Here is a 144,179-nt window from a genome sequence, read left to right on the forward strand (position 1 = left end):
GAAATATATTCTCAATGGACTGTGATATTTATTATGCATTACAGATTTACATAATAAGTTGTAATTTACACTCCATGCTATTATATTATCTACTATTTAGGTATATTGTTACAATCACATTCATTTGAGCTAATCCCTTAGTTAAAAGGTGTTCTGCAAACATGACTTATTCAAAACAAAACAATCTTTTTTTTTTTTTTGCAGTAAAGGCTCATTAATTCAAACAATGATACTTACAATTTTGCCATAATTTTAAATATATTTGAAAATTCTGGTCCCTTATTTTTCATGCAAAACATTTGATAATTTTAAAAAATATTAGGCTGGATTTCTAAATAATTTTCTGAAATCTAAATAAAATTACATGAAAATAGTGTTTTTTTTTCAGATTATAAAAATTATCAATTTAATCCGCTGTTTATTTAAAATATCACCACGCATCAGTTTGTATGATATGGAATAAGTACGTTTTTTGTTTTTGTTAATGTTTTTCAATTTGAATCGACAGCTTTTCATATGTTTAACACATACTATTTCTGAAATTATTGCATTTGAAAAACCACTATATCTACGATAGTTGAAAATCGCTTTTATGTTCGCGTATTCATATTTTATTTATTGTTTCGGCATTAACTTTGTGGTAAGACATGTTACAATGATTAAAGAAAACCTTGTTTTATACCACTTGAGTTTTATTAAAGACTACATGTTTCAGAAGTTAAACTTCCATCATTTAGGTCTGTATAATAACTACAGTAGAATCGCGATATAAGTAATCGCGATATATCGAAAAATGACGTATATCGAAAAAAAAAACCGAATTTATTCCCTAAAACTAATTTTTCATACAAAAATGCATTTATATAACGAAATCCCGTTATTATGTATAACAAAATCACTTTTGTCCCGTACGAAAAAGTGCCAATACATTTAAGTAAATTTATAACAAATAAAAAATGTTATGATAAAAATATTTCAAAGCCGCGCCGCCACGGCGCCGCGCGCAAATAAAAAATGTTAAGATAAAATTATTCAAGCCGCGCCGCCGCACCATATGCGGATGGTTTTATGGCGATTTTTAAAAGTAATTCAATACAATATCCCATCAGCTTGAGTAATTAGTAATTAGAGTCAATGAGTCAGTGAAATGATTTACTTTAGCAATAATAATTCTTTAGTTGTGTCGCCTACTTTCAAAATCCGCTAGATCCAGTTTTATAAGATTTTAAAATAAATACTCTATCGGAATGCCAGTTGTGGTTTTTATTGTTCAAAATTTTTAAATACTTGAAAACTCCGCTAAAAAATACTTAAAAACAGCGTTGTATTTCAAATTCCGATATATTCATGAAACTTGCCTTCTGACCCATATCGGTCAATCAGAGAGCGGAGATAGGTCAAAAGTTAAGATGACGTCATTATCGATTTGTGTCTCGTGTTTTTTTTTTAGTACTGAAAAACTTTCCAAAAAAATGGGAAAATTCTCTATTTTAAAATATTTTATATAAAGATAGACAAATCTTTGAAACATAAATGTTATCCGGAGAATTTGGATTTTTTTTGTAAAATCGACTTATATGGATCTGGTGGATTTTGAAAGTAGGCGACGTAGTTATAATCTCTCTTCTTATTTCAATGAAATTATTTCTGTAGGCCATAAAAATTCTCAAGTATATTCTCTCCCATAATCAGTCCACCTGCTTATCTCAATGGTAGACAATAATAATTCTCAAATTACAATCTCAATGAAATGATTCTGTTGACAATAATAATCCTCAAATTGCATCCGTCTTTTATCTACATCGTAAGGGCATTTGTCCACTACACGGAATAATTTTACCGTCCGTCCGACACGTCAGTTTGCGTTTTAAAACGACGATTTTACGATCGAATTTACGCGCAACGTGTTCACGCACCGATCAAGAGCTCCGATCCGAAGAAAGATGGACAAAAGCACAAGCCAATCCAAGCCAATCGTCATTTTAAAACGCTAACTGACGTGCCGGACAGTAAAATTACACGGAATTTCGGGTAGTGGACAAGCGCCCTAAGTGGGGCGTAGTGTCGGGTAAAACAATCTGCACACTATTGGACTAGCGGAGTAACGTGTTACGACGTACGACATGCACGCATACTTACAAAGCACGCCACACGCGCAAACACAGAAACGTTTGTGTATTTTTACGATTTTATGTTAGGATTTGATTCCCGATTTTTTTACAAATTATTTATTTCCGTCGCTGCAAATGAATGACATTATGAATAACATTTACCAGGCCCAACATTACAAAATTGTTTTATTTAAACTTTAAATATGGCCAATAAAAGCAACTAGGAATATTAAATATGACGGACAATTTGGACAAATACGAATTTGTCCGTTTTATACGGATTTTGAAGGAATAAAGAGATCAAACGGAATTTGAAGGATTATAACGGAATTTTAACGGATTTTAGGAAATTTTTAGCGACGGCGAAAAAAAATTCATCGCGTAAATTTAGGAAAAATTTTTTTTTCGCCGTCTCGTAATTTCGCAATCTCAATATCGAAAACTACTCTTTGACGTCTGACAACACTGGCCGTCAGTAGCGCGCAAGCCGTTCTCGTTCTCGGCTTTGGCGGCTACTTGTGATATTATTATTATTATATTTGATGTTATTATTCTCATTTTCAGATACATATTTACCAGACCCAACATTACAAAATTGTTAAATTTCAACTTTAAATATGGCCAGTAAAAGCAACTAGGAATATTTACGTTTTTCCGGTTTTAAAATCACATTCTCATATTGTGTACAAAATACATACGAGTATCATCGATTCCCGCGGCACTTTTATCACCGTAAGGTTAATAAGAAAACAAGTGAAAATATGTAGGTATTCAGTTCCCTATGGCCCCCTTCCTCCTTTGTTTGCAGAACTTGCGATCTTTTTGAAAAGCCGCGCAACATTTTTTGCAACGGCGTGCAACATATACATACTAAGTATGATTTTTAAAAAATTCGTTATATGTGGGAATTCGTTATTACGAATTAATATTTTTTGGTCCCTTGGATTTCGTTATATCGCGATTCTACTGTATAAATATAATATTTTAGTTATTATACAGACCTGAATGATGGAAGTTTAGCTTCTGAAACATGTAGTCTATAATTAAACTCAAGTGGTAAAAAACGAAGTGTTTTCTTTAATTATTGTAACATGTCTTACCACAAAGTTAATGCCGAAACAATAAATAAATAAAATTACATGAAAATAGTGTTTTTTTTTCCAGATTATAAAAATTATCAATTTAATCCGCTGTTTATTTAAAATATCACCACGCATCAGTTTGTATGATATGGAATATGTATGTTTTTGTTAATGTTTTTCAATTTGAATTGACAGCTTTTCATATGTTTAACACACACTATTTCCGAAATTATTGCATTTGAAAAACCACCATATCTCCAATAGTTGAAAATCGCTTTTATGTTCGCATATTCATATTTTATTTATTGTTTCGGCATTAACTTTGTGGTAAGACATGTTACAATGATTAAAGAAAACCTTGTTTTATACCACTTGAGTTTTATTAAAGACTACATGTTTCAGAAGTTAAACTTCCATCATTCAGGTCTGTATAATAACTATATATATACAGACCTGAATGATGGAAGTTTTACTTCTGAAACATGTAGTCTTTAATAAAACTCAAGTGGTATAAAACAAGTGTTTTCTTTAATCATTCGCATATTCATTTCAATATTAGCATTTCAGATATGGTTTACTCAAAATAATATATTTCAAATTTTTTTTAAATGGATTAGCCGTGTTTGCAAATATACACCTCGATTACTCTTACACCCATCTTGTTTATCAAAACATTTCCAATGTCTTTATGGTGCAACCAATTTTGTTCTCTATATTTTTACTAGAGATGCAACCTGTTATTATCATAGTTGTAATATGTCAATTTAGCAGTCAGATTTCAAGTTTAGCATATTCTAAATGACACCTTTTTTTAAATATTGTTTCCATGTTATGGAATGTAGAGCCTTTCAGGAACGGTCTCAATGTTCCTGATTTTACTATTCGTAACACACTTTCTAGGTACATCACCACTGTGAATATCGAGAGAGTAATAGTACTCCAATTATAGAATTAACCCTTAGCACTGGAGTGTCGCCGTAGAGGCGGCATGATTTGACGTATTATTAATAGTGTTGCCACTATAGCGGCAAGACAATAAAGTCTTGCTTTTTAATACTTTCAACAATTTTTTTTACCTTTAAATAAATTCAAACTAGAATCATATTAGTACAATGAAATAGTTATAAGTTAAGGAATTTGATTGAGTTGGCACATACAAAAAAAATAGTGCAAAGGGTTAAATATTGTTTTTGTATCATTTCCAGCTTCTAAGAACAGCAGAAAAATAAAAGATATGTACATCGACCCTTCCAATGCATATGTACTATTGTAAGCTACAAAATACAATTTTACAGTTGTCCAGTACCTTTGTACCGAGTTGCCGAGTTTCGAATCTAAGAAATAATATAATTAAATAAACATAATACTTTTTTGTCACTTGGAACTAAAGATATAAACTAAACACATAAAAATAAAACACTTAATATTGTCCATTTGTGGCTTACAATAGCATATGTACATAGGAATTTTATCCTTGCAAACTGAAAGCTAAAATTGTATCTTACTCCTTGAAGTTACACATCCAGCGACCCGATAACTGTCTGTTGCATCACTTATCTTTATCTGCAGACAATTGTGTCGCCTACTTTCAAAATCCGCCAGATCCATGTAAGTCGATTTTACAAAAAATGCAAAACTCTCCGGTTAACATTTATGTTTAAAATATTTGTCTATCTTTATATAAAATGTTGTGAAATAGAGAATATTCCCATTTTTGTAAAAAATTATTCAGTATTTAAAAAAAAAAACACGAGACACAAACCGATAATGACGTCATCTTAATTTTTGACCTATCCTCGCTCTGATTGGCCAATATGGGTCAGAAGGTAAGTTCTATGAATATAGCCGAATTTGAAATACAACGTTGTTTTTAAGTATTTTTTAGCAGAGTTTATAAATATTTTAAACAATAAAACCCACATTAGTATTCCGATAGAGTATATATTTTTAAATCTTATAAAATTGGATCTGGCAAATTTTGAAAGTAGGCGACACAATTATTTGTTTCCTAAATATCTGTAGAACTTGTAGGTATTCTTAACAATCTATTGACCGCGTGATTTTGTCAGAAATTATGCCTGAAACTGCATGTTTTTTTACAAAAAATTACACTTTAACCACCGTATATGCACACATTGGCGTTCTATTTTAGCCATGCATTATCAACCGCATATGCCGCATTAGCGCCATCGGCTATATGCAACTTTCCTTACACATTTTTGTTATTGTTTTTACATCATCTTAATTTCCCTACTCGATGGCAGGATATATTTACGAAATATCAATTAATGATAGAAAATAACAAAAATTGAAAAAAAATATACTTTCTACAGATTAATTCTTAATTGATATTTGTAAGAATATTCTCCGGCATGGTAGCCTTAACGCGTTAAGAACTACACTATGGAGGCGGATACGGAGGTCCCGGGTTCGATTCCCGTGTTTTTTTCCCTCAAATATTTATTCAATATTACCCTGGACTGGTACCTGAAGCGGAAGGCTGATCACCTTTTCTTCATGTATTTAACGATCATGATAACATTGCTTCTATATGATGCAGTGCCCTATGCACCATTGAGTGTGGATAAAGATTAGGAAGAAGAAGAATATTCTGCCATCAAGTAGTAAAATTTAGAAAATGTTTTTTTTTTATGAGGAAAGTTACACACAGCCAATGATACCAACATGCTGTATGCGGTTGTGTTAAAGTGTTGATAAAAAATCACAATTTAGCAAAACTAGTTATTCACATCTATTAAAAATCATAAAATACCTTTAGATTTATTATAAAAGTATGGTACCACAACACATCTTCAAAACATGTTTTATGAATCTTATTTCAAACAATTTTATAACATTAACATATTGATATAGGTTAAATTTTCAACAGAGAAAGACGGCTGCAAACACATTTATCAAACTGGATGGTTTTACATAAGTCTGTTGCATTTATACATATATATTTTATAAATTTTATAAAAACGCATTGTATATTGAGAGATAATTTGTCGGTTGTATAGAAGATTAATACTATAAGTAAATATACATGTACTATTGAAAAATCCAAACACATTTTAACTTTTGAAACAATTGCTTTGTTGTGCATATCATAATCTACCGTACTGAAAACATCTTGGTTTAAAACTATGAATTCATCTAACGATTGGCAAAAATACTTTTTTCAAAATAGTCAACTTTATTGTATTTTGCATATTTTTTTCAATAATGTTTAGTGCCATTACAGAATTTCACTCACAATTCTGAGAAAAAAAGGAATTTTAGGTAAATGTTTATAAAACATTACGTAATATTTATATTGCTAAATAAAAATAAAATATTAACGTTTTGTAGATCAAGGTACATTGTTTATCAATACCCCAAAGTAAATATGATTGAATAACATATTTATGTATTTACTGGAGGATAAAAAAAATACATATATCAATGCTGGAAACCAAAAAGTACATACTTGGGACGTTTGAATAATATAGAATGAGTACAATGTTAATCAGATTATTTTGTTTATATCAAATGCGTAGTAAATATAAAAATTATTTCCGACATCTTATTCAGCTACAAAATATTTTTACACTTTACGTACATTAGATGGGGGGGAAGTATTAATTTACAGTTTTGTTTAATTATCTGATTATACTTATTATTATTTACTCTTATATTTTCCCTCTAATATTTATTCAATATTACCCTGGACTGGTACTGAAGCGCAGGGCTGATCATTTGTTTAGTGATCAAGATAACACTGCTTCTATATGATGCAGTGCCCTATGCACCATTGGGTGCGGATAAGGGTTAGGAGAAGAAGAATTATTTACTCTTCAGTATGCAACTTCATTTTTATTTTAATTTTTTGGCAAAGCACCCAAAATTGAGTGATAGTCATGACTACGCAACTTCACTATTCATTATGCAAAAGTACAGTATTTTTGAATGAGCATTAAACATACCTACTAGTGACCCTCCCCAAGTTGATCATGTTAAGGTATCAAAAATGCATGTATACCCTTTTGCTTTCCAAAATATGTTTTAATGGAACTAAAAGCGCATAATATTTAATATTGAGAAAGAGTGGCGTACAACTGCATTAGTATTTTCATTACATTGCAGAATAAAGGCACAAACATAACAGGCGAGATTTCTATGCAATTTGAATTTTTGAATTTTTTTTTTTTTCAAATATATAAAACCTGACTTTACACAACTACCATATACTTGAGTGGCATTCACACAAGGCCAATTGAGATGCAATCCCGTTTAGTCAAAAGTGTCATAATTCAATACATTGACATGGGGATATTTCAGTATCTCGGACTGCCCAATATTGTCTCAATTTAGTGGAATGTCTTAAAAATTGGCCTCGAGCAAATGCCAATTCATATAGTAAACAACATTGCAATAAAAAATTCATCTGAAATATATCAAACCCATTTTCGGAAAAAGTTCATAGTGGTGTTAACACACTGTGGACGGGTGTTTTTACGTCTGCAGAGCGCTGGCGACGGGATTAGATAATTGTGTAAATATTTGAGACCTTAATAAAGAGATTGGTACATAATATTCATCTTAAAACATTAAATATATATGTAATTCCTTCTTTTCCTGACTTTGAAATGAGATTTTTGAGATTTGAAAATCGACCGAACGGGTAGAAATACCTTTTCCGTCCATAGTGTGTTAAAATATCCAATTTGTACCATTTAAAATCAAAATCAAAAATATAAAACAAAAATTATTTTGCAGAATCTAACGGTTGAATAACTACTTTTAACTTTTTTACACTTTTTCCCAATGCCACTTCTGCTCTACTATAATTTTTTCGAAACATCTTTTTTATCTAAATAATCTTAAAAATAGGTTAACAAATAAAAATTTTCCTCCATTCTGGTAGTATTTTTGTATATAAATATCAAATAGTGCTAAGCTTTTCACATAAGTTGTTTACTAATAATAATACTACAATTTTGCACCTGTATTTTTTCTTCCCTGAAATAACATGGGAAAAGTTAATGATTCACCTCAAAATGACGTTTACAATCTACAGTACTGGGAAGGGTTCAATATATTTCCATAAATTCACAAAATTCTGGGAAGGTTTATAATACGTAGTAAAGAAATAATTATTTTGTCATATGATGTTATGTAAGGAATTCAAGGTAATTGATGGTTAATTATACACAAATTATATGCCTTCATAAGGTCACAGATAATTACTAATTAACGATTTAGAAGAGAAATTAAAATTAACATATCAACTCTCAGTTTTAAATTATACACTTTCTTCCGCTCCCATTTTTCTAAATAAAAAAACTTTTTTCTTAGCACCGCATTGTTTAAAGCACTTGGAGTCACTTCTTCGTCGTATATTTAAAATAAAACAATCTTAGTCTAAAGGGAGTATTAAAAATATTTTTGAGCGTTCTGAGCTCCGTGAACATCACACGCGAGTCACCCGTTATAACAGTTTGAATTGAAAATATTGGTAAAAAATACAGTAATGTCTGGGTCACTTTGTTAGTATGGAGATCTGACACCTAACCTTAAACAAAATATGGTACAATCCATAGAAATCATCACAATTTTTCGTTTATTCTGATGGCTTCTACCAATTATAATCTCAGACTAGTCGTCATATTGTTTGAGGTTCAGTTTCTTATCTCCACACAAGCAAAAGAGACAGGATTCATTACCAACGTTCTCAATTATAATAATAATAAATTTATTTTATTTATGTTTACACTGTAGAAATTAACTTCTTAGATTTTCATAACCATTTGGATTGTGAAAGAAAGCATTTTTCAGGGTTAACATGCTGCATCTTGCATAATAACCCAAAAAAATGATATTGCCAAAAGACTGGTTGTTTTAAAGTTGAGACCATACAATAAACAAAGAAACATTCAAACATTACATTCTTAGTACATATTTAAAACCTAGCCCCTAATACTACTCTATTGTCTATGAAAAATTGTCACATTACATAGAAAAGGATCGATAAAGACAGGCAATCACTTCGTCTTTATTGTGACAAATTCTATGGAGTTTACAAGACTATATTTGAGGTTAAGTATTAAATCTCCAAATATTAGAAAATGTGACATTTGAAATGTCGCATTGTTTATCAATGAGCTCAAACAAAACATTTAAAAAAAAAAAATCACATTCGTTGTTTTGTCTCTCCACTGAATATAATATATAAATTATTCATATTAATTTGGGCTAACAATTCGTTGAAAGTCGACACCCTCAACTGTCAGAAGTGTAAATATTTGCGCAGATCATCGCCGCTCGGTCGACCCTTGGTTCTGATCCCTGGTCCTGAATCGGGCGATCAGTTTGTGAATGCTGCTCAGCTTGGAGGGACTTTGGTACTGCTTAGCGATGGACAGGCTCCTGAGGCGTCCGGAGGTGTGGAGCTCCACTATTCCCCACATGCGGAACAAGCGAAGGCAGTTCTTAATGGCGTCTGTCGAGAGGGCTTCACCTGGGACAGAAATAATCTCATTTAATAGCTGACCAAAAATATTTATGTATGAAGCGTAAGCTAGCCAAGGAAGGATGAAAGTAGAATGCAGTCGAAATGCGATGATGAAAAACAATGTACGATATATCGTGGGTGTACTGGCAAAAAACGTTGACTCTAAAATCCCTGTTCTTTAAAGCTTGCATAAAATACCTAATATGTATTAAATTTAAAGCTGAATTTACTTTTAAAACCACACAAATATGAGATTTCAAACTACTTAGTGTATTTTGCCAGTTTAAAGAACGTTAAAAACTTTATAATATGCATCATTAAGTCAAAATTTAATATTTTCTAGTTAACGTTTTTTGCCGGTATACCCACGATATGTTCAAATGGTGAAATAAGGAAAGAATGCAAGGATGAGATAAGCATTGACGATAAAATTAAGAAAGGTGTGTTGGGATGGTTCTAAGAAACTGTAGTGCAGGACTGATCACCTTGCTTTCATATCACACCGCATCAAAGCAATGCGGTGTTTACTTGAATTACAACTTAAGTTTAAACACAAAAAGAAAGTGATCATTACTGCTCCCCAGATTGTTGGACGTAGGAATGGAATTTACTAATAGGATACAGATGACCAAAGTGAAGGAGCAATGACTAGGGGATTCGGGGTTGCATGTCGTTAATCGTACAAGTTTCTGCAAGGTGTGATTTGGAGATTTTTAATAGCCAAGTTTGAAATTCCCAACACTATAGACTATATGGAAATATTAAAATTCTTCTTTTTCATCTATAACCTTTCCGGGAGTATGGACGTAAATGAACATCGGTGCGAATTTTCCTTAAAGGAGTATCGACGTTAATGTAACGTTAAAGTACGTCTGTCAGTTGGTATGGTGTAACTTGTATAGCAATGATATATGTGGATATTTGTATGTAATTTTATCATAAAATAAAACAGATGGTGATTTTTTTTTACATAATTTTTATTTTTATAATGAAGTGAAAAAAAAAAAATTATGAAAAAAGAACCCACTCCCCAGAGAAAGTCGGACATCAATTATTGTACTCCCGAAAAGGTTAAGGATACGCATGTAGATTTTTATCATCAGTGTTACATTACAAGATCTGCCAAGACTCACCGTATTTACATTCTCCGGATTCCAGCTGGCGCCGCAGGTTATTCAGTACTTCCTCTACAAAGGCGCGCTCTGTCACGTGAGTAGAAAGGCCGTTGTCTGAAGACAACAACTCAGGGAGGCATTCTGCTGTGGTACTGTACACTTCTATGAGGGGCCGAAGTACCGTCTGGAGGTATTGTCTTCAAAACAAAATGTTTCATCAATGTATAATAAATCTACCTGATCACTTTTGAAAAGCTGAAATGAATTGCCGATTGTGAGGCTATTTTACAAAACTGACTTTCTGTCATTAAATTGAGATTTTCTCAGACACCGATAGTATTTAAAACGTACAGTAATAGTTCGTTATGTTCATAAAAATCAAGGGACTAATATAAGAAAAACAATAAAAAAAAGTTTTGAATAGCTAATTTGAGAAAATAATTTAGCCATTTTCCATTCTTGGCTTCATTAAGCGATGTCTTGAAAATAATTAGTATTTTTTATTGAAAAAATAGCGGCAATGGCAATAGAATGCAATTGAAAATCCATTAAAAGAAAACTTTTCTAGCTTTTTTTTTATTTCGGGCTAAACATTTTTTGGAATTATTAAAAGATTTGCATAAAAAATTGTTCATACTTTCAAAATATGGTAAAATTTTGATTATCATTGTTTGAATTAGCAAGCTTTTTCTATTTAAAGTGGAATATTCTACGAAACAAAATGTGCTTACTGCAGGGAAAGGTGGATTATTCCTCTATGACTTGTTTTACAAAATTTTAAAAAAAACTAAAGCATCTCTGTATTTAAAGTCATGAAAGAACACTAAAAATAAGTGAAAAGGGCTATAATGTTAGCTACGGTCCATTCACATTTAAGAGACTATTTGCATGAGTATCTTTAATTTATATTATAAACGTTTCGATCATACTATGTACATATTGTGCACTTTTTACGTTTCATGTATTTCATATTTTTCCAATAAACATGTGTAACGAACTACATACCTAAAAACATAATTACAAAAATTCCATTTTTTAAACGGATAGTCTGTGTTAGGTATTCCCTGTATCTATCTAATATGTTAAAAATCTGAAAAATAGAGACATGAGTTTTATAATTAGTTAGTTACCTTTCTGCAATGGAATTTGCGCTCTGGTTGACTGTGTAGTACACCTCTTTGGTATAGTTGGATGGGTAATCGTCTGAGTCCATGGCCATTAAAACCTTAGACATTCTGATTCCCATCATCTGCTCATCGGTAAAACCTTCATTCTGTTGACAAATCAATATGCACCATTAACTCAACATATTGTTTCATGACAATTAAGAAAAATTATACTAAAATTAATTTGAATTTATTTTTTAAAAGGAAAGCTGAGCATTTATAGTTTAGTCTCATAATCCAATTGTACTCGGTAGGAAAGAAAGGAGAAACTAATTGAGAATATGTGTAATTAATTTATTATTCCAATTGGCGAGAATCAAACTCATGATACCAGTGTTGTTATCGAAAGTCCACTCAACTGCGCGATAACTCAGTTATTGTTTTATGAGGAAAGTGTAAAAATATCAAAATCAAGTGGTACATTATTAATCCAGTTCCATAGAAAGAAATTTGGATCAACTTCAAATGTTTTAATGTACTTTGGTACAAGATGCAGCATACTCACTAATCATGAGGGGACAATACACCAACAATGCAATATTGTAAATTTTATTTTGAATGGACATAATAATAAGTTAGTGTTAGGTATATAATCTTTTTATTTTACATTTGATAACTCTGACTTAATAGCTGAATAAAATTATATCTGAACATATTGTCGTCGGGCGGTTTTTTCATCAACCCCGATCCTAATTATACTCAGACAGTCTGCTGCCCTACCCTCAGTAAGCTAATCGTAAGTAACGGTTACTTTAAACCCAATTCCAATCTGTACAATGTTTTTTGGCATGTCACGCGCTCTACCAAAAGTAAGCGAATAGAACGCTTGTAAGCATTTCCTGCTCTTTACCAACAGTATGTAAAAGACGCTTTTAGGCGTTTCCCCCAAACAATGTGTTAAATGCAAGATTTTGACAATCACTTTGCCGCCGTATTAAAAATAACAAAAGACTGCCTTCAATCAAATGTACATCATTTTCTGTCAATGAAAAATTGCAAATATTAATAGGTTCAATAACCTATGTCGCTCACTCCTTTCAAGAACGTCCGAAATCAAAAATCGTAAATTTTCAGTTGTCCATGTTTTCGGAATGCCCAGAAAATGTACTATATCCCAGCAAAAACGGCATATTTTTTACATAATATTTACCCGCTACAGGGCAGAAAGTGTTATTTTTGCATTTTGAAGAAAAGGTATTGTTTAATTATTTTTTTAAACATACTAAATATTTTTCAAATGGCGAAAAAACCTTCAGGTTTTACCTAAAAAGATCTGTTGCGCAGTAAAAAGTTCAATAAGTGGCTTCATATTTATTTTTCATACATTGTATTGTATTTTAAAACTTTAAAACGTTTTCCTGAAAAATCGAGTTTTTTGATTTATGGCGTTCTTGAAAGGAGTGAGCGATGTGTCATCCATTGAGAATCTCATTTAAGTTTCTTGGATTTTCACAGGCATTCATGTTTTTATTGTTTTTATTGACTTTCCCCCATTGGTACTGAAGCATTGGCAAATAGGAGTTTTGAGAGATAAATCAAATGGCATAAGAGCCCAGCAGCATAACACCGAGCTTACCTCTATGGTTTGTATCCAATCCTTGCAGGCCACCTTGTGAATGGACTCTCGCACATAGTCCTCGAGGTCCTGGCACGGCTTGCACAGGATGAACTCCTGAGAGAGCACTTCGCACAGCTCCAGGGACAGCTCCATGAGCTCCCGCCAGCTCACCTGACAGTTCTTCGAAGGTCGCTCCTCAACTAATACTTGCAACGACGTCACTAAAAGAAAAATACATTTCCAATTGGGTTGAAATTCTTCTTCTCACGCCATTTGCATTCAATGGTAGTAAGTAGCGGACTGCCTTGTATCAAAATTATGTTGGTTGTTAATTATTCTTCTCAGTCTTATTCCTCATTGCTGAGGGTTGTGACCCTTGCAGAAGCAATGACTCTTCTCCATTTATCCCTTGACTGCGCTGCACGTAGCGCTCCAACCACTGAGGTGCCTGCTGCTGCCTTAATTTGATCGGTCCATTGTGTGGGGGATCTTCCTCTCACTCTCTTTCCCTCCAGGCTACCAATCACAACTAGTCGTTCTATTAATTATATTAGGGCAGTTTTTTCACCAACCCTGACCCTAATTATACTCAGTCTGCCACCCGACCCTCAGTATACTAATCACAAGTAACCGCAAACCCAATTTTGATCTGTATTACGTTTTTTTGGCATCTCTTGTGCTCAAAAGTAAACAAATAGAACGCTTGTCTCTTGCTCTCTACCAACAGTACATTTAAAAGTGTCTTTTACATAAAAGACACTTTTAAATGTGTTCCGCAATGTTTTCTAACACTTTTCCGCACCCAATGATGCATAGGGTACTGCATCTTATTAAAGCAGTTTTATTTTGATCATTAATTATATGAAGCCAAGGTGATCAGTCCTGAGCTCCATATACTACATAGTTAAGAATGTCGTTAAATAATTATTAGAGTTAAAAATCACCGATATTTATTTTGACTTCCGGCACTAAATGCGCTAACCACTACACTACGGAAGCAGAAAAATATAAGGGGGAAAAAATCACATATAGTAATCACTTGTAACAGATATCTTTGAAATTCCAATATGAGCTATGTTGTGAAAAGAAAACCTTCAAGAATATATCTGCGTATATACCCACAAATATTTTCAGTGAAGCCTAAGCAGTCGATTTGTGTCAGAATACGATTGAACCTAGAAATTCTGATCCAAAATCTAAAACACTTATTGCCAATCCATAACCCTACACATTTTTTTAAAAAATTTTATGATTAAAAGAAATAGTCACAATTTTTTTTTTTCAAAACAAGTCATATTACAACATCGTGTTTTTTTGTGATTTTTATACTGCGCGATAAAAACATTTCTTTCTTTTCTTCTTACCTACAATACTCTGCATGACGTAGTGAGGTAGCAGACAGTTACCGTAGTAGGATAATTCTATAATATTTGGTAGGATGGAAACTGGTTTCACTATAACCGTATCTCCAATGTGTTCCTTCAACACCAGACCGGGACCCAGGATTTTAATCTGCAAAGAAAAACAATCCCACATTGTCAATTTGTATTACATTAATATGATTAATATTAATTTGATTAGTATTATAATGAATAAGTTATGTTTTAAGGTCAAAATTCATCACGATCCGAATACATAATTTGCTTTAAGAAGGTGCAGTTTGAATCTCGAGTTCCGAGAAATCACACGCTCCTATGACATTTTGTCATAATTTACATGCGATTCATGCATTTTTTTGTAGCTTTGGGCCACGACAATCCAATAAATCATTAATCTAGCCCGCCCTCTGAAACGATTGTCCATATCCGGTCTTGTAGTAAAATTGTTGACTAATCATTCACATCTATTGGTCACTAAAAGATAGTTTATTTTTCCGTTTTAGGTGCTATCAAATCCATATATTATATAAGTCCAGTAGAGAAAAAATATAGGATTAATTAAAAATATAGGATATATAAAACCAAAATAGTGGATATCATAGATCTATGGCAAGACTCAAGTGGCAATGGGCTGGACATATTGTAAAACCAGGACCACACAAGATGGACTCCAAAAAATTTAATATGGAGCCTTGGGAGAGTAAAATAGGCATCGGAAGACCCAAAAAAAGATAGTCGGACGACATAGCCGCTGTGGGGGGTAGAAACCGGCTACAAACAGCAACCGACAGAAGGAAATGGAAGCATACCGAAGAGGCCTATATCCAGCAGTGGAGAACAGAAGGCTAGAGAAGAAGTGAAAAAAATGTGGCTTCCAATGATTCACATTCAAACCCTCAATGTCGGGACGATGTTTGCAATATAGCCGATTATTTTCAACTTCCGCTTTCGACATTACACAGAGTACTCACGGCGTGGTTGATCACGTCCACGGGGTCTCCCAGGAAGCCGAGAGAGCGGCCCTCGTTGCCCAACTCCCGAGTGAAGCTCTCCAGTGCGGAGACCAGCTCCTCGAGAGGACAGCCCTCGCGGAACCGACTGAGCAGCAGGAAGGCCAGTGCGTTGGTGGACATGATGGCCGTCGCGTTTGTGCAGTCTGAAACATGCGATTAGAAACATTGAGTCGCCGATATATAGTACATATCCGTTATTTCCATGGAACGTGGATGTATCTCTTCCCTATGGCAGTATTGACACATTTAAGGCCCTACATGTGTTAAATAGCAACTTAATTTTCTTTAAACCCAGGTAACATTTGATGCAATGGATTTCGGTTCTTAAAACACCGTTTTTGTATTAAAAAAAATAGTTTTTCTTCTAGATGAATACATGGTTTTGAAAAGAAAACAGTTATTGAAAGGGAAGGAGTTAAAAAACGAGACTTTGACTGTCCAGCAGTCTGTTTTTTTTTTTCAAATAAAAGCAACTATGGCAATGTAGCGCGATTGAGTTCACGTGCACCAATTTCAAAGAAAGACGGACAAAAGCACAAGCCAATTATCCGTTTTTTCATGCTAACTGGACTGCCGGACAGTAAAATTATGTGTAGTGCACAAGCGCTCTTATACATTATATGTACAATTTTGCGATTGTTTTTTTCCAAAAATGGCTTATTTTATCCTTATTTCTAGTGCTATGTTCATGAAAATTCTTGTTTAAAACAATTTTATACTTAAAAATTTTTGGATTTAGTGCCAAGATGTACGGTGTATCTGGACAAGTCCCTCACCGTAGACCACGTGCCTGGCGATGGCCTCCACGAGCCCCTTTTGGTCTTCGCTGGCGCACTCGCTAGCATACAGGCTGGCGCAGCTGGAGGCGGCCGTGAGGGTGCGCTCCCTGCCGAGCATGCTGATGGTCAGCTCCTGCGCCGGCCCGCGCTCCCACGGCTCCCGGCACAGCGGCGCCTGACTCGGCTTGCGGAACGACTGGACCAGCTCCTGCAACCCCAACAAACTACCGTCAAAACTCAAGTGACAGATATGTAATTTCGAAAAAGCCCTCGAATATTAACCTGTCTTGGTATTAAACTTTTCTCAAAGGAGTATGGACGCACATGTACGGCTTCGCTTGTAATTAAACCCTGGTGACATTTGTATCTAAAATGGCACTTGTACTGCCATCTGTGGTGGTATTTAAACTTTAGACACTCATGCGCCGCGTACAATAAGGGTAGTGCCCTGCCCAAGCATTTTTGTGAAATGTTCACGCGACCTACGTAGCTGTTATAAAAATAATTATATCTCTAAAATTAGTTGTCCGATTTAGGTAAAATAAAAAGCATTATCAAAATAAAAGATTGTTTATAATTTACTGTTATAAAGCGAGACCGTAATTAAGCAGCTATGTTTTATTACGGTCTGCCTAATAAAACACAAAGCATCTCCAAGAGTCAACCTTGTTATGCAGGTATAAACACTAATATTACGCATCATGACTAAAATATTTAAAGATATTATTTACGTAAGCTAATATTCATATTTTGAATACATACTATTGTCATTAATCAGTGTAATCCAATAGCAAAATGCATAACAATCACACGGTCCTGTATGGGACCAGTGGGCATTGAACGACGCAAATCCGCGTCCCGTAATGGACCACTGGGCGGCTAAAGGATAGTAAATATAATCACAAATCAAAATCATTTTACTGTAAAAATGTAAATGGCCAGAGTTCCATATTCTTCCTCATTCATGTTGAGATGCCAAAAAATAATATTAGTCACGAAATAAGTCCAAAACTCACCCGCATAGAGAACGGCTGATTGAAGTCAATCCTAATACTGCCATAGTGAGAGTTGAACACGTTCCAGATGGCCTTGATGGCCGCTCCGAACGACTCCATCTGCTTGGGTACCCCGAGCTGTTCCCGCACAAAGTTCCCGTCCACCAACTTCTCGTAGTTCATGGAGACTGGCACCAGAATGGCGTCCTCGATGGTGCCGTCCAGATAGGCATCCACGATAACGGACAGAATGCCCCCTGTAAAAAAATAAGATCAATCAACTGTGTGATATATGTATGGACAAAATGTACAGTGAAGATAATGGCAATAAAATGAACAGCTTTCAAACAGTTTGGAATGGATAATACAGTGAAACCCCCCCTATTTTACATTTTTTAAGGGACAGGAAAATAAACTTAAGTATAGGAAAAATGTAAATGCGGAGTATGGAAGAAAAAAAAACATTTTCATTTTATTTATTTTTGTGAAAATCATGTAGATGAGTTTTTTGCATACTAAAATCTAAATAGGAGATGTTGAAAAAAAAACATTTTACTTTTATTTATTTTTGTGTAAATCATATAGACAAGATTTTTGCACACAAAAACTTAAATGGATGTAACATATAAATTGGGGGTGCTGGAAAAAACATTTAAAATATTATTTTTTATAAAAATTGTGATGACTTAACAAATAAAATAAACAAAAACGTAAATAATGATCGCGAATAATGTCAAAAAAGGAAGCGTTAGAAACGTGTCCAAAAATCTAAAGAATCCGTCGTGTACAGACACTGGTATCCAAGTGTAAAATGACAGTCTTCTTCATCTTCTTCAAACCTTTTTCCACACCTAATGGTGCATAGGGCACTGAATCATGATAACGCAGTGTTATCTTGATCGTTAACACATGAAGGAAAGATGATCAGCCCTCTGCTTCGGGTACCAGTCCAGGGTAATTTTGAATAAATATTAGAGTGAAAAAATCACATGTATTTATTTGACCACCCGGGACCTCCAGTGCGGTAGCCGAGCGTGCTGACCATTACAATCTAATACAAAATGATAGTAAATGGTAGTACGTAAAAGGTTAGTAGTACCTTTAGGCAGCTGCGGTTTGCCCGTCCTGCTGCGCCCGCCCTCTATGAAGAACTCGATGTTGTGGCGCGCGCGCAGGCAGTGCATCATGTACGTGTGCAGCGTGGCCCGGTATACCACGTCCTTCTCCGAGCCGCTGTTCTCCAGGCGACGCTTGATGTAGAAGGCGCCGAGGCCACGCAGGAGCCAGCTGCAGGTGCGAGGATTACAAAACTTAATGGCTTACAAAGACAGTCAAAAGCTTAAATTTAATATTATTTTTTGACATCTCATCAAAGATGTAGAAGAATATGGAAGTCAGGGCATTTTTACGGGGCTGACGACCGTCATAGGCTGGTTTAAGTGATCACTTTATACAAGTGTAACATTCACCAATTCTACCCATTATTGACAACCACACTACTCAAGTTCTTGGAAGTTCTGTATATATGAACCAATTTGGAAACCTTGTTCTTGAATCACTAGAACTTCACTAGAGACATCTATTGGTGAGATGTAAAGAAGCTTTTTATTAAGCATAAAGTTTTAAAACGATTTAATACCTTATTTTATCGTGTTTTTTAATGTATAATACTAGTTTAGAATTTCAGATTAAACTGTTATTAATTTTTTTTTTTAATACGTTGAAAAAATCTTCTAAGCTCTCTCCTGTAAAGTAACAGATTTGCAGATAGAGTACTTTACGTAGGGGCCGTCGATATTGTCTGTTTTTGTTATGCCTGCAAATATTAAGTCAGCCACTACGCTGCAAAGGTGGACCACAAGAATCAGAGTGAGGACTCACCCAAAGAGGGGGATCTTGAGGTTGTCTCCGGCAGCCACGAGCGGACTGCGCACGTTGTAGTTGAGCAGGATGAAGGAGACGAGGATGTAGTCCAGGTGGCTGCGGTGCAAGGGCACGAAGATGAGCGGCACCCCCGAGTCGCTGGCCTTGCGGAGTATGTTCACCTGGTCGGGCGAGGCCACCACCTTGCTCACAAAGAACGGCAGCACCTTGTACAGTGTGTACGACGTCAATCTAGAAAGGCAAAAAAACACTGTCAACTTCTCAATTATTTGAGAACGGGACGCGCTGAAACCTAATTCTTTATTTAAATATCATAGCCATACAGGAGCAAGTGACCAAGTGCATTTGTTTACAAAAATGTGATCATTGACTATTTGATATCTTACCAGCTTAATATTGCCCTGAAAAAATCCCAAAGCGATTATAAACTTAGAAGTATAATATATTGACTTGTTAAAAATGACAAACTGCATTGATGTTTATTTTCTTGCCAAACAAAAGTGACGTAAATAGCCCTCCTGAACTGATTTTGTTAGTTGGTCACTTTCTCCTGTACGACTACGATATCAACACTATTATTCTAGTTCTACTTACAATACCTATACCCTTTCTATGACTAAATTATATTGTATACCCACACACAGGCCATGCCTTTGTGGCCATATTTTTTTGTATTCATATTTATATTTTATTCATATTTTTTTGTATTTGAATTTATGTCATATAATACAAAAGAATTTAAAATAAAGAAAAAATAAAATAAAAAATAAAATTCCTTATGTTCTTTATGGTTTCGGCATAGTTGGCATTGCTTTTAACATTGTGCAATGACATGATGATTTAAATATATAAAAAAAAAAAAACAATAGTATGAGACCAATTTTTGAGTTACTAAAGTTTGAGTTTGAACTAGTTTCAAGAACTACAGATGTTCTCATCAACAGGTGAAAATAAAAACTTCATACACCATGTCCATGTGATATATGGAATATAATGTTTTTAATATGTAGTGTAGACAGCTTTAATTCTACTTTTATTCACAATGATTTTGGCATTTTTTAATTGGTTATTAGTCCGTGTTGCATTTGTAAATAAATATATTTACAACATTTTGAGTGTGTCAAAATACTTGGTTCACAAATCTGGATTATCTCCAATTATAGGAGTTATACATATAGCAAGACCCCACAAGATGGGAAGACCCCAAGAATTCTACAATGGAGACCTTGGGAGAACAATAGAGGTGTCGGAAGACCCCAAAAGAGATGGTCCGACGTAGTCGCTGGGGGGGGGGGGGGGGGTAGAAACTGGCTGCAAGCAGCAACCAACCGGAGGAAAGAAGAGGAAGAGGCCTATATCCAGTAGTGGAGGTCAGAGGGCTCATAAAGAAAAAAGAAGAAGATAGGAATTATTTTTTGACATCTCAACATAGATGATTATTTTAATTATTAACTAACTTACCATCACGCCGCTTCTCCGAAGAGGTAGGCAGAGAGAATAGAACGCCACACCACTCTGTCTTTGCAAACATTCCTCGCCTCTTCCACGTTCATGCATCTCCTCATACACACCAGCCGATTGTTTCGACTCCTAACCTGACCGCTTTCAAGTATTTGGCATACCTGATTGTGCCAAGATTTTCTCAGTCTTCCTCTGCACCTTTTTCCAATTACATTCGCCTCATAAATTTGTTTTACCGTTCTTTCCTCACTCATTCGTTCTACATGTCCAAACCAACTCAACACACCTTTCTTAATTTTATCGATAATGCTTGTCTCAGATTTGCATTCCTTCCTTATTTCACTCTTCGAACATCTATCATACATCGTTTTGTCGCACATTCTTCTTAATTATTTGTGGTTAAATCGCGGTCTTTCTGGGATAGTAAGTCCTGGTAGCCTAAGGGATATTAATATAACATTAAAATAACAAACCTGAGCAGGAAGTCTGATATGGTAGAGCGCATGTCTTTGAGAATAATTCTCGCTCTGTTTTCCAGGGATTTGTATATGGAAGTGGCATCTCCGGGGGGATTCTGTCCGTGATCACTCTTCTGCTTTTGAACGGCGTCATCGGTCAACTGTTGGATACTCTGTTTGAAGCGTTCATCGCCCAACACCTTGAAAAAACGCAAATTTGCTATGAGTTTGGAATCAGGAGAAGAAGGATGTAAACACATGGAGCAAATGCTTTTAAAATTTCATTTATTAACCTTCCTCATGTATCTTTTAGAAAAATAACATCTTTTTGTGTTTATTTTTTGACATCTCATCAAAGATGAAGAAGAATATGGAAGTCTGGGCATTTACGGGGCTGACGACCGTCATAGGCTGTACAAAATTTAATATTGGTGTTTAACGTGTTAACCACTGCTGCTGTTGTTAAATTTCTATTGATTTTTGCGTGACATTTACCGTTTGGGAGACTTGTTTATAGTCAAATTTCTTCACCCGGAACACTTGGGCAATGTCACAAAATGAGCGTGCGATAAAACCCTTATCCTGGTTTATCATATAACCCAGTTCCAATATGTTGATGATGTTCTGGCTCTCCGATTTGTTTGAATTCTGGAAAGAAAGACAAAACACGTTTATTAGTTTGCGCATTCAAAATACTTTGGCTTTTTAGATTCTCAAAGGATTATTATGTTTTGACATGATAAATAAAACATGTTTTGTGGATGGATCTTAATAACTCGTTAAAGACAACTGAGATGGTATGGGCATATAGGACGCAGAGAACCAAAGCATGTCGTAAACCAGGCAATAGCAATGGATCTTCCTCAAAAGATATCTAGAGGAAGACCAAAAAATTCATGGATGTTGCAAAGAGAGAACATGGTTCAAATGCATGGCCTAGGTGACATTGTCCAGGACAAAGGGACCTGCAACCTGAGGACGAGGAGAGCTGACCCCAGCAGTCTACAAAGACGATAAGTTGGGATGTAGCCAGGAAGAAGAAGGATAGATACATATTTGTTTCATAGATACATTTTTTTTTACTATATGTATTACGGCTCTTTAGGCATGGCCTGTGTTGAGCCTACTTGCATGTTAATAAAAAAATATTATTATTTGTTTTTTTTTTAATTATTAGATTTTATACATTACATATAATAGATGCAATAACTATTTACAGTATAAAGGTTTTACAATAAAATAATTACACCTGGACTTTAATTGATTCACTTTCTACCTTGTCCCTTCCAACAAGAAGCAACCATCGACGGACACTGTTCTTAATGACATGATCACTACTGGAATTCGTAATGGTTACAGGCAGCATATTAAATATCTTTGGCGCAAGGAATGAAAAGGTTTTTTTGCGCAAAACTTGTTTTAACAACTCAATAACTCGTTCATTCACATTGTACAAATGAGTGACCGGATCTCAATTTAGAGTGAACTTAGCCTAGTAACGTTGACTCGTTCACTTGTTTACTGAGTTACTCATTAATTGATTCACTGACAAATTGTGGACCAAAAAAAATATAATGTAAAAGTGAGTTTTCACAACATGAAAATCATTATTTTAAACCTTTTTTGATCATTGTTTTGCTGATTTGAAATAAGAATTCCGATACAGTTTCATATTAACGTAATTTCCTAGTGACTTCTTCATGGCTCCTTGGTCCAATATATCAGTGAATTAATGAATCAGTGAGTCCTCAATAATTCTCCTTCCCCATCCAACAAAACATTGATTGTTCGATTGATCCAGCCTTAGCGAATGGATCACTGAAAAAATATAGATCTACTAATATGGATATTTGAATGAATGGATCTTACTTATCTACAAGCAAAACCTTTCTTAAAATAGCTAAATTGTCACTTTTCTCTAATAACACCGATATTACAATACTTATGGAGCTATAACACACAGCTAATTATATACTTATTTTAAATCAAGTTGTAGTCCGGTGGTTAATATCGTTGAATTTGAGTCAGAATTTATAGGTTAAAAACTCCCACTCAGCCACAACCTAATTCTTATTTATTTTTCAAACACTGGACCGTTATGAAACATTGTACATGTCATAAAAAAAAGCATTAATTTTAAACGGGGTTATAATTTTTAAGGTAAGTAAAAAAAATGTCCGCTTGTGTGGTGTCATGGTTATCGTGTTTAACCAACGTGCTGGAGGTTCCGGGTTCGATTCCCAGGGGGGGTTATAATAAATATTAGTGATGTACAAACACTCTAATATTTATTCAATATTACCCTGGACTAGTCCCTGAAGCGCAGGAGTGATCATCTTGCCTTCATGTAAGTAACAATCAAGATATGTGTTAATATGATGCAGTACCTTATGCACCATTGGGTGCAGATAAGGGTTAGAAGAACAGAAACAATTATTTAAAAAATATATATTTTGTTTCAGTTTGTGAAATAAAATAAAAATAAATAAACGGAAACATTTTTTCCTCCAGAAACATGTTAGGTGAATAGAATTCATCAATTTAAAATAAATTTGGATTTTAGAACCACAATTATCATTATTTTTAGCCAAAAGTACAAAAAGATAACAACGACGAAATAAAATAATATTTATCAAACAAAGCAAATTATTACTTATAACAAAAAGGGAAAACAAATGTCTGATATGCCAATGATAGTGAAAAGTACGTAGGTACGTAGGTAGCTAGGTAGGCACTACTTCAAAGTTAAATAATGACAGGTGGGCCGCGGAAGAGAATAGTTTTTAATCTATGGATTCAACAAAATTCTTCCAAATTCAAACCTACGTATTGATGACCATCGTGAAATCCGCGCCATTTCAACATTTTATCCTCTTCAACAAAAACAAAACACATTTAGCCCGACAATCGGAAGACTACTCACGATTTTCGCGATGCGGACTCGCCGCTTAGTTCGCAATATTGAAAACTAGAGAGAGGGCGCCGACCGCAGGGGATAATCGCCTCTATTAACAGGTGCCATTGACGACATTTTAGTGCGCGCGAAACGGTGAACGTCACGATCATACGATAAAGGATGCAACAAGGTGAAAAATAATCGCGCGAATTTAAAAATAAAATGCGCAAAAAACGGGCGGTGTCAATACTGTCAATTGTTTACTTAACTCGATCGAAATATTCGATCGAAAATTGATTCGGTACCTAACGATATTTCTAATTTAGAGAGAAAGAAAACCATTCGATTCAAATCGATTAGTTATATTTCGAATATTTTTATTGGACGCTAACGGGAGAAATACTAAATCGGTATTAAGAGAGCTATCTCAGAAAAAATACAGTGGAACCTCTTAAAACGAGCACCTCTCATAACGTGTAATTCGCCTAGCGAGTAAAAAAATAAAAACTTGCTCCTTTCACGAGCGATATTTCGCATAACGAGCTACAGAGAGAGGATAAGTGCCATTTTCACGATATTCACTTGTGAGCCGGCACTTCCGCGCCAGTCAAAAACAAAAATAAAAGTAGAATTCAATCCAATACCCGTGTTTAATTTTGGATATATCACCCAACAATTCAATACGGAATTCCGCCAACTGTATGCAGTTACAATAAATAAAACAAAAAAATGTTTCGCTTAACGAGTAAGATTCTGGAACGAATTATGCTCGTTATGAGAGGGTCCGGTATACTTTGTTCGAAAACGATTCAAACATTCATTATTTTGGCTTTTTATAAAATAAAAGGCAAAATATTGAATATTCTACGTTCAATTAAAATATTCGATGTAAGATCTTCGCTGAGAAGGATCGTTATGTAGAAATTCAACCTGTGCATAACAGCTTGTTTCGATTTTGTTGCTGTTTTTTTTACTAAACTTTACATATAAGTACATTCAATATTAGCAGAATTCTAAAATTTAATAGAACAAACCATATTTTGTATATAAAAAGCATTGATAACTTTGTGGTATGGTAATAAAACACTCTCCTTACCATCCATTGTTTACTTTGTAAATTCAACATCAGAGTTAAAGAACATCTAAGGTGCCTTAATAATAATAATAAAATATAATAAAACCCTTATCCGCACCCCAATGGTGCATAGGGCACTGCTTCATATAAACGCAGTGTTATCTCGATCGTTTACACATGAAGGAAAGGTGATCAGCCCTCCGCTTCAGGTACCAGTCCAGGATGATATTGAATAAATATTACAGTGAAAAAATCACTTATATTTATTTGACCCCCCCTGGGAATCGAACCCGGGACCTCCAGAACGGTAGCCGAGTATGCTGACCACTACTGAGGCGGACAAATAATTATAATAATTGCTAATCACCTTATATCTGAAGACCATAATTTTAATAAATTAACGGGTATAGAAATTTTACATGTAAATAAAACTGATCTTTGTTTAGATAATCTAGAAAAAATTGAAATAAGTAAAGCAATCAATAAAGACTTACACATAATAAATAACCAACTAAATTTAACTTCGAGTCCACTTTTGAAAATATTCCCATTGTGATTCATTTGTCGTATTTCTCTCTTTCGTAAATTTTATTTTTATACAAATGTCAAATCGTAATAATTTTATTTTAATGACCTGATGATGGAATAATTTTCCGAATCCGGTAGTAAAAAATCAGTGTTTAAAAAAGTGGTATTACACAAAGTAAACAATGGATGGTAAGGAGAGTGTTTAATACCAAACCATTTTTATTTGTTAATTCTGGATTCTGGTGTGACAACCCTAGTTAGTCAAACAGAGACACAAATGTATTTTTACCGAATGAATGACGAAAATAGAACAAAACAGATGAGTGAAATAACCGAATTCGCATCCCGTCGGCAGTCGTTGCTTTACTCTTTACTCGGTTTATACGTTATACGTGGCGGACAACGGCCCATTGTAATGGCGTTCACTAAACGAGGCTTGATTGATATGTTCCATCCCGTAGTGTGTAAGAAAAACTTCTTAAATTTTCCTGATGGTTATACCCTAATAATGGTTATTTTCCGTCTCTGTCAGTTTCAACGGTCACACAAAACCCTTGCCCTCATCCGTGTTAAAAACAAAATTCTGCCATTTTAGAATTCTAGATACTACCTTTCTACCGTGTAGCTCAACCTATAACTCCCGGTACATATATTTTTTAATTAATTTTAGAAAATAAAAATATAATATTTGTTTTTATTTTGATTTGAAGAGACAACCATCTCAAAACATAACTATACAACGTTGCTCACATGCGTCAGTGGCATGCTATAACTAAATCGTTCATTAACCGAAGCATATCAATCAACCCTCGTACTATGTTTTCTTAAGTATGGAAATCACGCGTATCTTCAAAAAAAAATATGGCTATCGAAAATATTGCTTAAATTTCAAGCGATGGGTTTTACACAAACAAGAAACAACAATTTAAACATAATGCACGTTTTAAATAAATATTTGATGTAGTATTTTTTTAGTGAAATTCCAATTTTAAGAGGGCTATCAATATACATTTTAATAAAACTAAGAAACCACCGCACCGCTTCCCCGCAGGGATAGGCAGAGACTCCTAATCTGACCATTTTCAAGTATTTAAAATACTTGATCATGCCAAGTTTTCCTCGGCCTTCCTTGCCCTGATTCTATTACCAACCACATTCGACCATTAAACAACCTCATAAATTTGTTTTACAATTATTTCTTCACTCATTCGATTCACATACCCAAACTATCTCAACACTCCTTTCTTAATTGTATCTATAATGCTTATTTCAGTTTTGCATACATTCCTTATATCACCATTCGAACATGTCGCTCACTCCTTTCATGAACGTCATAAATCAAAAAACCAGATTTTTCAGGAGAACGTTTTTAAAGTTTAAAAATATTAAACAATGTAATAAAAATAAATATCAAACCACTTATTAAACTTTTTACGATGATCTCTTTAGGTAAACCGTCAGTAAATTTTAAAAAATAATTAAACAATACCTTTTCTTCAAAATGCAAAAACAACACTTTCTGCCCTGTAGCGGGTAAATATTAAGTTAAAAATATGCCTCTTTTGCTGGGATGTAGTACATTTTTTGGGCATTCCGAAAACATGCACAACTGAAAATTGACGATTTTTGATTTATGACGTTCTTGAAAGAAGTATCATACAACGTTTTGCCGCCCATTCGTCTGAGAAAACGCAATTCCACTGCATTCAGTCTACTTTCATCCTTCTTTTTCCAACTCCATGCATCAACTTCCATCCACTTTTTTTACAACAATTTAAAAAAAAAAATCTAACTATATGTGCACTATCTATACTGCCTGCTAATTTCAAACGGCTGTATTAAGTACAAACCTTGACCACTATTACTAGTCAGTTTTTTTGGTAAGCTGTAAGATACTGCTTCAGAACAATTAAAATTAAAATAGGATATAACGTAAAACAACAATAAAAAAGTATAACAAAATGTAAAATATGTAAAATAGAACAATACAATTCATATAGAGTATAAAATAAAATAGAACAGTAAAATAAAAATAGAGTTTAAAATAAAATAGAACAATAAAATTAAAATAGAGCATAAAATAAAATAAAACAATACAATTAAAATAGATTATAAAAATTAAAAAAAAAAAAACAAAAAATTAAAATCGAGTATTGAACTAAATAGAACAATAAAGTAAAAATAGAGTTTCAAATAAAAATGTACAAAATAAAATAGAAAAATAATTCAAATAAAACTTACCGAACTACTCGGGGCGCATTTAGTGCAGGAAATGCCCACGAAAGGGCGCTTCAGGGGCGCTACGACGAGGGGGGTGGGGGTCTCCATTATGTTAAATAAATTTTTGTCCTTAATCTAGAAAAAACGAGACAAAAATCTTGGTAAGTGGTTATACACTAATAATAATATTTTTTCTAAAAATAATTCATAAAACTATTAATATTATTTTTTGACATCTCATCAAAGATGAAGAAGAATATGGAAGTCTGGGCATTTACGGGGCTGACGACCATCATAAGCTGGTTTAAGTGATCACTTTACACACGTGTAACATTCACCAATTCTACCCATTATTGACAACCACACTACTCAAATTCTTGGAAGTTCTATATATATATATATATATATATATATATATATATATATATATATATATATATATATATATATATATATATATATATATATATATATATATATGAACCAATTTTGAAACATTCTTGAATCACTAGAACTTCACTAGAGACATCTATTGGTGAGATGAAAAGAAGCTTTTGATGAGATGTCAAAAGATAATATGAAAATAACTCCTGTAATCGGAGATAATCCAGATTTTGTGAACAATTATTTGGACACACTCAAAATGTTGTAAAACTATTAATGTTTGAATTTAAAAAGAACGAAAACACTGAAAAAAAGGCCATGTTTAAAAATCTTGAAATATCTACCCTTTAAAATACAAATAAATATAATATACTTCAAAACAGGGTCGCTCCGTTCGGATAGGAACATAACTTTGGAAAATTGATTTTCATAGGCAAATAATCGACGTTCGAATCGATACTTAATTCGGAAAAGCATAAGTTTCCAATATTTTTTAACTCGAGTGAAGTCCTTTTGAAAAACCGATTTTTTTAAAATTTGTTAAAAAAATTAAAAAGAAAAACGTACCCCAAACTTACATAAATAATCCACAAAACGATGACTATCAATGTTTCTGTCAATGTTTAAAAATTAAGACAAATTGATCGTAACCAAGGTTCCTGATGTTTGCGATAATTCGTTGACGGATATTTATGCGAATTTCAATTGGAGACAATCTTTATCTCTAGTGCTCTCCATTACATTATAAATGGCGGCAAAGCAGCTGTCAAGATCAAGATATCGAGTCTGCTTTGTGGACAATATATTTTTTTCATCAAAACCCGTGAATGTTCTGTTGAATATTTATTGTGCCGGTCGCGTTGTCAAATATAAGGTAAACACCTTCAGTCTTCAGACTTCAGTCGTGATTTATTTATTTAAATATATTCATCATGCAGCGCGACCTTATTCAACTTGTAATAAGATAATATTCTAATTTTACAAAATTATGGAAAGTAAAACCAATGCATGGATCTTGTGACTCGAATGTGGAAAGAACTATAGACGCTTCGTATCGAGTTGAGATGAGCCACCTGTGATGGGTTGATGGATAAAATGGGTTTCCCTTACCAGTCTTATCGGCCAGGCTATGCTCAGCATACCTTCTTTCACGTGGAAAGAAAGATGGATGTTTCGTACCGAATTGAGATGAGAAACTTCCATCTTTCACGTGGAAAGAACGATCAAACTGAGACACCTATGATGGGTTGATGGGTAGAATGAGTTTCCCTTACCAGTCTGTCGGCCTGGCGATGCCCAGCCTTCCATCTTCCTTCGCGTGGAAAGAACGATGGATGCTTCTTATCGAGTGTGACACCTATGACACGAGGATGAGTTTCCCTTACCAGTCTGTCGGCCTGGCGATGCTCAGCCTTCCATCTTCCTTCGCGTGGAAAGAACGATGGATGCTTCTTATCGAGTGTGACACCTATGATACGAGGATGAGTTTCCCTTACCAGTCTGTCGGCCTGGCGCTCCGCGATGTACTGGCGGCGCGGGTGCGAGGCGGCCCGACGCAGCGCGGCGCCCGTGAGCCTGGCGCCCGGCGCCGAATCCGGCGCCTCCACGGTGCTCGTGAAGGAGCTCTGGCGCAGCCCTGCGTACGCGTCGTGGACGCGCGCTGATATCACGTCTATCATCGTGGAAGCGCTGCAAGCAACAACAAAAAACACACCGTTAGAGAGACGTTATACATAGATTCGAGCCCTATGGAAAGATATTAGATCCCTTTATACGTGCGCGCCTTACCGCGCGAATATTGAAGGAATTGTGAATTCAGAAGCGAAATCCTCCTAGGCACATTGCACGCACCTTGCCGGTGCCAGTCTTTCTTGCAGTTTGTTTGTTGTGAAAGACAACGCGCAGTAAATCGGTCATAATAAAAGACAGTCTTTACGGATAATCAACTGGATATAACACTGTGTACAAATGAAAAGCCATAAAAATGTATTTAAAAAAACAACAAATTTTATACGGGATTGGCACTCAAATGGGTCCTTTTACACATCGAATTCTCTATTTTACAAACTGAATTTAACCTCTTGTATATCAAATGGAAATTGAATAAGATAATTTTTTAACCTTAAAATAAATACTAATAATAAAAATGCACTAGTTAAAAATGTTCTCAAAACAAATAATTGACGGAAAACGTAAAAAAAATACCCTAGTTTAATTTATTGATTCGCTAGTCATTAATTGATTGGCATTAATCCATGTATTATAAAATGTAACTTAAACCTTAAAATAAATTATTTAATAGTTATATGTATTTTATTTTCTACATATTCTAGTTATTCGAGTTCTACATATAGTATCAACATTATCTCAATGAATTAAATTAATACACACCGGGATGTTCGCAATATATGTTTTTTGCCGCCTTTAACGAACAGGGGTTGAAAAATGGAAAATTCGTAACACATTTAGCGAGGTACACACAGGAAACTCGTTCTGTTAACAGTGTCACTGTATATAGATGATGCAATCAATCAGAAAGCAAGCACGATCACAGTCACCAGTTCACATAGTGGTTCTGCGGTCCAATACTGAGCGAGCCAGAACCAGTCATCAAGTTTCTTTACCTGAACTAAGTAACCACGAGTACATCGGTCTGGGCGGTAAGACTTGTGACCAGATCTATACTAATAATAGGACATTTTCATGTTATTAATGAATTAAACGTAAAAAAAATACAGAAACATTTAACCCTTTCCACTCTGACCATTTTTTCTCATAACTGATCAGCTACTCTGATCAAAAAAATACGACGTTTTTCTACCATTAAAATAAATATTTTGGTTCCCTAATTTTGGGACACTCTGTCTGGCAATTCGTATGACCATGTTAATTAAGATTAACTGTATTTATCTGAAATATTTTTTGGTAGAATATACTTGGGTGATAGAGAAATCAGTGATTAAAGTTATACCTGCGCCGGGCCAGACATTGTGGTCCACGGAGCTGCCTACTAGAATCATACGGGCCAGAATGTCTGGCCTACAGAGTGGTAAAAGTTAAAATGTGGAGCTGCAGATAAAATTTAAGGACATTGTGGAATGTAAACGTCGCAAAGTGATCGACTCTTCTATAAAGAAGATAAAACGTCGTAAAAGTAAAAGGATCGTCCCGTGCAATATAACCTGCACATCCCTAACCGTGCAATAAAGTATAAAGCCAGTAAATCGATTTTCGTTACTTATACTTAATATGATCCTGAAATTTTGTATTTACATATTTATTCGGCTAAAGGCTCGAAGAAAACTATTGATATGAAATTTTCTCAGATCAATCGACACGGATTCATAAAACAACGTACGTATTACGACGTGGTTTTTAATATAAATACATATCGCATGAAAACTATTTCAATTTCTTAATATTTTTTTTAATAATCTCATGAGTAAGTACTGTGATACATAAGTTTATAGTTTGAACGTGAAATATTTTATAAAAACGGCAAATCAACGCCAAATCCCATTTCCACTTTAAGATCTTAACATCAACAGCAAAAAAACGAAAACTCCGAAAATCAAAATGATTTTTCACAATTTTTATAAAATTAAACTTCCTTCTCACAGAAATGAGAGCTTAATAGTATTTTAAACGTCACATTCGCTTATTTCATTTCAAAACAGGAAGCAAACAAAAGATGATAGATCTTGAGTGTTATTCACGGCCAAAAAGCCTAGTTAATTCGTAATTATTTTACTTGTACTTATTTTTCTGACAATCATACGATTATATTAAAATTGATCGCTAACTTGTGGTGGCCGTAATTTCCAACGATATCTATTTAGAAGCGAGTTTTACATTACAGAAAATTGCGGTCACGCCATGTACCTGCAATCTGACTTACTCTCAATACTACGGAGCGAGTAGCTACCTGGACCGTATATGTATTTATTTACATAGCTAATGCACAAATATACACTGAATTGCCTACTACGAGATTACTCAGTAAATTCTTGATAGGTTTAAAATAATTATGCATTTAATTAAGGCCAATATAACGTGTTGAAATTAATCGAAATAAAATATACAATAGTTTGTAAAAATATGCGTAGTAAATTGAGGGTCTTGGAAACGCATTTGATCTGATAGATCTTTCGATATTTTATACATATCCCCACTGTTGTTCATGTTCATGCATTTCGTAAGCGTTCTTCAGTTTCACATTTGCATCTGGCAAGCCTCCTCCAGTTTCACGTTTGCGTTTGGTAAATATCCTCCAAATTCACATTTGCACTGGTTTGCCTATTCAAGTTTCTCGTTTGCATCTGGTAAATGTCATCCAGTATCACGTTGGCATTTGTTAAGCGCCTCCAGTTTCCCGTTTGCATCAGGCAAATGTACTCAAGTTTCAAATTTACATCTAGCAAGCCTCCTCCAGTTTCACGTTTGCATCTGGTAAAGGTCTTCAAGTTTCAAGTCATCTGGTAAATTTCCTCCAGTTTCACATTTTCACTGGTAAATGTCTTCCAGTTTTACATTTGCACTAGTAAGCCTTCTCCAGTTTCACGTTTGCATATGGTAAATGTCTTCCAGTTTCACATTTGCACTAGTAAGCCTTCTCCAGTTTCACGTTTGCATCTGGTAAATGTCTTCCAGCTTCACATTTGCACTAGTAAGCCTTCTCCAGTTTCACGTTTGCATCTGGTAAATGTCTTCCAGTTTCACATTTGCACTAGTAAGCCTTCTCCAGTTTCACGTTTGCATCTAAAAGCTTTCCATATTTTCACGTTTGCCCAAGCGTCCCCCTTTCTCAATTAGCGTGTGCGATGATAGCTGGTAACTGGTAACCCTAGTTGAAGATGAGTAACATTGTATGTAGTTTCGCTATGAAGTATGAAATATCCGACCGGGGACATCAGATTGCTAATAGAGTCAAGGTCACACACGGTCAACGTTTGTAATTTGTAAATACGCGCACGGAATGCCATCACGAGGGGTACCCACTACCCACTAGACACCTACTCGCAGTGTGGAAGCGAATGGGGAATGTTTGGTTGATTACCGTTGACAATTTGCCTTTTTCCAATTCTAACCCATGAGATTTGTCTTGCAATATGATACTTATGAATGAGATGAGTTTCACGTTTACAAAATAGTTCACAAAATAAAAGAATTTTTACGGAGTGTGTGGAAGCTTTTGGTGAGAGAATTTTGATGTTTTTAATGTTTTTGAATTAAAATAAACCCTGACGATGACAAGGTTCTTGTCGAAATCGGTAGGTTAAATTGTATTAATAAAAAAGTGGTGAAAACAAAGTTAATTAATTTTATAAACTTGTATAACCACTTAATGAGTATTATTTCATTACTCGCGATTAGTTTCGAAAACTAACAGATGTTTTCATCTACAGGTCAAAAATAAAACTGTAGATGAGTACTAAATAATCAGCATGTCATTCCACAAAGTTAATGTCGAATCAATAAATAATATAAATTCAAGTTTCATTTTAAAGTATGTACTCTCTCTCTCTCTCTCTAACCCTTTTCCGCACCCAATGGTGCATAAAGCACTGCGTCATATTGACGCAACACTGAGATAACAAGATAACACTATCTTGATCTTCACTCATATTATATGAAGGCAAGGTGATCACTCCTGCGTTTCAGGGACCAGGCCAGGATAATATTAAATAAATATTAGAGTGAAAAATTACAAATACTTATTTTCACCCCCTTCCCCCTGGGAATCGAACCCGAGACCTCCAGCACGGCAGCTAAACACGCTAATCATTACATCACGGAGGCAGACACATGCAAAAGCAAACGCACTAAACGTAGATGGAATATTTCATTCGTGCATCAATGTTATCCCGCTTTTGTACAACATGCATTTCGAGAAAAACGCAAAAAGTTCATTTCGCGTGGAACAGATCAGAGATGTAAATGTGAAAAAACATTATGCAATATGAGGTCTAAAAAATAATTTCATCTGTTTATCTGTTAAAAAAAACTAATTATTTCAAGAATAGGAAAAATTGTTAGATTTTTATATTAAAATACGTTCAGAAAGCAGTTCAGTTTTGGGTACAGTACAGGCTGGTTTGATATGCGACATATAGTAAAAACAAATAAAAAGTAGCCTTGGACTTTTTGACACTATTAATATAATTCACTTCAATAAACTTGGAATAATAATTAAAACCGTGTATGCATTCCGGGTAACGAATTGTTTTGAAGAACAACGTGATCAGAAACAAAGAACTCATTTGTATAAATTGTAATTACGAATAGGTGTTTTAAATTCCGTTTGGCGAATAAAAACGGGGAAAATAAAACATTAACAGGATGGCTCTGAGTAATTTACTAATTCAGTGCCCTATACACCGTTGGGGGAAAGAGACAAAAGGTTCAATTCCTGAAATTGCAACATGAATTGAAGAAAATGATTTTCATTTGGTCTGGGTGTTTGTAATGTATTTTTCACGTCTATCTTCTCTATCCTTACTATCCTACCTGCAGATAAGCCTCTAAGAATAAAGTTTTTGCGAGTTTTTCTTTTAAAAAAATGCAATAAAAATTATAGTAAATTTACTCATAGTTCTTTTTAACCCTTGGCACTCAAGTACCGCCATAAAGGCGACATGCGTGATTCGTCGTATTACTTTAGTGCCGCCGCTATGGCGGCAGTATTTATTTTTTTATTTTTTTTATTATTAACATAAATTGTATACATTTATTTAAATCACAATTTCAAACATATATTTTTTTTTAAATTGCAGAGACTCGCCAAGCCACCTTGTGTGTCTTGTCGGTGGAGTTCTTTTTTAATACATTTTTCATTGTTTTTAACCATTTTCACCTAATATACACACTAAAGGAGAGAAAAATTAAGAATATAAACATTTTACCATTTTCATAAAATTAACTCTTGATCATTCACTCATATTCCTTTATTTTTCCTTTGTTCCATATTTTATTTTGACCTTTAACATCCGTCGGCAACAAATTAAAAATGTTCGGAACGATATATTGCAGTGTTGGACTCCCATATTTATTGTTAATTCTTGGGACTATCAAACCTTCGTTGTGTGTAAATCGCGTATCAAAAGATGTAAATGTGTACTAAAAGATTTCGATATTTTTGTCTAGTTTGTTGTTCAACGATGATTCTCATCCACAATATTCCACGTACCGGCAGTACAAAGTCTTATTCTAAATATATTAGATATAAAATTATAACAACCAAACCATGAAAAGTAATAAATTGACCTACCTATTTAGCAATGTAATATGCATTAGTTTATTAAATGATCAATCCACTTGAGTCAAAGGAAAACCGCACTATTATCAACAAACTTCCAACAACGAAACACGCATAGCTTTTCAGTCAAAACACACTAAACATTTTCAATCTTTGAGAAATATTTCTCTCGCAAAATGTTTTTCTGAAATTACGTTTTTATTTAATAAAATATTACACGAAACAAAACGAACTTGATGAATTTATAAACTGAAATGAGAACGATATCTCGGAGTGCCGGAATATGTACTGATATCGTGACAAATCATTTCTTATTGTTGCGAGAGAAATCAAGAGACAGCGGATGACTGGAGGCAAAAAAAAGTGGTCTCATCGGAGGTAAATGTGAATCAGTCGGATTATATAAAAAAAAGTATTAAAATAATATTAAATACAGGTAGTTAAAATTGTAAGGTTTTCCGAAATACAAGAAAAAATCTTAATAATAAGAAAACCGAGGAAATCTCGTACTTGAAAGTGGACAGGAGAGAGAGGAATAATCGACTTGTATGATGAGATGTGGCTCACTTCTTTCAAGAACGTCATAAATCAAAAATCGACAATTTTCAGTTGTGCATGTTTTCGGAATGCCCAGAAAATGTACTATATCCCAGCAAAAGAAGCATATTTTTAACTTTTTAACTAAGAAGATATTTACCCGCCACAGGGCAGAAAGTGTTGTCTTTGCATTTTGAAGAAAAGTTATTGTTTAATTATTTTTTTTAAATATACTAAATATTTTTCAAATGTAGAAAAAACCTTCAGGTTTTACCTAAAGATATCATCGTAAAAAGTTTAATAAGTGGCTTGATATTTATTATACATTGTATAATATTTTTAAACTTTAAAAACGTTCTCCTGAAAAATGAAGTTTCTTTTTTATGACGTTCTTGAAAGGAGTGAGCAATGTGTGAATGTGGAAGAAGCGACGATTGTTTGCAAATACAGAGTGTTGTGGCCTACTGTTCTCTCTGCCTGTCCCTGCGGGGAAGTGGCATGATGATTAGTTAGTTAGTGAGTTAGTTACTAATACTAATTTCATTAATTGATTCATTAGTGGGGTCACTTTGTGGTAATATACATACATCCATTTAAAATTTAAGTCTTACTTGGTAAATACCACTATTTCTTAAAATCTACTGTGACACGTTTTTCGATGCATTCCACATCATTTTGAAACACCGTATGTGAAGCTAACTCTAAATTTCAACATTGAGTCCTTGGGATGTTGAAAGATGAAGAGGGGGTAAGGGCTGTTCCCATTTTTATTTATTATTATTAGTTTTTTATCAGTGGGAACATAGACAAAAGGGGGGAGGCTTTAGTCATTGTCATATTGTAATTCTTCTTCAAACCCTTATCCGCACCCAATGGTGCACAGGGCACTGCATCGTAGAAACGCAGTGTTATCTTGATTAACACACGAAGGAAAGGTGATCAACCGTCCGCTTCAGGTACCAGTCCGGGGTAATATTGAATTAATATTTTTATCAGCCTCCTTAGTATAATGGTCAGCACGCTCGGCTACCGTACTTGAGTTCCCGGGTTCGATTTCCAGGAAATAAAATAAATATAAGATATTGTTAGTTATTTTCATTTTTGTGAATTTCTTTTGTTTAAAAATGTTGCAGTTTATGTCTTTTCGTGTGAAAACTGATATAGAGGAAGGCAAAAGACCCAAAAGATAGGTAGTTTAAAAAAATACAACTAATTTGAATTTATTTGTATTATTGATTTGGTAAACAAGGTCATTTACCAGCGGCCAAAACAAAAACAATATTGTTTTAAAATATGGTACCTGGGTTCGAAAGGTCACCCATTGTTTTCGTTAAATAATAGATTGATGGAAAATGATAATCGTGATTACATTATTATAGGTTCACAAATTAACCCGGCTTATCAAGTATCCTCAAAATGTCCTCTAAGGAAGATTGATCGGAACAGTGCTCATTACTGTGATAAGCCTACAAACGGACTTCAATCAATAATTACATTTTATTGTTGACTTTTATCTAGTTACCATTTCATTCCGAAAAAGCGTTCGTAAAAATATTTGACAAAGGAGTATGACAACATTCTAAATATAAAAAAATTGGCTCATCAATTAACCCGTCTATTTTGGGTCTTCATTGTATATTTATTTTATTATTGACTAGCAGTACCCGGCCTCGCGTTGCTGTGGCTCAGTCTGATAAATGGAAAAGAAAGAAAAAATATATGAAGTACACATTTCACAATACTCCTGTTACAATAAAAATATTAAAACTGTGCAATCGAAACTGTGCAATCAACAATGCAATCGAAAATGTCATAAGCAATGTTTTGTATAACGTATGTTGCTGTTAGGTTCGATAGGTGGCGCTGCCATCGCGATAAAAAATCTGTTTTTTTTTATGTGTCCTACATAAAAATAACTACAACAGATTTTTTAAACACGCAAGTATTTTGATACAACGTTGTATCCAAATTTCGAATAAATCGCTGAATAACTTGAGGAGATTTTAAATTTTGAATAAAATAACATTTACATTTTTATTGATTTACATTTTAATGTAATTTTTGTAAAATGACTTGAATTACTACTAATAACACCTGATGATATGAAATATTAGATCGAACTGTGCACAAATTGAGAATATTTGATTCATGGTGAGTACTACAATTTTCATTGGAGATATCCTACTAATAAACTGAACAGTACGAATAGGTAGCACTGGCGTGCACAGATAATTAACTAAGGTAGGCAGAAGAGGTAGGTAGTAGGGTGAGCTGGTACTACTTAGTAAGGTAGGGTAGGTACTAGGTCCGTTTTTATATCAAGCGGGTAAGTTAGGATAGGCATTGCTTTTCTGCCTATATGGAATGCACGCCCCTGATACGTAGGATGTATTTTTTTTTAAATATCTTAAATTTTAAAACCAATCGCTTTTCAACTGAGTTTATTTAACAAAGACCATATGTAAAATAATAATGAATTGGTTATGGAATTTGGCCTATGAACATCAAACTGATATGTGGTATTTTTTATCATCTTCGTAGGGGTCCTAATTTCGTCGATAAGGTCGTTGAACAGGCAGGCTATCGCTTGTTTTGTCACATAATAACGCTTGATTGCAAACGACGTATTATGTTACTGATAAAAATGTTTATTTTCGCTCAACAAAGGTATCAAATACGGAACTATCTGTTTTGGCGATCTACATTTTATAGGTGCAAAATAAGTATGCAGTGCAACAGTCCATGCAATTATTGTAATCTAATACAGTGATTCCCAGCTTTTTTTATATAATATTTATTAGTTGCCTAAGAAAATTCTCCTTGCCATTATGTATGAACAAGGATTTATAACATATTTAGTTTATATGTCTTAAAAATGATAGTAAATAATAAATTACTAAGGTTGGTCCGTAAAAACAATATAATACAATACAATAAACATATAAACAATGAATTTTTAGACAGATTCATTTTTGATTGGTCTGGGTGTTTGTGATGTATTTTTCCCCTTTATCTTCTTAATCCTTTCTACCCTACCTGCAGACAAGCCTCTAAAAGTAGAGACTTTGCGGGTTATTCCTTTTTTTTATTATAATTAAAAAAAACACAGTATCTTGTATCAATCAAAATTAGTCCCATAGTTTCTTTATATTTCTTATTCGTCTTGTCATATTTTCTAAATAAGACAACACTAAATCTGATAGACTTTTATGCCCTATTGCCTTATCAATTCCTCAGTGATTTCCAGTGTACAATATATCAACACATAAAGGAGATTTTACATGAATTTGGGCGATTGGTATATTAACGCGGGGTTAAAATCTGCCGGATTGGCAAAATTTAAAAGAGGTTAGAAAAAAGGACTAAGGTATTATGATTTTTGAAAAAGGAAACAGTAAAACGAGAAAAAATCATACCTTCTAGGGAGTACTGGATAAGTATTTTTACCCAGTGGATTTTGGATGGTATTTTAATTATTTTATCATTATTTTATCACTATTTTTATCATTATTTTTAATATTATTCTTTGTTTTTATTCAATTTTTATTATTAAAAAAGGCGTCGAAAGACTTCAAAAAAATGGTCCGCCGACATAGCCGCTGTGGGGGGTAAAAACTGGCAGCAAGCAGCAACCGACCGGAAAAATGAAAGGACACGGAAGATACACTATATCCAGCAGTGGAGTACAGAGGGTTTAAGAAGAAGAAAAAGATCATCATTCAGTTTGCGCGGTAATTAATAGTACTAAATCGACAGGATTTACGACATTTTTTGCAACATTTTGGCTGCAAACACACACAGTAGTTTTAAAGTCCGACACGTTGCTTATAGTTTGGACTAACTCAATTTATTGTAACATTTATTGTTATTTTTGAAGAAACTTATATGCAAATACAAAACGTGATTGATGATCATACTTTACTAAAACCATTCTTAAACGGTACAAAAAGATACACAAAAAGTCAGTACCTATAAATGACAAAGATATTTCCTCGTATATTATATTATGATATGCGTAATTTTTTTTTTTTATTATTAACTACTCAATTTCATTATATATATTTTTAGTCATAAAATGACACATTTAACAATGTTCTCTGACACATTCACAAAATTATATTTAAAGATATCTACTTATTTAAAACAATAATACATTCACATTTACACACGAATATATAATATATAGAAATATATATATTTATATATATTTATATATATATATATATATATATATATATATATATATATATATATATATATATATATATATATATATATATATATATATATATATATATATATATATATATATATATATATATATATATATATATATATATATATATATATATATATATATATATATATATATATATATATATATATATATATATATATATATATATATATATATATATATATAAATATATACATATCTATATATTTATATATATATAACGTGGTAATATTTTCCTTTTGAAAATTAAGTGTAAATAATATGTAAAGTGGGTGTATAATAATAAAATAAACAATGTGTTGCTTTGTAATTAAAGAAACGACAATAAAAGTTTATTCTTAATTAATCTTTACAATAATTTTTATATCTATCTGATTCTGACAGTTATTTTTTCCTATCGGATCTCTTTTGTTTAATTCTGTGCGACGCATGCGACATCTGTGGTAGAACTGTTTTATAATATGTAGGTACTTTTTATAAGTACTTAATAAAATGTATAGGTAGGTACCTAGTTATTTTATTACATCTCCCCCCTTGGGGAAGAAAATTCATAGTAAAATTTTCACTCGTCCTCCGGATCATCTCCTTGAAGTGAAGGGACTGGTATAAGTTTAGTGATATGATAAAGGTTTGATTTTATTTTTTTGTGACCTGTATCAATTCTGTATATTGAGTTAGAAATTTTTTCAATAATTTTATAAGGTCCAATTTTTAGTTCATCCAATTTTTTTCTGTTTAGCTTGTTTCCATTTTCCACATACACCATGTCTCCTACGTTGAATTCGCAGCCTATTCTATTTTTGTCAAATAATGTTTTATTGTAATTATGTGATTTTATTGTATTTTCAAGCGCTATTTGCCTGTCTCTAATCCAGTCATTATTAGATTTTCCTTGTTTTAATTCGTTGGGTAAAATATTTACATCTGTACCATATAAAAGATAACTTGGGGAAAAGTCAGTGACTGAGTGATTAGTATTATTATATTTACTAACACATTCTTGAGCTATTGTGGTCCATGCTCTTCTTTTCCCTTTTTCATTTATTTTGCATCTGATTTTGTTCACCAATGTTTGATTCAGCCTTTCATTTAGGCCATTTGAGAATGGTGCATTTACTGCAGTGAAGATTATTGGGATCCGCTTGTCATTTAAGAATTCCTTGAATTCTTTCGAGTTTATTCCTGGGTATTGGTCGGTGAGAAGCATACCAATATCCTCGGTTTCTGTTATTTTCATGACTAGTTTTATAAAATCATTTGCATTCTGAGTTTTCGAGGTTAAAATAAATGCGTATCTTGTAAAGTGATCCACTAAGAGATGTAGATATTTTTTTGTTGATCTTGAACCTCCTAAACCTCCAATTGTGTCTAAAGATATTATTTCAAAAGGCTTTGTGGCCGGGCCTAGATGAGACATAAATCCAAATTTCTTTTGTCCTCTTGATTTATTTTTAATACAAATTTCACAATTTCTACAAATTGTTTTTATGTTTTTCGTCAAATTTTTGGCTGCGTAATGTGGACTAATAGTCTTTTGCATTTGTCCAATTCCAATATGGCATAGGTTTTCATGTATGTCTTTTATGATTTCGATGCTAAACGGTTCTGAAAGAATTATTTTTTCTTTTTTCTTGACCTTTTTAAAATAGACATTGTTTTTTTCAATCCATTTGTTTTTTTTCTGTTGAATTCTTTCATTTTTATTCTGATCTCTTAAAATATCTTCTAATTTAACCAAATTTACAACTTTTAATTGTTCATCTGCATTTTCACTCGATTCTAATACTGGATTCCTGCTTAGACAATCTGCTTCTAAATTCTTCTTTCCTGGATTATATTTTATTTCAAATTCATATTGCGATAAATAATATGTTAAATCACCTAACTCTTCATCGGTCCTAGATTTCAGATTCATATTTTCCAAAGGTTTGTGATCTGAATAAACCGTAAATGATTTACCTATTAACCAGTATTGCCAGTATCTTACTGCTTCCTTAATTGCTAAACATTCTAAATATATTGCTTTTTTTTTCTTCTGAGCTTCATTTAGTTTTTTTGAAAAGTATGCCACTGGTTTTTCTCTACCATCGGGCTGCTTTTGTTTCAAAATGGCCCCAACACCTTCTAAAGAAGCATCGGTATAAATGTTGATTGGTAAATCCTGATCAAAAATTTCTAGAACGGGCTGTGAGCAAAGCATGCTTTTTGTTATTTCAAATGCTTTTTGGCATTTATCACACCAAATAAATTTTTGATTTTTCCTTAGTAAGTTATGCAATGGATCTAGTATTATTGCACTCTTTGGTATGTATTCATGGTAAAAGTTTATTTTCCCCAGAAATTGTCTTACATTTTTTATCGTTTTTGGAACAGGAAAATTCTTTATTGAAATCAAATTATCCTTTACTGGTTTTATTGAATTATTTTGAATTATATGACCTAGATATTTTACCAAGTCTGACGCAAATGCGCATTTTGTAAATTTTAACCTGAAACCTTCCGTTTCGATCGCTTCCAGCAACTGCGTTAGATGTTTAATGTGCTCAGCAAAAGTTTTAGAAAATATAAGAATATCATCTATGTAATTAACGGTGAAATCAGTAAGTTTATACTTTCTTAATATGTTACCTAGTATCCTTTGAAAAATTGCTGGTGAGGTCTTCAATCCAAATGGTAGGCAAGTCCATTGGAAATGTCCTTCTTGTGTAACAAATCCCGTCTTTTTTCTGTCTTCGATTCGTAAAGGAATAGACCAAAACGCTGAGTTTATATCTAGTGTTGAAAAAAATTTGCAATTCCTGGTCTTTATCATTAGGTCTTCAATTAAAGGAAATGGTTGGGCTTGAGGCACTACTATTTTATTCAAGTCTCTGAAATCTATACACAGTCTGGATTTTTTGTTTTCCTCTTTTTTAAATGCCAATGTAACAGGTGCAGCAAATGGACTGTAGGATTCTTCTATTAGCTTATTATCCAGTAATTTTGCAATTTGTTTTTCTATCTCCTTTTTATCTTCTACAGTACATCTGTAAGGCCTCTTACTGCAATATCTGTCTACTAGTAAGTCTATCCTCGCTTCGTATCCATTAACAGTGCCGATATCATATTTGTCTTTTGCAAAAACGGATTTATATTTGCAAATCAGTTCATTTATTTTAGATTTTTGAAATTGATTTAAATGATTTATTTTTATTTCAAAATCTTCTTCTTTTACATGTTCATTATAATTTATTTTGCATTCCTCGCTGTTATTATTTTCTGTATTTTTAAATTCACTATTTTTAATTTTATATTTTGTAGAAATTTTTTCTACTTTCTTTTTATTTTCATTTTTCAAGCATTGTCTCTGTGTTATTTTTAAGTCTTCATTTTGGATTAGTTTAAATTTTTTTATCATATCTAATCCTATCAAAAAATCATATTTGAAATTTTCTTCATCAATAATATATACATCAACGTTTTTTTCCAATTCAAATATTTTTATTTTCAAAGTCGTCAAACCGTTTGTCTTTTTAACACCATTAATTGTTACTAAATCTGCTTCATTCATATTGTTTCCTTTTCCTTTTAGTTTTAATAACTTAGAATTTATTAGAGAAACATTTGAACCTGAATCGTAAATTCCAAATATTTCAATTTTATCATTTAGTAATAGTTTGACATTTATTAATGGTGTTATTATTCGTTTTTTTGATCGGTTTCGTTTAACTTAGCTTCTATAACTGAATTGTTTACATGTCTGATAGTATTTTTATTATTAAACTTATCATCCTCCTTTGTTCTAAACCAGCACGTTACTTCAGGGTGATATCGAGTTCCCTTATTTAATTTTTCACAAATCTTACATGGACTTTTATCTTTAATTTTACCACTAGTTGTTAGATTTCCATATCTTCTTTGATCCGAAAACCTTTTTTTATTTACAATGTTTTCGTGTTTTTTTACTTCATTGAATAAATCGACTGTATCTTCTAATTTTTCTCTATCAATCTTATTAATTATAAATTCTGGTAAACCAGCCACAATAAGATCTACTAAGGTACCCATGTCGATCGTTCTTCTCATCTCCAACAAAAGTTTTTCCTTCCTTATGGCATAGTCTAACAAGGAACCGTCGATATATTTAAAAGATAATGCAAACATTACATGGTTCCATCCCTTGTTTGTAAATGTTTTACAAAAGTTGTTTTTCCATACTATCCATTCTGAGTTCATGGAAAATTTTATCATCATCGAACTGTACCAATCTTCACAACTTTTATCCATAAACAATCTTAGTATTTCAATTTTTTTCTCATCCGTTGTCACCTCAAAACGTGTACATTCTTTTTCAAAAATATCCATCCACTGGTTTGCATTAGGATTTTTGCTTGTAAATTTTTCAATGATGAACTTCTCTGAAATATCTTTTAAATTTTGATGTTTGCTTACCTGAGCATTTTGTATTAATTTTTCTAGTAAGTTTTCTAATGTTTGAGGAGCAGTATCCATTTTATTTTTATTTTGTTTCTTCATTTTTGATTAACAAAATTGTCGTTTTATAACGTGGTAATATTTTCCTTTTGAAAATTAAGTGTAAATAATATGTAAAGTGGGTGTATAATAATAAAATAAACAATGTGTTGCTTTGTAATTAAAGAAACGACAATAAAAGTTTATTCTTAATTAATCTTTACAATAATTTTTATATCTATCTGATTCTGACAGTTATTTTTTCCTATCGGATCTCTTTTGTTTAATTCTGTGCGACGCATGCGACATCTGTGGTAGAACTGTTTTATAATATGTAGGTACTTTTTATAAGTACTTAATAAAATCTATAGGTAGGTACCTAGTTATTTTATTACATATATATATATATATATATATATATATATATATATATATATATATATATGTATATATGTATGTATATATGTATATATATATATGTATATATATATATATATATATATATATATATATATATATATATATATATATATATATATATATATATATATATATATATATATATATATATATATATATATATATATATATATATATATATATATATATATATATATATATATATATATATATATATATATATATATTACACGCAAGCATTAATCATGCATAAAGATGATGAAATAATAAGAATTTATGCATAATGATTTATTGATAATTGATAAAAATTCATTATTTTTTTTATATACGAATGGCTTTCTTTTAAACAAAAAAGGTCCCAGATTATTAATTCCATTTGAATATTCATTACAATAGCATATTTTATCATTTTGACAAATTATATAAATATAGATTGTTAGATATAGATTGTTCAATATAATTAGGTACGTTAGCAAAAACATTATTTTGTCAGATTGATTTTGAAAATATAAAAAAATATATATCGGTGAAAAAAGCCCTGCATATACTTATATCGGTATGTTAAAAGGTTTTTTTTAGAAATATGAATTTCGACTGATTTTTTTGTGAATTTTGATATAAATTCACTATTTTTGTTAAAATCCATTGTTAAAATTCCGTTCCATTATAAAAAAAAAAATCACACTGTATGTCATATTCTAATAAATTATTGTCTTGCAATTGACAAAGGCATATCTCAAGTGGAGTGATAAGTAACAATCGAAAGATTTAATAGGATTAAAACAATTCAAACAGTAGCCTTTGTCACAATTCTTTGTTTTTTCTTTGTATAAAATAAAACTAACGTAAAATAACAATTGAAAGAATACACTATAAATACGTTACACGTATAAATGCATATATTTTTTTAAATGCTCGTTCAAGATGTCCAATGATAAAAAAACAGTCTCTTAAACCAAAACAACAAGCAACGAGTAATTCTTGTAAACTATAAGTAGATTAAATTTATTGTATTAAACATTGATTTATTGTATTTATTCAATTATTTATTTTTAAAAACATATTACAAACAAACATAAGTCATTTATATAATATTTCCGATGAATAATTTATATTTCTAATTCTGGGACATGGGATTAAGTTTAACAAGACTGGAACACAAATAATAAAGTTACAAAAAAAAGATTTTTTTTGAAATAACGAAAACTAATACATGGCAAAATATAAAAACAATAAACAGGTATAATAAATAGGCATAAGAAGCATATTTCAAGGGGAAAAATGAGAAAAACATAAGGTAAGAAGCATATTTAAAATAAACAAATGAGAAAGTATTAAAAATTTAATTTCGTCAATTAATTCGGCAGTCACTTTGTAGTAAAATCTATCAACTTTCAATTTAAGTTTTACTAAGTCAATTAAAAATGTAAGCATATTTACAAAAAACGTCGGTAAATACACATACCTATGCGTAAATACATATGTCCACCTCCGTGGTGTAATGGTTAGCGTATTTAGATACCGAGCTCGAGGTCCCGGGTCCGATTCCCAGGTGGGGGTGAAAATAAGTATCGGTGATTTTACATTCCAATCTTCTTCTTTATGAGCCCTCTGTCCTACTCTGTCCTACTGCTGGATATTGCAACTTCCCACCCAAGTATCCACCCTTCTTTCTGAACCTAATTCTAGAATTGCGGGTATGATAAAAATGATAAAGCTAAACGCATTTAAAATATGAAATTTTGTATTAATTGTTAGTATTATTTTTTTTGTAAATAAAAATAATACTTGACACTGGCAGGAACATCCTTTCACTGGGTGACTGCCAAATAAATATTTTTTTAAAAAATACGCTGAAATTATAAAAGTTAAGAATAATGTAGACGAAGGAAGAGTTCAACTGTAAACTCTTGTCGTAAGTAATATTTACAAACATACATCAGTTATCGGATTGAACCTTGTACTAAATACGTACAATAATAATAATTTATTTGTGCTTTAAATATACATAGATTTGCGTTAAAAATACGAAAACAAAAATAAATAATTAGCGAACTGATCTAATTAAAATTATGTTTCATTTTTGTGTTATACATTGATAAGTGACAAAGCATAAACAATATTATCGTTTATTGTTTTCAAAAACATATTTATCAAAACTACTGATTTTCAAAAATAGATGTGCGTTATCGTTCGATACAAGTCACGACATTTTTGTTGTTGTTGCAAGTCATCTTTTTGTTCATTGATGCCGCAATAAATAAAAATAAATATAAATAATTGCGATTTATTATAAACGTAATTAGAGAAATATTTAGCTCAGCTACCGTTCTGGAGGTCCCGGGTTCAATTCCCTGGGTAAGTCAAATACATATTTGACATAAGTGATTTTTTCACTCTAATACATTCAATTCCCTGAAGCGGAGGGCTGATCACCTTTCCTTCATGTGTTATTAACGATCAAGATAACTCTGCGTTTATATGACGCAGTGCCCTATGCACCATTGGGGTGCGGATAAGGGTTTGAATGAATGTATACATATAAGACTGTCCCATTTTTTATGTACATGAAGTTTAAATAAATAAATATCCGACCGTAGCATAACCGAGTAAAATTATAAGAATCATATTATTTTTTGACATTTCATCAAAGATGAAGAAGAATATGGATGTCTGGGCATTTACGGGGCTGACGACCGTCATAGGCTGGTTCAAGTGATCACTTTACACACGTGTAACATTCACCAATTCTATCCATTATAGACAACCACACTACTCAAATTCTTCAGTAGTGTGGTTGTAAGTTCTATATATATCAACCAATTTATTTTGCCCAGACTTCCATATTCTTCTTCATCTTTGATGAGATGTCAAAAAATAATATGAATACTCCTGTAATTGGAGATAATCTAGATTTGTTAACAAGTATTTGGACACACTCAAAATGTTATTATAAGAATCACGCTAAAAGACAAATTATCGTTATTATTCCATAATACTCTTGAAAATGATAACTTACCTACCTAAGCGATAAAAATATATATTGTCCTGTTAGTTTCTAGATAAAAATAGTTTTTTTCTTATCAGAATAGACTGTGGCCCTAAGATTTTAAGGTGATAACTTGAGCCAGTGACGTTGTAACGTTGACAGAAAATGATGTAAATTTGTTAGAAGCGTCAGTCGTCATTTCTTAAAAATAAAAAGTGATCACTATTTTTGCAGAGAAGTCAATAAATTCTAGTATCTGTTTCTGGTGATTATTAAAATAAAAATAAATAAACGGTTACGAAAAATACGTACTCGTTATTTTTTATTTAATAAGATAAAAAAAGGAACCTGATAATTACGATCAGATCAAATCACGTGTTTGTATTTCTAAATCCACAATCACTAATTAGAAAATAAACTTGTATATTTCACCATATCTAGATAAACTTCATCATTATCTTACTATGCATACAACATTTATGAGATTTGCGCAGATTATTACTGATTTCTTTAGAAAAAAAATACAATAGATACAAGTTTAGTAACACTGCAGATAAAAAATGTCAATCGCGCGGTGAAACAATAAATATTTTGGGTCAATACGCTTTTATCAAATTCACATTATTTTCCGTCAACGAGAAATCGTAAATATGCATCGCTTTAATAACCTATGTAATGAACGAACAATTTACTATCACTAAGGGAAATATTATGATCTTATCGACTGTTCCCAGGGCACTTAATTTCCTAAATGTCGGTGTTCTTATCCCAGCGACAAAAATAGCATTATTTTATAAAGTGGAATAGACAATTGTATAAAATTTTTCCTTGTATATAAATATTCCGCATACGTTTCGTTAACGAAAAGCGCCATTCATATCATTAGTTATTGTGTTAGAGTTTTTTTTTGTTATTTCATCATACACATACGATATATAAAATGGAAAATTACAAAGATAATGCTTCGAATATTTATTTATTTTTTACAATTTCAAATTTACAATAATGTGACCTTACTGGGTTTACGCTTCCGTGGACACATTTTGCAATGGTTAAAAAATTATGTGTTAGATATTTATCTATCACGATTCATGCAATCACGGATAAGACGGCCGAATAACACAATCTGTTTCGTATCTTCTCATCTCCAGTACCCAATTATTATAAGTTCTTTTATATATATTTTTCTCATTTAATGATTTTATAGATGATGTTAGTAGGTTATAAAGGTATGTTTCTAAAAGTCCCTTTTACTGTACTGTGGGAGATTTCACAAAGTCCCTTTGAGAAAACGTATTATGTGTTTGTTTGCTATTATTTTGTGTATTTCCGAATTTTATCTTGTGGCTCTATGTATACATACTTACAAAAGAGAAAATTTTTTTCATAGAACGTGCGTGAGCATATTAAATATATTTTTGCTAATTTTACTAAGATCAATATGTCGCTCACTCCTTTCAAGAACGTCATAAATCAAAAAACGTGATTTTTCAGGAGAACATTTTTAAAGTTTAAAAATATAATACAATTTATTAAAAATAAATATCAAGCCACTTATTGAACTTTTTACTGTGTAACAGATCTTCTTTGGTTAAACCAGAAGGTTTTTTCTCCATTTGAAAAATAACTACTTTTTAAACAAAAATAATTAAACAATACCTTTTCTTCAAAATGCAAAAACAAAACTTTCTGCCCTGTAGCGGGTAAATATTAAGTTAAAAATATGTCTCTTTTGCTGGGATATAGTACATTTTCTGGACATTCCGAAAACATGCACAACTGAAAATTGACGATTTTTGATTTATGACGTTCTTGAAAGGAATGCGCGATATCTCTTTCTCTCAATGAATGAATAAATTGATCAGATAATTTTTAAATAACAAACGTACCTGTTTTTATTCACATTTGGGATTAATATTTTTTTAAACAATGTTTGTTCACATACTCTAACAATGACAACACCCATAACGTCTACACTGCACCGTTTATCAAATGAAGTGTTATAAATCAATAATATCGATAAAACAAAAAAGTGTATTTCATTTTATATAAAATAATCAAAGTATTAATGTGCAGTAGATAACCTAGAAAAGTGGGACATCGCGTTTGAAATTGCTATCAAAAAAATATAGTATTATGAGGGCAAGATTAAATTTCTTTGGAATGTAACGAGATTTAAGAAAGTGAATTGTTAATGAAATATTGAAGTAACCGGTTGTACGACACCTGTTATCCGCTATTTGGCGGTCAAGAGCAGCTCTTATGTGGGCATGCGAATTATAATATCAGGCCTTAGGCTAATCGCAAACACTATTCAATTGAATCCCGAACGAAGAAGTCGGTGAAATTGGTCAATTAAATGTGATGTTTACAATATTTTGAGTGTGTCCAAATACTTCGCTCAATCCTTTCAACAACGTCACATTATCAAAAATCGTCAATTTTCAGTTGTGCATGTTTTCGGAATGCCCAGAAAATGTACTATATCCCAGCAAAAGCGGGAAATTTTTAACCTAACATTTACCCGCTACAGGGCAGAAAGTGTTGTTTTTACATTTTGAATAAAAGGTATTGTTTAATTTTTTTTTTAAATATACTAAATATTATTCAAAAGGAGAAAAAACATTCAGGTTTTACCTAAAAAAACTTCAAAAACTCTTATCCGCACCCGATGGTGCATAGGGCACTGCATCATATAAACGCAGTGTTATCTTGATCGTTAACACATGAAGGAAGGGCGATCAGCCCTCCGCTTCAGTTACCAGTCCAGGTTAATATTAAATAAATATTAGAGTGAAAAAATCATTAATATTTATTTTCACCCCCCCCTGGGAATCGAACCCGGGACCTCCAGCACGGTAGCCGAGCGTGCGTGACCATTACACTACGGAGGCGGACAAAAAAAAACAGGTCTGAACGGGTCAGTCTTCACCGTCTGTCGGTCTCCCATTCAGGATTTTCGCACTGAGTCAATTAGCCAATTACATCCAATAATAACGCTGATCTGTGCTCCACGTCAATAAGAATGCTTTTGTACTGCCATCAGCGAGGCACAGCATGCTGCATTGTGCCCCAAACGGGCTGACTGGACGATAGCACATTATGAACCAATGGAGCCAAAACTAATCGCAGACCGAGGCTTCTCACACAAAACCAACTATACACTAGGTGTGTGTATTATGTGTTACCAAAAGGACTTAAAGCATGGGTGGCCAACATTTTCAGCAGCCGGGCCAGATTTTAGAAATCAGATTTCTTACAGGGCCGTAAAACAATATTTCTTTTATTAATCAAAGCAAACATGAAATAGTTTTTTTTAAAGAAGATATAAATAAAATGTGAATCAAACATATTAATAAGATAAGATTTAGACAATACAAAAAATATATTTATTTTTTTAATTTCTGATACATCTTATTTTGTTTGTCAGAACTAAGTGCATCAATGTTGAAACGTTAACGATTGATGTTGTTGCTACACCCAAACAGTTTTCCAAATGCTCATCAGTGATTTTTGTTCTCATTTGAGATTTAATATGCTTCATTCGACTAGTATCATGGCTACTGTACAACTAGTTTTTACATAGCATTTTGACTTTGGGTCGCTCTAGCACTCAGTTATAGCAGCTTGTATTCTTATCAATGTGTATTTAAAAGTAAATCTCAAAATGTGATTGTTTCTTAACACGAATATACCATAGAAGACATTGTCACGATAGTGAGATACTTCCAAATATGGGATGTGATACGAACTACGCACGATGGAATGTTCTTTTGGTGGTTTTATGTACACTTAAAGAAAAAATATGAGAAATGTTCCGCGGGCCACAAGAAGACATCCGGCGGGCCGCATGTGGCCCGAGGGCCGCGAGTTGGTCACCCTTAACTTAAAGGCAACAGAGCAAGGGGGTTTTTAACAGAGTAGACATAGATATTTTCATTAATTAATTCAGCAGACACATTGAGGTAATATCTATCAATTTTCAATTATGTTTTACTTGGTAAACACCAGTATTTCTCATAATCTTTTGTGACTCGTGTTTCAATCCATTCCGCATCATTTTCAAACACCGTTTTGCCTTTGGGAGGTTGGAGAGTGAAAAGGGGTTACTCTTAAATTTAGACCTAGCTTCACATACAGTGTTTGAAAATTATGCGGAATACATCGAAACGCGCGTCACAGTAGATTATAGGATATAGTGGTATTTACCGAGTAAATCTTAAATTAAAAATGGATGTATAATATTATAAAAGCATGGATTTTCGATTCAAATCAACTCCCTGTTTCTAAATTACGAAAGATCAAACATAGAGCAAGCCGGTAAAAGTACGAGAATTAACAATTCATTCACATTTATAACAATAATAGCGGAGTTATTGTATTTCAAGAAAAAAATTCTTGTTCATTTACTTACAAAACGTTAACATATAAAGCTCGCAGTTAATCGGATTAAAGTATAGAGTACAAGGTAATTAAAGGTCACAAACCTTGCTGGGGTGTTTATCATAGAGTCTCTAAAATAAAATAAAATGTCATCGATATTTTTTTCGTGAGTAAAATAAACATCCTTTAGCGTGTATTTTTAAGACGGAACAGTTTAACTAATGAAGGAAAGTTTTATCGGCCCTTCACTTCAGGTAGTCCAGGGTACTATTAAATGTGTGAAAAACTACTTATGTTTATTTTGACCACCCCCCCCCCCTATGCCCACTGGGAATCGAACCCGGGATTTCTAATCACTACACGACGAAAGGGGACAATTCATCCATTTTGTTTTTTATATTAGTAACATAATATATTATTTTTTTTACAATTTTTGTTATATATCTTAATAATATTACTAAACTACATATATTTTTATTTGACACCTTCCCAAAAAAGGGACAAGCTCTTGTGCTTGGAGAGGGAGATATCTTGTTAAGTTTTTTTATTGTATAGTCTGTGTATGTTTATAGTGAAGTTCAATTGAATCCGAGACATCCCAAAACATTGGATAATTTTAAAAAAATAAGCCTCATGAAATGGCGACTTGTTTTAGCTTCAAGAATTACGCAATACTTGCAGTTGGCCTTCAGAATATGTACTTTGATTTTCAGATATCTGATATTTTATAAATAAATGCACTGAAATTAACAAAGGCGTTATCAGTGTTGTATGTTATGCACCAACAGATAAAACGCAGCTCAAGTACCACGCTCGTCAAAAATGCTTCTTACATCTGATATATCGAATAGCAGATTTAATAATCAACTCAAGAGCTTATCATCTCAAAAATTGAGTATTATCATATTAAAATTTGAGCCGGATACGAGGCACAGATTTTAAATTTAAAAAAATATATATATTTTTTAAATAATAAAAATGAACGTTTGATACAATTTTTTTTCCTTAATAATATATTACATTTTTTTCCAATTTTTACATAATATATTACATATTGGTAAAATAATACGTTTTCTCTTTTTAAGTGTATTATTGGTTTGAAAAGTAGGTACTTATCTGAACAAGGATGTTTATCCTTGTTTAGATATTTGAAAAAAACTAGGAATTTTTGCACTAGCCTGAAATATTGTAATTATTGTTGCTTTTTAATTAGGAAGTGACATATTCCAGATATCGATATGGTCGGCAAAATCATTGCCAAGGTTTTGTATTTTTCTTGTGGACATGTTTTTTGAGTCTTTAAAAAATAAATACGTAAACAGTAAAAACCAAAATGTTGGTCCTCGGGTCGACCAAAATTCATAAGTGATTAACATTTTGTGTACTTGTAAGTGTGTGACTAGTGCTATAGTAGTGACGTATAGTATCGTTTGCATGCTGGTGTAGTGATTGTTCTGACAAAGAGACGGGTACGTCTCGAAACCGGTAGATAAAAATCTCATTGAATGGTTAAATACGAACATTGCATTTTTTTGTTGAAAAAATGACAGAACATAGAAAATGCTTTAAATATTAATAAGTAAAAAATAATTGCATTACATGCATAAATATTCTTACTCAAATTCTTATCCGCATCCAATGGTGCATAGGGCACTGCTTAATATAACGCAGTGTTACCTTGATCGTTACTAACACACGAAGGAAAGTGATCAACCCTACACTTCAGGTACCAGTCCAAGGTAATATTGACTAAATATTAGATTGAAAAAAATCACTTACATTTATTTAACCCTCTCCCCCCCTGGTAATCGAACCCAGGATCTCCAGAACTGTAGCGGAGCGTGCTGACCATTACACTATGGAGGTGGGCATAAAAAATGGTCTTCAAAAATAAAACCTCAATTTTGTATGAAATCCAAGGTCTACTTGATCATTAAGTAACCCAGCGAAAACATGGTAAAGTAAAGAAAGACTGCGTTGATGATCTAGTTACCCCACATATTAAATAGATTAGGACGCCTTCGTACATCGACCTGCGTCCTAAAAAAATCTACTAACTCCGAATCCAACAATTACACCATTACGTTACAAGCATGGACATAAATTCCTATCCATTTTCAACGCCTGAGATAAACACAAAAAATTACCGTCGCACAAGGGTAGAGATTTCATACAAGAAGGTTTGCGATTAAAAAAAAATCAATAGGCTTATACGCGACTCTATGACTCTTTCTAGAATGTCCAAATTCGCACTATATTCCAATACATTACTGAATTGAGCACTAAATTGGTACGGACAAAAATATACACCAATTTTCAAATGATCCTTGCATATTGTGAACTATTTTTTTTTTAGTTTGAAAGTGAGAATATTTCAAACTTGACTATTCGCAATGAAAATCAATACGTTTGACCTTTAAATCGGTCCAGAACATTCGAATTCGCACTATTTTATACGTATACATTTCCTTTCCTTGTCGCTTATACTCGTATACCTACTACATGACAAAATCGGATACCAAAAAACTTATGAACGTGTGTATTTGAGCCTGTCACTGCCTTTATCATCATAAAAGTTTCCAGGAATTTCTCAGAAAGCCGGATATTATATTTTTAACCTTTCTCCGGAAAAGAAAAAACTAGCGACAATAAGAAAATTTTCCAATGATATGAAGAACATTTTAAACTGGATTCGTGTGTCCATTTAGACTCGATTAATTCTAAGTTTTTTTAAGATGGGTGTTCCATTTTGACATCTCAACATATATGAAGGAGAATATGGAAGTCTAGGTTTTTTCGGGGGTCAAAAATAATATGAAAAATAACTTTTATAATTAGAGATAATTCAGATTTGTGAACAAACATTTGGACACACTCAAGATGTTGTATTTACCTTGCTTATTATGTACAAGCTTTATAGATATACGAGTAGATCATTAATTGTATTTTTGTGTTTTATTTTAATTTGTATTGGGAACAGGACGGATAAACTAGTGTGGGCCAATCAGGAACTTCTCAGCATTTGCTCATTGCTGGAAAAAAACCACGTAAAACTCCTCAGGAGAAGCCGGTCTGTCGACTGTCGTCAACAGGCCTTCCGTTCCACTAGAAGAGGGTTCGGCATTTTGTGTCCTAGCTTGGTTTATAGTAACAATCTCCTTGCTATTTTTTTTATATATCGCTCACTCCTTTCAAGAACGTCATAAATCAAAAAACTTGATTTTTCAGGAGAACGTTTTTAATGTTTAAAAATATAATACAATGTATTAAAAATAAATATCAAGTCACTTACTGAACTTTTTACTGTGCAACAGATCTTTTAAGGTGGAACCTAAAGGTTTTTTCTCCATTTGAAAAATAATTCGTATATTTAAAAAAATAATTAAACAATACCTTTTCTTCGAAATGCAAAAACAACACTTTCAGCCCTGTAGCGGGTATATATTAAGTTAAAAATATGGCTCTTCTGCTGGGATATAGTATGTTTTCTGGACATTTCGAAAACATGCACAACTGAAAATTTACGATTTTAGATTTATGAAGTTCTTGAAAGGAGTGAGCGATATGATACCATTTTTTAAAGTTTCTCCTTATACTAGTTTCTGGACTCCCTGGGTATTTTACTATTCCGAGATGTCTTGTACTCCAGTAGGGGCCGGACTTTAGGCTAAAACGGGTTGCTGGAAACGGAAACCCACAATACCAGTTACGCAAGTTTTTTTGTACTATGATAGTGCATGTAACTTCGGTATTTTATTAGACATCTTATACTAAAATGACAAGAATACTGAAAAGGACACCTGTATGAAGGCGCCTTACTGAAGAAAATATATCGTAGTCATACAGGAGAAAGTGACCGAATGCATTTTTTACAAAAACGTCATCATCGACTATTTGATATCTTACTAGCTTAATATTGCCCTGAAAAAAATCCCAAAGGATTTTAATTCTGAAAGTACAATATGTCGACTTAAAAATGACAAACTTCATTGATGTTTATTTTCTTGCCAAGCAAAAGTGACTTAAATGACCCTCCTGAACATTTTACGTTTTATTAGTTGGTCACTTTCTCTTGTACGATTACGATATTTGGGTACAGTGATGAAGAAATTGTCACTAAATGAAGAAAATAGGGAGTCCTAAATAAGAGCTTTATTATGTAAAGTACAAAAGGAGCATTGGATGTGATTTTTTGATGATCTGAATGTAAGTATAGATGGAAATTATTTTAAAATTGTTGATATTTTAACGTATCAGTTACGTGCGTTCAAATATCTAAATAAATAAAGGGTTATACACATGTATTTTCGTGTCTTACGTTGTGAAATGTCTTCTAACCGTTATTCGCACCCAATGGTGCATAGGACATTGCATCGCATTGATGCTGTGTTATCTTAATCGTTACTAACATCAAGGTAAGGTAATCACTTTTGTGCTTCAGGGACCAGTCCAGGGTAGTTTTAAATAAATATTAGTGTAAAATCACTCGTGTATTGTGAAATATATCCCATGAATTTAAATTAAAAGTATAAAATAAATTTACTGTAGAGTATCACAATAAACGTATTCCACGGACGTTTGGAGGTTTTATGTTGTATCATTATTATAAGGCAAAAATACCTTGATAAAGGAGCCAACAATTTGATATCGATCGCAAACAAATACAGCATATATAACATATATCTAATAATCTGCATTGTCCGTATAACTTATTATTATAGCAACAAATAAAATAACTGCGGAAAGATTTAAAAGTGGTTCATTTAAAAAAAAAAAAAGAGTTATCCCGTGATGCCTGGACTTATGTATTATCTTCGTATAAAAAGATATATCATCTCTATTTGTATAACGTTTACTTATTACGATTTATTCAATGTCACTCTCACGAAACGCTAGATTAATTTTCTAATTCCACTGATGTAACGTCTGTCCTTAGGGAAGGTTGAGTTAGGTTAGATTGTATTAGGTTGTGTGTGGTAGTGTTAGGGAAGGTTATGTTTATATAAGGTAGGATGGATTAATAGATTTAACGCCCCGGAGACTATAGCAGAAGAAACTATGAATTTTTTAAAATTATAACTAGGATTATACGACTTAAAGGGTTTTCCAATAAGAGGTTTCTAAATAATAATAATAATTATTATTATTATATTTTGAATAGCCCCCTATCTGGGCAGCTGCCACTTTTGAAGGTGTCATCTTTTGACATTTGACAAGTAAAAAATAACGCGATTAATAAAAATGCAACGATACACGCTTAATTTTTTTTTAAAAAGTTAAAATTCTGATTAAAGACCTTGGAATTCGTGAAGTTATCGAGGACATACAGCCGCAAATGAGCGAATTTGTCATGGAAAATTTCATGAAAAGGATATGGTGCTGCAGCCGTAGCCGTGGCGGCCATTTGGCTGATATCGTTTTCCATCGTTAATCGCATACTTTTCTCTTAACAATGCAATAAATATTCATTGATATATCTTAAAATATACTAGTTTTTTTTTTAAATATCAAAATGAAACCTCTTATTGGATAACCCTATATTATGAATGAAGAAATATTGTATTTTATTTTTTAATAACAATATTCCAGTATAATATTCGTTGGATTTTAACGATAAAAAATACTATTCACACAAATATCATGAACTTCAACTGTTTAGTTGAACAAAAAACAAGGAAAATAACCTATCCATAATTATTAAACATCACGCCACTTTGAACGGTATTTTTTTTAAATTTATACTGTAAAAAATATACTAATTGTATGATGCAAATTGAAAATAACTTTTCACTAGCGCTTCAATACCTATAGCAATAAATAATATATATATAATATAAAACCCTTATCTGCACCCTAATGGTGCATAGGGCACTGCTTCATATGAACACAGTGTTATCTTGATCGTTTACACACGAAGGAAAGGTGATCAGCCCTCCGCTTCAGGTACCAGTCCAGGGTAATATTGAATAAATATTACAGTGAAAAAATCACTTATATTTATTTGACCCCCCTGGGAATCGAACCCGGGACCTCCAGAACGGTAGCCGAGCGTGCTGACCATTACACTACAGTACAGTTGCAATAAATAATAGACGGATATAAATAAATTAAATGAGCACGAATGATAAATGCGTTTGTCTTTTTTCGTTTTTATTTATTTTATTTGGAAGTCTTCTCCAAAACGTGTCTTATTTGCGTGCTTGTTCAAAACTCCTAACTCATAAAAAAAATGAAGCGTGAAACAATCTAATAGTAAGGAGCTAATGCACTTCATAATTTGAGAAAAAATGATCACAAAGCGCAACAATCGATTCTCTATTAACAAATTCTTCTACTGGTAAACCAAAATCTGTTTTTAGTTTAATACATTACATAAATCCAGTGAAACCCGGATTTTACATCCCCAGATCTAACATTTTCCCACCAATTACGTTAAATTATTTCAGTCCAGATATATTTTCGTAATTTATTACCCGCATTTACGTTTTTCCCCCCATACGTCGAAAATATCCTGTCATTCGATTTTGACTCGATCTGTAACGCTTATTTTTTGACATTATTCGCGATCATCGTTTACGTGCATGTTTTTACGTTTTTGGTTCCTTTTATTCGTTAAATCATTACAATTTTTATTTGAAAAAATCTTTTTTTTTTAAATAACCCCCAATTCATACGTTCCCTACACTTACGTTTTTGTATTCTAAAAACTAATCTAAATGATTTTCACATTTTTTTTCTATACCTCTAATTTACACGTTCTCTCTATTTACGTTTTTGTATTCCAAAAAACTTATCTAAATGATTTAAACTTTTTTTTTCTATACCTCTTATTTATACGTTCCCTTCATTTACGTTTTTGTATGCTAAAAACTCATCAAAATGATTATCAAAAAAAAGTTTTTTCTATACCCACAATTCATACGTTTCCTCCACTTAGGTTTTTGTATGTAAAAACGCATTTAAATGATTGTCACAAAAAAAATGTTTTGGTTTCATATACAATTTCCCTCCATTTAAGTTTTTTTTTCAGTCCCTTAAAAAACGTAAAATATGAGTTTCACTGTACATACTAGAATTAAAGTACAATTATCGCGAGTACATAATCCACGTTTCTTGTCTGTGCATAATTATCCGGACTCCAAAGTCTGATTCGTTTCAGAATGGTGACAAGAATCACTCATGACAATCAGATATTGCGGTAATGAACCACGTAACGTGTCTCCGACCGTGATTGACAATTTAAAACGAAACCGTCGCAAAATTAATTACGAAAGTGAAACCGATTCGCTGGATGGGATTCGTGCGCACTTGAGGTTAAACCGAGTCATAATTAACCCTTCCTTCCCGGCGTTGTGTACCTAGTACACATTGCTTCTAATAACCATAATATCTCTATAAATATAATAAATACAAGGCTAAGATTTTAGGTATTCCTCCATAACATATTTACGCATTGATTTAAAAAATATTATTAACAATAATCAGATTTTATCGGGTACATCGGAGGTATTTTTAAAAGCATATTTTAATAACTTTTTTAAATATACTAAATATTTTTCAATGGAGAAAAAACCTTCAGGTTTTACCTAAAAAGATCTGTTGCACAGTAAAAAGTTCAATAAGTGGCTTGATATTTATTTTTAATACATTGTATTATATTTTTAAACTTTAAAAACTATCTCCTGAAAAATCAAGTTTTGTGATTTATGACGTTGTTGAAAGGAGTGAGCGATATGTAGTAGTAGTCTTTATTTACGAATATTTAAGCATCAATATAATATCACAGCTGATACAATAGACCTATTAAAGTTTTTAAATATTTTGAATTTCACGGTCAGTTCATTGACTTTCCAAAATAACAAATATTTGCGCAGCTGTTTTCGGCTATGATGAGTTCAAAGTTGAAAGTGACGAAGAAGTTTTGGCAACCATTGAATCATTATTCTTATTTAATAATGAATCATTGAATCAAGGCTGTGATAGTATAAATCTGTAAATGATATTTTATTAATTATGTCATATTATTTATCATTAGTAATGAGCGTGACTAAAAAAAAAAACAAATCGTATGACCACGAGGGCAAGGTAGGGTTCAATATATCTGATATCTTTCTGTGATCATTTAAATTATGATTTACCCGAGTCGAAGTCTGAAGAATATTAAATTATTGTTTTATTTTATTTATTACATTATAATAAATATCGTATTTTATTATGTCTAGATACTAATGATATTTTAAAAATATTATTTCCGGTATTTAAATAATTTGTAACACTTGCCTTTTTTATAATTTTTATCACATTAAAAATATACGTAAGTGTACTGTAATTTACATACGTTGTTTTAATACTACGGACTGTTACATTATTTTTGCTAATTGACGGTGGATTTTCGAATCATCACGTCCTTTGATTGATGTAAATTAAATTATAATGAAAATCAAAAAAGAAAATACACTAACCATTTTTTTTCATCATAATTTTTGGTATACTATGAATCGATTTAAAAATATAAACATGTTTAAAATTCTGATACCAGGTAATAAATTTAGGTCTTTCCGTTTTAAAAGTACCGATATTCCAGATTTAAATAATATTATAGATAGTGATAATCCAACAAATATGGAAATACCTTAAACCGGATTAAAGGTAAAATATCTCAATTTTTTTAAATTTGATTTTGCATATACAGATATTGAGCGATAAACATAACACAGAGATAAGATTAGTAATAGTAACAATAGGGTAAACGTACAGTGACTAGCCGCTGATTTTTTTACACATTTCTTCAACAAATCCGTTCTTCTGAATACATTTTTTTCCTAAAATATTTAAGGAACAAAACTTAGACAAGCGTTAAGAGGTAATTATCAAACTTTTCTTAAATTTATAGCTGCTATTTGACTTATTTATATTTTCAAAGCTTTTATTTATTTATTTCTTATTAACGGATTTTCTCCGTAGTTTTAGATTGAAAACATATTTCACATTATTTTTTGACATCTTATCAAAGATAAAGAACAATATGGGCATTTACGGGGCTGACGACCGTCATAGGCTGGTTTAAGTGATTAATTTACACACGTGTAACATTCACTAATTCTACCCATTATTGACAACCATACTTTTTAAATTCTTGGGAATTCTATATATATAAACCAATTTAGAAAACTTGTTCTTGAATCACTAGAACTTCACTAGAGAATTCTATTGGTGAAATGAAAAGAAGCTATTTATTGAGCAGAAACTCTTATATTAGTATGTGAGGTCCGAATCCTGGATTATAATCACATACGTGCGAAACGCCAGAAAATATCATTTTCATTTTTATTATTTTAGCTAATAATATGAGCAGTTAATTTATTTGCAACATTTTGAGTAAGTCCGAATACTTCTTCACAAATCTGGATTATCTCCAATTATAGACATCTCATCAAAGATGACGAAGAATATGGAAGTCTGGACATTTACGGGGCTGACGACCGTCATAGACCGTATCCATATTCTTCTTCATCTTTGATGAGATGTCAAAAAATAATGTGAAAAAAAACTCCTAAAATCGGAGATTATCCAGATTTGTGAACAAGTATTTGGACACATTCATAATGTTGTAAGAACATATTTATTATAATTATTAAAAACTTTTTTTGTGCCGACTACTGAAAAAAAAGAACAACAATAAGCGAGCACGTATAAATGGCCAATTACTGTACAGTTTACCCTGATTTAAAATTTATAACATCTTCATAGATAAGAGAAGGATAAACATGAAGCAGTGGGTTAGTGACCGAACGTCTTTGGAGGGTACAAAGATAGAAATAACAAAAAGTAAAAGTTTTTTAGTTTGTTTTCAGTTTCGGTTTGGTTTCAGTTTATTTTTCAGTTTCATGGAATGAAAAATAATTGCGCTGAGAATAAAGATTTTTAAGATAGGTAGGAAGTCAACTCCTCACCCCAAGTATCCACCATTCTTTCTGAACCTAATACTAGAATTGCGGACAATATCTCTAAAATAAAAAAGGTAAACACATTTAGACTGTGTTTTTTTTTATTAATTTCATTATTAAATATTTATTATTATTTTGTCTATAAACAAAACTAAAACTTGACACTGGCAGAAACATCCTTTCATTGGGTAACTGCCCAATAAAAAATAACTGAAAAGATATCCGCTCCATAATGTTATTTAATGTCGAATATGTACGATGGAAAGAATATTAACTGTTTTTTTAATAAAAGAAATATTTTTGTTTTTATTATTTACATACATATTTCAATTTCATACTATTTCCGTGAGCCTAAGCGGCTCATTATTAGAAATAGGTATCAAATTGTGGTAGAGTGGGTTCGGACCGAGAAACTCTGACTTAAGAGCCCGCGACACTAACCACGGGACCACAACCCGACAAAATTACTAACTCATTTTTTTAACCAAAATTGTATATAGTTAAATCATAATGTATGCACTATATACCCTACATACATGTACATAATATCATACTGTATATGTTGCTTTACTATTTAAAGTAAAAGTTAATTGAACGTAATTAAAAGTTAACGCTTCAAATGCGTTCACTGAAAAATCACGAATTTTCAGTTATGACACTCCAGTTGTAAATGTAAAAAGAAAAATCATAGAAATAGGAAAAATAGGGGGGCAACATTATTTTTATTTTTATTTATTTTATATAGTTACACAACTTGTCCGCCTTCGTAGTGTAATTGTCAGCACGCTCGGCTACCGTTCCGGAAGTCCCGGGTTCGATTCCCAGGGGGAGTCAAATAAATATAAGTGATTTTTTCACTCTAATATTTATTCAATATTACCCTGGACTGGTACCTGAATCGGAGGGCTGATCACCTTTCCTTCGTGTGTCAACGATCAAGATAACACTGCGTTTATATAATGCAGTGCCCTATGCACCATTTGGGTGCGGATAAGGGTTGGAATGAATATAGTTACAAGAAAAATTATGATTTATTTCATTAACAATCCTAAAATTAGTTACGCTGTTCTCTCCAATAAAGAGACTAAGCTCTTGTGCTTGGAGAGGGACTGTTTTGATAGTCATTTTATACGTTTAAAAAAAATATTACTGGGGAACATATATTTTTATACGGTGTAAGAGAGTTATCTTGTTTAGTTTTTTATTGTAGTCTGTATATTATTTTTTGACATCTCCATACAGATAAAGAAGAATATGTAAGTCTGGTCATCAGACTTCCATATTCTTCTTCATCTATATTGAGATGTTAAAAAATAATATGAAAAATAACTCCTTTTATTGGAAATATTTGTGAACAAGTTTTTCAAATATTTGGACACGCTTAAAACGTTGTAAAGACTGTATATCGCTCACTCCTTTCAAGAACGTCATAAATAAAAAAACTTGATTTTTCAGGAGACCGTTTTTAAAGTTTAAAAATAAAACACAATGTATTAAATAAATATCAAGCCATTTATTGAACTTTTTACTGTGCAACAGAACCTTTTAGGTAAAACCTGAAGGTTTTTTCTCCATTTCAAAAATATTTAGTATATTTTAAAAAAATAATTAAAAAATACCTTTTCTTCAAAATGCAAAAACAACATTTTCTGCCCTGTAGCGGGTAAATATTAAGTTAAAAATATGCCTCTTTTGCTGGGATATAGTACATTTTCTGGGCATTCCGAAAACATGCACAGCTAAAAATTGACGATTTTTGATTTATGACGTTCTTGAAAGGAGTGAGCGATATGTTTAAAGTGTTGTTAGTACTGTTTTGTGTTGCATTTGAGTATTTTTAAATTGTTTTTTGGTTTTGGGATATGTTTGTTTCTAGTTTTGGGTGATTGTTTTCTTTAGGAAGTTGTATAATATGTAAGAAGAGTAGATATATCAAACCTGTTATTGTAGAGCCAGTAGACGAAACCGAGTAATATGATAAGTTCCAATAAGCCGGTCATCTTGACAACTTCTAACCGATTATCACCGCCTTGCGCAGGACCCAGCACTAGTGTCACTATACCTCACTCCTCACCGACTAACACCGACAGATGTCCGAAAGAAGTCACCCGCGATTGTCAACAACGTCATTCTTTTAATCAAAACGCGATTATTTAAGATAGGGGACAACAAAGTACGACTAATCAAATTCGAGATTCGACAAATCGATTAATTACTTATGACATGTTATTATAAAATTATACTTATAGTTTTCAGAAATCACATTCTGATATCGTGTTGTGAAGCCATATCTGGGGAAGTCGAAAAAATACGTAACAAAATGCACAAAAAAATATATAGTGAGAATTCTTAACAGGAAGTATGAAAAACGGTGTAAACAATGTATTTGAAGGTAACCATTTTCGACTAAACTTTTTTTTAAGGAGGATTATGTTGAATCGTGACGTTTTCAATTAAAAAAAATCACAATTATTATTATCACAATAACAATATCAAAATTTATACGAAAAATATATGGTATTCATATATTTTTTTAAAACTTTAATAAAAGAAGTTTTCGGTAGAAATGTTGTGTTTACATCATAGAACTTGTGATCATAGTCACATCTCAGTTATCACCTATAAAACATATTTGTATTACATTTTGAACATATTTTGATCATATTCTCAATATTATTAATATTTAAAGCATTTACTTTGTGGTTAGTCATTTTTACTTATTTATTTTTTTACAAAAATGTTAATAAAATTAGTATATAACCACTATTATATTTTGATCATTTCAGCAATACAATATTTGAGAAAAAACGCACTATTTTTTTTATGTTGTTGCTATTCATGTAACACGTGTAGCATTTCATAATATTTATAACAATGGTTCAAACGTGTTTGACGTCGTTATTTTAAACATCTTTTTTTCTTCTCAGAAGATAAATTACTACAAATAATTGTTTTTGAAACATTTAAAAGCTTTTTTTTTACAAAACAATAGTTTATAGTAAAATCGCATGGAAAATGCGATTTGAAAAATATATTGTTAAGGTTGTTTTTAAATGTAAAACGACCACAACCAACACATTTGTTCTTCTTCTTCTTGCCTCCATCCCAACTTATCGTTTTCGTAGACTGTTGGAGTGAGTACTGAAGTTGTACGCAGGTCATGGATGGCCAACATTTTCAGTAGCCGGGCCAAATTTTAGAAATGATATTTCCTGCCGGGCCGTAAAACAAAATTTATTTTATTATTCAAAGCGAACAAGATAGTAAATACTCCCATATATGTGATATGATACGAACTACGCACAATGGAATATTATTTTGGTGGTTTTGTGTACATTAAAGGAAAAAATGTGTGATTAGCTCCGCGGGCCGCGGGTTGGCCACCCTTGATGTAGGTCCTTCTGTCATGGGCAACGTCACCCAGGCCATGTCTTCGAATCATGTTTTCTTTCTGCAGCATCCCTGAGTTCTTTGGTCTTTCTCTAGATCTCTTTCGAGAAAGATCCATGGCGATTGCCTGGTTCACAATATGATCAAGTTCTCTGCGTCCTATATGCCTATACCATCTCAATTGCTTTTCCTCTACCTTAGTATTGACGCGGCTTCCACGAATCCGTGAAAAATTAATTTTGTCATTAAGGGACACTCCAGCTGACCATCTAAACATTTGCATTTCAGCAGTTTCTAGTTGCCTAGAGTAGGTGTTATACATCGTCCAGCATTTGGAGCTATAGAGGAGTGAGGATCTGACGATTGTTTGGTGGACTTTTCCCATTCAACTTGGCTGGCATTTTATCAAAACAATTGTAAAAGAAACAAATTCGAAAAAAAGTTTTTCTTGAAACGAAAATATGATAGTATATTTTAAACACACGTATGACTTTTTCCTGAGTCAATATGCCGTTTTCTTGCAGACTTGCAGACGTTTCGGTTCTCATGCGTCCGTTGCCCAAGCAAATTCAATAATTTGAACGACCGTGAACACTTACAACGTTGAATTTTTATACATTTTAACGTGGTGTTACATATTCGTGACAAAATGTAAAAAGTAGGGTTAAAAAACGCATGTCAACGCAGTGGTGCTAATGTTATTATTAACGATCAAGGGACTTAGATATCCATCCGGTTTTAGCACTGGTGTCGGCAAAATAGGTAGGCCTTGGCTGATATACTGGTATTTGCAAATCTACGCTGTAAATTAGGGTAAACTGCCAGTAACTGGCCGCTTACAATAATTGCCCACTAGCGTTTTTTTGAGGCAATTTAAGGATTATTTAATCCTTATTTTATTTTATGATATAAGTATTTCTATAAACTTATATAACACATTTTCTTTACAAGAAAAAAATGTCACTATCAAAGAATAATGTGAATAACGGAATAAATTCAATAATGCTTATTAACATAAACTGCACTAAATTAAATTTACATGGTGAGTTATAAAAACATCAATAAATGGTCAGATTACAATCACATATATTTTTAAAAAATGCAGATGAGAAAAGAGCGAAAAAAGACGAAAAATCGCCATATAAATAGCTACTTCTACTATCACGCTGTTTCTCCGCAGGGGTGTGCAGAGAGGATGGAACGGCACACTCTTCTGTTATTACAAATACTCCTCGCTTCCTTAACATCCATACATCTAGTCATACATGCCCTACGATTACGCAGACTTTTGTCCCCACCAGATTTTAGGTTCCAATTGATCTGATCGTGCCTTTTCTTTTTCGGTCGTCCTCGTTCTGTTTTCCCGCTCACATTCACCACATTTACTTTATAAGTCATTCTCTCACTATCCATTTGCTCCACAAGTCCATATCGCCTTAAATAACTCTTCTCAATTATTTCAATTATCCCTATTTCAGCCTTACATTCCTTTCTAATATCTTCGTTTTTAATTCTGTCATACAATGATTTTCCACACATTAGTCTGAGGGAGCTCATTTCCACGGCGTTCACTCTGCTTTCATCCTTAGGATTTTTTTCATACTTCCATAATTCTTTCCATTACTATTTATCATAAGAAGCCTAACTGTACATCAAACCTCCTCCCTTAGTTTTTCCCTCTACCTCCATCCCTAGAGTCCCTTTTTCCTTTACCCTACTAATTATTATCTTTTGTAATTTATGTTTTATAAAATGTTCAAGTGCTATCTACCCTCTGATTACAAACAGCTATATATCGTAGTCATGCAGGAGAAAGTGACCAAGTGCATTTTTTAAACAAAAACATGATCATTGACTATTTGATATCTTACTAGCTTAATATTGCCCTGAAAAAATCCCAAAGGATTCTAAACTTGGAAGTATAATATATTGACTTAGTGAAAATGACAAACGGCATTGATGTTTATTTTCTTGCCAAGCAAAAGTGACCTAAATGGCCCTCCTGAACATTTTACGTTTTGGTAGTTGGTCACTTTCTCCTGCACGACTACGATATGGTATCAAACGTTTTGATCAATATCATCAGTCTGTTTTTGGTTGGTCGGAAGACATTTTTTTAGCAATAAGCCCGCCAATGTACTTATTTCTTTTCTGTACATGAAGTTTAAATAAATAAATAAAAAATAATGTAAAACAGAAAAATCTGTAAACTTCGGTAGATCAAGATTAGATAATATTCAATTTGGGCAGCGCTGATAACCAGTCACTAAGCAGTTTACCCTACCTAGACTCGCATCGGTTGGGTTCACTCACTTCGTCAGGTAAAGTGCAGCGCAATGACGACAAGTTCGGATAGTAATTATGTTAGGATGTTGAAAACTAATTGGTAAGCAGAACCACGCAATCAAGTGCGACCGATCCATTGAAAGCTTCAGAGGAGGGGGTGTCCTTATGACTGATTGTCACACTTCGTTTCGAATCTTATATATATTTTAACAGTGTCACTACCTAGTATAAAAAAGGAATATTCCTATGTATTAATTGGAGCGCAGAAGTGATCACCTCGCCTTCATGTAAGTAACGGTCAAGATAACACTTCGTCAATACGGTGCAGTGCAATGCCCTATGGGTGATCGTTAAGTTATGTAAGATAAGGTAAATATGAAATATTATTGATTACAGGAAATATTATTAATTATATGTAATATTATTAATTATAGAAGATAAAATTATGTAAGATTTGGTAAATATGAAAAAAATCACCGGATTAAACAGATCAACATATCTATTAAGAGAGGAAGAAGAAGAATTTATTTCGAGTATATTTCGCAAATTTAGAATTTCTAATAATCGTAACAATGCCCCAAAATACGTAGGTAAGTATTTTGAGCTTCTGAACATGAAATTTCAAAACAAAAAGAGTTCAAAGTTACCCAGATTGAATGTGAGTTTTATTTTTTTTTGTAATTATTTGTCGTAGTTTATTAGGTGCTTGATATTTTCCAATTAAAAACAAACGATATTTTCTTTTACGACAGCAATTACAAAATAGTGCATAACATATGCACGTATGTAAATATTATGCAGTTGATGTTTCCATAATGACGCATGAAGCCAATAATCGGAGGATTTTATAACATAGTAACATAGATAGCACTTATCTGTAAAATATATTATTTACTGCATTTTCAGCTGCACATGACTTTACGTTTTATTAAATTAATTACAACAATATTATATATATTTGAAATAATTGGATAAATAACAGAATCAATAAAACTGTTAATAATTTTAAGTAGCAATTCACTTATTTATTTTTAATCAAAACTTTATTTTATGTAGACACCAGTCTGATGATGTCGGTTACGACGAAACCCGGTCGCTGGTCAAATAAAATTGATGTGGAAAAAACTATTTATACGTAGTTGTTATTTTATTCTAGAAAATGAGTTTCAACAAGAAATGTCGGTACAAAATTTAAAATTTAATTTTATGTACTGTTGAACTGTTTCTATGTACTTTTACTAAATAAACGCACTGATTAAGTTGTGGCAGCTGGGAACGAACCCCGGAACTCAGATCGCAAGTCCGCGTCACTACCACGGGACCAAAACCAGACTCGCGAGTAAAAGACGACTTGAAGAACAAATGTAAAACTAAAAAGTAAAAATGTCTACTGGTTTCGAAGGAAATACCCTTATATTAGAACAATTAACCTTGTATTAAAATAATTTAATTTTGCATGTAAATTTATATGTAGTGCTATTTATATTAAATTTCAATTAATATTCACATTTTTCAATTAATCTATGATAATTTTAAACAAAATTGAAACAAAAAACCGTCGTCAAGAAAATGAAAACTGCAGAAAAAGTTTTTTTATTTATAAGTACCTACTCAAGTTTTTTTTAAAGTAAAATTTAGGGTAGTAAGAATAGGGAAGGTTAACGTGGAAAATACATCACAAACGCCCAGACCAATTGTAAAAAAAAATCTTGAATTTATTTTGCAATAGGTGGGAAACGAACCCGAGACGCCAGTTTCGCAGTCTACCCAACGGTCTATGCAACGGCGTTAAATATGCCAAAGGGCCACAACGCAAAAAAACTCTTTATTCCAAAAATGGTATTTAAATCGTCAACATTCTCATATTCGAAAAAGACCCATGATTCTAAATGAAATGGACATTTCTAACGCTAGAATCATGGGTGTCTTTTTCGAATATAAAACCTCGGCAATGATTTCTCGGACCACACCGATATCTGGAATATGTCACTTGCTAACTACAAGAATAATACAATAATTCAGGCTGATGTATAATTCCTTATCGAATATGTTTATCCTTGTTTAATATACTTAAAAGAGATGATTATTTTATGCAACAATTATCACATGTCGCTCACTCCTTTCAACAACGTCATACATCAAAAAACTTGATTTTTCAGGAGATCGTTTTTCAAGTTTAAAAATATAATGAAATGTATTAAAAATAAATATCAAGCCACTTATTGAACTTTTTACTGTACAACAGATCTTTTTAGGTAAAACCTGAATGTTTTTTCTCCATTTAAAAAATATTTAGTATATTTATAAAAATAATTAAACAATATCCTTTCTTCAAAATACAAAAGCAACACTTTCTGCCCTGTAGCGGGTAAATATTAAGTAAATATGCCGCTTTTGCTGGGATATAGTACATTTTCTAGGCATTCCGAAAACATGCAGAACTGAAAATTGACGATTTTTGATATATGACGTTGTAGAAAGGAGTGAGCGATGTTTTATATTTATTATGTACAAATTGGTTACAGCCGAAAATAACGAAAAAAAATGTTGACGATTTAGATACCATTTTTGGAATAAAGAGTTTATTTTTTTGCGTTGTGGCCCTTTGGCATTTAACCAGAGATTTGTCTAAGATGCCTCAGTTACGATTATAACGCACTTTTTCGCCAGGTAATAATCTAGTAGAGGTGTCCGTACATACAGGATGTTTCACAACACGCGGTTCGCGTTTCGAAATAAGGTTTTCGCAAGTCGGTCGCAAGAACGGACGACCGGCAAAGGACCGCCACCGACTGTCAACTGAGCGCCCGAGTGCGGTGAGAACGCCACTCGCTACTGACCACATGTACGTGAATACGTTGAGTGTGTCGTGTGTCGTGCCCGGCCAGCAGATTAGCTTTATTCCAGCATAAATATCGAGTAATTGGTTCAAAGTGTAACCGAATAGCGGCCGATAACAGGGGCAGTGCCCCTAAACAAGCTTCCCTCGAACAGTGCGGACCGATTATACGCGACTTCAGTCTCCGCGGCTGCACGTCAGTGCCAATATTGATTTATGGAGGTTATCCACGTAGACAAATTAATCTTTTTCTTCCTTGCTTCATCCCAACTTATCGTCTTTATAGCCTATTAGGGTCAGCTCTCCTCGTCCTCGGATTGTAGGTCTTTCTATAATTTACATACAACGTCACCTCGGTTGTCCAAACTCAAAACACAGTAAGGGACATTTTTTTTGGAGTACGTTTTTTTTGCATTTTTGGAAGTAGAATCTATTTTGTCTTATTATTAGAAATAAGTATCAAATTGTGGTAGAGTGGGTTCGAACCGAGAAACTCTGACTCAAGAGTCCGCGATATTAACCACGGGACCATAACCCGACACATCGCTCAATCCTTTCAAGAACGTCATAAATCAAAAAACTTGATTTTTCAGGAAAACGTTTTTAAAGTTTGAAAATGAAACAATGTATCAAAAATAAATAAAATGTATCAAATATCAAGTCACTTATTGAACTTTTTACTGTGCAACAGATCTTTTTAGGAAAAACCTGAAGGTTTTTTCTCTATTTGAAAAATATGAAGTAAGCATATTAAAAAATTAAACAATACCTTTTCTTCAAATGCAAAAACAGCACTTTCTGCCTTGTAGCGGGTAAGCTTGTACTTTCTGCCTTGTAAATATTAACTTAAAAATATGCCTCTTTTGCTGGGATATAGTACATTTTCTGGGCATTCCGAAAACATGCACAACTGAAAATTAACGATTTTTTATTTATGACGTTCTTGAAAGGGGTGAGTGACATGTTATCTTTCTGACAAGTTAAGTAAGGGTTAATTTAGATTTATTTTATTTGAGAATAAACAAATAGCCATTTTTTTAATCCTCGATTAACGCGTTTAGGCTTATTTATGTTACTCAAATAGACTTTCTCAAACTTATGCACAGAGGTACTTGCATTAAATGCAATTTGCATCACATGGTCTTGTTTGATAATTCAATCCAAACACTGATTGGTGAACGACGATAATTATAAATTAATGTTTATAATTGCAAAATGCATAATCATGTATATGCATTATGAGGAAGACTCATTAGGAACAGTTATGATTGTATTTTATTAATTGTCCGAGGGTCAAAGTTGTCAACAAGATTTTATTATAATAAATTAGTTTTGATTGCTATGAATCGCCATACGATTTATTATTTTCAATGCTCTCTCAATTGATATCCTACTAGACTTATTGTCTTAATTGAAATTTAAAAGGTGATCCTAGATCACCTACATGATCTAGGATCTATGTATATATTTCCAATTCGTCACAAAAAATAATTAACCATTTTTAATGTAGTTTTTTTTTCGCCTTACATTTTTGCATTTTAGAGAGAAACGCGTGGGGTGGTCTGATTCGTGTCTTTTTTTTTTAATTACCTAACATCCAAGTGACTTTGAAATCTAGCTATGGCTTATGCAACACCGCTTATCTTGGCCCTACTTAGACTTCAACTTTTTAAGTTTTGTAGCCTATACCTACTCGTGAATAGATTTGCTCTTTATGTTTAAAGTTACTATAAATTCATTAGCGAAAATTATTCATGTCTTTTCTTAAATTACCTAACGTTCAAGTGACTCTGCAATCTAGCTGCGGCTTATGCAACACCGCTTATCATGACCGTACTCAGGCTTCAACTTTTTAAGTTTCATAGCCTATGCCTACTCGTGAGTGGATGTACTCTTTATGTTTAAAGTTACTATAATTTCATGTAATTCATGAGTGAAAATTCTAGACAAAAACTCTAGCTATTATTATGCATTTCGTATGTCATTTTATACCCAACCAGGGTTTCCCTTCTACATCCAAATTACAAATTTGGGAAAAAAATGTCATTCAATATTTTTTCAAATAGCTTGTAAGTTGCCATAACAAAAAAATCGCTAGCTGTATTTGAAATAATTCAACAACACTACATCATATTGGCGAATGGCGAAATATTATTTATTTGTTCCATTTCGGAATACATGTCAAATGTCATAGAAGATAAGTTCTAAAGAAGATAAATATCATTGGCACACGCAAGACCAGTGGCCTCTATATGAGAAACAGGCCGTTTTCCTTGTTTGGCAACGTCACAATGGATGTTATCGATAAACCGAATATTGAAAAATGTTTAAATTGTTCACACGTGCTAAATTTTCTAAAAAATACTCGATGGACCCAAAATATAGCTAGAAGAAACAAAAATCCCCTTAAAAAAATCAAACTTGAGATAATAAGCAAGGTAAATAATAAATGCAGTAAAATAATAAATAAATGCATCTTAAATAAACCTGCGAAATGCTGCTCACGCGAAAGCGTTTTTGCATTGAATTGATAGTTATTTTTTGAGATCTCATCAAAGATGAAGAAGAATATGGAAGTCTGGGCATTTACGGGTCTGACGACCAATAGATGTCTCTAGTGAAGTTCTAGTGATTCAAGAACAATGTTTCAAAACAATGTGGGTCAGATTATACATAAGTATATAGAACTTCCCAGAATTTAAGTTGTGTGGTTGTCAATAATGGGTTAACTTATCGTTTTCGTGGACTGTTAGAGTGAGCTCTCCTCTACTTAGGTTGTATGTAGGTCCTTCTGTCATGGGCAACGTCACCCAGACCATGTCTTCGAATCATGTTTTCTTTCTGCAGCATCCACGAATTCTTTGGTCTTTTTTTTACAACATCTTGAGTGTGTCCAAATACTTGTTCACAAAATCTGGATTATCTCCAATTAAAGGAGTTATTTTCATATTATTTTTTGACATCTCATCAAAGATGAAGAGTTTTTGCTCTGTAAAAAGGTTCTTTTCATCTCACCAATAGATGTCTCTAGTGAAGTTCTAGTGATTCAAGAATGTTTCTAAATTGGCTCATATATATAGAACTTCCAAGAATTTGAGTAGTGTGGTTGTCAATAATGGGTAGAATTGGTGAATGTTACACGTGTGTAAAGTGATCACTTAAACCAACCTATGACGGTCGTCAGCCCCGTAAATGCCCAGACTTCCATATTCTGCTTCATCTTTGATGAGATGTCAAAAAATAATATGAAAAATTCAGTCTTGATAAAGAAGCGGTTAGCTTAGAAACCGGTAACCATTATAATCAAGTTATAAAAAAATATTTATAGTGATTTTAAAATAAAGTTACATTTAATTATAAATTGTTCATTGCTTTGAATTGTATATCAAAGTGTGACAATCCAACATTAAATCATAAAATCAATATTTAACCTTTAACCCTTACTGGTCCAATGTCGAATCTCATTCGACATCGATTTTCTGCTCTTAGGTCCCATGTCGGATGTTATTCGACATTTTTTCATCATTAGTATTATTTATTTAAATTCCAAGCTTACATTTTTGTCACTCTATTTTGTATCTATTACAACAGTATGTGGAGCAGAACACAAAAGATTTTTCCATTTGGAATGTAAATGTCTAACTAGATTTTTTTTTAATTTTGCGGGACCGGAAATGGTTAAGATAACAAAACTCGTCTTTTTTTCGCATTTTCTGTAGATCTAACACTGTTCGTTGCCCAGACTTCCATATTATTTTTCATCTATGTTGAGAAGTGATTTTTTCACTCTAATATTTATTCAATATTACCTTGGACTGGTACCTGAAGCGAAGGGCTAATCACCTTTCCTTCATGTGTAAACGATCAAGATGACACTGCGTTTATATGACGCAGTGCCCTATGCACCATTGGGGTGCGGATAAGGGTTTATTATTATTATTATTGTGTTGAGATGTCAAAAAATAATGGCCATATTTTCAATGTTCGTACACCGGGTGCATTTGCTCTTAGGTACTCGAGAAAACTGGTATCTGCAATGCATACTAACGGTCCGGTTTACGTACGAGATGAGAATGAACGATCCATTACGGTCGTACAAGGCACACGGTCAACTGATAAATGGGACAAGGTTGGTCCCGAAACGCCGCGCGGTGTGTACCGGGTTTATATTTTCATACTTTGTACAACGCGAAACACACGTGACCGGATATTTTACCAAGTAAAAGAAAATTATTTTTAAAAAAATCAGCGTACCGTAGAGCAGGGATATCAAACCGGGGTTCGCAACGAAGAAATTATGTTACTAACATTATTTAAACAACGAAAAAAAATTAGGGATGAGCAAATTTGGTAAAGTTTATATTTTTATAACATTGTATATATTTAATTAAAAAAAGAAAATTAAGAGCAATAAAAACTTAAAACAACATTGCTAGATTCTCCTCTTCGTACCCTTATCCGCACCCAATGGTGCATAGGTCACTGCGTAGTATTGACGCAGTGTTATCTTGATCGTTACTTACATGAAGGCAAGGTGATCACTCCTGCGCTTCGGGAACTAGTAAAATATAATATTAAATAAAAATAGAGTGTAAAATCACTAATATTTGTTTTCAACCCCTCTGGGAATTGAGCCCGGGACCTGCAGCACGGTAGCTGAACACGCTAACCATTACGCCACGGAGGCGGAAAAGAGAGTTATTTAATTAAACCAATTAACAATTGTACAAAACGATATCTGTATGATTTTTTTTTCATATAAATTTTTAGCGTTTTAACTGGACTGGTCACTGAAGCGTAGGAGGTATCATCTTGCCTTCATGTAAGTAGCGATCAATATAACAATGCGTCAATACTATGCAGTGCCCTATGCACCATTGGGTGGGGTTGTGTGCGGATAAAGGTTAGAAGATTAAAAAGTGCTACATTCTTCGACGCCATATTTTGAAAAAATATAATGCAGCACCACATCGATGGGCATCTCTGACTTTGATTATAACACTTGTAGAAGGTATGCAGATAATAGCCGGAGAAAGTATGATATGGATGTATGTTCGCTAAAGCGTGAACTAGCAATGAATGTCTAGTTGTATTCATAATTCTCATTTGCTGCCATTCATATTCACCAGCAGATCGTCAGTGGTTTGCACTCAAACGAAGAAAGCGGTCCAAACTCATTTTCATTTAGGCTGAGATAAGCACTATAGATAAAATTAAGAAAGGTGTGTTGAGATGGTTTGGACATGTGGAACGAATGAGTGATTAAAGAACGGTCAAACAAATTTATGAGGCGAATATATATATATATATATATATATATATATATATATATATATATATATATATATATATATATATATATATATATATATATATATATATATATATATATATATATATATATATATATATATATATATATATATATATATATATATATATATATATATATATATATATATATATATATATATATATATATATATATATATATATATATATATATATATATATATATATATATATATATATATATATATATATATATATATATATATATATTTATTTATTTATTTAAACTTCATGTACAGAAAATAAAAAGTACATTGGCGGGCTTATTGCTAAAAAGCAATATCTTCCAACCGACCATAGACGGACTAGTGATATTGATCAAAACGTTTGATACCATATATAGCCGTTTGCAATCAGTGGGCAGATAGTACTTGAACAATTAAAAAAAAACATAAATTACAAATTGACATTTAAAAAGAAACATAAATTAACAAAAGACGATAATAAGGAGGGCAAAGGAAGAAGGAATTTAGGGAAGGAGGTAGAGGGAGGAGGTTTGATCGCCAGTTAGGATTCTAATGACGGATAGTAATGTATCAGACGTTTTTAAAAGTTAATACATATTATTGTCTGATGTAATAGATTTTATCAAAAAACTAAAAAACAATTAATTAACAATTAGACAAAAAAGTATTCTAGGATTCTAATGATAAATAGGTAGAATTCGGTAGCAAGTTTAAGAAAGAGAGGAGGGGTCAGGAGGGTTTGTTTATATATATATATATAAACAAACAAACGTCGGCGAAGGTAGAAGGTAGATCTACTCCAATTAATGATTACTTTTCAAGATTTTCATTGTCTTTTACTACTACTAATACTACCATCACACCGCTTCCCCGCAGTGGCAGGCAGAGCGAATGGAACGCCATACCACTCTGCCTTTGCAAAAATTATTCGCCTGTTCCAATTCATGCATCTCCTTATACATCTCCGACGATTATTTCGACTTGCGATTCGGCGGCTTTTAAGTATTTGACATGCCTGATTATGCCAAGTTTTCCTTGGTCTTCTTCTGCTTCTTTTACTGTATATATATAGAAATAGAAAATCTTTCAAATAAATCGTATATCGGCAGCAAGGTATTTACGATACGGTAAGTCAAAGAAAAATGTAAGAAAATTTGACTTCGCAATACCAACCCTAATCAGTTTTAAAAGGTATTCTGTGAAAGAAAGAAAAATATATGGAGAATGGTGAATGTTACACAATGTATAAAGTGATCACTTAAACTAACGAATAACAGGTCGTAAGCTCTGTAAATGCCCGGACTACCATATTCTTCTTCACCTATTTTAAAATATCAATAAAAACATATAAGTATTTCTAATTTATTATTTACTTGGTAAATTCCACTATTTCTTAAAATCTATTGCGACAGGTGCTTCAATGCATTCCGCATCATTTTCAAACACCAAATCAAATGATGCGGAATGCAATGAAACACATGTGACAATAGATTTTAAGAAACAGTGGTATTAGCCAAGTAAAACTTAAATTAAAAATGGATAGATAACCACAAAGTGATTGCCGAACCAATTAATGAAAAAAAAAATGTTATTAATAACTCCTTAATTTGTGATTTAAAAAATAGAACACACTGAAAATGTGAAAAATTGTTTAAAAAAAATATTTTCAGTGTGAGAAAAAGCAATGGACAAAACTTTGATTTGTAATTTTGTAATATTATTAATTAGTTTTAACGGCATTTTGAAAATACATTTTGGACACCCAAAATATGAAACATTGTGAAACAAAAACATTTTCAGTATGAATTTTGTAATATTATCAATTATTTTTTTAATCATGCAAAAAAATACACGTACTTATGTCAAATTCATTTTTAAGAGGTCAATATTACAAAGAATACTTGTCATTACATAAAAATAAATACTTGCATAACTTCTAACCCTTTCTTTTCAAGTTAGAATTTATTAGGAAAATAAATTTATTTTACCATTAAGGTTGAGTGTAAGGGTTGAGTTGAAAAGGGAATACATATATTTATTATTTGAGTTCAAAACTCGTCTCGGGTGAATTGAAATAATCAGTTGAGGCGAAAACCAACGAGTGTGACTGACCTACGATACTGACAAGCGGATTGGCCTCGGTGTATTTATATTTATACGTACGCAGGCGTTTCAAAAAGTTAGCAGAACTTACACCTATTTATTTATTCATGATTTACACAGTAAATTACATGTAAATGAAGCGTATTTTGGTATTGTTAAGCCATAATACTTGACGATACTTGGACCGTAACAATTTTTTAATGAGCTGATGATGGAATGATTATTCCGAAACCGCTAATTACGAATTAGTGTTCATTAAAGTGGTTTGGAACGATGAATGATAAGGAGAGTCTCATAATACTTGAATTCAAAATTTGTACTCTTTTAATGTTTTATTATTTTCTTTCGAGTTAGTGTATATATATATATCATACCGCAAAGTTAACAATGCTTTTAGGAAACAAAATACATGTAATATTTTATTATTCATTGATTTCTTTATTTTTATATTTATATATATATATATATATATATATATATATATATATATATATATATATATATATATATACACACATATATATATATATATATATATATATATATATATATATATATATATATATATATATATATATATATATATATATATATATATATATACATGTATTACAAACATATCAAATCCAGTTGAGAATACCACTACAACGAAACAATACAATTAACGCTCAATGCGATATAGATTCCACTTCTACTAACTTTTCGAATCACCTGCATACAAGTAAGTAGGTACAGAACATAGTGATTTTGAAGCAGATGGCAATAAGATATGTGAGTACTGTACATAGTACAGTCTATATACGAGTGTGCACATTGCCCTTAAGGCATTCCCAGTACCCATTGGCGGCGTTAGCGGCAGGAAGGAAGCAAAAAGCTTAGAAAACCAGTAGGTAGATAAACGATACTGACTGACTGACGCTGTGGCACGTCCAACGAACAGTGTCAGATCTACAGAAAATGCGAAAATAAGATTAACCTTGTAATTCTAAAAGTTTAAAAAAGTATAAATGATTTAAAGTCGGATTTTCACACTTCGATATACAATGCAAAGCAATAAACAATTTTTCAGCGATATGTTTATTGTAATATTTTCACTTTAGAAACATAACTACGAACGTTTGGATTCACGTCATAAGATTTAGTAATGTATATTATAAAAGTGTTCCTGTATTTTCCAGAGATCCCACCGGAAAATTCTCACCAAAAGATCAACAAAAAGAAACGTGAAAACATCAATGTAAATTGTGAGCTTCAAATTTATATTTTCAGAATTATTTTTCTATGGTTTTGAAGAGTTTTCAAAACCCGATAAAAATGTCAACGGGGAGGAAATTCATATTTGAATTTATTACTGGTTTTAAGATTTTTTAAGTCTTTCGCTTCATCTGAAATTCACGTGCAGATTCTCGGAAAATTTCAAAACTTAATATTTTCTAAACAAATATTTTCTAGGTCTTTGGGAAATTGGGACGTCGGGACAACGCTGTCACTAACTGTGACGTGTATCGACGTATCGGGACAATGACAACCTTATTTTACCTGTAATCTACGATATAATCACAACATTTTGAGTGTGTCCAAATACTTGTTCACAAATCTGGATTATCTCCAATTAAATGAGTATTTTTCATATTATTATTTGACATCTCACCAAAAGATGTCTCTAGCGAAGTACTAGTGATTCAAGAACGATGTTTTAAAATTGGTTCATATATATGGAACTTCCAAGAATTTGAGTAGTGTGGTTGTCAATAATGGGCAGAATTGGTGAATGTTACACGTGTGTAAAGTGATCACTTAAACAAGCCTATGACGGTCGTCAGCACCGTAAATTCCTAGACTTCCATATTCTTCATCATCTTTGATGAGATGTCAAAAAATACTACGATATGATACACTCTCTAATACAGAACCCTATGAACCGTTAAATGCATATAAAGAATAAACGTACTAATTTATGTTTTTACTAAGTACATACTAATATTATTATGATTGTTTGCTGTATGAAAAAATTGTGTTGAAATTAAAAATCACAAAATTTACCGTTTCGCAGATCCGACATTGTTGTTCGAACCAAACTAAAAGAATATATGTTGGCGTGTGTAAATACATATTAACTTTGTGAAGAACTGCTGCCAAATTTTTTAGTACATTTGCTAAAACCGGTGTAGAAATAAGTCTACTTATAGAACGAGATTTTGGCGATGGAATTTTGTTTCTTCGAATTGCCACTGATGTCTGGTGGCTGATATTTCCATTTCATAGAAAAATACTTTCAAAATTATTATGATATTTCTCAGAGAAAACGGTGGTATGACTGATGGATGATGAAATTGTAGATGTTTTAAGCAATCCGTGGTAAATTTTATAAAAAATATTAATCTTAATCTAATGGGGAATCAGCATATACAACATAATAATAATATAATAATAATAAAACCCTTATCCGCACCCAAATGGTGCATAGGGCACTGCGTCATATAACGCACTGTTATCTTGATCGTTTACACATGAAGGAAAGGTGATCAGCCCTCCGCTTCAGGTACCAGTCCAGGGTAATATTGAATAAATATTACAGTGAAAAAATCACTTATATTTATTTAAACCCCCTTGGGAATCGAACCCGGGACCTCCGGAACGGTAGCCGAGCGTGCTGACCATTACACTGCGGAGGCAGACATACAACCGTATATACCGTATACACAACATACTGGACAATAATATTCTGTCCTAGAAAAAACAAACTTGTTATGCGACTACAACCAATGTTTAGAAAATGGCGATTATTAAAGTCCTCATAACATGATAGAGATTGTTGACAACGGAAAAACACCGTCGTCGGATGCATAAAAAATAAAAGAAACAGGAATAGTTAGTAATTTAATCGTTAAGGCTGAGATCTCAAATGATCAAATTCAGTATGAATCTCCGCGTACAATTTTATTTGGAATACATCAAAGGCCCCTACGTAAAGTACTCTATCTGCAAATCTGTTACTTTACAGAAGAGAGCTTAGAAGATTTTTTCAACGTATTATATTTTGATTAATTAACGGTTTTATCTGAAAATCTAAAATAGTATAATACATTAAAAAACACGATAAAATAATGTATTAAATCGTTTTAAAACTATAAGCTTTGTCAAAATTAAGTAGTTAGCGTTTTAGGAGTTCAGTTCATTTAGAAAATTCGATGTAGATAGCGTCTTATACGCCTGAAAACTAGGCGTAATTTTTTATTTTTTATTTTTTATTGTTTGTAGATAACGGTCAGTTGATAACGTACACCAAATATCTCAAAATTTACAAAAATGTAGTTAGAGCACTTTACGTAGGACACGTCGACATATTAGAATTATATTTTTTTAGAATATATTTATAAAAAAATATTATTATCATTTTTATCAACTCATTACCTTTTAATAACTCTTTTCTTTTCAAAACCATACATTTATTTCGATGAAAATCTTATTTTTTCGATAAAAAAACGATGTTTTGGGCAAAAAAATCAATCCGTCAAATGTTACCTGGGTTTAAAGAAAATCAAGTTTCCATTTATCGTATATTGGGCCTTAGTTACTTACATGCGATCTAACAGGCCTCTTCTCTGGTCCAAAATACTAAGTTTGCATCCTTGCTGGTCCACGGAGTTGGCCGATACTCCCAGTAGAGTTTTGGTTGACAAAACACCAATCATCAGATCTCTGAGACGATTTGCGTTAAATACGATGCGTGTGTAATGCTGCGATTCCTAGTATTACTGCTTTTGACGTGTAATTTACCCCAAGGCTTCACCTCAAGGTTTAAAGCACATACTTATATGGTGTTTTTTTTTTAGAACAAATTCAAATTTCCCGAAATAAATTGATGGTGGCACCCGCCATGTGGTATGTTGCGCCATCTCGTTGAAACCACAGCTCTGTCACATCGATGCCATTCAACTGAGGTACGAAGAAGTCAGTAATCATGGTTCTGTAGCGCTCTCCATTGACCGTAACATTCTGGCCGGCATCATCTTTCAAAAAAATATGGACCAGTGATGATGCCAACAGCCCATAAAGCACACCTAACAGTGACTTTTAATGGATGTAAGGGCGCTCGACAGAGCTTCTGGGTTTTCTTTACTCCAAATTCGGAAATTCTGCATATTGACATAGCCATTAAACCAAAAATGTGCCTCATCGGTGAACAAAATTTTACGTTGAAAAAGAGGGTCAAGCTGAATATTGTTTTCGACCCGTTTACCAAACCTACGAGGCGCATAATGGCCATTCAGTCAGTTCATGGTGAAGTGGCAAAACGTACTGACTACAAATTAACTTTTAACCTGCCAAATTGACAGTCTGTAGAAACAATGATGATTGTTTAAAAACTAAGAAAAATAATTTAAACATTCCTAACACACACACACTCCCACTCTTTTTTTATCTCTTAATGTTATAATAGTTATTATAACATAAATGTGGAATTGTTTAATTGGCTTTATTTTTTATTAATGTAACTATTTTTGTTGATGTAATGTAATGTTTATTATTGTTAATGTAACTAATTTTATTATATACTTTTTTAATGTAAAGCTATACAATTCACGAACAAATAAAATGAAATAAATTAATAACGAAGACTCTAAAAAAACACCCTATATTACGCATATACGGGACGAGGTAAAATTGACATTAAGACTCGGTTATCAGATATAACTTTTTGGTTTACCTATATATTCCATATGTATATTTAAGTTATCTTAAATAAACCTTATTTTTGTTAAAATATACATTACTTATCTAAATCACACATGAAAGAAAAATCACTTACTAGCTGTGAGGTGTTACTTGACCTCTCTTCAACGTCGACACGATCAGAATTTGAAATTACCTTTTAAACGTGCATAACTGATATTTTTATTGCTGTGTGCACTGTTTGCTTGCCTATAAAATAACCCTCTACAGTCACAGTCGGAAATTATTAAATATTTATACCAGTACAAATTTCTAAAAACACAAATATATTATGCAGTAAGTACCTCGCTAGGGCATAATTACAACAAAAAAGAGAGAAACCGTAACTAGAGACTAATGAGGGGTTAAAACCGAGTAATTTAATGATTATATGGAAATTATTTTACGTATAATTCATCGCAATGGGGACATGTTTTATTGCGACGATTTCCTTCAATACGCTATAAATTAGTGTACTTTTTTCCCGTTTGATATAAACATAAAAATCGCGGTGTTAGGGTAATAACAACACGTAACAATACTTAATAACAATATTTAATTGATTCTATTCCCAAGGGAGGGTCAAATAAATATAAGTGATTTTTTAACCATTATATTTATTCAACATCACCCTGGACTGGTACCTAAAGCGGAAGGCTGATCACCTTTCCTTCGTGTGTTAAAGATCAAGATAACACTGCGTTTATATATTGCTCACTCCTTTCAAGAACGTCATAAAACAAAAAACAAAAATATTTTTCAGTAGATCGTTTTTGAAGTTTAAAAATATAATGCAATATATTAAAAATAAATATCAAGCCACTTATTGAACTTTTTACTGTGCAACAGATCTTTTTAGGTAAAACCTGAAGGTTTAAAAAAAAATATGAAGTACTTATATTTAAAAAAATAATTGAACAATACTTATTCTTCAAAATGCAAAAACAACACTTTCTGCCCTGTAGCGGGTAAATATTTAGTTAAAAATATGCCTCTTTTGCTGGGATATATTACATTTTCTGGGCATTCCGAAAACATGCACAACTGAAAATCGACGATTTTTTATTTATGACGTCCTTGAAAGGAGTGAGCGATATGATGCAGTGCGCTATGCACCATTGGGGTGTAGATAAGGGTTTGAAGGGAATCTTATTTTGTGATGAGACACCTCAAGATGTACCTCACCTATTAATGCTTTGCCCCCATTTCAGCTTTCAAAGACAACAGCTGGAAGCGCGTTGCAGGGGACCTATCCGATATAGGATCCGTGTTAGTTCATAAGGAACTCTCACGAGAGGTGATATCATATATGATAAAAATAGTAAAGGACATTGGTACCATAAACCAAGCTACGGCACAAAATGCCGAACCTTCTTCTAGTGGAACGGAAGGCCTATTAGACTGCTTGTTGGCTGAGGAGTTTAACGTGTTTTTCTCCTAGCAATGAGCAAATGCTGAGAAGTTCCTGGTTGGCCCACACTAATTTATCCTTCCTGTTCCCAATGCATATTACAATAAAACATGTTTTTAGCTAGAAGAAATAAAAATCCATTAATTGATCTATAAACCTTAAAGCAGCTTACACAATAAGCAGGGTAAATAATAATTGAAACTAACATCCGATTTTTTTTTGTAATCTACAAATGATGCTGACCGAAACGTTGGGAGATGGAAATAATACACGAGTTATTCTGAAGAGAATGGATAACGAGAGAATGACTAAGAAAAGATATATGGCGAATGTGAGCCAGAGGACAGAACGAAGACGACCGAAAAAGATTTGGCACGATCAGATCGATCAGAACCTAAAATCTGGTGGCGCCAAAAGTCTGCATAATCGTAGGGCATGTATGACTTGATGTATGGATGTGAAGAAAGCTAAGAGTATATGTCAGGACAAGAAAGTATGGCGTTTCATCCTCTCTGCCTACCCCTGCAAAGACACAGCATGATGGTAGTAGCAGTGGTAGTGGTAGAAGTGGTAGTAGTATTGGTAGCAAGGCGAATTTTGTACTAAAATGCGTTTTTTGTACTGAAACCGAGAACGATTCCGACTAAGAGTATGTCCCGCTTACGGACCCCATCGACGTTTACTTTGTAAAAGGTCATAAGTTCAATATGAAATATTTAAAATATGCACACCGACTCGTCAATATGGGCTATGTTGGCAAACAATACACGACGGTTTCGCTGAGCAAATAACGCGAGAGTGTACTCATCATACATGTACAAATCACATGCAAATAGCGTAAGTACAGTACTATTATTTTATTTATTGTTTCGGCATTAACTTTGTGGTAAGACATGTTACAATAATTAAAGAAAACACTTTGTTTTTTACCACTTGAGTTTTTATTAAAGACTACATGTTTAGTTATTATACAGACCTGAATGATGGAAGTTTAACTTCTGAAACATGTAGTCTTTAATAAAAACTCAAGTGGTAAAAAACAAAGTGTTTTCTTTAATTATTAAGTACAGTACGAAGATACGAGGGAAAAACGATTTAAATAAATTTTTGTAAAGAAGACTCATGTCAATATGAATTTTTATTAGTGTCAGTCCTTAAGTATGACCTTACAATATAATCGAGTGATCATTGAAATAAATTAATATTGCAATACGAAGAGGTCATATTTTTATTAATTTTAGATTACGAAAACGTCATATTCCTTTACCTTCCTGCATATCCCACTTTATACCATACCCTTACCCTTTTACTCCTACCCTCACACACACACGCGCACACATACTCACACACACTCACCCTCTCTTCTTATTTTTCTCGTGATACACAACAGAATTTATAACGTATACTTAAGTATGTGGAATTATTTAATTGGCTTTGATCATTGTCAATCAAACTAAAAAAATATATGGACTTTTACGTAATGCAATAAAAATATAAATAATAAAACAAAAAACTGATTTTTAGCGTCTACTAAGATGTACACGAATTTTATTTTTATGTGTTATAAGACCCTAAAAATCAGTGCTTGATTTTTATATTTGAAATATAAGTTACGGAGTTCTACAAATTAAACGCGAAACCAATTAATAAAAAAAAACGGAAAGGTCAGTTTGGCTACCGTTCAGGTTGCTCAATACACCCAATTAAACTTTATTTCACACATAATAAAGATTAAATTCATTGATTAAAAAATCTTTTGAAAAAAAGGTATCCATAAGAACACTACTTATTGCGAATAATGTCCTTGCATCTCCTTTGAAAGATTGACCGAGTCAGGTTTGTATGTCGTTATTTTCAGCTCGTTTACAGGTTACTATCAATAAGTCGATTTCCCAGTTTGCTTTTAATAAGGTTCATGCTTGATTAATTGATTTGGCGTTTAATTTGTACAACTCCATTTTAATTTCTGTATGAATTATTAAATCAAATACAGATTTTTTTAGTCTACGAAGTTGTATTTTATTGTTAAAAACACATAAAAAATTATACTGTGACAATTGTTTCGCTTAGTTATGGCATTTTCAAACTAATGTGAAGATTAAATGGACGACTGACTGATAGTAGACTCAAAAAATCTGTGTTTGATTTAACGATTAATACATAAATTGAAAAAATTATTAAAGAAAACACTTGTTTTTTTTTTTTTTTTACCACTTGAGTTTTATTATAGACTACATGTTTCAGAAGTTAAACATCCATCATTCAGGTCTGTATAATAACTATTAGTAGTAATTATACAGACCTGAATGATGGAAGTTTAACTTCTGAAACATGTAGTCTATAATAAAACTCAAGTGGTAAAAAAAACAAGTGTTTTCTTTAATCATTGTAACATGTCTTACCACAAAGTTAATGCCGAAAAAATAAATAAAATAAATTGAAAAATATTGTTCGCATGAATACGTAGAGTCGAAGTGCTTTCCCGCGGATATTTGTACCGGTGCCGCACTTAAAACGTCACATACGGCTCCCGAGCCACACTTTGCCGGCCCATAGCATATCGCAAAAAATATTCAATATAATACATACACAGGAAATAATCGAAAGTTACTAATTAAATTAAACAGTTGTATCGATGGCTAAGGATACGAACATGCTAAATGCTCAGGTTTACTCGGTAAGCTAGCAGTCATGCAGTCTAAGCCGAAATGTCATATATCTGTGGCTAGATGTGAAAAATTGCTATCTCTCATAGGAACCTGAGGAGTTATCAGGTTTACGATCTAATCATCCTATATTCGATTGAAAGTCAGGGTTGGTTGGGTAGGTATAAACTATGATAATAAACTAGAAAATATACAAAAGAAAATTTAGAAAAGACTAGAATCCGCTAAAATGCGAATGCTCAGATGGTCAGCGGGAGTGTCCCTTAGAGACAAATTTTTATTTATTTATTTATTTTATTTATTTCATAAATACATAGATACATTCATAGATACATATTTATTTCATATATACATTAACTATATTTATTACGGCTCTTTAGGCATGGCCTGTGTTGAGCCGAATACTAACATGTTAATACAATTTTTATATATTTTCTTATTTTTTATTTTTTAATATTATTGTTTTATTTTTTTAATTATTAGATTATATAATTTTCATATAGGAGATACAATAATTTACAGCATAAAGGTTTTACAATAAAATATTTACACCTGGACTTTAATTAAATCACTTATAAAGATAAAGAGTTCACGCATTCGCGGAAGCCTGGGCGTAACGGACATTAATAGGAAGGTAGAGAAAAGACAAATGAGATGGTATGAGGATATAGGACGCAGAGAACCCGAACATGTAGTCAACCAGGCAATAGAAATGGATCTTCCTCGAATGTTATCTAGAGGAAGACCAAGGAAGTCATGGGTGAAGCAGAAAGATAACATGATTCGAAGGCATGGCCTAGGTGACGTTATCCAGGCCAGAAGGACCTATAACCTGAGGACGAGGAGAGCTGACCCCAGCAGTCTACAAGGACAATAAGCTGGGATGTAGCCAGGAAGAAGAAGAATAATAACCTAGAAAATTTAGTGATAGCCTTATTACAATTTTGATATCTCAACAAAGATGAAGAATATGGTAGAATTTCAAAGATGAAAAGTCCGGGTATGAAGTTCTTCATCTATGTTGAGATGTCGAAAATGTAAAAATAACTTCTAAGTGGAGAAAAACAGATTTGTGAACAAGAATTTGGACACTCAAAATGTTGTGAATAGTTATATTAGTTTGCAATACCCTTAAAGAATGATAACAGTTTTTATATGATTTATTACGAGTACAACATTACGATATTAACTGAAAAATTTTATGGTGTTTATCAGCTATTACAAGCAAAGAAAAAATCTTATCAATACGGCCATAATAAACATACTATGAGTAAAAGCAAATTGCGAATTTATCTTTTTTATTAAACTTCTTGTACAAAATATACGATTGGCCTGAAGGGCTTATTGCTATGAAGCAATATCTTGCAACCAAACAAAAAAAAACTTAATATTTAAGTAGACAAGATTTGTACCTTATACAGTTGTTTCAAATAAAAGGGGAGATGTAGGTTTTTAAAATTGTGAAAATCTCCTATTGACGTTCACCACAGCGCTGCAGCAGTCAGTTAAAAATATGATTTTGACGAAATCAATCAAGCATTTTTTTTAAAAATAGAAGTCGCGAAATATAAAAACAATTAAATTGTGTTGGATGTAGGTCTTCATAAGACCAAGGTACTAATGTAAAATCCACAATTTCACAATTTTTTTATATAGGCATTGACCTTTTAAAAGCGTAAACGGAAATGCATGGATATAATATTGAAAAACTGGATATAATATTGAAAAACTGGATATAATATTGGTTTATTTGAGGTTATTTTTTCTGTTTTCCATTCTTGTTTCTTGTTTAAATTTCCGTTCTAATTTTGAAAATTATTTTTAGAAATGATAAGGAGACTGTTATTTTTAGAAAGTCTAAAAACATAATAAAAATCAAGAACTAGGTTTATGAAATGTTATATTTCAATTTTATGAAATGTTATAATTCAACGTGTCCTTATTGATGTTCAATGATTTCTTTAAAAAATGTATAACAACTTAAAACTGGCATAAAATATCATAAAAATCAAACAATAACAAAAATGTTACTTTTGTGCAATTGAATTTTGTGTCCCGTGATTTTACGGAATTTTCGGAATTTTCCGGCAAAAACAACCAGATCGACGTAAATAAAAAATGACAGCGATGGCTATAAATAAATATAGCTTTCTTTTTTGTTATAAATTAGAAATTTAGAAAAAGTAGAGCAACTAAGAACCGTTCGTCAAATTCAATCACATGCAAGATAATTGTTGGCTAAACTTACCTAGGTCTCCAACCTCAATAATCCGACTTAATTAACTGGACGCTGCTTTAACGTTATCACAAAATGCATATACGTGATGAGGACACTTTGTATTACACAACAATCGCAATATTTTCAAAACGATACTACTACTGCCACATAAGCGAAAACTGAGCGAACGAGAATAAACAGTGCAAAAACTGATGCCACATTTCTGACGCGACCAAGAGGCAAGAATTGCGTATGACAATAATAGTGAAGTTTTTCCGAATTACGAATATTCTCTAGCAACTTGACGAAAAGAAATATCGTTTATGCAAGGAAACATAGTCTTTAAATCTTCATAAAAACAAACAGTAAAATATTTTTTCCATACCAATATTTCTTTTTGATGTATTGCTGGCGTTTACCAACATGACGCAAAGAAATACCAAAATATGTTTTAGTAAAATTATATTGAATGCAAGATATGTGAGAGCTACTCATAGGCTCTTATTTATCAAACGATTTGCACCAATCTCCATCCGAAGCTAGGTTTTTGAATTTTCATACGACACGATGGCTGCCTTCTCTTCAACTAATTCACATAGTTACTTCTTAGTCTTCCTTTGGTTTCTACATTCCCATTTTTATGATTAAATCGTCATTCTGCAGGATATATCTTCGTTTTTGAGAGTAAAAATTTTGTGTAATGGTGAGTATTTATTTTAAAGGGCCCATATATTTACTATAATATTGATCTTTTTGAGATTTTATGCAAATATATAGGTTTTTTACAAAATTCAAAACGATGGGGATACGAAACTTAACAAAAAGATACATAATTACTCACATTTAATTTACAGACATAAAACAAGGCGTAAACTGATATTATTATAATGGCAGCGTCGTGTAGCATCAATCCAAGAATTGAAACTATGAGTTGTCAAGTGATATTGTATATGTAAATGTCATGTGTAAATCAGCCACATCCATACTATTAAAATACAAATAGGTAGGTACCTACTTTACATTATTTAACACTGCGTGTGATTACATAGTCATGACAACACTATGCGACGCTGTCAAATTATTTGTCAATGACAAAATATAACCCGAAGATAATATTTTCTATTATTGTGTAGCTTAAGTCGTAAATTTATCGAGGAGATCAAGATGGGTCTGTTTGGTAAAACTCCTGAAAAGAATCCCAAGGATATGGTGATTATTTTCTTTCATTGTCATGAAATTTTACAATTCCTTAAAACAATAATAACGCAACCCCACCTTTCAGGTAAACGAATGGTGTCACAAATTGAGGAAAGAGAGTAATCAACTTGACCGCCAAATTAGAGGTGACTCAGTATTTAATTGTCTTTTTTGTAAACATGTCCTACAAACATATTTATATGAATATTGCCAAAATTGTATTAAGAATTTTGGCACTGTCTTTAATCTCTCCAACTAGCAATTCTTTGGATTATTTCATTATTTAGTTATCTAAAGGTGAATATCTCCTTGAATTTTTTCTGCATCAATGATTTTGTGCATCCTGTGTGCTAAATCAGACCGCAATAAATTAAATGATTTTTCACAACAACAAAAATATGCCATAAAAAAAAATACAATATTTTTGAATAATTAAATATTTAGAATATTTTCAAAATGATTTTGCTCACATAATTTAACAAAATTATTATTAGCCTTATTCATAATTTTATCTAACTTATTTGATCCATGTGGTGTCCTATGCATTGGCTTGCCAGATGTCCCGGTTTTCAGACAAAATCTCGGTGTCCCGGCCGGTTTAATTCACGTCCCAGTAAACATTTTATTTGATAACAGATAACAAAAAAAGCCTCAAAATCATCTGTGAAGGATTATTTAGGATAATAACCACTTCTACTACCATTTCGCTGTTTCTCTGTAGGGTTGAACAGTAAGGATGGAACCCCACACTCTTCAGTCCTGACATACACTCCTTGCTTCCTTTATGGATGTGATTATGTATGGATATACATCTAGTCATACATGCCCTCCGATTACGCAGACTTTTGACACCGTCACATTTAAGGTTCGATTGATCTGATCGTGCCAAGTCTTTTTCAGTTGTCCTTGTTCTATTCTCCCGCTCACATATGCCACATATATTTTCTTGTCATTATCTCGTTATCCGTTTGCTCCACATTATTACTTTTTCATTTGTTTCACTGTACTGTACGCTGGGGGCATTTCAGTGTCCCAGTTGAAAATTTCTAGGGATGGAAAGATTGATGAAGACATAGAAAGGAGAGTGAATGCTGGGAACAAAGTGAATGGTGCACTGAAATCAGTTATAGCAAATAAAAACCTATCAGCGGAAGCTAAACTGGCAGTCCACAACGGAGTCCTGGTTCCAACTCTAATGTATGGAAGTGAAACATGGAGTTGGCAAAAGAAGGATGAAAGTAGACTGAATGCAGTCGAAATGCGATCTCTCAGAAGAATGTGCGACAAAACGATGTATGATAGATGTTCGAATAGTGAAATAAGGAAGGAATGCAAAGCTGAGATAAGCATTATCGATAAAATTAAGAAAGGTGTGTTGAGATGGTTTGGACATGTAGAACGAATGAGTGAGGAAAGAACAATAAAACAAATTTATGAGGCGAATGTAATTGGAAAAAGGAGCAGAGGAAGACCGAGAAAAACATGGCACGATCAGGTATGCCAAATACTTGAAAGTGGTCAGGTTAGGAGTCGTAATAATCGGCGGATATGTATGAGGAGATGCATGAACGTGGAAGAGGCGAAGAATGTTTGCAAAGACAGAGTGGTGTGGCGGTCTATTCTCTCTGCCTACCCCTACGGCGAAGCGGCGTGATGGTTAGTTAGCTTAGCTGAAAATTTCTGAAATCTGGTAAGCCTACCTATACACCACTGGGTCATGTGGTCTGGCAAATGTAGTCGGAAGACCCTTTCTGTTGGAATAATTATTTCCACCTTTTTAAATGTGAAACTTTTTAAACATTGCAGCCATTCAGAGGGAAGAGGACAAAATTAAGAGATCTCTAAAGGAGGCAGCCACTAAGAACGACAAGCAAGTCTGTACAATATTGGCTAAAGAAATTCTGCGCTCTAGAAAGGCCATCACTAAAATATACACTAGCAAAGCGCATCTCAACTCTGTGCAGTTACAGATGAAAAATCAACTTGGTGAGATATTTATTATGATTGTGTCTTTAAGGCGCCGCCCTAATTCTATGCGAATACGCGATCATCGCGCGAATTATCGCTGCGAAAATGGGGTGTTCTAATAGATAGCCGTGTGAGTCCTAGTTCATGCGATGTCATTCGTTCGTCCTAGACGATGCAACGCGATTATCGTGCTAATCTCAATTAGGACACCTGTTCGATATCAATATGTTTGATCGCGCGATCAAGCATGAACGCGCGTTCATACGAACTTAGTTCGCGCGAATAGATTGTCAAACATTTTCGTCGCCGACCACATTGTGCGAATGACAATCAGGACACTTTTTTTGAGATCTGTTTATTTGATCGTGGATTCGAACGAGTAAAATTTGCTAGAACGCGCAATGATTGCTTAATCGTATTTGGATGACGCCTACCAATGTAATAAACTTTCATAAGATTTAAATACACGCCCACACACACATAACTTTGATTTTTTTAATAAATATAATTTGTTTTGTAGCAACTCTGAGGGTGGCTGGTTCACTGCAGAAATCTACTGAAGTAAGTATTTGTCTATTTTACCTTTTGAAAATACAAAAGTTTAAGAAAGAAACTTATTCACATGCCTATATGTATTAGAAATGTTTGTCAATCTTTGGGCAAATGGTTGGCAAAGGATTGAAATGCTACATAATGCAAAATAACTAGTTTATTTATTAAATTGATCCCATATTAATATTGTAAAACTTTATATATTTTTGTAATATGAGATTTTAAAAAACTCTAATGTCTAGACTCGTTTCCTTCTATAATTTAATTAAAAAAGAGAAATATTTGTGTGTTTATTATTTACAAAAATACTTATATTTCATACTATTTCTGTGAGCCTAAGCAGCTCATTATTAGAAATAGGTATCAAATTGTGGTAGCGTGGGTTCTAACGAAAAACTCTGACTCAAGAGTCCGCGACACTAACCACAGGACCACAACCCGACACTTAATATGGCTGTGTTTTTTAAATTTTTAATTCAAAGTAATCCAAAATCAGTTGTTCTTTCACCCATGTATGCAACAGATTTGTAATAATACTTAAATCTTAAATATTAATATATTAGAATATGAGATCTAATAAGTCTCCCATCAACCTACGTATGTCCGTCAATATGACATGTAGGTAATCAAAACTGCCCGATACTATTAGATAAATAATGTTTATTAAGGAATAGAACACATAAAAAAATTAACATGGAATAAATCTAGCCCCACTGAGATTTCTCTTTTTTTTATGTGTTTTTAAATTTTGGAATCTTTTATTTAAAACAATACAAAATAAACACATAATTTGCTTTGTCAATTTTTCAATTGCTTTTTATTGATTTCCTGATGAAACATGAAAAAAGCAGGTAGATTTCTTTTGACTCAACCTCTTCATGTAGAACCAAGATGATATAATTGTGTTCCCGCATTATTAGAATTTTTTTATTGTTTGTGGTAGGTAATGCATAATTTTGGATGACATTCCATGAAATATTGTTTTGGTGTTGATAATTTGTATGCTTGCGAGATAAAAAGAATGCAATTTCTTTAGTAATGCTATTCCTGGTAAAACGTTTTCAATTTGAAATTCTACGAAGCATTTTTTTAAATTTTTAATAATTCTGCGACAGTTTTCTTACGACTGCTTGTATGCGCAGGTGATGCAGGCCATGCAGTCCCTAGTCAGGCTGCCCGAGGTGGCCAACACCATGCGGGAACTATCCAAGGAGATGATGAAGGCCGGTATAATCGAGGAAATGTTGGATGAGACTATGGAGGGGCTGGAGGATGAAGAAGAGATGGAGGAAGAAGCCCAGTCTGAAGTTGATAAGGTAAATATACCAAGAAATTCTTCTTCTAAGCCATTTCCGCGCCAAATGGTCTATAGGCCACTGCATATTGACACTGTTACATTGATCATTGATTGCACGAAGACAGGATTATCAATCCCGTTCTTCGGGTGGTAGTCGCAAGTATAAAATAAATATTATGAAGAAATATTTTTCATTTTGATCCCTCTGGGAATGGAACCCAGGACCTCCAGCATGGTAGCCAAACATGCTAACCATAACATTACGAAGGCAGACCAGGGGAAGTGAACTGCTAGAATATCTCCTCATGCAGAGAGGGGGGGTTGGTAAAACATGTTTACTGTCCATTTCCCAGTCCTTCAGTCTATTTCTTGTGGCCTTTTAAATTACCCCCTAGAATACCCTTGTAGCGTCCGGTACTGCCCCCACGGCCAATGATTGGAAACTATGGGTTTAGTAAATTCGTTTTTCAAATTCTATGTGGTCTTGTGATCACAGGTGTACGCGAGCACTGTGGTAATTGGGTTAAAAATATTTATAAACAGAATATGTATTACTGCATTAAATTCTCGATCTTATAATAATTTAAGAAACACATTTACATAATTTGCATGATAGCAGCTGTTAAAGTAATAAATATATATGATATAATACGCATTTGTGATGTCATTATCCTGTATTTCAGTCTATTGTCATTGTTGCGCACGTCAAGCCGCCATGTAGCCGTATATTAATTTTAACTCATTGTAAATCATATTATTTATGTAAATGATAATGTAAACATTATCAGGGAATCCGGTGCATGTACGTAGGGCGATTGTCCCCAATAAAGGACCTTTTGCGGTTTGCAGACAACACCTACAGCGGCGGGGTATAACGTTACATTTTTGGGTTGATATATCGCTCACTCCTTTCAAGAATGTCATAAATCAAAAAACTAGATTTTTCAGAATAACGTTTTTAATGTTTAAAAATATTATACAATGTATTAAAAATAAATATCAAGCCATTTATTGAACCTTTTACTGTGCAACAGATCTTTTTAGGTAAAACCTGAATGTTTTTTCTCCATTTGAAAAATATGAAGTTTATTTTTAAAAAATAATTAAATTTTCTTAAACCTTTTCTTCTGCCCTGTAGCGGGTAAATATTTAGTTTAAAAAAATGCCGCTTTTGCTTTTGTACATTTTCTGGGCATTCCGAAAACATGCACAACTGAAAATTGACAATTTTTGATATATGTATGACGTTCTTAAAAGGAGTGAGTGATATGTATTTCCCTTATTGATATTGTTTGTGTTCGGTGACGGCTACCCGACTGCGCCCCGCTTGCCCGGAGGGCAAGGCGGGGAGCGGGGGGCGAGGTTGACCGCAGGAGGGTCCTGTAAGAACGGAAAGTACCGTTACGGCAGCGTAACGGTAAATAAATACGAAGGCTAAGCGCCCTTATTTTTCCGAATAAATTGTATGTGTACTACTCGACTACCTTGGTTTTACTTCTCCCCGCCCACACTTTGACCGGTCAAGAACTGTTCCTGAGCTCTCCAACACAATCTTCGCCTGCACTCTGGACTACGATTTAGACTACAACCCCTACGGATTCCAAACCGCCGCGATTTTCACTAGGACTACCTGTAACAGCTCTTTTCAGAGCTCTGAGCTAGGCTTACTGCTACTCAGGGTTACTGGCTTTATGACCCGAGGACAGGGCGACACGACGGTGACAGGCCAGCGACCCACCCTGTAAACGATCCTAAGCTAGAGGTTGCACCCCAGCCACTATCCTTCGTTGGCGTACGTCCGCTACAGTCATACAATAATCTGTAGTTTTATATCTAAATGATCAGAATTGTAAACCCACTTTGTGAAAACACCTTTTTCAAGTTGTAAGTCTGAGGTTTTAACTAAAATATTCTTATAAATTTGAAAATGTGCGATTTATTTCAGGTCCTTTGGGAGCTGACCAAAGGCAAACTTGGAGAAGCTCCTGCTCCCCCGCAGGCGGAAGCCGAGGGTCCGACCGCCTCCACCAGCAAAGAAGAAGAAGAAGAAGTTCCGGATACCGACGGAGAATTGCAAGACATGCAGTCTCGCTTGCAAGCGCTTCGATCTTAAAACGGATACTGTTTTCAAACATATTGACTCTTTCCCAGCAGGGGTTTGTAAGGAAAAGAATCTTATTTTTGTGTTATCAAATTGTGGTTAGATAATCCTACAGTATTAAATTAATATCCTTTTGTTTTAACTAATAAGTTCGCAAAATTTCACTTTTTTCTAAATGATCTTGAAATATATATAAAATGTTAAGTACTCTGCTTTATTAATTCTCTAAATTGCAATGTAAATAATTATTTGAAAAAAATACTAAATTCTTTATTTTACAAGTACTCATGCTTCTAATGATAATGAGATATGTAATTATATAAGATGATTTGCCGGGAAAGATTTGATATATTCATTCTGAACTTTTAAATTCTGTAAATATATTTTCTTGACAAAATAAACAAAAGCCATCAGTCAAAATGTCGCATACATAATTGGGGAAATATATTTTCTATAATTTATAATTTAAGTTATTATAAAAACATTTTTTTAAATGGGACACTTTGTTTTACATCCCTCATATTTTTATGTTTTTATCTGATTCTATGTTTTGTTAATGTTTTATTTTACTAAGTATGAATCTTCAATTTATCACATTTATTAAATTCTTTCCATATTAAGATACAATCGCGTTTGTCGATTTGATTTATCCACTATATTAGGTAATCATATTATGTACATAATTGAAACAGGAAACAGTTCAAATTGATTTTATATATTTACTATAGTTTTGCAAATAATATTCGTTTCAAGATCACCTACTTTCTTGAAATAAATAAAATTAATATTAGGCAGAATCAAATGAAATTTGATAAATATACTTAACCATACCTATAACTATAAGTATGCATAGAACCTAAGTATTATTTGTCTTTATTAAATGCTTATCTATTAGTGTATAATAATATACATACATACTAAATACTAAGTGCCTCGGGAAATTTCACTAAATTATAATATATTATGCTGCGCAGACAGTTCAAAGGGATTCATAAAAAAAATATTGTATCGCATTTTAGAAAGTAGGATTTTCTTCGAAATACAAACACGGGATATCATTTAGTTTAATTTTGACTGCTGTTTGGTTTGATAAGACACGGTGAACATTTTTTCTGCACTAACGTCCATAAAAATTGTGCCTCTAAATTAACCAGCTCCTTTTGCTATTGTCCATAAAGCATTTAAAAAGACACTAAATTGCATATTTATAATGAACAGAGGTAGTCTGTACAATCTTCAGGCAATTTTTTTTACAATTGTGTAGTGTTTACTCAAACTCCTTTCAAAATTAAACTATAGGATATATGGTATTAAAATTTGGGTAAAACGCTAATAAAGAATGCCACAAGAAAGAAATGTAATCAATTACGAATAATGCTATATATTGACCCTTTCTATGCATACTATCATAACTACATTTTTGTATTTCATTATATCTTAGTTCCATTAAAGATTTTTTTTAATGTTATCTACCGTACAAAATGTTTAAAGTCTTCTTTCTCTTGTACAATTAAAATTTGTAGCATTTGTATATGTATAAAGCGTCAATATGTAGATACCGCTTCTACAATCCCTTTATGTACAATTCTAAATTTATTTTACCATGTATGTATCATAAAATCTGAAATGACTTGTTTGTTAGTTTATTATTTTTCTTATTGTTTCTGAATAAATTAAAAATTCTGTCTGTAATTAGCAAGTCCAATATATTATTTTCAAATAATTTAAGCATCCTTTTAAATCTTTTTTATTACCTACTTTTAAATCACACGCTTTTTGAAATAAACAAAAACGTATTTTGTATGAATATAAAATTTTATAACATAAAATAGGTTTTTGACATGCATACTGTAGTGTGTATGAAAATACACATATAATCTTAAGAATTTGCTTTTACAAAATAGAGAAATATCTGACAATGATATTGAGCTCGCCTAAGTCTACTATGAAAACATGGTTTAAAAAAAAAGAGTTTATTATACTTAGACAGATATAGTTTTGTAATTTTTAAAGCTTTACCTGTGATTGTTTTAAGTATTTTTAATAAAAAAAGTATATATTTATTTTCCAGAAATTAGTTCTTTGTAACACAATATATAATATATGAATGTAATTTTTTGGTTAATATGGTTGTGAAATCGTATTAAAAAACAAACCTGCAACGTTCCTCGCCTGCAGCCGAAATCTATATAATAATAAAACTAATTTAAAAAATATAAATAATTGCAGCATTGATGGTCCAATCCTGTGTTTTTTTTCAAACACATTTGCGGTATGACCACTATATATCTATTAGGAAATGAGAGCTTTAGCTGTCAACCAAACAAAAAGTTTTCAGTAAATGTAAGACTCATGCATTACATGATGGGAAAAGATATTGCCCCTTTATAAAATATGTCCAGATTAAAGTGTCGGTAGCAATTTCAGAATACACTTTTCAGGACAGTTTCACTGTAGCACAAATAACTGAAATTTGAGTTAGTCCCATAATATCCAGATGTCTGATATCACTCAAGATTTAAATGTGGAAAAAATTATCCTAACGTGTCCACCCAAGTGACTTCCATGCAACAAAAAAACATTCCTTTATTGATCTTCTTTTCTTTATCGAGAATATGGTACAAAGGGCACTTTATTAGATTGGGGCAGTGTTATCTTGGTCACCAAATTACATGAAGACAAAGTTACCAGTTTTGTGGTGATGTCAGTTCAGTAATCTTTCTTTCTATATTGTGATCAATTGGGAGTCGAACCTAAAGCCTCATGCATGGTAGTCATACTGGCCAACTAGCAACTAGCCTCAAAGATATTATTTATGAAAACATTTAAAATGTGATGTAAATAGATTGATTTGTCTCTTGGAAATGACAGTAATATGGTGCTTTAGTCTTTTGAATTTTATTGCAGCTAAAGTACCCTGTGAACGGTCAATAAAATTGACAGTATTATGTTGTTCAAATTTATCAATATTTGCCATCAATGAGAAGACACTAATGGCAATCAAATTAATAGGAATTACTAATTGTGTCTCATGAAGGATCATCACCAATACTTTAAAATGTATTAATACTCAATACTTTAAAATCTATCAATATGGTTTTTAAACTATATAAATATTAAAAACAATATTGCGAAGAATTAGTCTTTTTTTTTTTAATTCACTGCTGGACAGGTAAGGTACATTCAAAACAAAGCATTTATGTGGCAAAATAATATTTAACAACTGTTTTTTTATTTGTTTTATAATTAAAATAAAGTTGCACTTGAAAGATATTTTGTTTTATTCAATTTATCAAACATTTACTGTTTTTAGGGTGGAGATTAACTTTATTTTTTAACTGAATCAACACAATTCAAATTCATATTTAGATAATAAGTTACCCTTTAAATATTGTAGATGTCACACGTAATACTACTTAATGACTCCAAAAAAAAAACATTTTTATCGTGGCATCTCTCTCTCAAACTCAAATGCTTAAGTTACTATCGCAATGCAATAATACGAAAACGGTGAAGTTTTATTTCATTCTGATGGCGGTGGTTGCCGAGGCAAACACATTTTAGTTTTATATATAGAACAATTAGCTAAATTTCAAGTAAAAAATAGTTATAATGTCAAAACTCGGTAGGAAAAAATTGAGGTTTGAATGTTGGGAAATGCACTGTGTGACAAACAAAATGTGTCCCAAACATACTTCTAGGTTGTTATTCAAGATGTTTATCAATATTTTTTATGGTGGTCAAGTTTGCATTCCGATATCTCTAAGTTGGTGCACTATAACAAATTCTCAAAACAGCACTGAATGATAATGCTGAGTCTGTTTGTTGCATATTGATCCAACAAGTGCATTACAGATCTCCATCGCCTTCTCTTTTTCTCTACACTCCCGATCACACACTTCTCTGGACACAGGAAAATAAAATAATAAGGCAGTTTACGAATGATAATTTTATTGTAATATATATGTACTTCATATTATTATAACATTTAATCGTAATGATTAAAAATAAATTCAATAAATCTTTTAATTACACAAACATGTGTACAGAAGTAAACCTACATAGAGAAATCTTAAAGATCTAAGATAAACAAGAGAATCATTAAAAAACCAATTACCTAATAAAAGGTTAAACACATCATCTGTCATAATGTAAAACACTCCAGCCTTCTTATATCAACACTTACTAATCTAGTCTATGTATCCTAAACACAAGAAAATTTTATTGACATTACTCAAAATACACAATGACAAATAATTAGAGAAACACAAAAGAAGATATGTCTGAAATACGCATTGATGAATGATGGACGGAAGTCAAAGTAGAATTCAAAAAAATACTAACCTAAAAAACATAAAATGAAGAATTGCAATATTTTCATAATTGTTTTGTATTTCATGGTATAAAAAAATTATGGTACAAATAATGACAGAAGACTGTCAATTTACCAGCATCGCTTTAACCGAGAATTAAATAAAAATTTACAAATCAATATTACATAATTTATGGAGTTTGTGTCCTCCGCAATAAAAAAAAACAGCACGACACATATTTTGTTCTGTCGAAACAACTGTCTTCTGCAGGCATGTCAAACTCACAGCCCGCGGATACCAGCGGTTATATTTTCCATTTATTTTGATTCTTCAATTTTTTTTTTTTGGGAACATATGATATTCTTTTACAAAATCATTAAGTTTGATCTACTGTACCTCATGTGACTATCTTTGACTCTTCAGGCAAAGAAATCAGAGATTCATAGAGATTGGATAGAACTTTTTTTAATGCATGTAAAGCTTGGTACAATATTTAATAAATTATACATTTTTGAAAATATTTTCAGACTAATTGGGAAATTTGTTAACCTGGGATTTTTTTGATATCCATCCTGGTAAATCGAGTCGTATTCACAATTGGATCAAAATAAACATTGGTGGGGCATAATATGTAATGGGTCTTTTTAAAAGACTTGGAGAAAAGCGTCCAATATTTTCCAAATTTACTGTCAAAACATCCCTTAATTACTGGAAAATTAACTGGTTAATTGGTGACAGTATAAAGTAACTATGGTTAATTATGAAAGCATCAATACGTAAATACCATAGTATGTATCATGTTTTGATATACGAGTATAACACAATTTAAAAAAAATACACAAATTAAGTAATGCTTGTAAGATTGTGTGAGAATTATTTTATTCTTGTTATTAATTTAATCTGTTTAGGCTGTGATTTGAAATGGAATATGTTTTTTTTTAAAGTAAATCTCATCTTGTTCCAAAAACAATCTTACACTGCTTTATGGAGAATTATTTGTTGAATTTCTATAGTATAATTATTATATTACACAAATGTGAAACCCTACTCTGTATTTCATAAAGATAAATTATTTGAAATAACATATAGACCAGTGATTGCCAATCAATTTTTCCTGTGTACTACTTCAAAAAAGACCTCAAACTTGTGTACCCCTTATTGTGGGAATGATAAATAAAAAATTAAATTAGAGTTATTTTTAAAACATTTATTACCATCAAAATACAGTTCTAATGATGGTTAAAATCAGTTGAATGTGTCAAATATCATGTGTGAGATTACCGCACGTACCCCTTGAAGCACCGCTTACTGGGAAACACTAATATAGACAGTATAAAAATAGCTAAAAACATGTTAATTTGAGATAGAAAAAATAGCATGTTTTTAGCTTTAAAAATGGTATTTTCAAAAATAAAATTATGTACATATATTAAACATGTGTGATTTTTATTGAGTGATTTATAAAATTTAAAAAATTTGACATTATTTTTGAAAATTACTGCCCAAATGAAATGTAAATATTATACCTTACTGGAATATTTTTACATAGATTCATTAAAAAACTTAACTTTTGAAAAAAAAGGCAATGGATAAATGATAATTATCAAAAAAAATATAAAATGTCTTAACCTTTTAAACGCGTTAACTTTGTTCCTAAGAGACGCTCGTGCGCGGCTGTATTTCGCCGTTTTTTAAATGATTACTTTTATCATGTATTTAGTTATGAAACGATTTATTTTCCTAAACAAAAACGTTCAATGGGATTCATTGTGCCTTTTTGGTACTCTATAATACACGTGTGTCACATTATTCTTGAAATATATCGTAATATAAACAAATTAGATCGTAACATAAATAAATCAAAGCACGCATCGTGTGTCACTCTTACCCACTGGCGATGCGTAGCGTCGAGAGTGAGACAGATATAGGGCATGATTATGGCACGGACTAATTACCGACCGCAAGAAAAATCAGGGATCTGTTGTTTTATTTATCCTTGTGATGTTACAAATTATTAGTCAGATATTTCAACAGATGTCATAAGGCCGAGGATTGACGTATTATTTTATCCAAAGTTCCACACCATGAAAAAATCCCTCCAAGTTGAACTGAGGTTCGAAACTTGGAGCAAAGTGAAAACACAAACGCTTATGTCAGCCGCGTATGGGGCATGTCTTGTTAAAACACATACGCTTATGCGAGCCGCGTGGATCCGGTTAAAAGTTAGAATTCAGATTCAGAATTAAAAATGTACACAAGTTTAAGGATTTTCATTTTTAGAAAAACAGCTCATGTATTAATTACTATTTTGAGCAAAACTAATTTTATTTACACTTTTTTTACTCAACATTGATAAAATTTCAAATCACATCATCAACTCAATCAAGTCTTAAAAAAATGTGAAATACTTTAAAATAATGTATATAGATTTGCCTTACTAATTATTGTTTCTAAAGGCACTAAAAGGTGTTCAAATAGTAGAATCAAGTGCAAATTTATTTTTAATTTCAAAGAAAGTTACAGTACAAACCCCAACATTCAACAAACTTTTTCAAATAAAATTCTACTGGCAATTCCTATACAATAAAAACTCATCAATACAAACAATAATTCCAATTTTGCCATGATTTGAAAGTATTTTAAAATTTTGGACCCTCACAGTGAAGTTATAAAATAGGTATTGATGATTTGAAATAAATTTTTGCCCAAAATGTACATTATTACAACAGATTTTTTTTAAAATCAAAGTAAAGTAGTAAGTAAAAGTGTCAGTGTAGGGGACAATTATTTGATCCTATAATTAGTAATTTTGTCCGCCTCCGCAGTGTAATGGTCAGCACGCTCGGCTACCGTTCCGAAGGTCCCGGGTTCGATTCCCAGGGGGGGTCAAATAAATATAAGTGATTTTTTCACTGTAATATTTATTCAATATTACCCTGGACTGGTACCTGAAGCGGCGGGCTGATCATCTTTCCTTCATGTGTAAACGATCAAGATAACACTGCGTTTATATATGGCAGTGCCCTATGCACCATTGGGGTGCGGATAAGGGTTTTGTTATTATTACAGGAAATATATTTCAAATTTTGTTGCTTTAATTGATGAGTTTTTACTGGATATTATGTTAATTTAAAAGTTACTTTTGATGTGTCGGAATAGAATGATTAAATGTGAACACTAATCTAAAAACATTGACACTTCACAAATCTAATGTGCTATTTTTATTAGGGAGCAATATCAAATTTAATACATATTCCATATAAAAGGATTTTTTAGATTCTCTTATTATTTATAAAAATCCAAAATATCTATAATTTCATTAATCATTATCATTTACTATTTTTTTTTAATAAAGCATTTTAGTAAGTTGGCAACGTGCTGCATAATTACACATATGCATTGTTCCGGAAAGTTGGTAGTAACGTCGGTAAAAACATCAGTTTGCACTTTCAATACGAAATGCATCCACATACTTTAAGTCCAAGACACAAGATTGTTAGTTTTTATTTAACTTAAGGCGTGAGTAAATAACTTCCTTTTTACATTATAAAATCATTCTTAAAATAAGGTAGGACACTTTTGCATTACAGTGATGAGATTATCTATCTATTACAAATCTTAAACACTCAAAAGATCATTCGAAAGATTGAAAACCAAGGTTGAATACGCAATAATATTTGAACCACAGAAACATGAGAAAAAACTTGGTGTTTCAGGTAGCTTTGTACTAACCACAAACAAAAATATATACAATCATGAAGGAATTAACATACACACTTGCTTTGAAGGAATTTTTGTAAATTCTCTCTGGATGAAAAAAAAGTAAAAGTTCAATAATCGTTTATATTTGATTGTAGAAAACTGCTAGTGTGTTTTTTTGAAAAGTTGGCACAAATGCTGTTAAAAAAATACTGCCAGCTATTATCTAGAGCACTACACATTTAGAATAGAGTATACTAATTACACGGTACAAGTAGAGTACAGAGTACGATTCCAAGTCTCACTGACTCTTTTTTGCGAATTTCAATGTCTAGAGTTTAATCCTTTGTATCTCCCTTACTTCTTTACAGATTTCAACAAGAATTGTTACCAATTGTCTTTTGATTTCTCTTAATAATTTATTTGCTAATAATAAAAATTAAATGTTTACCTAATTTTCAAAGCAAGTTTTTCTAGACAAAACTAAAAGTCACCCTATGGTTTTAAGAGTGTTATTTCAAAATGTGAGGTCGTGTTGATGATATCAAATGTGAGGTTGTGTTGATGATATCAAATGTGAGGTCGTGTTGATGAGTTCTTGCGATGTTTTGCGCTGGTAAGGATGTCTGCAAGCCGGACTGGGGTTTTGATTATATCTCTACGGTCATCTAACTCTTTATGCCTTTTGCGATATTGTTTGTCTACATGAGCGAGCACCACTTGTGTTCGGGACCGCCTTCCTTCAGCGGGACGATGTCGGCTACGAGCGGCATTTCTTCCTCTCCATTCAGCGCCTCTACTGCTGTCGGAACCAGGAGAGGATCTGGCTTGTGTGCCGATCGACCAAACTGCAATAAAGGGGTTTTTATTAACACACTTTGGACGGGAAAGGTATTTCTACCCGTTGGGTCGATTGATGCTTAAGGACGGGAAGGGAATTTTTATCTTCTGCGTCATCCTCATTTCAAAGGCGAAAAAGAAGGAATTATTATGCGCTATTCATTGAAGGAACTATATGCTACAATAACGGATACAGAGCTCTCATGAAGTTACTCCGATACAGAATAAGAGTTTTTTTCTTTATTTTAAATTCTTTTGCATTACATAACATAAATTCAAATACAAAAAATATGAATAAAATATAAAAATGAATACAAAAAAAGATCCCATAAAGGCATGCCCTGTGTGTGGGTATACAATATATGTAATTTAGTCATAGTAAAGGGTATAAGGGTATAGGTTTTATAAGTAGAACTAGAATAAAAGTGTTAATATAAAATACAAAAATACTTGACTCTCAAAAAACAATTTTTATTTTTAGAGTAGTTAGACGTCGTATCGCCATCGCCAAAAGTGCCATGTCTAAGCTAGGCAAAATCTGGAAAGACGGGTGTGAGTAACAACACCAAGATGAATCTTGTCAGGAGCTTGGTCCACTCCATTTTTCCCTATGCTGCTGAAACATGGACCATAAAAGCAGCAGAAAGGAGAAAAATTGATGCCTTCGAAATGTGGTGTTGGAGGCGCATGCTCCGAATTCCATGGACAGCTAGACGCACCAATGAGTCCATTCGCCAGGAACTACACATGGATGGCTTGACTCTGGCCAATATCTGTACCCGACGGATTCTCCAGTTCTTTGGACAAGTTGCGCGTGACAACGAGGATAGCCTGGAACGACTAGTTGTGATCGGTAGCCTGGAGGGAAAGAGAGGGAGAGGAAGATCCCCACACGATGGACCGATCAAATTAAGGCAGCAGCAGGCACCTCAGTGGTTGGAGCGCTACGTGCAGCGCAGTCAAGGGATAACTGGAGAAGAGTCATTGCTTCTGCAAGGGTCACAACCCTCAGCAATGATGAATAAGAAGGCGAAGAAGAGAGTAGTATGTATATAGTATATGAATATAATGATTAGCTCACGTGTATGGGCGTGCTGCTGGCCACCTTGTCGCGCAGGTGGCGCAGCGGCGTGGCCACGTAGCCCAGCAGGCGCGCGCGCTTGCCTGGCGGGGCCACGGGCGCGTCGCCCTCCCCCGCGCCCAGCTGCAGCGCCGGGGAGAGCGCCTCCTCCCGCTCCGCGCTGTCCGGGCGCCGCTTGCGCCCCACCACGTGCCCCACGGGCGTCCACTTGCCCGACGACTCGGAGGAGACTGTGTCGCCTGGAAACAATTATTTACAACAATCTGAGGGTGTCCAAATACTTGTTCACAAAATCTGGATCTTCTCTTCCTTGGACTTTTTCTTTGGAGTATCTTTGGTTGAGTTCTCCATGTTCTCCTAGATTAGAGACATTACAAAAAAAATAAGCATTTTGAGTGTGTCCAAATACTTGTTCACAAATCTGGATTGTCTCCAATTATAGGAGTATTTTTCATATTATTTTATGACTCATCTCTCAAAGATAAATAAGAATATGGAAGTCTGGGCATTTACGGGGCTGACGACCGTCATAGGCTGGTTTAAGTGATCACTTTACACACGTGTAACATTCACCAATCCTACCCATTATTGACAGCCACATTACTCAAATTCTTGGAAGTTCTATATATATGAACCAATTTTGAAAAATTGTTCTTGAATCACTAGAACTTCACTAGATTATCTGGATTATCCAATTACGGGAGTTATTTTCATATTGTTTTTTGACATTTCATCAAAGATGAAGAATATATTAATATAAGAGTTTCTGCTTAATAAAAAGCTTTCTTAAATCTCACAAATAGATGTCTCTAGTGAAGTAGTGCCCTACGTACCCAATGGTGCATAGGGCACTGCATCATATAGAAGCAAAGTTATCTGGATCGTTAATCACGCAAAGGAAAGGTTATCAGCTTTCTGCTTCAGGTACCAGTCCGGGGTCAAATCAAATAAATATTAGACTGAAAAATCACAAATATTTATTTTGACCCTCTTGGGAATCGAACCTGGGACCTCCAGGATAGTAGCCTTGCGCGCTGACCATTACACTACCGATTAAGTTGTCAAGAAACAGAATTAGGTATATTTTTATCAGGCGGAAGGCTTTGAAACCAGAGTAAGATTAATTTTAATTTAACATAAATGTGGAATTATTTAATTGGCTTCATCATAGTCAGTGTAACTATTTTCTTAATATTTCTAATGTACATGCTATATAATTTTTTTATCAGGCGGAAGGCTTTGAAACCAGAGTAAGATTAATTTTAATTTAACATAAATGTGGAATTATTTAATTGGCTTCATCATAGTCAGTGTAACTATTTTCTTAATATTTCTAATGTACATGCTATATAATTTTTTTATCAGGCGGAAGGCTTTGAAACCAGAGTAAGATTAATTTTAATTTAACATAAATGTGGAATTATTTAATTGGCTTCATCATAGTCAGTGTAACTATTTTCTTAATATTTCTAATGTACATGCTATATAATTTTTTTATCAGGCGGAAGGCTTTGAAACCAGAGTAAGATTAATTTTAATTTAACATAAATGTGGAATTATTTAATTGGCTTCATCATAGTCAGTGTAACTATTTTCTTAATATTTCTAATGTACATGCTATATAATTTTTTTATCAGGCGGAAGGCTTTGAAACCAGAGTAAGATTAATTTTAATTTAACATAAATGTGGAATTATTTAATTGGCTTCATCATAGTCAGTGTAACTATTTTCTTAATATTTCTAATGTACATGCTATATAATTTTTTTATCAGGCGGAAGGCTTTGAAACCAGAGTAAGATTAATTTTAATTTAACATAAATGTGGAATTATTTAATTGGCTTCATCATAGTCAGTGTAACTATTTTCTTAATATTTCTAATGTACATGCTATATAATTTTTTTATCAGGCGGAAGGCTTTGAAACCAGAGTAAGATTAATTTTAATTTAACATAAATGTGGAATTATTTAATTGACTTTATCATAGTCAATGTAACTATTTTTTTAATATTTGTAATGTAAAAGCTGTATAATTCCCAAACAAATAAAAATTTATTTCTTTTGCCCAGAATTGAGTGAAAGCGGTAGTTACGAGAGGAGTGTGATCCGGCCGTGGCGTTGACGCTGCTGATAGAGGTGTCCCGGTTCTCCTGCTCCTCGTGGCCGCGAGGCTCCCGCCCGTGGCGCTGCGCCGACAGGTTCCTGAGACTGATCTCCCGCAGGTGGCGGTAGCTGCGCCGACCCTTGATGTGCCTGACGACCATCACACAAACATTAGCAACACCATCTCGGCTCACCAAACCAGCTTAATTATTTTAAACTTTCCCTCTAGGTTATATTTAATAAAGTTACATTTCTTTTGAGACATTTTTATACAATTTCTATACATTTATACATTTGGTAAACTTATAATTTTAGTTTCGCTGTGCCTCTCCGAAAAAGAGACTGAGCTCATGTGCTTGGAGAGGGACTTGCACTCAAGGTTTATTATCTTATTTGAATAATGCTATAAGGTATAATAGTATTTTTCTTTTCTTTTATGTATGATATGTATTTACTACAACTCGCATTTAAAAATGAGAATATCAATATAAAATGTATAATAATAGATACGGGCTCAGAATTTTTATGTTCTTCCGAAATATAATTACGAATTACATAAAAGTATTATAATATTAAATTCTTTTGCAGCGACAGAAACAAATAATTTGTGAAAAAATCAGGGATAAAAATCAACAATACACAAACGTTTCCCAGTGTGTACGTGTGTGTCGTGCTTTGTGTACACGCGGCTTGATACTGCTCCTTTTTTCTTTTTAAAACAGAAATATTTGTGTTTTTATTATTTACAAAAATAGTTCAATTTCATACTATGTATTTCTGTGAGTCTAAGCGGTTCATTTATTGGAAATAGGTATCAAATCGTGATAGAGTGGGTGAAACTCCGACTTAAGAGTCCGCGACACTAACCACAGGACCACAACTCGACTTAAAAACTTTAAAAACCTTTTTTTAGAGAAGTATCATTTCTTCTCCGCTTAGAACGACATTTTGCCGCAGAGGGAGTAGATAACCTTTAAAAACTAAAAGAGGAAAGCTTTGGTGTGCCAAATAAAAAAAAATTCTCACAGAAGAGTGTACAAGCTTTACTATGTCAAAATTGGAAAGATATTATTTCACAATATGTAGTAAAGATAATATATTTAACCGGTTCTCTGCCATAAGCGCGTTTATGCGCTTTCCAATACCGTCATCGCCAGGCCGGCCATACAAATCGTTTGCATTAATTAACATGTAAACGTGCCCATTTTTATGCGTGTTTCTAGCCTATATCAAGCACTTATATGAATTATTTTAAATAGGAACACATATCGCTCACTCTTTTCAAGAACGTTATAAATAATGCATGTTTTCGGAATGCCCACAAAATGTACTATATTCCAGCAAAAGAGGCATATTTTTAACTTAATATTTATATTTAACCCGCTACAGGGCAGAAAATGTTGTTTTTGCATTTTGAAGAAAAGGTATCCTTTAATTATATTTTTAAATATACAAAATATTTTTTAAATGGAGAAAAAACTTTCAGGTTTTGCCTAAAAAGATTTGTTGCACAGTAAAAAGTTCAATAAATGGCTTGATATTTGTTTTTTAATACATTGTGTTTTATTTTAAAATTTTAAAAACATTCTCCTGAAAAATAAAGTGTTTTGATTCATGACTTTCTTGAAAGGAGTGAGCGATATGTGCATATTTAATTTCAGTGTTCATATTTGGTAAGTCTTCTTAATATCCATTAAATATATGAACGACAAAAATTGTTAGGTTATACTCTTCTTAAAATATTACTGCTTACCGGGAACGGCCTTACTAATACCTCCTAGCACTTAAAGGGTTAAGTAAGAAAAAGAGGTTTGTACTGTTTATGAGAATAATAAAAATATGTACAAACTTGTAGCTATCGGAGAGACTTTTGTCTGCCTGAGAACAGTCTCCCGATTGGTCGGCATCTCCCGTGGGACTGGAGGAAGATATGTCTCCAACCAGCTCGGTCTGTTGGGTGGTGTTGTTACCTGCACAAAAAGAAAATAAAGGTAATTTATGCTAACAATAGGAGCACTTACGACTCATGGCAGTTGAAATACACTAGTTTAAATCCGAGATTACATTCAGTCTGACCAATTAAAAAATAATAATTAAATAAAAAACAGTAGTTTGATCACATCACAAGTGCCTACGTGGGGAAATTCAAAATGAATATAGTATTTGGTAACATCGTAATGTGCAAAATGGTACATTTGCTATGGACAAATATTTTGCAATAAAGATAACAGGCTCAATGTGTACCAATAAAAAAGATCACCATGTGTTTATTGTGACAAGCAGTGCATATGTCGTCTCTGAAACCATAAAGCTGTGTCTTATCACTGCTACAGATTGCTCACTCTTACATGCATTCAATTCAATTCAATTCAATTCAATTTATTTAATAAAAAAATAATATATACATTACAAACAATATTCAAGGCGTATATATTATAATAAAAGTAAGCAATAATAAAAGTAAGCGCATCGGAAAACTCCTTCGGACACATGGAACAGATCAATATCCAATGTGATATTGTTCAACATAGCGGTAGCTCTTCCTACAGGCATAACCATCGGCAGGTTGGTCCTGTGTATAGGAATGTGAAACAATCTATGCCGACGCTGTCTTAGGTAACTATCGGGAACATACAGACCAATGCTCTGGATAATTTCAGGATTATCGATCATACCGCGCAACAATCGATAAAAATGCGTAATCAAATACACATTCCTTCTAGTCTCTAAACTATTGTAGCCAAGCATACCCTGGAGAAACTGGGTCGGGTAGAGCCAAGGATAATAGCCGTACTCTCATGTAGAGATACCTCAAAAACTTCTTTTGGACTTTCTCTACCATAAGAGAGTACTTAAGCTCGTGTGGCCCCCAAATCATCGAGCCGCTCTCGAGTCTACTGCATAAGATCATATGCATCAAACTAAAGGCAAATTTTAAGCTACATATTCACTCAGACCGCGCTTTGGGTCGTTACTGAATGAAGACTCATTTTCGCTGTGCGTCATTGTTTTTTCGAATTTCGTTGTTTATTTTTAATTATTATTCAGATAATCGTTTCTAAATTTTCTAAAAGGTAATTTCCCGATTTGTAATTTTTTTTTTTTTTAAATTTCAGGGAATCTTTTGGAACGTATCTACGACGCAAAGAATAGATCCTCGAATAATCCTTTTCCCAGATGAGCCGTTTATTTCTTCAAATTACCTATTTATTCAAATTACCCCAAATTCATTTCATACAAAAATAGATCGCATTGATCGAATTCATTTCATACAAAAATAGATTTCTCTATTACCATTTTCCCGCATTTATCGTTTGAATGCTATTTGATATATTTCATCCGTGTTTTAACAAAAAATTAACAACAAAAAAATAATAGTTAAAATATACTGTTGACTTAAGGAAATAAAACAGTAAAAAAATACAATTGTCTACACAGATTATTTACAAAGCAAAAAACTTTTTGCTTTTTAGGAAGGTTTTTTTTTTACATAAATACATTTATTTACATCTAAAATTTGTATTCTTCTTAGAATTTTAACCTACCAATGGTTATGCAGATAGGAAGACGGTATCATTACCCGATAGTATCTCCTTGTGTACTGACCTCTTAATCCGCATTTATAGTTTATTTCAATAGTCCCTTTACAAACTATACAAGATTTCAATGTTTGTAGTAAAAAAGGTGAATAAAGGGATAACTAACCGGAGTAGTTGGCCATGATGGAGTACTGTTCGGATATGCGGGAGCTTCGACGGTAAGGAGAAACTTTTATTCTGGATTTGGAGAAGTTGGTGTCGGATTTAGCGGAGCCATTCTCGCTACCTGGGTGTGTCCCGTTTTTTGACTCATCTGAAAAAAGGCATTTTGTAAATTCAAATCATATTCAAGTAACCGTTGGAGACGACGGGAACTGAACCACTCCACTTTACAGATATGCTCTGGCTTTTCCACATCCATAACTCCTCATACATGCACACCGATTTTTCGAACTCCAAACCTATCTTTTGGTTTACTTGATCACAATACGTCTTTTTTGGCCTTCTTGGGATTCCACTTCTAGCCACATTTGCTTGACAGTTCACCATTATTGGCTCCACATGACTAAACTTTTGTAACTTATTTTTATCATTACCCTCACGGCCTCAAGGCATGATCATTCTGGGTATTATGATCTTGCCCAGACACCAGTCTTTTCTGTAGAGGAGAAACTGCTACAGTTTTTCTAATCTCGTCAATCTGCCTTATGGGTACTTGTCATTTACTTCTCTTAACACATTGTTTGCGGGAAGCGCTTAAAAACATCCTTTACATACTGTTGGTAAAGAGCGCGAGACACTTATAAATGTTCTATTTGCTTATTATTGGTAGAGCGTAAGAGACGAAGAGTGTTTTTTGACGCTAGATAGATACATTTGTAAGATTAGATCCAGTATACCCTCGGCACTCCTCTCCAGCATATTTCGAAAGCATCTATGACGCTGTGTTCTCTCAAACTTGGCATCTAAATTTCTATATTTATTTAGTATTGAAGAGTAATGGAAACAGGGTGAAGAAAGACTTACTTCCTTCCTCCTTGTCTGCGACGGGCGAGTCCGTATCTCGTGTTTTCCTCACAGAATCGGGAGCGGGGGAAACTCGCATGGGTGTGTACATATCCTTCATTTTGAACACCTTTTCGCGCAGCTATAAAACAAATATTATCAGCAAATGCATCTCTGGTCACTCTTCATAATCACCAATCTTGGTCAATGGAAATAAAAATCATCTAACTTGATGCTAATGTATATTGAAAAAAATAGCATGGAATTTTAAGCATATGGATCCTGAGCAATGGTAATTTACGAGGAAAAAATATGATTTTAAATAGATGCAAATAAGACACATATCGTAGTCGTACAGGAGAAAGTGACCAACTAACAAAACGTAAAGTGTTCAGCAGGGCCATTTAAGTCACTTTTGCTTGGCAACAAAATAATCAAAAATGCTGTTAGTCATTTTTAACAAGGCAATATATAATACTTCCAAGCTTAAAATCCTTTGGGATGTTTTCAGGGCAATATTTAGCTAGTAAGATATCAAATAATAAATATTATTAAGATATCAAATAGTCAATGATCACGTTTTTGTAAGAAATGCACTTGGTCACTTTTTCCTGTATGACTACGATATATGGGTTTCACTGTCTGATTGGGCAGTCAATTCGTAGTATGTATTATCTATCCATTTTCGATTTAAGTTTTGCATGGTACATAAATACCACAAAAAACATGTCATAATCAGTGGCGTGCATTCTATATAGGCAGAAAAGCAGTACCATGTTTTACTAGTGTTCCATATAGAAACACGACCAGCGCCTACTACGCCTTATCCTAACTCAACCCTACTGCCTACCCTGATTTAAAACTCTGCTTACGCCACTAGTCATAATAGATTTTAAGAAATAGTGGTATTTACCAAGTAAAACTTAAATAGGGTTAGATTCTTTTTTTACATATGAACTTTTATTTGAACTGCCAAACTTTGAACACGTTCAGTGAAATACGCATACATAAATAAACTGGAAAAACTAGAGGTGCCCATATGCTGACACGGTACCGAGACAATAAGTGTATGGCAACCTTCAGGGTCAGGGTCACGAGGTCAAATGTCACAAGGGGGATGTGGTTGACACGTGTCTAGGGTACCAGGAAAACAGCAACACACTAGACCTAATAACGGATAACTTACGGGAGTTGTCTGGTCGGGTGTGCTTCGAGAGGGCGATGGGGAGATCTCTACAACTTCAGGTGTATCACTTTTGGAGGCCGGTAGTTGGGGGGTTTCTGGTGTGGGGATTTTCTTAGCCTGGAGAAAAAAATGTAAATAACGTCAATAATTACTTTGATTAGATACATACTACTAACATTTATCTGTGCAAAAATATTCTATCATTTGAATCCAAAAAAAAATCACATCAAAGCACACACTTGTGCGCGGATATACATTTTATTTTCGGTAAAATTAAGGGTATTGGAAAGAATACCATAGACATCAAAATAAAAATAGATTAAAAATGCTAATATAAATAGAAATATTTCATTTTAACAAAAAACAAAAAATTGAAAATGAAAAAATTTTGCAATAAGTATATACTTTATGAGTTATAAATTAAAAGAAGAAGCTTCACAGATCTGTTTTTTAATAAATAATTTTGGTAAAATCCGAAATTGAAACATATTAAAATAATTAGTGTCTATCGTATAGTCTTTATGGAATGAATTATACAGTTTTAAAGCTATGAAAAATGAGTGTCTTTGCGGGAGTCTGGATGTGCAAAAAGGCATTATATATATTAACAGAGATATGGTTTGTATATTACCTGTGATCGCCTTGTAGCACTGCGCCCGACAGGAGAGAAATTAGGGGAGGTCGTATCCAAGTTGTCATTATCGGAGTTCTCATCATAGTTGAGTTCCGGAAACAGTTCATCATTGTCTGGCTCCGGATGCTGCACGAGGGCATCTTCCTCGATGATGTCGGGGTTTAGGTCCGCAACGGGAGGCTCTGCGGCCCCGCCGCTGACCGCGGCAATCTCCGTGACGCTGTTCAAGGCAATGTTTGACACACCGTTGGTGACGGAAGTTTTCTTATCGGAGGGCTTGTCGGCTTTGGGCTTGCTACTGTCTTTTTTGGAGGATTTCGAATTTCCGTTGACACTCAGGCCATTTCCGTTGGTCGAAGAAGAGTTCTCTGTTTCCTGGAAAAAAGAGGCAATAATTCATTAATAATCAGTTCAATTTTGTCTAGTTTAGACTGGATGGTCTGTGAAATTCTGTTTCCTACTGGTGGACTCTCAGCTATGTTCCGTAAATTAGCAGGTTACCAGGAAGAGAGGGTGTGAGATGTATTTTGAGACTTAAATTGTTGTTCGCACTTATGCGAGATAAAACAATTATCCGCTTTATTCTTTCGAACGAGTCACGCTCGTGCGCTAAATGCGTTCCAATTTTGATTTTTTCAATTGCTTTTTTGACAATGAATTAGTACAAAATATTGTAGATGTAATTAAATATGCTTAAATTGTTATATGTTTTGAATATTGAAAGCATTAACTTTGTGGATCATATTGATATATTATTTTGAGAAATAAAAAGACTTTGTTTTTTGATCCACTCATATTTTTACTAACCAACTAGTTTCGGCAACAACCTGTTGCCCTCTTCAGGGTTTAATTTATGACTAGTCAAAAAACAAAGTCTTTTTATTTCTTAAAATAATAAATTGTTATATTTTATTTAAATATATTATTAGATTAAAACCAATATTTTTAGCTTTTCCACTTTATTTTTATTTGACCAGCGACCGGGTTTCGTCGTTACCGACATCATCAGACTGGTGATGTCTGATGATCTCGGTAACGACGAAACCCGGTCGCTGGTCAAATAAAAATAAAGTGGAAAAGCTAAAAATATTGGTTTTAATCTAATAATATATTAAAATGCAATTCCATCACGAAGTGTCAGTGGATAATATAAATCTATATTTTATTTGAAAAGTGGATATACTTTGAATAAAACATTGTTTTTGAAAACCTGATGTTTTTTTAAACCCTTTTTATAAAAAAAAAACGCTAGCATGAAGTGGTTAAAGTATTTCTTCTTGTTTCTTTGCCTCGTCCGACCATCTCCTGCACTTCGTTGCGAATAGCACGGATTCGAATCATTTTTGTAACTGTTCTTAATACCTTTATTTCTAAAATTAGTTCAACTAACATCGCAAACTATTTTGTGGCTGACGACAAATTATTTTTTTGGCTTATGTTGCCATCTAGCGATCATTTTCTATTGTTGGGCAGAATGCCTTATTTGTCGAACTTGGAAAATCATCAGATTGATCCCATCATAGTTATGACTGTGTACTAGACTCAACTATACTTTGCCATCAGACGGCTTAAATTTTTTTTATTTTTTATTTTATTTAATTTTTTTATTTAATTTCATAGATACATAGATACAATCATAGATACATATTTATTTCATAGATACATTTACTATATGTATTACGGCTCTTTAGGCATGGCCTGTGTTGAGCCGAAATACTAACATGTTAATACAATTTTTTATTATTATTTGTTTTTTTTTTTAATGATTAGATTATATACATTACATACAAGATGTTACGGACAGATCGCACACCCCGTGCGGCGGCCCTGAAAAAGAATTCCAGGCGCCTGGCGGCGAGCGAAACGGTCGCCCGCCGGAATGCGGCCCGAAGAAGGGCCTCTAGGAATTGTACCGATTTTACATGTATTTTAGGAATGTATTAGATATAAGTAAGGATGAGTAAATAAATATGTAGAATAAATAGATATTACGGATATTATATAGCATAAATATGACTTGTAATTGTTGAACTGTTGGAACGGCACCGGTACGGTATAAAAGTGTAGCCCGTCCGGTGCCCATTAGAGAGAGACAGAGATATGGCTGTCTCTCTCCCCCGGCCGCTGATTGGCTGTACTTTCCCACTGTCGGGCGGTACGCGATCACGGCCGGGTATATAGAGGGCGCATTTTGAGAGAATAAACTAGTTCTGGTGTGACTGTTGAAACCTGTGTTTCATTTCTCCGCTCCCGCTCCTTGGACTACTCGCCGCGCCGCCAGCCTGGACCGCTTCGCCTCATTATACCGATTCACGGACCAGTTTCGGAAAGCCCTTATCAGGGCTATTGAGGTTGACTTGTCGGTCCAGTGCCCGCTCTTCCCGGCTCATACATCCATTCACCTCCGTCCGTATCCAGCTTACTCGGTAACTCGGTACGGCGGGGCCGTCTGGAACGTCACCCCTTACAACGGTGGCATAGTTGGGAGATTCCGAAGAAGACCAGGCGTGTACATTTTTGAGAGTCATCGCACGTAACCCACGCCGGTTACATTTTGGTCCTTCGAGCCGGATCCTTCAACGCAGTCTCCAGCTACGATGCCTGCATCCCTGAGGTCGGGACGCAACGTCGCCATGGAGCCCGAAGAGCAGCGCCGTGAGGAGGATCGGGACTCTGTCAGTTCAGTCCGGACTGATACGAGTAGCGACTTGCGCCGCCAGATGGCGGAGCTAGCCGCCAGCAACGAGAGGCAGTTCCAGCAACTCCGTGAGCTGTTGTCGAAGTGCACAGCAGCTAACGTAAGCTCCCCAGGGGGGGAGGTTATCGCGGGTGTCGAACAATCCACCCACCTACGAACGCGGCAGGACGACGCCGCCAATCAGCCCAGAACGGGATTCAGGACATCGGCCGCAGCTCTACCGGTTCCGGTGTTGGATCCGGAACCTACGCGATTCGCTGGGGAATCGCGGGACGAACTGACCGGCCACAGAGGAGAAGCGCCCGGGGGACATGGCCCGGCGCCTACTGGCAACGCGGAGCCGAGGCGTATGGAAACCTCTGGCTTGCGTTGGCGCGCACCGGACGAACGCGATCGCTACCCGGTACGCGAATGGGTCGACGGAGCTCGACCGGACGAACGGCACCGCAGAGATGACGGAAGAGCAATCTACGCGGAACCCTCACCCCGAGGCGGGGACTACTTTCGATGGTCGGGGCAGCCGCCGGAGTTGCCCAAGTTCAGCGGAGACCCGAGGGAATGGCGCCGCTTCAACGCGGCATATCTCCAATCTACTGAGAGATGGGGGATAGGGGACGCTGACAACATCGGAAGATTGGCGCGCGCACTGGAAGGGCGTGCGCGTCACATGGTAGCAGGCCTGCTACTGTATCCGCGCAACGTGTCGGAAATATTGCGGACGCTGGAGGACGCCTTCGGCAGCCCGACACTCATCATCGCGCAGATACTGGAAGACGCCCGGAGGATGCCGAGTCTCGCCGACCACCCCGCGGACGAAGCAGTCGTGGATTTTGCGGTTTCGATACGCAACGTCATCACCACCGTGGACGGGATGGACGCTTGCTATCTCGACAACCCGCAGCTGCTAGCGGAGATGGTTGCCAAGATGCCGACGCAACTCCGGTGGGATTGGTTCCGCGATCGCCGCCGCGAAACGAGGAGCAGTATCTACGATCTCGCCGCTTGGCTTGACGAGATCACCGCCGGCATCACGCGCCACGGAGGTCTGTTCAGAATGGTGGCGAGGAACAGAGACAAGGAGCGCGCGGGTCAGCGCGACAAGTGCGCCGAGCCCGCCCGCCGCGAGAACGCTCGACGCGTCGAGCCGAGGTATCACGTGTTTGCGACGCGCGACACAACAAGTGATAAGGAATGCGTATTTTGTAAGGCCAACGGGCATAACATACGCCGATGCAAACGGTTCGAGAAGAAAACCGTGGATGACCGCTGGGACTTTGTGCGGTCGTCCAAACTGTGTTACCAGTGTTTGGAATCAGGGCACAAGGTGCCAAATTGTGAAGCGAGAAGTTGTGATGTATGCGGAAAACACCACAATAGGATCCTGCACTCCTTCCGCACGGACAGTGTTGTGGAAGATGAAAGTGAGGACGCTGTGGACAGTGCGCAGGTGTTGTGGATAAATGACGGTGAGGTCCCGGTCACCTTCAAAGTGTTGCCGATCACTCTGAAGGGACCACGGGGGACCGCAAAAGTGTTCGCCTTGATGGACGAGGCTGCATCTGTAACCCTCCTGGAGGAGGGCGTCGCCCGCGCAATTGGTGCTACAGGGATAGCCGAGAATCTGATAATCAAAGGCGCGTGTGGACGAGGCAACACATACAGGTCACAGCGTGTAACGGTGACTTTGGAAAGTGAACAAAACGGGGAATTCGAGATCAGGGCGAGGACCGTTAAGGACTTGGATCTTGTTCGTGAAGGTGGCGCGCTCGCGCAGACCGGAGGCGTTATCAAGCCGCAGTTGCTTATCGGCCTCGACAACGCGTCTCTAATGTTCCCGATCGACACCCCAGTGCTTCAAAGGGACGGTCAGCTGACTATAGTGACCGCACTGGGACCGGTCACGTACGGACGCCCCAAAGTGAAGGGGAATGACTCCGCGAGCGGAGTACTACAGGCGCAAATGTGCGCAATCGACTCCTTGGGAGTATCAAAGGAAAGAAGCCGCGCGGCGAATACGCGTGCAATAACGGCGAAGGCTACCACGCAGCAACCGCCTAATCATGGGAAGGCGGGGTCGCTGCGGGCCCGAGACGATTTGCCGCCTGATGCGGTTCCGATGGGAAATCCGGAGCGACTCTCGGACAAGTCGCGGCCCGGTAGCACACTTCATACGGTTCCGACGGGAAGTTCGGAACCAAGGCGACTCACAGAAGGGTCGTGGCCTGACGGCCAGGAAACTTATGCAGTTCCGACGGGTAGTTCGGAACCAATGCGACTCGCAGAGGGGTCGTGGCCTGACGGCCAGGAAACTTATGCGGTTCCGACGGGTAGTTCGGAACCAAGGCGACATTAAGGAAAAGTCGCGGCCAGATGTCTCCACCTGAATGATTGCGGCTGGATGACTCATGGCCACACATGGATGCTGCCGGGTGATCACAAGCACGTGACGCGGAGCATCACTTCAAGCCCAGGCGATTCTAGCCTGGCATATGTAATGCGGTTCCGACGGGAAGTTCGGAGCTTAGGCGACTTAGGAAAATCAAGACAAGTCGCAGCCAGATGTCTCCGCCCGAATGGTTGCGGCCGGACGACTCTGGCAAGGATGCTGCCGGGTGATCACAGGATGTGACGCGGAGCATCAACTCAAGCCCAGGCGACGCTTGCCTGGCAATTGACGCGGTTCCGATGCGGAATTTAGGCGACTTAGGAAACTTAAGACAAGTCGCAGCCAGATGTCTCCGCCCGAATGGTTGCGGCCGGATGACTCTGGCAAGGATGCTGCCGGGTGATCACAAGGATGTGACGCGGAGCATCAATTCAAGCCCAGGCGACGCTTGCCTGGCACTTGCGGTTCCGGTGAGGATTCCGGAACTTAGGCGACTTAGGAAACTAAGATAAGTCGCAGCCAGACGTCTCCACCCGAACGATTGCGGCTGGCAACTCTGGCCGAACAAGGATGCTGCCGGGTGATCACTATGCACGTGACGCGGAGCATCATTTCAAGCCCAAGCGACGCTTGCTTGGCACCTGCGGTTCTGGTGAGAATACCGGAGCTTAGGCGACTTAGGAAACTCAGGATAAGTCGCAGCCAGACGTCTCCACCCGAATGATTGCGGCTGGATGACTCTGGCAGTACAAGGATGCTGCCGGGTGATCACAAGGATGTGACGCGGAGCATCAATTCAAGCCCAGGTGACGCTTGCCTGGCACTCGCGGTTCCGGTGAGGATTCTGGAACTTAGGCGACTTAGGAAACTAAGATAAGTCGCAGCCAGACGTCTCCGCCCAAACGAGGTTGCGGCCGGATGACTCTGGCATGGATGCTGCCGGGTGATCACTATATGTACGTGACGCGGAGCATCACTTCAAAGTCCAGGCGACGCCAGCCTGGCCCCTGCGGTTCTGGTGAGAATACCGGAGCTTAGGCGACTTAGGAAACTCAGGATAAGTCGCAGCCAGACGTCTCCACCCGAATGATTGCGGCTGGATGACTCTGGCAGTACAAGGATGCTGCCGGGTGATCACAAGGATGTGACGCGGAGCATCAATGAAGCCCAGGCGACGCCAGCCTGGCACATGCGGTTCCGGTGAGAATTCCGGAACTTAGGCGACTTAGGACAAGTCGTAGCCGGACGTCTCCGCCCGAACAAGGTTGCGGCCGGATGACTCTGGTAAGGATGCTGGGGAATCAAGGCGACTTCACGAAGGACGAGTCGCAGCCAAACGTCTCCGCCCGATTATGGATGTGGCCGGATGACTTTGGCCGTACAAGGATGCTGCCGGGTGATCACATGATGTGACGCGGAGCATCAACTCAAGCCCAGGCGATGCCAGCCTGGCAAATGTAATATGGAAACCAAGGCGACTTAGATGACAAGTCGCAGCCAGATGTCTCCGCCCGAGTATGGATGCGGCCGGATGACTCTGGAAGGATGACAAGGATGCTGATCACTGGACGTGACGCGAAGCATCACCTCAAGCCCAGACTTCTCCAGTCTGGCGTTGTGACCCGGAAGGCGACTCCATCAGGGCGAGTCGCGGCCTGGTGTCTCTGGTGACGCGAGGATGCTGCCGAGAGACCACGCTGAACGGGCCACAATCATCACCATCGGCGTGATAAGGGAGAAGAACGTGCAATCCGTCCCAGGAAATTTGGTGCAGACTAGCTGCACGGGGGGAGTGTTACGGACAGATCGCACACCCCGTGCGGCGGCCCTGAAAAAGAATTCCAGGCGCCTGGCGGCGAGCGAAACGGTCGCCCGCCGGAATGCGGCCCGAAGAAGGGCCTCTAGGAATTGTACCGATTTTACATGTATTTTAGGAATGTATTAGATATAAGTAAGGATGAGTAAATAAATATGTAGAATAAATAGATATTACGGATATTATATAGCATAAATATGACTTGTAATTGTTGAACTGTTGGAACGGCACCGGTACGGTATAAAAGTGTAGCCCGTCCGGTGCCCATTAGAGAGAGACAGAGATATGGCTGTCTCTCTCCCCCGGCCGCTGATTGGCTGTACTTTCCCACTGTCGGGCGGTACGCGATCACGGCCGGGTATATAGAGGGCGCATTTTGAGAGAATAAACTAGTTCTGGTGTGACTGTTGAAACCTGTGTTTCATTTCTCCGCTCCCGCTCCTTGGACTACTCGCCGCGCCGCCAGCCTGGACCGCTTCGCCTCATTATACCGATTCACGGACCAGTTTCGGAAAGCCCTTATCAGGGCTATTGAGGTTGACTTGTCGGTCCAGTGCCCGCTCTTCCCGGCTCATACATCCATTCACCTCCGTCCGTATCCAGCTTACTCGGTAACTCGGTACGGCGGGGCCGTCTGGAACGTCACCCCTTACAACGGTGGCATAGTTGGGAGATTCCGAAGAAGACCAGGCGTGTACATTTTTGAGAGTCATCGCACGTAACCCACGCCGGTTACACAAGATATACAATAATAATTTACAGTATAAAAGTTTTACAATAAATACAACTTTTCAGTGTCATTTCAATTAGTTTCATATCACATTATCTGCGGGAAGGGCAATTTTACCGTTTCACTCGACTGGTGGTGTTCGGCGAGAAGCGTTATTTTACCTTTTCACTCGACTCTTCGTAAATTGCGTGTAAGTTATTTTTACGCATGACTTTTGCTGCATCTTTTAATCTCATATTGATGTATACAGTATGGTTAAATGTTACCAATTCTTTTCAGAGATGTTTATCTCTATTATGAGCGCGAATCCGCCCGCAGATAGTGTGATATTTGATGATTAGGATCTACGAGTATCACCTTTGTAGGCGGTGCTTGTCCATTGCTGGTAGATTCAGCAGGAGCAATATCTTTGGGTGCGGCAGCCTTCTTCTCTTCCTTGGACTTTTTCTTTGGAGTATCTTTGGTTGAGTTCTCCATGTTCTCCTAGATTGGAGAGATTAAAAATAAAAATATTAAAACATAACTTAGGAATAAATGTCTTTTTTTATCCTACGTAGAGCTAGGATGCATTGACTTTTGATGGCTACACAGTACATATTGCTTTTAAAACTGTGAAAAAGAAAAATAAAACAAGTAATATTTTTTATTTATATTACCTCCTGTATCTTGCTCATTGGTTCCACTACGACAACACAGCGGGGTTGATTCTTTTGGCTCATTATTTATCTGGAAAAAAGCAGAAATACATCTATTAAACATTTTTTGAAAATAAATCTATAGGAATGTTTTTACAGTTGTAAAAAAGGGAATATCAACACGATAGTATTTCAAAAGCCTATACAGTTGACCCCTGAGAAGAGAACTTTAAGTATTATTTAAGTATTAGTTCATGATGGACTATTGAGAAACATTTTTTTGATAACATAAATTGCATACATTTATTTAAATCACTAAACATATTTAAAAAAAATATTTTGCAAAGACCCACCAAGCCACCTTGTGTGTCTTGTCGGTGGAGTTCTTTTTTAATACATTTTTACTGTTTTTAACCATTTTAACTAAATATACACACAAAAAAGAGAGACAAATTAAGAATATATACATTTTACAATTTTCATAAAATTAACTCTTGATCATTAACCCATTCCTTTATTTTCCCTATGTTCCATATTTTATTTTGACCTCTAACATCCGTCGGCAACAAATTAAAAATGTTCGGAACGATATATTGCAGTGTTCGACTCCCATATTTATTGTTTATTCTTGGGACTATCGAACCTTTGTTGTGTGTAAATTGTGTATCATGGTTGTGTACTAAAAGATTTCATATTTCGATTATTAAAACTTTTAAAGTCATACCACCCGACTCAATGTTCCCATACTGTAAAATAGACATAATTAAACATAGAATTTATTAACAACAAAATTTTTTGGTATTTGGGGAGTTAGATTTTTTTTAATTTTTAGTTTTCAAAGAGTTTTTCTTTATTTGTATACGTAAATATTGAATGTTGTAATAAGTACAATTATTAACATGAATTACTTTATTAATTTTTGACATCTCATCAAAGATGAAGAATAATATGGAAGTCTGGGCATTTACGGGGCTGACGACCATCATAGGCTGGTATAATTGATCACTTTACACACGTGTAACATTCGCCAATTCCACCCATTATTGACAACCACACTACTCAAATTCTTGAAAGTTCTATATATATGAATCAATTTTGAAACATTATTCTTGAATCACCAGGACTTCAATAGAGACATCTATTGGTGAGATGAAAAGAAGCTTTTTATTGAGCAGAAACACACTCAAAATGTTGTAAATGAATTAATATTGTGAAGCTGGCATTTTGTGTACAGTTAAATTTACAAAATTTTCATCGTATTTCAATAATATAGTAAATACATAAAATTCATTTGCAATATGCTGCTAATTAGGCAAGAAAATATAAGTATTTATGATGAAATTACTAACAATAATGTAAATGTATCACATTGTTCAGTTACAGAAGCCTTGAGAAACATATTACTTTACACAAACACAACAAATCTACCTACCGGCATATTAAATTACAATTTAACACCTTCAGACCTAAATTAATATAAGCAGGATAACAAATAAAAGTTGAAAAATATGTGGTCAGTAGTCTCATCCTCCTGTCCACACGCGCACAACGAACAAGTTAGAATGTTAATCTTTTTGAGGTGGGATGCAAGTACTGTGTGTCCGATCCTCAGCCTGCACAGAAGGGACACATTCAGCTTGGGAATCTTGATTTTGCGGAACCAAGGGGATTTGGGTATCACGGGTTGGATTGACTTATAATAGGATCCAGTGGATGTTATAGAGAATATTTTATTCCATTCCTCGCTTGCACCAGCTTTGAGCTTACTAAGGTAGTCAGGAATGGGAAGGGTGAATAGACTGGGAACCACGCCACAGTCCCGGGCTTCCTTAACCTCGAGTTCATTCAGGACATTCGGTCGGAGGGTTTGTCCTTCCCGCTGAATGTCCAACACCTATTGTCAATCAACTCAAAAAATGTTAACGGTGCGATCATTAAACATATAAAAAAGTATGGCAAAAGCGTGTGACCCCAAAAAAAATCAATAAAAAAAAATATATATATTGTTTAAGTAAAATCACTAGTATGGCAGGTATCACCCAAAATTGGGTGCTTTGCCAATAAATTTAAAAAAAAAAAAAAAAACAAATAAAAGTTTTTTTTTAAATTTTTTAATTTTAGTGATGATAACTTATGATATAAGGAATATTGTGGGATAATCACAAGAAGTCACCCAAACATTAATGTACATGAAATTACAGGCAATTTGGATAACACTACTTTATTATGGATGTCTCAGAGAGATGAAGAATTTTAAAGGAAAGTAATATGGAAGGGGCCTACGCCCTGTCATCGGCTGGCTTGAGTGATCACTTTATACACTAGTGTAACATATATTCATGGAAACAGTTAAATGCTTCAGATATTCATCTTCTAATGAAAACCATAAAAATAAGAGCCATACCATGTTCAAATGACTACAACTTTTGATTCATTATAATACAAAACATTTTTGGTGTTGCCATTTAAAATGAAGTGATTTTTTTTTTGATACTGTAGAAAAAAATGGTTAAAATAATTTATATCATAAGCACCCTTGAGGTAGTATTTTACGAAAATGACTCATCGTTCTATTTATCATCGTTTACAGTTATAATTTTTTAAGAGCAAACCACGAAATAGGTATAATTTTTTCGAAAAGTTGCATACTTTTCGATAGCTAAAATAAAATAAAATAACGTGTTAACACAAAGCACTGGCACTGACATATATTTTATATTTTTTGCAGAATTCATTAATGCACTTGATCAAATATTGAAATGCGCCAATTCGCAGTGTATTGTCATCTCTATTTAGAGTTTTTGTGTTAATTTAATCCAAAATCCACGCATATTTTCATAATTAAAAAAAAAACTACTTACGTTTCATATTTAAAAGTTTCATGGCCTATACCAACCCGTGAGAAGATTTTCTCTTTATGTTAAACAAGTTACACTATAATTTCACGTAATTCATGACTGAAAATTCTAGTGAAAACATCGAAAGCATTTAGAGAATGCTTTCGATGACTCGTAATTTTTCGTAAATTGAAAGGATGAACAAAATAATTATGAAGCATCGAACAACATTAAGCATTAAAAAAAAGTCGAGAAAATTTCGATATATCTTCCCCGACTTACATTTTTACTATAGATTTATATTATACACTGACACTTCGTGATGGAATTGCATTTTTAATTTATTATTAGATTAAAACCAATATTTTTTTATTAGCTTTTCCACTTTTTTATTTGACCAGCGACCAGGTTTCGTCGTTACCGACATCATCAGACTGGTGAGAGGCTATACAAATTGTTATGTTATATTTAAAAGAAGGCAGGAGTTGATAACCATGATTTGATATAATTTTATGAGAAATTAATTTAATTTGAGTGAATTTAAGTATTGTATGATATTAAAAATATTATAATAAATAAAGATTTTTTTATTATTGCAGACAATAATTATCATTTGGCATTTTAATGTTTGAAAAATTAGTATTTAAAAGCGTTTTAAAAAGATAAATTAATATATTTCAATACGCATGAATATTTTACAATATTTTTTATCTGCATGAATTATTTCTTAGTGGCGTGTAACACGATTGTGCAATTTACACAAACAAAAGTAAATAAGATAGGAGTGACCGAAATATACAGACGAAATATAATTTTATCTTAAAAAAGGCGGGAAGAGTAACGTCAAATGTAATTTTATGTTATTAATTTTATTTAACAAGGTTTATATTTCATTACAATTAAATACGAACTTATGAACTACAACAGTCGCGTATTTAAACAACTAAACTAGGCCTGCGAACATTAGAATCTAATTAAAGCGAAAAAGAATCATAAAAAACATTGAAATTTCCTGCGATATGAAATTGTTTTAGTTTCCTTAAAATATACAAAAGATTCCAAGAGAAGACCGGTTGGAAAAATAAGAATTAAATAGTATGCAATTTGAAATTGGAAAAGTTTTAAAAGAACAGATAAAAAAGGCAAGGCTCGTGCATAAGTTTACTATTCAACCATACAAAGGGAGTGGCGCAGTACCTACTTATATAAAAATAAATAAAACGCACCATGCGCCACACACCAAGGGGCTGGGCTTCGAAAAACCAATGAACCGATCGACAAATCAAATAAACATTTACTCACAGATTACAGAGGATGACGGGGACAGTAACGTAAGTCACTTTTTCATTATCACCAGATTTTTTTTCAATTGTATTATTTGAATGTTTGAATTTTAATTAGAATTTGGAATGCCGAATAATCACGAGGTGTCGCGACGAGAAAACCCGACAGCACAAAGTCAAGGTTCATTGATAATGGCGGGAAACGCAACATTATTAATGTACATACATAATAAATAGGTACATACACACATAGCTGCAAGACAACTCCATCGTGGGTAGGTACCCAACTCGATACTGCTTTGATATCCGCGGATTGAAAGCGTTCATAAAATAAGTAACGGATAAACACGTGTGATTTTTTTTAATGAAATATAACTTCTACATAATTGGTGTCCAACAGACCAAAAATAAGCAATTTTACATGAATAGTAATCGTTTTGCATAATTTTCAGACCGACATCACTTTAATAAGTACCTACCATGTCAGCGTTTTAAATGATCAAGGATATTTTCTTATTCAAAATGTATGTATTACATTTTTCGACAGGGAGTTGAATATTTAGAACCGTTCATAAAATACGATGACTACTACTACTACCATCACGCCGTTTCTCCGCAGGGGTAGGCAGAGGATAAAACGCAACACTCTTCTGTCCTGGCATACACTCCTCGCCTCCTTCACATCCATACATCTAGTAATACAGCCCTCCGATTACGCAGACTTTTGACACTTTTGATTTAAGATTCTGATTGATCTAATCGTGCCAGGTTTTTTTGGCAGTCCTCGTTCTGTTCTCCCGCTCACATTCGCCACATATATTTTCTTAGTCATTCTCTCGTTATCCAATAGCCCCACATGTGCATACCACCTTAAATAACTCTTCTTGGTCTTTTCAATTATCCCTTGTTCAGCCATAGATTCCTTTCTTATATCTTCGTTTTTAGTTCTGTCATACAATGATTTGAACACGGTGAAATAATTCAAATTGATTTTGATTTCACTTACTAAATATAAATTCACTATAAATTTCAAGATATTGTAAAAGTTTTATAAGTTTGATCATGAGTAATACAAACACTTAAGAAAGCTCTTAGCTTAATTAACAAAAGTGCTTAAATTGAAAAAAGGAATTAGGAAATCTACCGTACTTATATCCCATGTATTTCAAACCTAACTAGCAGTAATGTATATAAAAGTAAACGTAATCATTATCCATATTTGTTAGTCATATCCCCATAAATTTATTAGAAACTAGCTAACAAACATTGTTCCCGAAATAAGGATAATTGGGAAAGTTTAAAACCAATTTGTCAATATTGATTTTACTTTAATTATTTAACAATTTGTATAATTATTATTATATACAAGTACTAGATTAGAAAGCTAAAGAAAATAATTGAAAGGTTTTAATAAAGGGTCAAAAATAAACGATGACTGTCGGCTGTCTATTGTATGCCGACGACCAGTGACGTGCACAGAGTTTTTAATCTGGGTAGGCAGTAGGGATGACTGTCGGCTGTCTATTGTATGCCGACGACCAGTGACGTGCACAGAGTTTTTAATCTGGATAGGCAGTAGGGATGATTGTCGGCTGTCTATTGTATGCCAACGACCAGTGACGTGCAGAGTTTTTAATCTGGGTAAGCAGTAGGGATGACTATCGGCTGTCTATTGTATGCCGACGACCAGTGACGTGCAGTTTTTAATATGGGTAGGCAGTAGGGTTGGGTAAGGATAAGGCATTAAAAATGCAAGACTAAGATAAGCACTATCGATAAGGTAGGAAGGGAGAAAGAGTATGAAGATGGTTTGGGCATGTGAAGCGAATGAATGATGAGTTGACGGTGTTATAGATTTACTATGCTAATATGGTTGGAAGTAAAAGCCGAGGAAAGCTGAAGGAAACATGGCATGAAGACCATTAAGCACGCCATTTAAAAAAATGAACAGGTCAGAAATTGGAACAATCGGGGTGCATGTAAGACATGGGTGGCCAACCTTTTCAGCAGCCGGGCCAAATTTTAAGAACGAGATTTCATACCGGGCCGTAAAACAAAATTTATTTTATTATTCATAGCAAATATGAAATACATTGTTGTTTAAGAAGATATAATTAAAATGAGAATGAAACATAGTTATTAGATAAGAGTTAGGCAATACAACAAAATTATAATATTTTTTTTGACATCTGATTTTGTTTATCAGAACTAAATGCATCAATGTTGATAACGATTGATCTTGTTACTTCACGCAAAAAAAATCCAAATGCTCGTCAGTGATTCTTATTTGTAATAAGTCAGTTATAGCAGCTTGTATTCTTATCAATGTGTATTTAAAAGCGGATCAAAAAATGTTGTGATTGTTTTAACACGAATATACAATGGAAGAAATTGTCACGATAGTGAGATACGACCATTTATAAGATATGATACGAACTACACACGATGGAATGTTCTTTTGGGGGTTTTATGTACACTTTTAGAAAAATGTGTGATTTGCTCCGCGGGCCGCGTGTTGGCCACCCTTGATGTAAGAGATGTATGGATATGGAAGAAGTGAACCAAATCCGCGAAGAATATCAAATAAGTTTGGCGATCTATCCTCTTTGTCTATCTCCAAGGACAAGCGATGGCGTGATGGTCGGTTAGAAATTAAAAGTATCGTACCCTACATCAATTATCCACTTCTTACTAATTAGGAAAGTGCACAGGCCTTTATATGTTACTGCCCGCCCATGTAGTGTAGTGGTTAACATACTTGGCTACAATTCATCAGGTTCGGTTTCGATTCCCGGCGGGGTCAAAATTAAAATGTGCTAAAAAAAAACACCTACAGTAAGGAATTTTTTGTCCGTTTCCGTAACTCGGTTACCGTTCTGAAGGTCCCGGGTTCGATTCCCAGGGGGGGGGTTAAATAAATATATGCGTTTTTTTCCCTCAAATATTTATTCAATATTACCCTGGAATGGTATCTGAAGCGGAGGGCTGATCACCTTTCCTTCGTGTGTTAACGATTAAGATAACACTGCGTTTATATAATGCAGTGCCCTATGCACTCTTGGGGTGTGGATAAGGGTTTGAAGATATTAAGGAAATTTCAAATGAGGATTCAATTTACTCAATTTTTATAAGGAAACCTTAACGCGTATATTATGCATGGCAACAATCTGTTGAGCGTTCCTTAAATAGTGAATGGTCGAGCTTTACGCTAGAAATACCGACACGAGAAATCGTACATGACAAGTGTCTTGTACCGGTACCTACAAGTATTCTAGCTGCCTAATGCTGTATAATCGTATACTTACTGAACGACTCGAAGTATGCTAGGAATGCACCTGCACTCAAACTTAGCTTGTCGAGTAGATTAAAATGAATAATAAGTAACAATGATTAAAGAAAACACTTGTTTTTTACCACTCGAGTTTTATTATAGACTACATGTTTCAGAAGTTAAACTTCCATCATTCAGGTCTGTATAATAACTAAAATATAAAATATAAAATTGTTCTATAAATAAGGATAATATCACATAATAGATACTAATCACTCATTTCACTCTCATAAATTAAAATTATTACACCTTGTTCCATATAAAGGCCAAATTATGAATTATCTTAAAAATTTAGAAATCCAAAAAAACCTAAATTCTAATAATAATTTATTAAATAATATATTGTTTCAAAATTCTTCACCTTTGCTTTCCATTTTTCCTTTGTTTTCAAACTCCGCCCCTTGACTAACCCCTTCAATTTACTTTCCCCTCTCCTTATTTATAGAACAATTTTATATTTTAGTTATTATACAGACCTGAATGATGGAAGTTTAACTTCTGAAACATGTAGTCTATAATAAACAATAAATAAAATAATAATAAGTAATGTATTTAAATAAAAAAAAACGAAAACAAACGGCTACATAAAATAAAAGAACATTTTAACAATCTGGTAAATGCAGTTTAAAGCTGTTGTACGAAAACAAAACTAACTTTATTTTTTAATTATTTTTTACTGTGCATTGTTTCTGACATTATTTTCGTGGTTTTACTTTAATAGTTTTTCATTATTATCATGAAGAACAAAATATGAAAAGAAAATAATCCGATAGATGGGTCTAGTTATCATAAACATACAAAATATGAAAAGAAAATAATCCGATAGATGGGTCCGCCTCCGTAGTGTTATAGTCAACACGCTTGCCTACCGTTGTGGAGGTCCCGGGTTCGATTCCCAGGGGGGGGGTCAAATAAATGTACCCTGGACTGGTATCTGAAGCGGAGGGCTGATCACGTTTCCTTCATGTGTTAACGCTCAAGATAAATAAAAAAGTTTATAATTTTGATTACAAAATAATAGCCTAAGAAAACATTCACTCGTGATTGTTGCCACTACGTTTATATGATGCAATGCCCTATGCACCATCGGGGTGCGGAAATGGGTTTGAAGAAGAAAATAATCCGATAGAAGCATTCTGATTTATTAAAATAATTCACAGGGAATCAGTGAGCATCAGTGAATCGATGGATCTGTGATTCAATAAACTAGTGAAGGAGATTTATACAATATCGGGATCCGGTTAATCAATCAATGTAAATGAACAGGTTATTAGGATCCCGTATTTTATGAACTACCCACGTCTAATTGACGAAGTGTTAACTTGATCCTCAATCCTATGAAGGCAAAGTGATCAGTCTCGCGTTTCAGCTACTAGTCCGAGGTAATATAAATGAATATTAGAAAAAAATCACTTATATTTTTTTGACCGTACTGAAAATCTATTCCAGGACCCGATGCACAGAAGTCAAAGGTGCTTACCACTAAACTACGGACGGACAAGGCTCTAGAGTCAAGAGCCTTGTAAATTTGTATTCGAATTATCATTTTTGGTGTCCGAACGTTCTTTTTCATACAGTTGTTCATTTATTTTCATTTTTAAAAGAATTACCCGCAAAGTCTCTACTTTTAGAGGCTTGTCTGTTTTTGCTGGTAGGATAGTAACGATAGGGAAGGTAAATGTGAAAAACACATAAAAACACCCAGACCAATCGAAAATAAACCATTCTTGAAAATTATTTTGCAATTGGCGCGATTCAAACCCGCGACGCCAGATTCGCAGTCGAGCGTCTACCTAACTGCCCTGCGGCGCCTGCTTGAAATATCTACCAGCATTGGTCGTGTGAACCAAGCTGGGAAATTTATTTATTTTTAATCAGCATATCGTTTTTTAAAATCAGTTAATAACTTTAAATTGTATACTGACATTTATTGGTGGAACTGTATTTAATATAATAAAATAACAACTATGTAGTGTTTCCACATTAATTTTATTTGACCAGCAACCGGGTAACGTCATAACCGACATCGTCAGACTGGTCCGACGAAACCCGGTTCACGTGGAAAAAACTGCATACTTAGTTGTTATTTTATTTTATCAGTTAATAAAGTTTGATGGTCGAAAATAACAAGTTTAGCGTTATCACTCAATTCACATTTTTTTGCCAGTAAAATTTTTCAAAACTGTACAATACTATGCGTGAAAATACTGCTCTAGACTCTAACTATTAATTGTGTACGAAAAACATTTCTTGCTTACCAAAAGGCCATGGTAACAAATATTTCTATTTTCGCAAATATAATTTCACCAAATTTTCATAAATCATGTATAACATATAATATCAAAGTTATCACTCAATAGAATTTTATAAAAAAGGTATCAATTCAATCTCGATAAGCAGGAGCGTCGAGTTTACGGAAAATAGTTGGGAAAATAAAAACACAACTGACGAACGAACGCCTCGACTGTTTACGGCCAACTGAATTTTCATTTTCCTCTGGCCTCCGATGCCACGGTTTGGCTTCATCGCGACGCAAAGATATTATTCAAATAAAGAACAATCAAAGCAATATAGTTAATACGAGAGCAAAATATTGCCATTTTGAATTATAGGTTCAAGTTAAAAAAAAATTGGTGTATTCGTAGGTATGGTCCGTAACATCAATTTGGGAAACGAAATTGATATATTTTATAATTGATTCGGCAGTTACTTTGTGGTCAAATCTATCCATTTTTTTATTTAAGTTTTACCTCGCAAATACTACTATTTCTTAAAATCCATTATGACACGTGTTTCGATGCATGCCGCATCATTTTCAAACCCGTATTTTTTTACGGTGTTTGAAAATGATGCAGAATGCATTGAAACACGTTTACAATAGATTTTTAGAAATATGTAGTTGTATTAAGTAAAACTTTAATTAAAAATGTGTAGACTTTCCCACTAAGTGCCGAATCATTTAATGGAATAAAAATCATTCAATTTGAATGATTTTTATATATTTCTTTTTTTTAGTTTGATTTAAAGGAAAATGATGTATAAAGCGGAAATCAAATCGTTTTGAGTTATTTTGTGATTAAACCATACAAAATAATTTGGCACTAGGAAACAATTAAAACATGTTACGAAAAAATAATCTGCCCACGAGAGAGCACGTTTCAAATAAAGAAGATATTCAAATTAGAATGAGAATATAGTTTATTTTTAGACTCCACGCGAGAGGACTTCGATTGTTGACAAATTAGAAATATAGAAATAGAAGTCTCCTACGGCGGGAAATAATGAGCGGCGACACGCGAAGCCGGAGAAATGGCGGGAAATGGCAAGAAATGGCGAGAAATGGCGGGAATTGGCGAAAAGCGAAAACCTGACCGCATGTGCGGAGTGTGGAAACAGCAGTGGCGTCTCCGCTGATAAAACAAGGCAGGTATTTTTAGATTCAACCATTGGCCAATTCTCAAAACAGGCTTAACGACCGATTTTTAACGTAACGCAAATCTTTCAAACGCTTCAATTCCATGGTCACCTAATATACCAGCTGTTGTTTCATGGCTGTCAAGTTCAATGTATTGAGAGGATAAAATGTTTGTTTATCGAATACTGGATGGGAATCGAAAAAGGGTGAATAAATAAATAATCAAACCATTATCAAAACCAATAAAACATTTTTTTTAGACTGGAGTCATTTGTTATTTACCTTGCTGCACAAAGTGTATGGATCATTAAGTGGATTTTCGTTTCTTCTAACTTATTATTTTTTAATCTGTGTTGGGAACAGGAGGAATAATCTAGTGTCGACCAATCACGAACTTCTCAGCATTTGCTCATTACTGGGAGAAAACCACGTAAAACTCCTCAGATGAAGCCGGACTGTTGACTGTCGTCAGCAGAACTTTAAAAGATGATTAAACCGTATTTAAAAAAAATAATAAGACAACCTTACATATTGTCAGTCAACATAGACTAGAATAAAATCTAGGTCTAGACATGCGTAAAGTGGCGTATGTATTGAATCAACCAATAGAAAAGCAAATACACAAGAGACAATTTATAAAATAATGTAAGGCAAATACGCATATAAATGATTTTGGAAATCTCGTTGTGTTTAACGAAAGCGGTTACGTTCGCTTTCAGTTGATGAGTTCAACTATAAGGTAAAAACAGGTCTAGTGATTAATGACATGCGTTTTATTTAAATAGACTTTTTGTTTTAAGGTAATTTTTTGGCTATATGGGCTGTATGGGACTAATCGAGACTGATAGGATGCGTACTGTTTATTTTTATTTTTTAAAAGAGTAATACATATTTGTGATTTTACTATTTAAAAAAATACTTCTATTTCATACTATTTCTGTGAGCCTAAGCGTATCATTATTAAAAATAAGGTATAAAATTGTGGCAGAGTACGGGTTCAAACCCAGAAACTCTGACTCAAGAGTCCGCGATACTAACCACGGACCACAACCCGACACTAATAAAGAACTGCCAAAAAGAAAGTAAAATACCCACCTGAGATTATCTTTTACTTTTAAGTGCATTCGGCAGATGACATTATTTAAAATTTAAACGTAAACAAATACCAGCGACAAATCTCAGTTTTGAAGTATGTAAATGCGAATATGTCGAGATGAAGGTGTCTAGAACAAAAAACAAGTTTCAAATGAAAAATTGGCGGGAAAGTGCTATTACAGTAGGTACTTTATTACGCGCGGTCACGTGACGAGACGAATATAAACTCAGAAGAGACTATCGCTAGCCTTATCAACTTCGCTCAGACCGCAAGCTCATACATAATGGCGGGCAAAATCAGAGATCGCGAACGTTTGAAAAGAAATATAATTTTCAGCTTTTTATCTCTGGGCGAAAGAGGCAAACGATTTGATTTTATCTCACAAATATGGTTAGTGGACTGCTTATATTTTAAAAACAAATATATGTAAATATCTTTTTGTATATTAAAAGCATTGTTAACTTAATGGTATGATAATATAGATGTTGTTTTAATGAGGTTTGGTTTTTGAACTGGCAACATTGTTTCTACAGACTGTCAATTTGACAGTTGACAGTTGATTTGTGGTCAGTACGTTTTGCCATTTTACCATGAATAAACTAAATGACCATTATGCGCGTCGTAGGTTCGTGAATGGGCCGAAAACAATATTCAGCTTGATCCTCCTTTTCAACGTAAAATTTTGTTTACCGATGAGGCACATTTTTTGTTAAATGGCTATGTCAATAAGCAGAATTGTCGAATTTGGAGTGGAGAAAACCCAAAAGCCTTTGTTGAGATGCCCTTCATCCATTAAAAGTCAATGGTGTGCTTTATGGGCAGGTGGAATCGTTGGCCCATATTTTTTTAAAGACGATGCCGGCCAGAATGTTACGGTCATTGGAGAGCGCTAGAGAACTATGATTACTGACTTCTTCGTACCTCAGTTGGAAAGCATTGATGTGACAGAGCTGTGGTTTCAACAAGATGGCGCAACATGCTACACGACAGGTGCCGCCATCCTGCGGGAAATGTGAATTTATATATCTCTTAAAAAAACAGCCCATATAACACTCACCTTATACATCGTTCACTTTGTGTAATACCAGTTAAAAAATACTACTTCATGACTACCGGCTTTAGAATAATCATTCCATCGTGTGCATTTGACTTTATAATGGAATGATTATTCCGATTTTTTTGACGATTATGGAATAACCAAATTATCAGAAAAAAGGAAAATTGCTATAAAATAGAAATATGAAATGGATACGTAACTGAAAAAATGTGAAAAAATAATTTATCGAATACAATCATGTCAAATCAAATAATTTATAACAAATATTTAAGAAAAGGTTTTTGTATGATATTAAAAAAAAGGTTTTTGTATGATATAAAAAACAAGGTAACAATTATATTTCCTTTAACTGGCAAATTTAATTAAAAATAATAAAAGTAGGTTATTAACTGGCAGTGTCGAGGGCAAACTTTATAGTTACGTTATTAACAACAACAAAAATAAGACATTTTTTTTTACTTCATTAGCTTCATTCTAAAATAATCGGCTTTAAACCTGTTTGTAAATAACTTGAAATCGGAATTAAAAATTAAACATTTAATTTTACAAATTCCCAAGTTTTTCCCAAATATCTAAGGAACGAAAAATAATACATGGGAATTGTATTTTCTAGTATAACGTTAACAAATATTTTGGTTTTATATAAATGAAAATAAAAATAACGATTAGTTTTATTAAAATACGGAAGTACTAAGCATATTTTATAAAAGACAGAAAATTATTTGCTTTATTCACTTTATATAGAAGTATTCAAAACTATGCATCTAAAAATTAATATATAATGTATTGTTTATTCATATAATATTTTTTTTATCGAATTATTGGAAATTAGTTTTATCTGGATAGTAAAATATTATGTGTTGATAACAAAGGTGGCATACTCCACGCTAATTACATTTGCTCGAAAACTTACATACTTGAACGCACCATTTGACATTTGAATACTAGTTTCATAAGAAAAATAAAGCTTTGCATTTCTGCTCGCTCAAATAGAATGCCATACTCTTAACTATTCCTGGTTAAAACAAAACGAAACATTAGTGGCATTGAAATGTTATAATTTGAGGACAAAAAAAAACGCAGGGCATCAACCTTATAATACGAGATGAAAATACAACTATTTTAAATGTTAGGGTGCGTTATCATGAATTAAATAATGCATGAAACACTTACCGGTATTGATTAGAAGTGTAGAACACCAGACACTCCTTAATTTTATCACTCACAAACACAAAACAGAATTATGAGACCGGCTTCAACGTTCGGCATCCACAGCGAAACAATCACAAACAATAATTTCATATGCGTTGCCTGATGACAATAGTGACTCACAGTTAAATATTATATTAATTATGGCAACATTTTAACGATTGCCTATGGTTAGAGATCGTTCCAAAATTTAGTTTGATCTATTTAGAGTGCATAATTTGAAGTTCTCTATTATGAATGTACAAATCTGAGTGCAGCGTGCTCACGATCATTCAGAGTTGGATTTATTTGGTTAGAATTTGGTCAGAGTAGTAAATAATAATATCCCTGTTTCATTATCCACTTTTAAATTTAAAAAAAATTACTGAACAAGTTCAGGTTTTTTTTTCCTTTTTCGTTGCATATAATCAGATATATCATTTTCTCTTGCAACTTGACACACATAAAAATTTCATTAATTACAAGAGATTTTCGAGTCTTAGTTAACATCAAATGTGACGATTCTTTTTTAATTCGTTAAGTTATTTCTTCATTATAATAAGCCCGATAAAATAAAAAATGTAAGAGGAATTTATCAATTATTTGAAAAAATGAGAAAACAAATAGAGGAACCCGAGACGGATCGGAAAACCGGGGCGGAGAGGAAAAAAACTGTCATCTGTAGTGGGGTAGTGAGGAATGAAAGATGATCATATTTTATCACTCAGTAGCAGGCCCCAACTCATTTCATATAGTTAGTGTCAGTGCTGCACTGCACCATGTCGCGGTATTCCAATCGTACTAAAATTTAAATAAAATTTGTAAATCACACCTGTAGTCTTCCGAGGCATATCGTCTCATTTTTATCTTCTATTGTTACGTGTTTCGTCTTGAAGTATTTCATATAATACAATACCTAACGTGTTACATCATTTTCTGAAATCGTTTTATTTTACATCAAATTCAAACATTTATATTGGGGCAGAACGGGTTGGGGCGGAATGGGAATATCCTGTTGTGCCCCAGAATTTTTAAACATTTTTTGATCAAGATATATGAGACTTTCTTATAATTTATTGTTTATATTGTTTATAGATATGATGCGGCATTGGATCAGAAAAACTAACAGACAAAAACGCTCGTCAGAAAATATGGAACAAGCTGTGGAAACTGTTATTACTAGATAAATGGGTTATAAAAGAGCATCTGATAAATTTTGACAGATTTTCTGCCCTAACTGACTACTATTATCGAGTTAAATACTACACTCACTAAGTCAACTGAAAACTTGTTCCAAGCGCAGCTGATTTTCAAATAAAGCCTGAGAAAAACAACAATCCTACTCCATTTGAAAATATACAACCCAGTAAAACCTTAATAGAACTTCACAAAACTCCTGAAAAACATGACGACCAGAATCTGGAACCTATCAAAAATCCCCAAGATTTTACAGCTTCCCAGACTCTTCAAGAGGTTACAAATATGGACATTGATGTTGAACGCCCTGGTTGTTCACGAATGTCTGACACCCTCACAGGGTCAAGACAATCTAACACATTTTTCAAATGTGCTTCACCTTAATATTTGATACCTTCACAAAAGTTTAATCAGCACAGAAAGATCCGTAAGAAAAAGAAGGAAAGCAGCAATTTGACAACATCTCTTTACAAAGCTGAATAAAAAAGAGAAAGGGCAAGAATTTTTGGTTTGTTTAATATTTTAAGTTGCATATTATAGTTTCTAAAATATTTTTCTTACATAATATTGCCCAAAATGACTAAATAATGAGAATACAAACAAAATCCAAGCACTTTTATTTCAAATTCATTGTCTAATTTCATATCAAACATTAGGTACCCCGTTCCACCCCGGGTTCCCCTACATCATTATTTTTCAAGTAGTCTTCGGTATAAGAAATATAATAGGTGTACACTTCGAACGTGGCCGATATTTCTATAAAATAATAGACAATTTCTTGACAGCTGTCATTGTCAAAATATTGTTAGTCTGCGACACTATATTTAATTTGGATTGTGTTTGGAGTCGTCATTTGTGTCCAGTTTGTGATTCGATAGATTGCCGAAGTTGATTACATTACAATCATAATAATAACAGTGAAATATAAATAATAATCTAAAAAATATTTAGAAATATACACCGAAAGAAAATATTTTAAGAACGTATACAAAATGAATGCATACATTGATAACTTAAAAACCAATCTTGGAGATATTTGCAAGAATAGCATTTTGAAAATAGTTCTTGGTAACGAATCTTGCGATTTGGACTCTGCAGTATCATCCATTGTTTATGCATACTTTCTGAATTGGTTAAATATAAACCGACCAACCAGCAAAGAAAATCGAGAATTAATTGTACCCATCCTCAATATACCAAAAGATGATTTACCATTGAGGACTGAAGTGACACATCTTTTAAAAAAAGTCGGAATGAAATTAGAGAATCTGATTTGTAGAGATGATATAGATATTAAAATACTTTCAGAAAAGTGCCAATTGAGTGTTATTCTTGTCGATCATCACATTCTAAGCGATGTGTTATCATTTTTAATCCCTAACGTTATAACCATATTAGACCACAGACCTAAAGACGAGTCGAGTTGGAAATACACTGAAAAAGTGAAATCAAATATTACAACCGTCGGGTCTTGTACAACATTGATTTGTAATGAAATTCTCATAAACGAAAGGGGGAATGTTTTTTTGATCGAAAATAAAGATGTGGCAAATATACTACATTGTACAATTGTAATGGATACAGCAAATTTTCATCCTGGCGCTGACCGTTCCCGCCCTTTAGATTTCAAAATGGCTGATGAATTGGAGAATATTTTAGAAACCAGAGATAAAACTAATTATAGATTCTCAATTTTTTCTGAGCTTTTAAAAGCAAGAACTGATTGTTCATCACTCGATTCGTTACAACTTCTTAGCCGGGACCTGAAAATTATAAACAGGTTACCTCTACCAGGATTAGCGATCTTAGTAAAAGATTATCTTAAAAGACATGACTGCGTTAAAGCACTTGAGACTTTTTGCAATCGGAATCAAACTAGTACAGTACTATTGATTGGAATAGTGATTGTTGGCAGTGAAGTTTTCAGGGATTTGGCGGTGTATTCCATAGAAGACTGTGAATTACATAGAAAGGTTGTTGGAGCACTGAAAGAAGCAACTGACCCCACTCTAAATCTTGAGGAAACCAAATCTCATGGGCTAAATAATTGTAATCATTTTGATCAAAGGAACATAAGGGCTTCTAGAAAACAAATTATACCAATAATTCAAACAGTACTCCGAAATTAATTTAAATATGTAATAAAAATATTTTGAGACGTCCAAAATACTTATCCAAGTAATAAGTATAAAATATCCAAGTACATATATCAGTTCAAGATCTTACCACCACGAGTTTGTGGTTAAATAATATAGATGTCTCAACAGAGACATGGATGTTCAGTCATAGGGAAAATGGCAAATATTGCATACTGTATAAAGAAATAACATGTTTATATCTATATTCCCCTTTAAAAAAAAACTTATTCATTTTTGTGATGTATAATGAAAGATAATGAATGAATAATGAATTTAGAGAAAGTTTGAAAATTCGTGTTATATTACTAAAATAAAGAAAACCGTTTCATTTTATAACATTTATTATGAATCATTTTAGTCAATAAACTTTTCAAAACCATAAAGTTATTTTACTTTTTCTTCTTTTTACTTCTTTGCAGGGCATTGAGTTCACCTTGTTGGAGTGAAGCTTCAGAATAAATCTGTTTGACCTTTTGTTTGCGGATATTGTCACTGAAAAAATAAAAAATAAATTATGAATGTAAGGAAAGGTAATAAAATGTAACTTTTCCATTAGAGCAAACTGGATATGTATTATGAATGGAGAGTTCATATTACATATTGTTATTACCATACATATTTTGATTACTATATTTAAATTTATTATCTTATCTAACACATGGATTTTTGCAGCCAAAATTTGTTAGTAATCAGATACTAACTGGAGTAAAACATAAGAATAAAGTGAAATTTTGACTTAACAGCGTTCAATTAAATGTTCTCAATAAAAGACAACTTTCTTTCTGATTAAGTAACCGTATTATACTGTAATGCAGTCACCAGAGCGCATTAAGGGCACTATCAGATTAATAGATTTTCCTAGGGCTGTGGAGTTGGGAGTCGGAGTACCGGAGTCGCGGTGTTTGGGGCCAGTGTCGGAGTAGAAGTCGTAAAAAACAAGCGACTCTGACTACTTTTTCGTTAAAATTTAATATACATTTTTAAAAATTATTACATATAATGAATGTGTATTGTACACAAATATTAAACTTGCAGGCGCAAGTTGCGCTGATATGGTGAATTACTGAGATCCATTCAACGCATAAAGTCTACGAAAATATGTTTGTCTCCTTTCTCACGCCAACAACCTGATAACATTGATCTTTTTTGAGTCGTGTTTTTTTTCCGACTCCACAGCCCTGAATTTTACATTATACTACAATAGTATTAACATTATGGTAGGATTTAGACATCCTTGATGTGTAAACGATCAAGATAACACTGCATTTACATGCCTTACGCACCATCAGGTGCAAATGAGGGTTGAAAGAGAGAGGATTCAAAACCCAAAAATAACTGTAATATTATTTTTTAGCATCTCATCAAAGATGAAGAAGAATATGGAAGACTGGGCATTTACGGGGCTGACGACCGTCATAGGCTGGTTTAAGTGATCACTTTACACACGTGTAACATTCACCAATTCTACCCATTATTGACAACCACACTACTCAAATTCTTGGAAGTTCTATATATATGAACCAATTTAGAAACCTTGTTCTTGAATCACTAGAACTTCACTAGAGACATCTATTGGTGAGATGTAAAGAAGCTTTTTACTAATCAGAAACTCTTATATTAGTATGTGAGGTCCGAATCGTGGATTATAATCACACACATGAGAAACGCCAGAAAATACCATTTTCATTTTTATAATTCATCTTATAATTTGACCAGATAATTTATTTACAACAAATTATTTGGACACACTCAAAATGTTGTAACTGTAATATTATCGCTATATACTTGTTTGTACTGCTCACTCCCTGTTTCTCCCAAATACCTATTACATGCTCTTACTGGGGTTTAGTGGCTATGTTGCAGACTAATGAGGCATTCAAATAAAATGACAGCTATTTTGCCTGGTAAGCAAAAAATAGCTTGTAGAATTTTTACAAGCTGAAAATGGCAATGAGCAAAAAACATCTCTACGCAGTGTGATAAAAATAAACAAATTTAGATAAAAATACAATTAAGCAATGTTTGTTGTTGTACAAACCTATGGATTTTCTCCTTCAACTTCACAGCTCCAATGTATGATCGATCTCTCCTGATTTCTCTTAGAGCTCCCTTCATTTCCTTCTTATGTCTGTAGACCAGTTTTTCGTGTTCTAATTTTTCACGCGATATATTTTTCTTCTTCTTTCCACCGAATCTATAAGAAAATAAAATTTAAAGCAAATAAACAGTTAGATGTTGTTAATTCCTGTTCTTATTGTTAGCATTTTATTATTCATAGAATGTAAAGATAAAATGAAAATAATAATAACTTTTATACAATTCATATTGTACATGAATTCCTGATCGCTAACCCATTCTTTTAATTTGGCTTTGCTCCATATTTTGGTTTCATTTTTACTTCTGTTAGCAACAAATTAAAAATGGGAGAACAATAAATGAAATGTTCTACTTCTATTCTTTTAAAGTTCTTGGGATTATCAAATAAAAAGTTAAATTATTTGTAACAATAGTGATTGGTACAGTACTACAGATACTTGAATCTACGAGTGAAATATTTTTTAATGACATAAGTGAAACACACACTGCCATATGGGAAAGGTAGAATAGTAGTTATGAAAAGGAATAAACAGCAACTAGCAACAAGCATCTGAGTTAAATACTCATACTCAACCAGGCCGTTACTAATGTGTACAATTCCCTTTAAGTATTCAGTATATGTATTTGAAGAAAAATACAATACATGCTTAGAAATCAAGTTCACATATTTAAAATATTGTAAGCAAAGGCAAAACATTACTTACCCTTTATCAACAGCTGGCTCATAAAGTTTCAATGACTTAGGTTTCTTATTTTCTGTCACCATTGGTGTAAATGTTTTGCTCTTTAATTCTTTCTCCATTCCTTCGACTGTCTCACCTATAAATTTGGACACAGATTCTGGATAATTGGTCAGAGTTATTCTTTTCAAGAGATCAATATGAGGATCGTACAGCGTCTGCTGTATTGTCAAGTCGCTGGCTTGTTTGAAGAAGTCGTTTAATATTTTAACACAAGTCACCAAAACTCGTGTTTTGAAATTGTTATCTTCGTCGT

The 144,179-nt window shown here is 33.8% G+C and overlaps 5 protein-coding genes across 10 annotated transcripts in view; 2 read left to right on the top strand and 3 right to left on the bottom strand.

Annotated features, from left to right (window-relative positions):
* Positions 1-7,045: 7,045 nt before the first annotated feature.
* Positions 7,046-89,959, bottom strand: mino (glycerol-3-phosphate acyltransferase mino). 5 transcript variants are annotated; one of them, XM_088258751.1, is made up of 15 exons: positions 89,795-89,959; positions 30,094-30,286; positions 28,235-28,348; positions 21,990-22,142; positions 21,510-21,694; positions 19,573-19,806; positions 18,791-18,978; positions 17,713-17,948; positions 16,694-16,904; positions 15,876-16,060; positions 14,890-15,037; positions 13,544-13,746; positions 11,932-12,074; positions 10,820-10,998; positions 7,046-9,692 (listed from the first exon to the last, which is right to left on the bottom strand). In XM_088258751.1, the coding sequence occupies exons 2-15, from the start codon at positions 30,274-30,276 to the stop codon at positions 9,487-9,489; spliced, it is 2,568 nt and encodes an 855-aa protein (XP_088114877.1). In that variant the 5' UTR covers positions 30,277-30,286; positions 89,795-89,959; the 3' UTR covers positions 7,046-9,486. The 5 variants fall into 5 exon arrangements, with proteins under 5 accessions (XP_088114877.1, XP_088114875.1, XP_088114876.1 ...); XM_088258749.1 differs by lacking the exon at positions 89,795-89,959 and adding an exon at positions 64,756-64,934; XM_088258750.1 differs by lacking the exon at positions 89,795-89,959 and adding an exon at positions 35,865-36,001.
* An 863-nt stretch (positions 89,960-90,822) lies between these two features.
* Positions 90,823-97,299, top strand: Vps24 (vacuolar protein sorting 24). Its single transcript, XM_088258711.1, has 6 exons — positions 90,823-90,973; positions 91,047-91,107; positions 92,768-92,947; positions 93,450-93,490; positions 94,624-94,797; positions 96,724-97,299. The coding sequence occupies exons 1-6, from the start codon at positions 90,929-90,931 to the stop codon at positions 96,889-96,891; spliced, it is 669 nt and encodes a 222-aa protein (XP_088114837.1). The 5' UTR covers positions 90,823-90,928; the 3' UTR covers positions 96,892-97,299.
* A 6,945-nt stretch (positions 97,300-104,244) lies between these two features.
* Positions 104,245-137,850, bottom strand: LOC148310268 (uncharacterized). Of its 2 annotated transcripts, none has more exons than XM_088258757.1 (11): positions 137,737-137,850; positions 123,566-123,635; positions 123,267-123,392; positions 115,277-115,654; positions 114,646-114,762; positions 113,481-113,601; positions 112,621-112,767; positions 110,765-110,885; positions 108,905-109,065; positions 106,813-107,051; positions 104,245-105,739 (listed from the first exon to the last, which is right to left on the bottom strand). In XM_088258757.1, exons 2-11 carry the CDS (start codon positions 123,626-123,628, stop codon positions 105,593-105,595), a joined length of 1,620 nt encoding a protein of 539 aa, XP_088114883.1. In that variant the 5' UTR covers positions 123,629-123,635; positions 137,737-137,850; the 3' UTR covers positions 104,245-105,592. The 2 variants fall into 2 exon arrangements, with proteins under 2 accessions (XP_088114883.1, XP_088114882.1); XM_088258756.1 differs by lacking the exon at positions 137,737-137,850 and adding an exon at positions 133,254-133,369 and having other exon boundaries at positions 104,516-105,739.
* Positions 137,851-139,735: 1,885 nt separating this feature from the next.
* pn (exopolyphosphatase prune) lies at positions 139,736-141,083 on the top strand. Its single transcript, XM_088258759.1, has one exon. The coding sequence runs from the start codon at positions 139,941-139,943 to the stop codon at positions 141,075-141,077; it is 1,137 nt and encodes a 378-aa protein (XP_088114885.1). The 5' UTR covers positions 139,736-139,940; the 3' UTR covers positions 141,078-141,083.
* Positions 141,084-141,409: 326 nt separating this feature from the next.
* The window catches only part of l(3)07882 (Nucleolar protein 14 homolog l(3)07882), a 12,073-nt gene continuing 9,303 nt past the window's right edge, over positions 141,410-144,179 (bottom strand). Inside the window, exons 8-10 of the mRNA XM_088258758.1 lie at positions 143,888-144,179; positions 143,125-143,280; positions 141,410-141,578 (exon numbers count right to left, since the gene is read on the bottom strand). The exon at positions 143,888-144,179 is cut by the window's right edge and continues 712 nt beyond it. Coding sequence (XP_088114884.1) covers positions 141,476-141,578; positions 143,125-143,280; positions 143,888-144,179 — 551 coding nt within the window. The 3' untranslated portion in view covers positions 141,410-141,475. The remainder of the gene's footprint in view (positions 141,579-143,124; positions 143,281-143,887) is intronic.

Source organism: Brachycentrus maculatus, unplaced genomic scaffold (genome assembly GCF_059751285.1).
Source record: "Brachycentrus maculatus isolate JH-2025_06_01 unplaced genomic scaffold, ASM5975128v1 h1tg000102l, whole genome shotgun sequence".
Classification (NCBI taxonomy): domain Eukaryota; kingdom Metazoa; phylum Arthropoda; class Insecta; order Trichoptera; family Brachycentridae; genus Brachycentrus; species Brachycentrus maculatus.

What these genes read in the sequence shown, in the direction of transcription:
- mino (XM_088258749.1), bottom strand. Translation starts at nt 64,817, where the DNA reads ATGACCGGCTTATTGGAACTTATCATATTACTCGGTTTCGTCTACTGG. An exon ending in AATGCGCCCCGAGTAGTTCG is followed by an intron (nt 22,143 to 28,234) that starts GTAAGTTTTATT and finishes CTTTCTTTCCAG; the next exon opens with AATTCAAACAAATCGGAGAG. An exon ending in ATATCAGACTTCCTGCTCAG is followed by an intron (nt 19,807 to 21,509) that starts GTTTGTTATTTT and finishes TTGCCTTTCTAG; the next exon opens with ATTGACGTCGTACACACTGT.
- Vps24 (XM_088258711.1), top strand. Translation starts at nt 90,929, where the DNA reads ATGGGTCTGTTTGGTAAAACTCCTGAAAAGAATCCCAAGGATATG. An exon ending in AAAAGAATCCCAAGGATATG is followed by an intron (nt 90,974 to 91,046) that starts GTGATTATTTTC and finishes CCCACCTTTCAG; the next exon opens with GTAAACGAATGGTGTCACAA. An exon ending in CACTGCAGAAATCTACTGAA is followed by an intron (nt 93,491 to 94,623) that starts GTAAGTATTTGT and finishes TTGTATGCGCAG; the next exon opens with GTGATGCAGGCCATGCAGTC.
- LOC148310268 (XM_088258757.1), bottom strand. Translation starts at nt 123,628, where the DNA reads ATGAGCCAAAAGAATCAACCCCGCTGTGTTGTCGTAGTGGAACCAATG. An exon ending in GTGCTACAAGGCGATCACAG is followed by an intron (nt 114,763 to 115,276) that starts GTAATATACAAA and finishes TTTTTTCTCCAG; the next exon opens with GCTAAGAAAATCCCCACACC. An exon ending in CACCCGACCAGACAACTCCC is followed by an intron (nt 113,602 to 114,645) that starts GTAAGTTATCCG and finishes TTTGTTTTATAG; the next exon opens with CTGCGCGAAAAGGTGTTCAA.
- pn (XM_088258759.1), top strand. Translation starts at nt 139,941, where the DNA reads ATGAATGCATACATTGATAACTTAAAAACCAATCTTGGAGATATTTGC.